Source organism: Paramisgurnus dabryanus, chromosome 10, assembly GCF_030506205.2.
Source record: "Paramisgurnus dabryanus chromosome 10, PD_genome_1.1, whole genome shotgun sequence".
Lineage (NCBI taxonomy): Eukaryota > Metazoa > Chordata > Actinopteri > Cypriniformes > Cobitidae > Paramisgurnus > Paramisgurnus dabryanus.
The window spans coordinates 17329937-17464370 of record NC_133346.1 but is presented as its reverse complement, the minus strand read 5'-3'; the positions used below and the strand labels follow the sequence as shown (position 1 = coordinate 17464370).

The 134434-nt window shown below is 37.2% G+C and overlaps 7 protein-coding genes across 18 annotated transcripts; 3 read left to right on the top strand and 4 right to left on the bottom strand.

Moving 5' to 3' along the window:
* Window positions 1-12058: 12058 nt before the first annotated feature.
* On the bottom strand, window positions 12059-17368 carry plpp5 (phospholipid phosphatase 5). Of its 5 annotated transcripts, none has more exons than XM_065290516.2 (8): window positions 17122-17368; window positions 16617-16729; window positions 16309-16417; window positions 16102-16192; window positions 14238-14301; window positions 13157-13281; window positions 12850-13020; window positions 12059-12650 (listed from the first exon to the last, which is right to left on the bottom strand). In XM_065290516.2, exons 1-8 carry the CDS (start codon window positions 17269-17271, stop codon window positions 12481-12483), a joined length of 993 nt encoding a protein of 330 aa, XP_065146588.1. In that variant the 5' UTR covers window positions 17272-17368; the 3' UTR covers window positions 12059-12480. The 5 variants fall into 5 exon arrangements, with proteins under 5 accessions (XP_065146588.1, XP_065146592.1, XP_065146591.1 ...); XM_065290520.1 differs by having other exon boundaries at window positions 17184-17321; XM_065290519.1 differs by having other exon boundaries at window positions 17118-17242.
* Window positions 17369-18341: 973 nt separating this feature from the next.
* nsd3 (nuclear receptor binding SET domain protein 3) lies at window positions 18342-42277 on the bottom strand. Of its 3 annotated transcripts, none has more exons than XM_065290521.2 (23): window positions 41917-42277; window positions 39624-40645; window positions 39367-39526; window positions 39119-39273; window positions 38443-39048; window positions 34742-34862; window positions 34378-34478; window positions 34168-34213; window positions 33929-34059; window positions 33406-33531; window positions 31340-31466; window positions 30995-31192; window positions 30736-30915; window positions 27766-27915; window positions 26625-26781; window positions 25252-25454; window positions 25024-25136; window positions 24660-24929; window positions 23971-24087; window positions 23740-23881; window positions 22498-22604; window positions 22113-22317; window positions 18342-21552 (listed from the first exon to the last, which is right to left on the bottom strand). In XM_065290521.2, the coding sequence occupies exons 2-23, from the start codon at window positions 40596-40598 to the stop codon at window positions 21254-21256; spliced, it is 4689 nt and encodes a 1562-aa protein (XP_065146593.1). In that variant the 5' UTR covers window positions 40599-40645; window positions 41917-42277; the 3' UTR covers window positions 18342-21253. The 3 variants fall into 3 exon arrangements, with proteins under 3 accessions (XP_065146593.1, XP_065146594.1, XP_065146595.1); XM_065290522.2 differs by having other exon boundaries at window positions 39624-40642; XM_065290523.2 differs by having other exon boundaries at window positions 27766-27789; window positions 41917-42276.
* A 4319-nt stretch (window positions 42278-46596) lies between these two features.
* On the top strand, window positions 46597-56147 carry letm2 (leucine zipper-EF-hand containing transmembrane protein 2). 2 transcript variants are annotated; one of them, XM_065290524.2, is made up of 11 exons: window positions 46597-46934; window positions 47791-47860; window positions 48534-48957; window positions 49497-49640; window positions 49740-49877; window positions 50043-50246; window positions 51119-51238; window positions 52028-52147; window positions 52448-52549; window positions 52688-52753; window positions 54227-56147. In XM_065290524.2, the coding sequence occupies exons 2-11, from the start codon at window positions 47814-47816 to the stop codon at window positions 54278-54280; spliced, it is 1419 nt and encodes a 472-aa protein (XP_065146596.1). In that variant the 5' UTR covers window positions 46597-46934; window positions 47791-47813; the 3' UTR covers window positions 54281-56147. The 2 variants fall into 2 exon arrangements, with proteins under 2 accessions (XP_065146596.1, XP_065146597.1); XM_065290525.2 differs by lacking the exon at window positions 52688-52753.
* A 1359-nt stretch (window positions 56148-57506) lies between these two features.
* Window positions 57507-74448, top strand: LOC135779707 (STE20-like serine/threonine-protein kinase). Its single transcript, XM_065290526.2, has 17 exons — window positions 57507-57848; window positions 60193-60357; window positions 60448-60496; window positions 60723-60872; window positions 62183-62255; window positions 63539-63733; window positions 63995-64169; window positions 65057-66979; window positions 67934-68064; window positions 68136-68259; window positions 71460-71639; window positions 71741-71870; window positions 71990-72114; window positions 72213-72398; window positions 72482-72607; window positions 73547-73660; window positions 74065-74448. Exons 1-17 carry the CDS (start codon window positions 57699-57701, stop codon window positions 74179-74181), a joined length of 4113 nt encoding a protein of 1370 aa, XP_065146598.1. The 5' UTR covers window positions 57507-57698; the 3' UTR covers window positions 74182-74448.
* Window positions 74449-74512: 64 nt separating this feature from the next.
* Window positions 74513-76939, top strand: prnpb (prion protein b). The gene is made up of 2 exons (XM_065290528.2): window positions 74513-74657; window positions 75576-76939. The coding sequence occupies exons 1-2, from the start codon at window positions 74527-74529 to the stop codon at window positions 76699-76701; spliced, it is 1257 nt and encodes a 418-aa protein (XP_065146600.1). The 5' UTR covers window positions 74513-74526; the 3' UTR covers window positions 76702-76939.
* Window positions 76940-81496: 4557 nt separating this feature from the next.
* rassf2b (Ras association domain family member 2b) lies at window positions 81497-89353 on the bottom strand. The gene is made up of 10 exons (XM_065290529.2): window positions 88595-89353; window positions 86673-86746; window positions 86509-86584; window positions 86277-86422; window positions 85810-85895; window positions 85547-85698; window positions 85298-85451; window positions 83978-84099; window positions 83792-83889; window positions 81497-83467 (listed from the first exon to the last, which is right to left on the bottom strand). Exons 2-10 carry the CDS (start codon window positions 86726-86728, stop codon window positions 83404-83406), a joined length of 954 nt encoding a protein of 317 aa, XP_065146601.1. The 5' UTR covers window positions 86729-86746; window positions 88595-89353; the 3' UTR covers window positions 81497-83403.
* Window positions 89354-90860: 1507 nt separating this feature from the next.
* Window positions 90861-112826, bottom strand: kcnip3b (Kv channel interacting protein 3b, calsenilin). Of its 5 annotated transcripts, none has more exons than XM_065290531.2 (9): window positions 112689-112826; window positions 104684-104864; window positions 92626-92750; window positions 92478-92547; window positions 92321-92391; window positions 92110-92217; window positions 91931-92035; window positions 91796-91858; window positions 90861-91593 (listed from the first exon to the last, which is right to left on the bottom strand). In XM_065290531.2, the coding sequence occupies exons 1-9, from the start codon at window positions 112692-112694 to the stop codon at window positions 91546-91548; spliced, it is 777 nt and encodes a 258-aa protein (XP_065146603.1). In that variant the 5' UTR covers window positions 112695-112826; the 3' UTR covers window positions 90861-91545. The 5 variants fall into 5 exon arrangements, with proteins under 5 accessions (XP_065146603.1, XP_065146602.1, XP_073672155.1 ...); XM_065290530.2 differs by having other exon boundaries at window positions 90861-91497; XM_073816054.1 differs by having other exon boundaries at window positions 91796-91855.
* Window positions 112827-134434: the final 21608 nt, after the last annotated feature.

The window sequence follows — 134434 nt, the reverse complement described above, 5'->3', positions numbered from 1 at the left end:
ACAGGATGGCATGTGGCCCTGTCGTCAAGATTGCCCAGTAAGTTCAGAGACCCAGGAAGTTCAAGACTTCCAGAAGTCCAAGACTTCTTGTTGGGCTCTGCCGGTAGGGTCGGAGACCCCAGAAGTCCAAGACTTGCAGACCGACAAGCGGCCCTGTCCCGCTTGCGCGCATGCTCTGGACATTTCTCATCAAGATTGGCCAGTAAGTTCAGAAACCCAGGAAGTTCAAGACTTCCAAAAGTCCAAGACTTCTTGTTGGGCTCTGCCGGTAGGGTCAGAGACCCCAGAAGTCCAAGACTTGCAGAGCTGCAAGCGGCCCTGTCCCGCTTGCGCATATGCTCTGGACATTTCTCGTCAAGATTGGCCAGTAAGTTTAGAGACCCAATAAGTTCAAGACTTCCAGAAGTCCAAGACTTCTTGTTGGGCTCTGGCAGTATGGTCACAGTCACTAAAAGTTCAAAACTTACAAGATGGCATGTGGCCCTGTCGTCAAGATTGGCCAGTAAGTTCAGAGACCCAGGAAGTTTAAGACTTCCAGAAGTCCAAGACTTCTTGTTGGGCTCTGCTGGTAGGGTCGGAGACCCCAGAAGTCCAAGACTTGCAGAGCGGCAAGCGGCCCTGTCCCGCTTGCGCATATGCTCTGGACATTTCTTGTCAAGATTGGCCAGTAATTCAGAGACCCAGGAAGTTCAAGACTTCCAGAAGTCCAAGACTTCTTGTTGGGCTCTGCCGGTAGGGTCGGAGACCCCAGAAGTCCAAGACTTGCAGAGCGGCAAGCGGCCCTGTCCCGCTTGCGCATATTCTCAGGACATTTCTCGTCAAGATTGGCCAGTAATTCAGAGATCCAGGAAGTTCAAGACTTCCAGAAGTCCAAGACTTCTTGTTGGGCTCTGCTGGTAGGGTCGGAGACCCCAGAAGTCCAAGACTTGCAGAGCTGCAAGCGGCCCTGTCCCGCTTGCGCATATGCTCTGGACATTTCTCGTCAAGATTTGCCAGTAAGTTTAGAGACCCAATAAGTTCAAGACTTCCAGAAGTCCAAGACTTCTTGTTGGGCTCTGGCAGTATGGTCACAGTCACTGGAAGTTCAAAACTTACAGGATGGCATGTGGCCCTGTCGTCAAGATTGGCCAGTAAGTTCAGAGACCCAGGAAGTTTAAGACTTCCAGAAGTCCAAGACTTCTTGTTGGGCTCTGCTGGTAGGGTCGGAGACCCCAGAAGTCCAAGACTTGCAGAGCGGCAAGCGGCCCTGTCCCGCTTGTGCATATTCTCAGGACATTTCTCGTCAAGATTGGCCAGTAATTCAGAGATCCAGGAAGTTCAAGACTTCCAGAAGTCCAAGACTTCTTGTTGGGCTCTGCCGGTAGGGTCGGAGACCCCAGAAGTCCAAGACTTGCAGAGCGGCAAGCGGCCCTGTCCCGCTTGTGCATATTCTCAGGACATTTCTCGTCAAGATTGGCCAGTAATTCAGAGATCCAGGAAGTTCAAGACTTCCAGAAGTCCAAGACTTCTTGTTGGGCTCTGCCGGTAGGGTCGGAGACCCCAGAAGTCCAAGACTTGCAGAGCGGCAAGCGGCCCTGTCCCGCTTGTGCATATTCTCAGGACATTTCTCGTCAAGATTGGCCAGTAATTCAGAGATCCAGGAAGTTCAAGACTTCCAGAAGTCCAAGACTTCTTGTTGGGCTCTGCCGGTAGGGTCGGAGACCCCAGAAGTCTAAGACTTGCAGAGCGGCAAGCGGCCCTGTCCCGCTTGCGCATATTCTCAGGACATTTCTCGTCAAGATTGGCCAGTAATTCAGAGATCCAGGAAGTTCAAGACTTCCAGAAGTCCAAGACTTCTTGTTGGGCTCTGCTGGTAGGGTCGGAGACCCCAGAAGTCCAAGACTTGCAGAGCGGCAAGCGGCCCTGTCCCGCTTGCGCATATGCTCTGGACATTTCTCGTCAAAATTGGCCAGTAATTCAGAGACCCAGGAAGTTCAAGACTTCCAGAAGTCCAAGACTTCTTGTTGGGCTCTGCCGGTAGGGTCGGAGACCCCAGAAGTCCAAGATTTGCAGAGTGGCAAGCGGCCCTGTCCCGCTTGCGCGTATGCTCTGGACATTTCTTGTCAAAATTGGCCTGTAAGTTCAGAGACCCAAGAAGTTCAAGACTTCTTGTTGGGCTCTGCCAATAGGGTCGGAGACCCCAGAAGTCCAAGATTTGCAGAGTGGCAAGCGGCCCTTTCCCGCTCGCACGTATGCTCTAGACATTTCTCGTCAAGATTGGCCAGTAAGTTCAGAGACCTAGGAAGTTCAAGACTTCCAGAAGTCCAAGACTTCTCGTTGGGCTTAGCCGGAAGGGTCACAGTCACTGGAAGTTCAAAACTTACAGGATGGCATGTGGCCCTGTCGTCAAGATTGCCCAGTAAGTTCAGAGACCCAGGAAGTTCAAGACTTCCAGAAGTCCAAGACTTCTTGTTGGGCTCTGCCGGTAGGGTCGGAGACCCCAGAAGTCCAAGACTTGCAGAGCGGCAAGCGGCCCTGTCCCGCTTGCGCATATGCTCTGGACATTTCTCGTCAAGATTGGCCAGTAATTCAAAGACCCAGGAAGTTCAAGACTTCCAGAAGTCCAAGACTTCTTGTTGGGCTCTGCCGGTAGGGTCGGAGACCCCAGAAGTCCAAGACTTGCAGAGCAGCAAGCGGCCCTGTCCCGCTTGCCCATATGCTCTGGACATTTCTTGTCAAAATTGGCCAGTAAGTTCAGAGACGCAGGAAGTTCAAGACTTCTTGTTGGGCTCTGCCGGTAGGGTCGGAGACCCCAGAAGTCCAAGACTTGTAGAGCGGCAAGCGGCCCTGTCCCGCTTGCGTGTATGCTCTGGACATTTCTCATCAAGATTGGCCAGTAAGTTCAGAAACCCAGGAAGTTCAAGACTTCCAGAAGTCCAAGACTTCTCGTTGGGCTTAGCCGGTAGGGTCACAGTCACTGGAAGTTCAAAACTTTCAGGATGGCATGTGGCCCTGTCGTCAAGATTGACAAGTAAGTTCAGAGACCCAGGAAGTTCAAGACGTCCAGAAATCCAAGACTTCTTGTTGGGCTCTGCCGGTAGAGCGGCAAGCGGCCCTGTCCCGCTTGCGCGTATGCTCTGGACATTTCTCGTCAAGATTGGCCAGTAAGTTCAGAGACCCAGGAAGTTAAAGACTTCCTGAAGTCCAAGACTTCTTGTTGGGCTCTGCCGGTATGATCGGAGACCCCAGAAGTCCAAGACTTGCAGAACGGCAAGCGGCCCTGTCCCGCTTGCCCGTATGCTCTGGACATTTCTCGTTAGGATTGGCCAGTAAGTTCAGAGACCCAGGAAGTTCAAGACTTCCAGAAGTTCAAGACTTCCAGAAGTCCAAGACTTCTTGTTGGGCTCTGCCGGTATGGTCACAGTCACTGGAAGTTTAAAACTTCTAGGATGGCATGTGGCCCTGTCGTCAAGATTGACCAGTAAGTTCAGAGACCCAGGAAGTTCAAGACTTCCAGAAGTCCAAGACTTCTTGTTGGGCTCTGGCGGTATGGTCGGAGACCCCAGAAGTCCAAGACTTGCAGAACGTCAAGCGGCCCTGTCCCGCTTGCGCACATGCTCTTGACATTTCTTGTCAAGATTGCCCAGTAGATTCAGAGACGCAGGATGCTCTGGACATTTCTCATCAAGATTGGCCAGTAAGTTCAGAAACCCAGGAAGTTCAAGACTTCCAGAAGTCCAAGACTTCTTGTTGGGCTTAGCCAGTAGGGTCACAGTCACTGGAAGTTCAAAACTTACAGGATGGCATGTGGCCCTGTCGTCAAGATTGCCCAGTAAGTTCAGAGACCCAGGAAGTTCAAGACTTCCAGAAGTCCAAGACTTCCAGAAGTCCAAGACTTCTTGTTGGGCTCTGCCGGTCAGAGACCCCAGAAGTCCCAAGACTTGTAGAGCAGCAAGTGGCCATGTCCAGTGTGCGCATATGCTCTGGACATTTCTCATCAAGATTGGCCAGTAAGTTCAGAAGGATGGCATGTGGCCCTGTCGTCAGGAAGTCAGGAAGTTAAAGACTTCCTGAAGTCCAAGACTTCTTGTTGGGCTCTGCCGGTATGATCGGAGACCCCAGAAGTCCAAGACTTGCAGAACGACAAGCGGCCCTGTCCCGCTTGCCCGTATGCTCTGGACATTTCTCGTCAAGATTGGCCAGTAAGTTCAGAGACGCAGGAAGTTCAAGACTTCTTGTTGGGCTCTGCCATTAGGGTCGGAGACCCCAGAAGTCCAAGACTTGCAGAGCGGCAAGCGGCCCTGTCCCGCTTGCGCGTATGCTCTGGACATTTCTCGTCAAGATTGGCCAGTAAGTTCAGAGACACAGGAAGTTCAAGACTTCCAGAAGTCCAAGACTTCTTGTTGGGCTCTGGCGGTATGGTCACAGTCACTGAAAGTTCAAAACTTTTCAGGATGGCATGTGGCCCTGTCGTCAAGATTGGCCAGTAAATTCAGAAACCCAGGAAGTTCAAGACTTCCAGAAGTCCAAAGAATTCTTGTTGGGCTCAGCCGGTAGGGTCAGAGACCCCAGAAGTCCAAGACTCGCAGAGCGGCAAGCGGCCCTGTCCCGCTTGCGCGTATGCTCTGGACATTTCTCGTCAAGATTGGCCAGTAATTCAGAGACCCAGGAAGTTCAAGACTTCCAGAAGTCCAAGACTTCTTGTTGGGCTCTGCTGGTAGGGTCGGAGACCCCAGAAGTCCACGACTTGCAGGGCAGCAAGCGGCCCTGTCCCGCTTGCGCGTATGCTCTGGACATTTCTCGTCAAGATCGGCCAGTAAGTTCAGAGACGCAGGAAGTTCAAGACTTCTTGTTTGGCTCTGCCAGTAGGGTTGGAGACCTCAGAAGTCCAAGACTTGCAGAGCGGCAAGCGGCCCTGTCCCGCTTGCGCGTATGCTCTGGACATTTCTTGTCAAGATTGGCCAGTAAGTTCAGAGACACAGGAAGTTCAAGACTTCCAGAAGTCCAAGACTTCTTGTTGGGCTTAGCCGGTAGGGTCACAGTCACTGGAAGTTCAAAACTTCCAGGATGGCATGTGGCCCTGTGGTCAAGATTGGCCAGTAAGTTCAGAGACCCAGCAAGTTCAAGACTTCCAGAAGTTCAAGACTTCCAGAAGTCCAAGACTTCTTGTTGGGCTCTGCCGGTAGGGTCGGAGACCCCAGAAGTCCAAGACTTGCAGAGCGGCAAGCAGCCCTGTCCCGCTTGCGCATATGCTCTGGACATTTCTCGTCAAGATTGGCCAGTAATTCAGAGACCCAGGAAGTTCAAGACTTCCAGAAGTCCAAGACTTCTTGTTGGGCTCTGCCGGTAGGGTCAGAGACCCCAGAAGTCCAAGACTCGCAGAGCAGCAAGCGGCCCTGTCCCACCTGCACGTATGCTCTGGACATTTCTCATCAAGATTGGGCAGTAATTTAGAGACCCAGGAAGTTCAAGACTTCCAGAAGTCCAAGACTTCTTGTTGGGCTCTGCCGGTAGGGTCGGAGACCCCAGAAGTCCAAGACTTGAAGAGCGGCAAGCGGCGCTGTCCCGCTTGCGCGTGTGCTCTGGACATTTTTTTGTCAAAATTGGCCAGTAAGTTCAGAGACCTAGGAAGTTCAAGACTTCCAGAAGTCCAAGACTTCTTGTTGGGCTCTGCTGGTAGGGTCGGAGACCCCAGAAGTCCAAGACTTGCAGAGCTGCAAGCGGCCCTGTGCCGCTTGCGCGTGTGCTCTGGACATTTCTCGTCAAGATTGTCCAGTAAGTTCAGAGACGCAGGAAGTTCAAGACTTCTTGTTGGGCTCTGCCGGTATGGTCGGAGACCCCAGAAGTCCAAGACTTGCAGAGCTGCAAGCGGCCCTGTGCCGCTTGCGCGTGTGCTCTGGACATTTCTCGTCAAGATTGTCCAGTAAGTTTAGAGACCCAGGAAGTTCAAGACTTCCAGAAGTCCAAGACTTGTTGTTGGGCTCTGGCGGTATGGTCAGAGACCCCAGAAGTCCAAGACTTGCAGAACGGCAAGCGGCCCTGTCCCGCTTGCGCGTATGCTCTGGACATTTCTTATCAAGATTGGCCAGTAAGTTCAGAAACCCAGGAAGTTCAAGACTTCCAGAAGTCCAAGACTTCTCGTTGTGCTTAGCCGGTAGGGTCACAGTCACTGGAAGTTCAAAACTTCCAGGATGGCATGTGGCCCTGTCGTCAAGATTGGCCAGTAAGTTCAGAAACCCAGGAAGTTCAAGACTTCCAGAAGTCCAAGACTTCTCGTTGTGCTTAGCCGGTAGGGTCACAGTCACTGGAAGTTCAAAACTTCCAGGATGGCATGTGGCCCTGTCGTCAAGATTGACCAGTCAGTTCAGAAACCCAGGAAGTTCAAGACTTCCAGAAGTCCAAGACTTCTTGTTGGGCTCTGTCGGTAGGGTCGGAGACCCCAGAAGTCCAAGACTTGCAGAACAGCAAGCAGCCATGTCCCGCTTGCGCGTATGCTCTGGACATTTCTCATCTAGATTGGCCAATAAGTTCAGAGACCCAGGAAGTCAAGACTTCCAGAAGTCCAAGACTTCTTGTTGGGTTCTGCTGGTAGGGTCGGAGACCCGAGAAGTCCAAGACTTGCAGAACGGCAAGAGGCCCTGTCCCGCTTGCTCGTATGCTCTGGACATTTCTTGTCAAGATTGGCCAGTAAGTTCAGAGACGCAGGAAGTTCAAGACTTCTTGTTGGGCTCTGCCGGTATGGTCGGAGACCCCAGAAGTCCAAGACTTGCAGAGCTGCAAGCGGCCCTGTGCCGCTTGCGCCTGTGCTCTGGACATTTCTCGTCAAGATTGTCCAGTAAGTTTAGAGACCCAGGAAGTTCAAGACTTCCAGAAGTCCAAGACTTGTTGTTGGGCTCTGGCGGTATGGTCAGAGACCCCAGAAGTCCAAGACTTGCAGAACGGCAAGCGGCCCTGTCCCGCTTGCGCGTATGCTCTGGACATTTCTTATCAAGATTGGCCAGTAAGTTCAGAAACCCAGGAAGTTCAAGACTTCCAGAAGTCCAAGACTTCTCGTTGTGCTTAGCCGGTAGGGTCACAGTCACTGGAAGTTCAAAACTTCCAGGATGGCATGTGGCCCTGTCGTCAAGATTGACCAGTCAGTTCAGAAACCCAGGAAGTTCAAGACTTCCAGAAGTCCAAGACTTCTTGTTGGGCTCTGTCGGTAGGGTCGGAGACCCCAGAAGTCCAAGACTTGCAGAACAGCAAGCAGCCATGTCCCGCTTGCGCGTATGCTCTGGACATTTCTCATCTAGATTGGCAAATAAGTTCAGAGACCCAGGAAGTCAAGACTTCCAGAAGTCCAAGACTTCTTGTTGGGTTCTGCTGGTAGGGTCGGAGACCCGAGAAGTCCAAGACTTGCAGAACGGCAAGAGGCCCTGTCCCGCTTGACCGTATGCTCTGGACATTTCTCGTCAAGATTGGCCAGTAAGTTCATAGACCCAGGAAGTTCAAGACTTCCAGAAGTCCAAGACTTCTCGTTGTGCTTAGCCGGTAGGGTCACAGTCACTGGAAGTTCAAAACTTCCAGGATGGCATGTGGCCCTGTCGTCAAGATTGGCCAGTCAGTTTAGAAACCCAGGAAGTTCAAGACTTCCAGAAGTCCAAGACTTCTTGTTGGGCTCTGTCGGTAGGGTCGTAGACCCCAGAAGTCCAAGACTTGCAGAGGGGTTTTGAAACAAGGTATTTAAATATTTTCATTATAAATAACTAAAGGACCCTGCCCTGTGAGCCACCAACCCACATTACAGGGCATGACCCTACTTCTAATCATATTAGTTATAAAAAACTTGTTGGCCTTTACATCTGTTTTAACATATTAACATGATGCATAATAATCTTTATTAAAAATATATCTATTGATTATAATGTTAGAAAAATTGGTCTTTAAATTAGATGCTTAGGGGTTTTAAAAGTAGGGCCATTTATGTCTTTATGCTAGTCCCAAACCTTGACCCACCCGGTAAAGAGTGCCCCCAGATTGTGGGTTTAAAGTGATAGTCCTGCACAGAGCACTGCACCCAAAGTAAGGAAACAAGCAAATCTAATAACAAGGACCTTTGAGCGACCTCAAGTTTTGAGACGATTAAAGTAAATTTGTATTTAATATATATTTTGGTTCAGTTTATATATAAAATAAAAAAATAATATATGTATGTGTGTAATGCTTTAGCACTACTAATCATATTTGGTAGCGTTTCGTTTCTAAAAATGTTTGGCTTTACGTCTACCATTTTTGGTATCATATAATATCAACGAAAGAATATCTTAATGCTTCATAAGGTATACATGTTTCCCCTTCTACCTGTCTTACAGTGTTTCTCATCAGAGTGTTTTAAGATTTACCGTTCTTACCCTCACCACAGAATAAGTCATGTGCAGAGATGTAACTTATACAGAAGTGTCTGACCAGTAGACACAGCATCCAGTGGGCAAAGATTTTAACCTGAGGCAGATGACACAAAGATGCACTTCCTCAAAAAACACTTAAGTGACCACCAAATAATAATAATAATAATAGGTCTACTCACTCTGAGCGAGGACACCGACTGTAGCCTGTAGAGCGAGAGGTTGAAGCAGCAGCTGGTTAGAGGGGTGGAGATCAGGGCATGTAGGAGGAACCTGCAAAATACATTCAATGTAGTTCACAAAAGTTTACTTCCATAGTATTATTTTTCCTACTATAGAAATGAATGGGGTCCACGAATGGTTTGGTTACAAACATTTCTCAAAATATCGTCCTTTGTGTTCATCAAAAACAACATAATTCATACAGGTTTGTAACAACATGAGGCTGAGTAAATGATGGAAGAATTTTCATTTTTGGGTGAATTATCCCTTTAATGCATTTCAGGCTCAAAAACAAAATCAGGTTAGTCTACACCTGCACATTTTAACATTTACTGAAGATTTGGTAAGAAATAAAGAGAGCTGTAATGGATATAATACCTCTCATTGTCCAGCTGCATGTTTTGAGATGTGCCCTTCCGATCAGCCTCCCGCTCCTGAAGTTTGTCAAATAGACCTTTAAATTAAAACACAAACCAAATGAGCTCAACTATCATTCTTCACCATACTGTATAAGTGGATGAATGGCAATACTGCATGTCCATGTGACACTTAAGACTTTCAGATGACATCTAATGCAACAGGCATTTGGTATCGACAACTGTGTCCTGCAAAAATCAGACAAGACAAAGGACATGAAGTACAACAGAAATTCATTTACATGAGTTTGTCATTTAAAAACATGCCATCAAGTGTTTTTACTATCTGTAAAAAATATTTAACTCACAGAAGAAAACAAGAAGACAAAATATGGCAATTTTATCATAAATATTGTACAGTGGGTTGACGTGGCTGGCTTGTTTTGAAAATAATTATCTTTACGGGTTTGATTCCAAAATAGTTTTTGGACGTTTTAAAACAAGGTATTTAAATGTTTCATGGTAAATTACTATACCCGTGAGCCACCCACCTATCAACAATTCAACATCAAAGAGCAGGACTCTATATCTAATCGAATTTTTAGCATTTCTATTTACACAACATGTAATAATCATTATTTAATAAACATGTCAAGTATTATATTAGCTAAAGCAATGTTATCAAATGGTGTTTACTGTTACCATATTACTACATCCCAAAGTAGGACCCAACATTTAATCGCAGTTTTTTGTTATTTATTTATACTGTTTTGTGTTCATTTACTTGACGCAGAATATTTCTGATTTATAAAAGCAAGTCAATTTATTATCATAAGCGCAAAAGTTGATGTTTAAAAACAAAATGTTTAAAATGTTTACCGTAGGTGTTTCAAAAGTAGGGCAAATCCTACCTAGTCAGCGAAAGCTACTTCTCTTCCCTACTGAAAAATTTGGTTTAAGCTGGATTGCAAGCTTTGCCAGGCTAGGAGGACCAGCTTAAACCGGCTACTGCCACCTTAACCCGCTACTGCCACCCTAAACCCGCTAAAACCAGTTTATGCCGGTTTTAGCTGGATTTTTATGTAGGGTTAAACGAGGCCCTGGGTTGAAAAATTGCCTTAAGGGCACAGTCTTATACAATGTGGGCTAGTTTTTAAATAATTGTCTATGCGGACGTTTGTTTGATTTTAAAAATTATTTTGGACGTTTAAATGTATTTCAGTATACCATTGTAAATAACGTTTTGTTAAGCGATTCGTTTCCAAAACAATTTACACGACGCATAACATACATCCCTGTATCTCTACTAAAAAAACACATTAATTATTATAATTATGAATGAAAGCGGTTAGCGTTTACACAAGTTTTTTTTCCAATGCTTCATAGGGGTGGTTTCCCGTACAGGGATTATCCTAAACCATAACTAGGCCTTAGTTTAATTAGGATATATAACTAGTTTTAACAAACATGCCTTACTAAATACATTACTTCTGTGCATTTTGAAAAACTGATGTGTTTTAAGATGTGTCAGTGCAAGTTGTTTTTTCAGTTTGGACAGCACTTACATAAGGTTTAAGATGCTTCCTCTCCTACCTGTCCTGAACTCTCCTCAACAGAGTGTTTTGAGGTTGACCGTTCTCTTCCTAAGCTTTCCACAGAATAACTCAACAACATTGTGGAACCGCGGTTTATATAGCCCGAGAGCTGGCGTTCTATGGTTGTCATGGATTCCATATTAGGTCATAAAAGGAATCGCGTCTGTAAAAAAAATAAAAACAGATCGCCTCTGTGTCACGTGTCGGTTACGGTATTTAAACATGATAAACGTGACAGCACCGGACAGCTCCAGACAGCAAACAAACAGACAAAACGCATTTCTAGCATTAGGACGTTTATTACGGATAGATGTACAATAACCAAGATGTGTGTACGATATTTGACGGAAGTTTAATTTATTTACAGTTTTAAAAAAATTGTAGTTGAAAAACATATTTAACATCCGGTGTGATGGACATAAAATATTACTTTTGGATATATCTAACTGGCATTTTTGTCTCATCAATTTATTTATCTTTATTGTTCATAAGTCTGTTATTTGTTATCCTTTTAAGTGATGGTAAAGTTAAGTTTCATTACTTAAATCACATATATTTTTATATAATCTTAACACTCTAGTAAATTACTGCGTTTTTTAACTGGATGTTTTTCTTGTGTTTATTTTTATGTTGTACAATCGTTTAGTAATATTAAAATAAATGGTTTTATAATAAAATAAATAAATAAACAAATAAATAAATGTGTTTTATATCATAGTTCATTTTGTAATAAATACATTAAAGCTAATCAGCGTATTCACGTGTTGCCTTAACCACATATAAGGGTTTTTGCATTTGATTTATTTCGTTAAAAATAAATTAAAATAAGAATAGCCAGGACTGCACGTATTGGTTAGACTGAATTTCGACCTCAAGTACTGTGCTGCTGTTCCATTTGCAATATAACCGGGCTTGCGTCCTCCTGTCCTCGGGAGTTCGTTCTTCCGAGTCAAGTTGCAAGTCCGAACTTGGCATTGAGAAACTGCCAATGTTTACTGTTAATTGTAAATTGTTGTAATGTATGATTTGCGATATAATATAATGCTCAGTTAACGTAAATAAATACGGCTTGATGACGTATGAAGCCTGCATATGCGACCTCCGGAGGCTGCAGCCTTGTTTGAGAAACCGCCATGTAATCTTCATTTTCATTGTGTTACGTCACATAATATATTTTTTCTCACTTGATTTATTTAAAAATTCAAAAATGGTAAATAAATAAAAAATTATTGCAAAAAGAAACAAAAATATATATTTTACTGTTGCCTGTTTCTGGGTTTTACACACCCCATAGACACTAAAGTTAGTTGCACCTCTTCCATTTTTGTGCTGTTCTCCCTTAAATTTCCTGTCCAACATCAAACGTCCAACGTATTTCAAACATTTAAAAAGTTTAAATAAAAAATTTCATAAGAAACAAACGTATTTTATTAAACTCATGTGACTGGTAGTTTACCCCACTATACCATTTTTATGGTTCATTTTGGTAAACACTAAAACTTAATAAAATAAACAAATCACATTTATAAATCATCACAAACTTTATTGACAAAGATACTCGGAGAAGTTTTACTTTCTGTGTCTTAACTGAAGAGTCTATAAATATGTATTATAAAATAGACCGAGAAACTGTTTTAACATACACTGAGGTCTTTCGGCAAGATATTTCACATATTAACTTCAAAAAGCTTGATCCGATACAAATTATTCAAGACATTCAAAAAAGACATCTATAATACACAAAACATTTACTGTGAATACCCGCAACAGTTCAGGAAGTCTAAACCAAGTACCCATAGTTTGACAGGCGGCCCACATACACAAAATAGACATAAATGGCAGCATCTGGCTTTAGGAAGCATATGCATCTCAAGTCTGATGGAAAGGTAAACTTTTACACAGTATTAAGTTGTTGGTCCGGGTGAGGTCCAGCAGAATAAGTCCCTAAAGAGGTAAAAGATAGCCTTGGTTGGTCTGCTTGCGTTCTTGTGCAGGGGTCACTGGCTCTCTGAGTCGAAGGGGTCTGTGGCAGTCGGAGTCATTCAGAGCTGGATAATGTTGTCGGTAACATAAGTAGGAGAAGACTAAACCTAGAAGAGACCCCACCAACACATCTGAAAGAGATAGCGAAAGGAGAAATGTTAAATACACTACATATTAATAGGCATTGATGAATGATGATGTCACAGGTTTCTCAACCAGTAGTGGCTTGTTGACTTGATTTTGTAAAATCTTATTCATCATTTACATGATATGTACACTGATGAGACGTTTGATAATCTGTGTTAACTTATCAAAGAAAAGGTGTCTTACCTTGCCAGTGATGTTTGTAGTCACATGTCCTGGAGAGGGCGATCATAATTGCACATAGTAGGGGCGTGAGGAAGGCACACAACCTCCAGGCTCTCCCCCGGCCTAAAGGGCTAAAACAATGCAGCTTTCCAGCTACATACAAGGCAGTAAAGCCCAGACCAGCAAAAGCAACTACAAGAAAACATAAAATGGTTGCAGCAGTATTAGATGCCAGGATTTGTTTAATCCACGTAAAGATGTGTGTGCTATCCAAATAATCTTTTGAATGTGAATGGAGATATTAAATAAGCACAGAAACTGTATTTACAAGATGAGTGTCCACTAGGAAAACTTTTTCTGCCCTCCATTATTACATCCGGGTCTCCGGTACAGTGAAGCTCCGTGTTCATTTGGCCATCCGGAAAACAGCGGTAGAGGAAATCAGGTCGTGGCCTGGCAGAGACAAAGAAATAAAGGGAACAAAAAATTCAATAGGATCAAAAGACTAGGTCTTGCCTCTCTGTGCCTTTCAACAAGCGCAGTCCAAGCTGAAATTATCAGTGAGAATCAGTACTTAGGGAGTAAAACAGGCTTTTATCGAAGAATATCTTACATTAAAGCCCATCTGAAGATCTCATTACAGTATGCACAAATAAATGTTAAATGGATGGAGGATGAATAATTGAAAAGTGACTGAAGAATAAACAACATTTGCATTTCCTGAAAGAAAATGCTTGGAGGCAGCAGATAGAAATAGCCAGGTCAATGCAATGTTATTCCAACAACATTAGTAAACTACCTGGTGTAAAAAAAAATGAAGGAGCGCTGAACTGATGATGGTCTTGAATCAATACATTGCCATTTATATAGTGATGATTATACAGTATAATGTTTTTATCACAGTCTGTCTAACTCCCTGTGCTTCTCTCTTTAAAAACGAGTGGACTCATATTACAGTCTTCTTTTTTAGTTCTGCTTCCCCGGTTGTCAAAACAAAATGGTAAAATGTACCTAACGCTACATTTTCTTGTAGAAATGAACGGTTGCTTTGGTTAACCACTAAGCATGGACTGAATCAACCGGGAAAGAATAAAAGCTTATTTTGGCATTTTAATGAGATACATTTGCCCAAAAATATGCACAGCAATGTAAAGACGATTTACTTCGTCGCACATAGACAACTTTCTACAGTTTCATTTAAATTACACATTTGCTTACCAAATTTTTACTTTCCATTACAAGAATGCACACACTGCCGGACGGCAGAAACGTACAAATACCATCTTGTGCAATGTGCATCTGGCCAATTACACTGAATACTTTAATGGTATCTATTGATGTGACAATGTGATGGACAAAACTACACTTATTTAAATGCAGAGAATAAGTAAGGGGATGTTTCTACTTACCTTCCCACGGCTAACTTGATTGCATTAGTGAAAACTCCATTTAACACCAGGGTCAAAGTTGCAGCTAAATCATTCAGGAGACAGAGATTTTTATTAGCAAGCAATAACTTAAAGGGGACATTTCATAAGACATTTTAAAGATGTAAAATAAATTGTACCCAGAGTACGTATGTGAAGTTCTAGCTCAAAATATCATATAGATATTTTATTATAACATGTTAAAATTGCCACTTTGTAGGTGTGAGTGTTTTTGGGTGTGACCTTTAAAATGCAAATGAGTTGATCTCTGCACTAAATGGCAGTGTTGTGGTTGGAAAGTGCAGATTAAGGGGTGGTATTATCCCCTTCTGACATCACAAGGGGAGCCAAATTTCAATGAGCTATTTTTTCACATGATTGTGGTGAATGGTTTCCAAAACAAAATTACTGGGTTGTTTTTTTTCACATGTTCTAGGTTGATAGAAGCACTGGGGACCCAATTATAGCACTTAAACATGGAAATTTTTGATTCTGATTTTCATGATATGTCATCTTTAAACAAGATAAAAGACTGTCATTTCATTACAGCAAGTAATAAAACAAACACAGACTGTCATCAGCACAGCCTCTGTATATTTGGTTCATAAGTGATCATGGCGCAATCGTTTGTCCTAAGCAACTAATGATTCAAGTAAACCAAACAACTTTTGCTGGTTCCCTCCATGATCAAACACAAACAAACTTTCAAAAAACAAACAGCAGAATAGATGCCGGTAAATTTGTAACCATGTAGTACACTGTAAAAAAAAGATTTGTTGGTTCAACTTAAAGTTAGTTACCTGATTGCCCAAAAATTGTGGGTTAATTAAACTTAAAAATGTTAGTTAACTTAAAAAAGTTGCGTAAAAATTGTCAACTTATATTATTAAGTAGAATTAACTACAAATCTTACAGCAACCCGGTATTTTAAGGTGAACCACATTTTTTTTTACAGTGAATAGACTTATAAAAGTTCTATATAAAGTCCATTTAGACTATTTAAAAGGGACATAGGGACTTTTTCCCTGTTTAAGTGCTATAATACGGTTCCCCAAGTGCTTCTTTCAATCTAGAAAATGTGTAAAAGAACAACCTAGTAATTTAGTTTTGGTAAACCATTCTCTGCAAGCATGTGAAAAAATATGCAATTGAAATCTGGCTCCCCTTGTGATGTCAGAAGCGGATAATACTGCCCCTTAAAATGCACTATTCAACCACCCCAATGCCATTTAGTTCAGAGATCACTTCATTCACATTTAAAAGGACACACCTCCCAAAAAACATTCACATTTTTGCTCGCACCTACAAAGTGGAATTTTAACATGCTTCACATACGCACTCTGGGGACACCAAAGATATTTTACATCTTTAAACAGTCTTGTGAAATGTCCCATTTAAAGGTAAAAAAAAACAATGACTCCATTAGGGCGTGTTCATGTATTCTCATATTTGGTTCAGTTAAACAAACTCTGGTGCGATGGCTCAGTTGATGCGGTTCATTTGACTAAATGTGAATGCTGCCACCCGAACTTTGGTTCGCACAAGTAAACAGAGACCGCTGAAAAGGTGGGTCTTGGTAAGCTTTCCACCGAGCTTTGGTGCGGTTCGAAGCACTTGGACCAGAGACAGGGCAATGAACCAAAATCAGGAGATAATGTTTTACAGCGGTATGAGTCAAGTATGCAAAATAAAACAAACATGGAGAAACAAAGAGGTTAAGATCCTTCAGGAACCAAAAATGTTTTTTTTTAAGGCATCACTGTGAAGAACCATTTGTAGCACCTTCATTTTTAGGAGGGTACCCATAACTGTCTCCACATTTCTGTAGTAAACAAACACCACTTACCCAAAGATGCTTCTTTAACATCACCCTTTCCACCTTGTTTCAAGAAGGCAAAGAAGAAAATAACAGCTAACGGTGTGCAAAGGGCGATAGTCTGTGTAAAGAAGTAAATACGTGAAATATGGTCAACTTAGATATCATAATGCACCATGCATATAGTTGAATTTTATATCCATGTTTTCAGGATGAGTCATCATAAGCTGCACTTACAAACATTAGGCGGGTGGGAACGCGGTCCTTTTTGACAGGGTGGAACTTATATAGCCAGAGTTCTTCAGGTTGGATCTCTCGGCTAAATGGAGGCAGGTTCTCGGTTAGGCTGTAAGGACATGCAAAAGAACTTTTTTAATACGACAAACCGAGGCACAGCTGAAAATATGAACCTGCTCGCTCACCAAGCCACAACAAAGCACTGGCAGAACAGGTTATGGATGAGGTGGTTATGATTTAAACCCCAAAAGCTTATTTTATACATACTAAGAGTCACGTGTATGCCTTTGGCTGGAAAGTTTACTCACACAAACACAGCTAGAAGCAGCAGCCTTACGATAACTTCACAAATGAAGCCATTATCAAAATTCTTCCTCATCTTTGGTGCAGGTTTGTCATTGACAACAGCTCCACCCAAAACCTAAAAGAAAAAGAAGTGATGACTACACTAAAAAAAACAAATATTACTTTGAACAGATACAGCTAGAAACAATTTCACCATCACTTTAGTAACACCAACAGCCTGCCCTGCCACCAGCATGATACGAAAAGATGAGTAATGATCACTTTCAGCTGGTTAACGTTAGTTAATAACCCAACATCAGAAGGAAGAAGCCACGAGTTAATTCAAACGTAGACTGAAAATGAAACTCATTTCCTGCAGAACGGAAGTAGTATCGATAGTAACGAAGTGAAAAAAACCACAGCAACTGTGAGTCACGGGAAAGATATTGATTGATGGGTCGATTATCGGTGCGATATCGGCCGTCACCAGGTGCGCGGCATCTGTAATATGGATATTTTCTTACGAACATTTCCGCAAACACGGCATCGCGCATCCTCCTTCTTTTGTCTGGAGTGAGTTGAATACAGACCTTCCGATTGTTTCTTTCTCCGTTTACACCGTCGCTTTATCGGCTGTTGAACGCAGCCACCGGAGCAGAATTGCGTGATGTCTATCATATATAATTGACATGTCCAGCAGCAGCTAACCGCGGCACATTTCAGCGATGAAAAGCTCTGACATTTACACGTCACCCAAGCGCTGTCCAAATCGTTCGTTTGGAGTGATTCATTTTGATCGCTCGGTCGAACCGATTCGCAGCTGATTTGCAGAGCGCTTGCGAATCACTCATTGTGTAAAATCTTTAGATATAAAATATAAATATAAAATACTAAGGAAATAATCCATGATTGAACAAAAATAAAAGTAGTAAACTAGATTTTTTTTTTTACTGAAAACCATGCTATAAGTTAGGTTTTATGGTCCATCAAAAGCATATAATTAATGTGTACACAACATTTATAATAAAACCAAAGTTATTTTAAAACTATAAAAATACATGAAAACTATGAAAAAGGTTACAACATAACAGAAAATGTTTGACATGTGATATCGTCAAATTTACCTTGTTTTGAATTCAGTCATAGGGTAAAGAAAATCCCTCAGTTTGCCCCTCGTTTATTTTACGTTTTGGAAACACAATGGCCGTTTCTCAAACGGAAGGCTGCATCCTTCGGAGGTCGCACATGCAGGCTGCTGACTTCGTCAGGCCTGGTTTATTTAGGTTAACTGAGCATTATACTAATAATTGTATTTACAAATTGTACATAACTTTGAACATTTTCATGTATTATATTGAAACCCTGGCAATAAAAAAGCCACAAATAAAGAGCATTACATTTGCAAGTCATATTACAACAATTTAAGATTAACCAATTTAATCTTGAAAATTTAAAATTAACTATGAATAATATTTAACTTTATAATTGTTAATATTCTGAAATAGGACACAATATTACGTCTACAAATAGGAGGACACCTGGAGGATGCATCCTTCCGTTTGAGAAACGGCCTATGATTCTTTAAAACTGTCCGAACGAATCGATTCGCTAAATGAATCGGAAAGTAACACGCCCTCTAGAGACGTACACGTATTTGACATAAAAATGCTCTCAGATTCCAAGTCCTGCTAAAAATCACACAACCTATATATGTTAAATCAATTATGAGCAACTCAATTCACACACACTTGAACATTCATTACAGTTTATTGAAGTCAAATCAGGCAAGTCTGAAAACGTTTAAATCTGTGGAATGTCGCTTAAAGTACTCTCAGAATAATTTATGAATTCTGAAGAAATACATATCTCAAAAGTTGGTCAAACAAAAAAATACAAGAAAAGAAATGTACAAAATGTCTCTACGTTCACAAACATTCAGAAGCAATATTACAGCATTCTTATGACACTACAATATAATGACAATTGAGTTTTTTTCCAGCTATTTACAATTGATCAAGCATCATTCCCTTACACAATGCAATGACATAGGCTACACGACATAGCCAAAGAAGCCTCTATTCGTGAATATATCAGAATTAAAAAACTTGGAGAGGACATACATTCTACCCAAGCCATATCATTTAGGATACGTTTTATTCAAGTTGGAGTGTGTAATCTGTTTCAATGCGCATGGTGAAAAGTTTACATTAACACACTAACCTTTACACAAACTCTGTAACTCAGTAGCAAGAATTAGTAAACGGTCTATTTAAAAAGGAATGTGAAATCAGTACATAAAACCAAATAGTGTACATACGGTAGTAAATTTAGTTAAGCAACACAAACAACATGCTTGGATAGCACAAAATGAATATGACACCTTCAAATACACAGAAAAATGTACACAACGTACAGTGCACTGACACCAAACACTGGAATCAATGGAGGTAACACACTTTCAACATCTGATGCAGCAAAATAGATATAGCGACAAATCAATTACAGGCAAATCAGTGAATAAGCCACTGCACACAAAAAAAAAATGGCACTGTAAATTAAGTAAATGTCCATTAAATCCACAACTGAGTGGAAAATCAAATAAAACAAGGCCAAAATAAAAGTATAACCAGTATCGATTGTAACCAGGTGAGAAAGAAGTCTCACCAAACTGCATTTTCTTCATATTTTCGTTATAAACATAAGGGCAGATATTTTAGAAAGAAAAGTGCCTACGGTCTCTAAAAATGAAAAAGATATATAAAAATAAATGCAAACTATAATAAAATACAATGAGAGAAACACGAATATAAAGAGGACACCCGAATTGTCTTCCATACTTTAACCTAAAAAAGATGCAGTTGCAAGTAAGAGCATACAGTATTTCCATAAACATACAAAAATCTCTGTTTGGCAGTCAAAATTGCCTAAATTGCCAATCCAATCCAAATTCCAAGAGTCTTGCATATCCACCAATAACACTCAGTTTTGACACGAAGAACAATACAGAAACCGAAACTGAAGTAAACTAAAATGTGCAGCACCTTTCCTCCATTTCATAAAGTGACAAACTTGTGGTGCCATCACATATAATACTTGTACTGTGGTCTATAAAAACGTTCATGTGAAACGTATATATATATTTATATTTATATTTATATGACTAATGGGCAAGTACAAAGCCCATGTGTTGAAGTCAGTAAGATCGATTCTTCCATCCGTGCAAACTGCGGCACAGCACGACTGCACAGCTACCAGTAACAAAGTAACGGTACTTTACAGTTGATCAGTTCAAAATTGAGCGGATCTCAAGACATCGTAACACACAGGCGTGGTGAAAGTTTTAGCTATTGAGTAGATTCACATCAAGTAGAAGTCACAGAGAGGATTATGCTACACACTCGCCTTTCGTCCGACCACGTTATATGACAGCCGTTCGCTTTTAGCATATTAGTAGCGTATGTCATTACAACAAAACGTAATACAAGAAAGATGCTATAAACGACGAGCCGTTTAACCGGAAATTGAAGTGTGCGGTTAAGGTACGGTTCGATACCTTAAGTCTCTATTGTACAGCAATGACACATGACAATGCATCACGGGAAATAAAATAACAGCGTGTTTGAATATATTTACACCTGCATGTTGTTGGCAACACAAATGCGAAACATGAAGAAAACAATCAAACGTGTTTTAAGATTGTACTCACAGTCTCACAACTAGCTCGGCTCTGAAACATTATATGAATTCCTTGTAATTGGTTTTACACTGGCACCTGTTCAATACTCACACTGGTAAATATTTGATTTAAAAGAGACATGGCAGTGTTGGAATACATGTGGCAGAATATGAGACGACACTACACCAACAAACGTTACCGTTTGGAGACCTCAATAATGATCTTCTCAACACTTATTATTATTATTATTTCGAACGATGGTGTCTCTTTACGTTAAAATGACCGAAAGATAAATGGCAATACGGTACCGGCCAAGCAATAATGTAATTCTGCTGACGAAAAGGGCACATATACAACAACACGATAAGTGATATCAAATCGACTAATACGGATGAATAATACTGTACATTGTGAATGGATGTAAACATCGACATAAATATATTAATGGTTATATATCTTACAAATCACAAACTCACTGGAATGGGGTGGCAGTTTAACAAATCTTACTTGTAGTCTTTCGACTGACTCTCGCTTTTAAACTTTACCACAAAAAAACTGATATTCAGATGTAGTGTAGTCCTACGGGTGGCGAGGGGCGAATGATTTCACCCGACACGCATTACAACAGTCTTTGCTATTTACATGAGGTACATAAATAAAGGTCTTGGTTTAAAGTGTTTATAGAGTGTCCGAGTACCGTAGATGTGGAGGTGTGGTTTCAGGTTGCAGTGAAAGTTGTTTAGAAAACCAGATGTGAATCGCTTATGCCATCGCATTAGCGCTCCGTGTGAATTTGACATTGTGATGTGTTGAAAATCATACCAGTTGCTTGCTGTATATTTGGAATGAATATCAATAAGCTCACTTTCTTCAACCGAAACACGAACCAGCTAGCTGCATGTGGATACGGTTCACCATCGTTGTACTTCGGGGTGTTTTTTAAGCTTCTTGTAGCCCTCGTTTCTCCTCGATGCTTTGGCCCAGTCACTCTCTGTCCACCCCCTCATCGTCATCATCATCATCTTCAGCACCCTCACCGTCCTCACCGGTTTCCTCTGTGGGTTCGAGGGATTCCTTCTTTACAATGACCTGGCTGGGGTTGGCCTGAGGTCCTAAGGGTCTCTGGGGGTCATGGTTTGAGCAGCAGGGGCGGTTGTCTATGGCAGACACCGCCAGCTGCCCTCTTTCGTGTTCTCGGCAAAAGGAGGCGGGACAGAAGTGGCAGAAAGAGGACGCGCTGCGCTGGCACACGTTGCAGTGGTGCCATGGGCATTCCCATCGTCCTGAAAAGCATCACAGGGATAAAACAAATTACACAACATGGTTGAAGTGAGGTACAAAGTACAATTAATCGTGATTAATTGATTGCAGAATAAAAGTTTTTGTTTACATCATGTGTGTGTGTGTGTGTGTGTACTGTGTATAATAACTTTGTATAAATAAATACACACACATGCATGTATAGATTTAAGAAATGTTTACATGTATATACATTTGTATATTTATGTATAATTTTATATCTATATATACATTTATTCTTTAAATTATACATGCATGCATGCATATTTAAATATACATTATTATTATTATTATTATTATTCACAGTTCACACACACATATGATTTAAGCAAAAACCTTTAATCTGCAACAGATTAATCACGATTAATCGTAATGCAACCCTAATACAAAGATATTCAGGCATGCACACTACAACTGCTTTGATAGCAACCAGCTATAACTGATGCATGTGTGTGCGTACATACAGTGCATGTGAGATGTAGAAAATGCAACCACAGTAGCGTTACTACAAAAAAATTGGATTGAAGTGCCGGACAACACGTACCGTAAGGAGGTTTAGTCAGGTTGAGACAGAGGAGATGATACGCCTTCGGGCAATCCTTTCGGTCACACATAACCAGCTCTCCTCCCTCTCCACAGCAATAGCAGAAATATTCATGGGTCTGTTTGCTCTCCGCCTTTAGTTTACGCTTCTTGGGTTTGAGTTTGGCATTGCGCACCTTCTCTTCCCTCTCCATCACCACTGCACTCTACGGGAAGATGAATGAGGTCATTAAAAACACAATAACAACAGGCGAAAAAGAAAAACAAAGCACTTTGTAATAAATAAAGCTCTGGGCTATCGGCGTCTCCAGTGAATTGTCAATGGTATTAATGGAGATTGTGTGTCGACACCAAGCGTGTTGCCGTCTAACGCAATTAAGCTTTACCTTGGGCTTGACTCCAAGAAAACCGCTACAGTTCTCGGCCCCGCAGTGGCACGATGTCCTCCCGTTACCCAGACAGTCCAAGTTGTAATTGAATGTCAGCTCAGTGTCTGAGGAAAAACAATGTTTTTATGATTATTGAACAAGAAGCTACGTTATCAATGTATTTAAAGGGACACTCCACTTTTTTTTTGAAAATATGCTCATTTTCCAGCCCCACCAGAGTTTGATTTTTCAAATGTGATTTTTCACATTTGATTTTTACCGTTTTGGAATCCATTCAGCTGATCTCTGGGTCTGGCGGTACCACTTTTAGCATAGCTTAGCACAATCCATTGAATCTGATTAGACCATTAGCATCACGCTCAAAAATAACCAAAGAGTTTCAAAATTTCTCATTTAAAACTTGAGTCATCTGTAGTTACATCGTGTAGTAAGACCGACAGAAAATTTTAAGTTGCAGATATGGCTAGGACTATAGGCTCATTCTGGCGTAATAATCAAGGACTTTGCTGCCGTAACATGGCTGCAGCAGGCGCAATGATATTACGCAGCAGCCGAAAATAGTCCCATTGGTTACTTTCAATAGCCGGGGACTATTTTCGGGCACTACGTAATATCATTGCGCCTCCTACAGCCCAGTTTACAGCAGCAAAGTCCTTGAATATTACGCCAGAATGAGAGTATAGTTCCTACCCTTATCAGCCTAGAAAATCACAACTTTAAATTTTCCGTCGGTCTTAGTACACGATGTAACTACAGAAGAGTCAAGTTTTAAATTGGAAAAATATTGAAACTCTTGAGTTAATTTTTTTAGCGCGATGCTAATGGTCTAATCAGATTCAATGGATTATGCTAAGCTATGCTAAAAGTGGTACCGCCAGACCCGGAAATCAACTGAATGGATTCCAAAACGGTAAGAATCAAATGTTTAACTCTAGGGGAGTTGAGCATATTAAAACAATTTGCATATAAAAAAAAGTGGAGTGTCCCTTTAAGAGCATCAACAACCAAACACTGTAAAAAAGTTGGTTTAACTAAAAAAAGTAAGTTGCATTAAAATTTTGAGTTAATTCAACTTAAATACTGTTTTTGAATCAACCAATATTTTTATGTTGAATTAACTGGATGCCTTATATTTTAAGTTCAACCAACAAATCTAATTTGCAGTGTAATTCAATACTTATAGTATTGAGCAACAGTGGGGGGGGGGCTTGCCAAATAAAGTTTAATGTTTGTTCTTACCAGCAGCGATTTCACACAAGGTGAAGAGCCCTATTCGCACGTCGCCATTTACCGTCCACTTCTGAGTCTCGCAGTTCGGACTGCAGCTGTGGTTCATGAAGCGCGACAAGTTACCTTTGGGACCGGCGTCTATCACACGATCCTATGAAGCACAGTAAGTCGAATTTTAGTACAGCAGTGAACCTACGCATTGTTAGAATATTCAATGAGTGGGTACGAAAACAGCGTTACCTTCGTGAGGGTCAGCATGTAAAAGTTCGTGATGCTGTTTTCATTGGCATGTCTTATTCTTTGTTTGCATTCCTCTGAGTCAATCAGTTCCCCGACGTACTCCATTACAAAATCACCCTGCAAAAACAAATACATAAGGATCCACGGTCACTTACTTTTTTGTCTATGACGGACATACTGAAAAAATAGAGTTAAGGCCGAAGTATAGTCCTGTGTTTTACAAGTACCAGATTTTTGAAACCTTGCGTACATTGTGTGCAATGAAGGAGTATGTTGGCCACAAGAGGAATTGCAATTTGTCGCAATGCGCATGTGTTGAACATCAGCGCACATTTATGAGTCAAATGAATTATGCTTTGCAAGGCTGTGGACGCACTCTGCATGTGTATGCATAAAAAACAGACTATACCCAAGACTTCAGTTAGCATCATGGTGCATACAGTTCACACCAATTAAACATCAAAGTACAAAATTATGTCATTAAAAAGGTATTCACACCAAGTACAGTGACAAATTCCTGTAGTTTCTGTACATCTCAACTATAAAGTGTTTGATATTAAAAAAAGACGATCCATCTTTACCCTCAAATATTGGACTTGGTATAAACAGGCCTTACGTTTGATATGATTTTCATTCAGTAAAATACACTAAATAAAAAATTTCAAATGAAATCTCTGTGCTATTCTCACCTTCTTGAGGTCCTGCTTGGTTTTCAGGCCCCATCCGCGGCCACTGGTCTTGATGACCTCAGTGTCAGGGTATAGGCGTTTGGAGAAGCATTGGTTGTGACAGCGGTCCCCTGCGGGACAGACCTGTGGGTGGCACTCGTATTGCAGCATCCGATTCAGGCATTGTGAGTCCTGGCTGCACGGGCGCTCATCTGTGGGTTTACAATTGCAGCGGGGGATCTCAGACAGATCTGCAACGTGCACCTGCACCTTGCCCACAGGCTTATTGGACTGAAATAGGAAACATGAAAGTGTCAATCATATAGTTTTTAGTTTATTTGGTGGTCATGTATTGCACTTGAAAACGTCTGTGATTTCAAACTACCTTGATTAGTTTGTATGGTGGGGGTCGGCGAGAGCTGCGCTCTTGTTCGAGAGCCTCCTTGGTTTCCCGCTGTGCTTTGAGCTCCTGGAACCTTTTTGCTGCCTCTTCAAGCGCTATATATTCACACAGACACATACATCAAAAACATTTAATACCAATTTAATGCTGTAAAATACATTGATTGGCAAATGTAAACAAATGAGGATTAACATAAATTTGTTTGTTTACCTTTCTTAAACGTTTTGTTGATGCCAACTTGCCCTTCTGCAAAGTTCTTATCGCTCTCGACATATGGGAAAACTCTGCCCTGGTTAATCCAGTAGTAGTCATGGGATCCAAAGAAAAAGACTGGAAAGTCACCAATGTCATGCTTCAAGCTCTGAATGTTTGAGGGAACCAGGCGTGGGTTGCAAATCTCAGCTGGCCACCACCTACACAAGAAGTTTTTAACATGGGTGATTCCCACAAAATCTTAAATTAAAGATTTAAAAAAATTATTTGCATCAACAAATTTTCATTTTTATTAATTAAAAACAAGGTCTTATATATTTAAAAGGCATTAATTACAAACCTTTACTGACAATTGAACATAATTAAAAAATAAATTAAAACGAAAATCTCATTACCGGAACCTTTTTCAATACCATAGCACGTTTTGCTATAATAAAGAGAAGTCAAGACATCTAAGCAAGTTTGTATTTACCATAAATAATAATTAGACATTAATGAGGTATATTTAAACAGAAAATTATAAAAAGTAAAAAAATTATTTAAGTGAAAACTACCTGTATCGGTAATGAGAATAAAAAAGTCTGTTTTTTTACACACTGTGTGACAAGAGAATACTATATTTTTACTAAAAAAATGTTAAGTAATATGTTAGCCATATAAAAGGTACTGACAGATGTTTTGTTCCTTTAAACAAAATCAAACTTAAATGTAAATATGTTACGGAGGATGAGAACAAAAGTAATTTAGATTTCTTCAAATTTTTCGAATTTGTCTTGTTTTATTATACATAAATAGTCTGTTAATGATTTATTGTTATTTGAGAATATTTATAACACCACCCAATTATTAATTCTGAATACTTAATTGTTCCTTTGTATAAATTACAACATAACGTATATATAATATAATAGCAGGACATGTTACAGTAATGAGATTTCAGCAGAAAAAGCAATAAAATACAAAAATAATTCATTGCTATGTTAAAAAAATTATTTCTTTGTTCAAGGTAGAGATCAATTATATTTGTCATGATAATTTTTAGTGCTACTGAATTTTGTTTTTTATTTGTGATTTTTGCTGAAAAAAAACCTTTACAGACCAAAACAATAGTGGGGTTTTGTGACAATTAGTTCATCTATTAGGTATTTCTATGCAAGTGTACTATTTTTATTCTGGGTAATCAGACCTAAAATACTGACGATGACTCATTGTGCACTGAGGGGTGTTAGTTTTTGTGCCAAGAATGTGAGTTTTTTGCTATTATTTTATGCTATTATGGATTTTGCACTTAAAGGCCTTTACTAAAATATCTCAGTTCAATGGATCTTATTGACTTAATGAATACGGCACAGACACTTTAACAGACATACCTGTAGTTGCCCAGCTTGACCCAGACTATTTGCTTATAGTGGGGTTTTCTGCCTGATCTGCATTCCCCACACAGCCACGTCCCTTCGGGCATCTCCATTTTCAAACACTCGGGGTGGAACGAGGCAGGGCAGGCCTCGCAACACAACAATCTTCCTCCTTTTTGACAAGCACACACACACACGCATACATAAACACACACATTCGAATACACATAGGCCCACAGTATTACCACATGCTTGCCACTCCCACCAAAGGCGATTCACCAAACCTTGTCCAACAAGCAAAATAATTTTTTTTTATTCATGTCTTTTTATATGCTTTAATGTTGTGCCAATCTTGTATAACCTGAAATTAGATTCAAAACGCCAATTTGGCATGCACAAGGACATGGTTTGACAAGAAACACCTTTCAGCATAATGTTAATATGTGCTTTTCTGTGCCATGTGATTTAAGCAGCCAATAGTGAATGATTGGAGGGGCATTATGGGAAGCATGCATCGATGCACACTGACCGATCGTCTGGATTAACATCACCTGCAGTACGTGAGCAGACACACAGAGCAAGTATTTTGGATGGTGTCATTTAAAAATGCTTGGTCTGACTGACACAAGACAAGTTTGCACTAATAGTCAATAAAAACAATTACCAGTGCCATCCAAAATATGTTTAGTTAGATGATGGAAGGGGATAATTGTGCTCAAGCAAACACAGAAAGAGCGAAAGTCTTTTAAAAACAAGCCGGCCAATTAATGCTAAGCCAAAGCGTAAAGCGTAAAGCGTGTACGGACTCAGAATAACAAGATACATATCTTATTAATGTGTTCCTACGGCTCAGTTGGGTTGACAACACAAAGGTCATGGGTTTGATCCCCAGGAAACATACATACGGATAAAATACCTAGTTTGCAAATATTATGTGGCCTGAATTTGTTCCCCAACTCAAACTATATCCAAAATAATAATAATAATGTAATCCCTATGTGTTATTTTAAGCCCACTTGTTGCATTAGAAGCAGCATGATGGTGTAAAGTTACAAGCAACCGGATGACCGAAAAGAAAGAAATCAAAAGTTGCAATAAGACAGCCGTGAAAGCATACAGATGACAAACTACATAAACCAAGAAAACGTGATTTTACCTTTCCCAATATTCTTTTTGGTAGCTGACGAAGAAGAAGGAATCATAGGTAATTTCATCAACTCAGCACGATTTGACTCAGTCAGAAGGTAGTGCGACTTAAAGGTATATGAACTTAATATGGTGTCAGTATGGTCGTGCACTAAAAGCCCTACACGAGACAAACAGGAAAAGTCATGAGCAATGAAACTACCCATGATTCCAGAAAACACACACATCAGGGGAAAAAAATGACACACGATTTAATATTGTAAGTAGTCCTGAAAAGAAAACACACAAACGGAAGTCTTAGGAGGAATAGGTCAGTGTTGGGAGTAGTGTGAGCTTTTGTGCGTAAAACAGACTTGTAAAAATATAGGAATTGTGTTACATCCAACTGTTTTAACTAGGGATGCACGGATACACAATTTCTGTACTAATATTCGATTATTTTGAAAATATGGTCGTTTTCCAGCTCCCTTAGAGTTAAAGGTGACATAGAATGATTGAACGGGGTATTTATCCTTGTTCTGTGATGTGACATGTAGACAAAAATATTTTTGTTTGGGTCTGTAATGCCTTAGAAGCTTCCTAAAAACCTCTCTCAGATAGCGCTATTAGGGTGGGGGATTTTAAACAAGTGGTTTTGCACCTATTTGTCTCCCCCTACTGGCTTAACTTGCAATCTCATTACTGATTAGCTGACTTTGCTGCCACTCAAAAAATGTAGCCAATTATGTGATGTCATAAGCATCAGTTTTTCAGATTGGGACATTTTCTGGCTGACATTTCTAAAAGAGGAATTTCTATGAGACTGAGATGTTTACATGTCTAGCACTTTTTGTATGTTCGTGAATGGGGGTAGACTACCATTATTCAACAAAGACAAGGTAAAAATGGTTTTTCATTCTCTGTCCCCTTTAAACATTTGATTTCTACAGTTTTGGAATCCATTCAGTCGATCTCCGGGTCTGGCGGTATCACTTTTAGCATAGCTTAGCATAATCCATTGAATCTGATTAGACCATAAGCATCGCGCTAAAAAATAACTTTAAAAAGTTTTAAAACTTGACTCTTTTGTAGTTACATCGTGTACTAAGACCGACAGAAAATAAAAGTTGTGATTTTCTAGGCAGATATGGCTAGGAACTATACTCTCATTGTGGCGTATTAATCAAGGACTTTGCTGCCGTAACATTGCTGCAGAAGGCGAAATTATATTACGTAGTGCCCGAAAATATTGTAGTCCCCTGCTATTGAATGTAACCAAGGGGACTATTTTCAGGCAGTGTGTATATTACACATATATATAGTCCTTGAATATTATGCCAGAATGAGAGTATAGTTCCTAGCCATATTGGCCTAGAAAATCGAAACTTTAAATTTTTTCGTCGGTCTTAGTACACAAATGTAACTACAGAAGAGTCAAGTTTTAAATAGGAAAAACATTGAGACTCTTTGGTCATTTCTGAGCGCTAATGGTTCAATCAGATTCAATGGATTATGCTAAACTATGCTAAAAGTGGTACCGCCAGACCCGGAGATCAGCTGAATGGATTCTAAAACGGTAAAAATCAAATGTTAACCACAAGGAGACCTGGAAAATGAGCGTATTTTTAAAAAAGTGGAGTGTCCCTTTAAGTACTTATGTGACAATCTGAGCCCCCCAACCCTCAACATCAATCTTTCCTTTTGATTCTGCCATTTCATATACAAGCATGATGAGATTAAAAAAATTAGCAAAAGTGAAATAATTATTGTGATATAATAAATAATATTAATAAATAGTTATTATTAATAATTCGAGAATATTTTAATTTAGCTTGGCATTGTAAGCATATGCTTTTTAGATAGATAGATAGATAGATAGATAGATAGATAGATAGATAGATATTTTATGCATCTTTATTTAAGTTTTAAAGTATATCGGATCCCACGCCACCTCTGTGAACTTTTTAGTTGTTTTAATTAGGTCATAAAATTCTTATTATCGGGTGTCTTTAAACAATTGTCCGATAGTGGGAAAATGTATTTGCTGATTCCAATACCGATATTATATATACACATATATCAATATAACGGTGCATCCCTAGTTTTAACATCTTTTAATTGCACCACAAGTTAATTACAAAATAACTTTCATCACACCAGATAATTGTGACTCCCATACAAACAGATTATCCAAATAAATACGATAAAGATGGTTAAAAAATATAAATGTATGCATTTACCGATCATTTTCCGGCGTAAATAGCGGGTGAGATTTAGTTTGCATTCACAATGAGTTCATTTACATGTACAAAAAGCTAAGGATAGATGAAAGAATATGTTTGCCATTAAACCTGACCACGCATAAAAAATTTTTAATTGGGTGTTTCTGCCGTTCTTTGATGTCGAAATGTAAACACAGCAGCACATTTACGAACGCTGCTATACAGAACGCCTATAAAGACATTAACATGCTAAGCAAAATCGGGTTAACCATCAAAAATCTTCATTTGGGTGTCAACTGGGTTTTGCCTAATGTAACATGACCTTGCAAAACTGTGTTAAGATATCAAGGACTAAAAACTATGGATGTGCAGTATATCAGCGCTCCTGGTGGTATCCGCCAATATTAGGGTTTAAATTTAATAAACAAAATCGAATTTTGAATTCAGTTCCTCCTTAAAAGAATTACAGACACTTAAAATGTTATTGATTAGTTGGAAACAAACATGATCTGATGGTTTACAGACACAGATCTAAAAGTAAAGGATTAGACAAAAAGACAGAAGGTCAGAGTTCATGTTGGATAAGTATCCTATTGTTAGAAAACATAGATGACACTGACCAGAGAATATTAAAATATTGATATGATACATAAAGTTACTACTTTACTACTACATCATCATGCATTTAACAGTTAAATGCAGTAGGAGACACGTAAACAATACTATTTATCTGAATAGTTATAACCTTCTCAATGTCAAAAACCTCAGGCCAAACGTACCTCGAGCGCAGATGAAGCACCAGCCTACGTTTACAGGTGAGGAAAAGTGTCCGTTCTTCCTTGAACTGGAGTGGTTGCTACATATGATGATGTGGGGTGTTATCAAAACACTTCCAGCCGCCACACAGCCATCTCCTGTGTGATAGGCCACCGGGCACCGGATGCAGCGAATCATGCGACCTGCATAGGAAAACAGACAACACGTTCGCTGTTGCTCAAGAAAAGCATGTATGTATGTATGTAACCGGCTTCTTTCTACCTTTGCTAGCTTTGTGAAGGTCTTTGTCGAGACAGCATGTGGCACAGCTGTGCTGCGGGCAACGGAAACCTTTGGTGTCGGTGATGGTGCCGACGTGTTTGCGTGCACAGGTGTCGTGGTAGTAGCGGCCACAGCCGTTCACAGAGCAGCGCTTTACTTCACCTTCTGACGTTTTGCAGGAAAAGCAGAGGTGGGACCCTACGCAGTGATGAAGACCAACAGGTTAGATTAAAGGTGCTTTGTGTAGATTTTACCAGAATAAAGCTGTGAGACTGCAAATTGCAACCAACATCTCAGTCCACAGCTCATGTAGCTACAGTAGGATGTTAAACTGCAAAAACGTACCCGTCTTACACTCTTGACACATGAGCTCTCCCTCCGTCCCACTGTTGGATCCAATACAATCTGGATGAAATAGTCTGTTACAGTCTCCCTCACAGCTCACCAGTGAATCCCCAAAAGTTTCACAAACCTAAAAGATCACAGAAAAGTACAGCGTTTACAAACAGTCACATACATCACATGTTTATGTGAACAACATTTTTTTTATTGAACCAATACGCTGGAAAAGCATAGATCAGTGTTTCCCAAAATTTGTCGTCTTACGTGCATTTATCAGGTTGTGAATGTATTATTTTGTCCAAAGCAATAAGTGCATTTGATGTATACATTGTAGCAGTCCAAACTTTTCCTGGGCATCGAACTCATGTTCTTGGGACCTTGCAAGTGCCATGTGTCTTATGTATACAGCCTCATCAGTAATACTCAAGCAGCCCCCATGAACACTAAACCAGGGGAATACATTTTTTTTTTTAAACACAGACGTCGTGGGGGACACGTTGAAACTCGAATGTTGTTTCAAAAACTAATCCCGTCTGAATAGTGCTTAAGGTATTAAGAGGTCAGAAGATAATTTCAAGAGGAAGAAAAAGCAAAAACTGTAAACATTGACTGTGTAGTCGATTATTTAAAGGGGACATTTCACAAGACTGTAAGATGTCAAATAAATCTTTAGTGTCCCCAGAGTACGTATGTGAAGTTTTAGCTCAAAATACTATATAGACCATTTATTACAGCATGATTGCCACTTTGTAGGTTTGAGCAAAAATGTGCCATTTTTGCGTGTTTCCTTTTAAATGCAAATTAAGCTAGGCAAAATCGTATACATTATCGGAGGCGATTTCGCACGAATATGAACGCGATTTTGCTAGCTTTTCTGTGAAATTCGCTCTGTGTAGTAAATGCCGCTCCATCTGAAAGCAGGCCATGGAGATTAACTAGTAATCACCAAACCGGCTTTACTGACGAGACACGCATTAGAATCGCAAGCAATTTTTTGCCCATCTCTAATGCAAATGAGCTGATATTTGCACTAAATGGCATTGCTGTGGTTGGATAGTGCAGATTAAGGGGATGAATCATTATAATAGGATCCCCTACTGACATCACAAGGGGAGCCAAATTTCAAATGACCTATTTTTTCACATGCTTGCAGAGTTTTGATTTTTTTTTAACCAAAGGTTCTGGGTTGATCCTTTCACATTTTCTAGGTTGATAGAAGCACTGGGTACACAATTATAGCACTTAAACATGTAAAAAGTCAGATTTTCATGCTATTTATCTAACACTGCTTGAAAGTTTGTTCCTTTTTATTTTTTATTTTTTAGAAAACTTTATGAAACTGGGTACCTTGGTTCATCATATGTGGGGCTGCCATGGCATCATAAAGTTTAAAAACACCTATGCCTGGTTGCATGAAAGTCCTTAAGCTCTATAATCCCTTAGATATAATGTTAAGGGCACGCTTAATGAAACATGGGTTGCAATAAAAAAACCTAAGTGTTCACTTAAGGAACCATAAACTATCAGTAAGTATTTACCCTTAAATGCTAAAGTATTCCCTTAAGTTCTGCTATACGTTGCTGCAAAGGCCTTAGTACCCATTTTACCTTTACCTATTATGGTCCCTTAATTTTAAAAGCAGTAGTTGATTTTATGGTCATTTAAAAAGAGGAAGTACCGTGGGGCACATGTCCAATGATCGAAACAATCCCTTGGAGAAAAGTGATGCACATTAATTAGGAGAATAGTTTGATTGTCAGTCAATCCAAAGTGCTTTGAGGTTTTATGAATGCAGTACTTTACAGACTGTTATTTGTGACATTTCATTGTTGAGCTGGGTGCGTTGATTTGTTTACGCTATGAGATTTTGTAACTACTGCAACTGCTTCTCCATTGCCGTATTTTGACAGAGACTACCGGAAAATGCTTGTTATAAACACTTAGGTAAGCGAGACAGTTAAGACATTTGTTGCACCCCTCAAGAAAACCCTTTCCTCAGGGACATTTTTTTTAAAGCATCATTTAAGGATTTTCATGCAACCGGCACTGCCTTAGATGACAGAACTTACATGGCAAACCGTATCCTTTTTTGAAGTACTTCCCCCTTGACGAGACAGGCTGGAGTCCACTGACTGAGCGTCTGAGCCATCCGCATCAACTGTTGCAGGACTGTCCGAACGCTTGCCGAATGCAGTCTGCATGGGATACAAATCATCACTTGCAAAAAAAAACTTATTCACCACCAAAAATAATTTTAATAGCTTTTAAAATGAACAAATTTGCAACTATTCTTCTATTCAGTAAATTTGACTAAGAAGTTTATAGCATTAAAATATACATTCATACAGGTCCGTGTACAGCCAGATTTTTGTAACAGCGCATACTTTGTACATATGTAGCCCGTGCATGCACATACAGGAGAACGTAGTATGTAGAGCAAGAAACGCATTGCATTTTGTCGCATTGAGTCAAATAAACTATGCTTTGCAAAGATATGCGTTCGACTGTGCGAGAACATTCGCGTACGCGTAAAAAACAAACTATACTAAAGGCTTTACTGTGACTTCTTGTTTTGTTAATAATCAGTCTGACCTGTGGATCATTAAGTCCTCTGGAGTCAGAGTCTGATGTGTCTCTGTACAAAGAGCTGGCCATCTCCACATCCGTAGATGCCCTGCTGCGTTTCTTTAAGGGTTTACACGAATCTGAGATCTCACTGGCCCCTGCAGGATTGGAGTAGAATCATAAGTCAGGGACTTATCCATAATCGGTTATAAAATATATATATAAGAAAGTCTTAAGATCTCGTTCCCAGGAAAAGTGTCAGGCACCTTTTTGTGACCCCGTTTTGAAATCCATTTGAGGTGCGGTTTCCATCTGGAGCAAAACAGACACACAACAGAATTAATCTTTAATTTCATCCACAGACATAAAGACATCAAATATATACATAAAAGACAAAAATAACAGGTTTGGCATTATGGGTACATCTGAATGATTCATTGGCAGACACCGGGGAAGGTTTTGGATTTGTGCCGTACCTGCTCTTTCTTCACTTTCTTTTTTGGCACAGGTTCCACGCTCTTCTCCGACTCGGAGCGGCTTCGCACGCATCTACGCTGCAGTTTTCTCTCTAAAGGCTCTGTTTGTGCCAACAAAATACACACACAGGTTACACACATATATCTTTATACTTCACTTCAACTTTAATAAGCAAAATTATCTTGTAACCATCATCGCTACTATAAAGGCCAGGATCACGGAGGACGACCAGACCCAAACTAGCTAGCACTAACCAGCATAAAACAACAAGGAAACTCATGCTAGACTAAGCTGGTCTGTTCAAGCATCACATGTCACGCAATAAAAAAGTTTTTTTTTTTCACGAGGTGGTATTATTCTCACCTGAAGACTGCTCTGTTGGTGAAGGGCGATCCGCGCTCTCCTGGTCACTCCAGGCTGCGGGAGAAACGGCCCGTTCCTCTTCACTGGAACATGTCTCCGCCTCGGCTTTATCACTGGAACCCTGCAACACAACGAGAGATATTTGAACTTGGTCAAGCTTTGTGAATGAAAATCATTCAAATCTGCTGTTTTTATAAAGTATCAGCAACTTTATTCAGTGAAGTACTGACTACCTAAAAGACCAAGAGAAAAATCAGTGTAATGTTTCATTTATCTCAGCTTTAACTAAAAAGCTAAATATTTGGCCACACATTGCATCTGCTTGCACCCCACATTCTGACGATAACAGAAAAAGATGTGCATATTATATAAGCTATAATCTGCTGTTATATAAGATATGCAAAATCATATTTAAGTGGAACGAGTCTATATGTTAGGAACATTTTATCTCGGCTATTAAAACAAAAGAGATCCAAAATTGAGACGCTTATATTTTGCTTTTCAAGACACAATAAAACAGAAGTGGCAATTGTTGTGTCGTAAACGCGAGTGAAACGGCTTCAAAAATGTAAAACGATATGGCGGGACAGTAAGAGAGGTCGTAATATTACCAGTAATTTACTAGTAAATGATGTGTATGAGCGGAGAATAAGGATTACCTTCATTAGAACGGACCGCCGTCAGAACACGCTGACAGCTTCAACACGAATCATCACGTTTTGATATAGATAACATGTTTACCCCCGCACAGTTTATGGACATTTCCACACGCACGCTGCTTAAAGTCGAGCACACCTGAAGTTCATTTCCACATCTCTTCACCAAAGACGTTTGAAACTGTTTACCGTCTATTTGCCGAATTGCCCACGTCCTTTACAGTCTCTCTGTAAAGCCTAATGTGTAAACATTACTGCTGTTCAAAACACAGGTTACATCTTCAGTTCAGTTCCGATTTTTCTATATAAAATCATCCTATATAAAGTAAAGCAAGAGTCCCCAACCTTTTTTTTTACACTGCGGACCGGTTTCAGCTTTAAAAAAAATTCACGGACTGGGGGGTCCCAGAGTTGCTGTTCAAACAAAGTGTAGAAAATTCTCCTTTGGAAAATGTATAACATTTTAAACGGAAATAAGGGTCAAAGAACCATCCGTTAGGAAAATTAATACCAGCTTTAATTCTATAGTAACAGATATAAGAAAAAAATTAGCTGAGAAGGAGGAGGGATGCAAGAAGAATTCCAGCTGGGAGTAAAGGCATGGAGACTCCCGTTTACCATAGCCTATGATTTTAATGATAATTGACACAGGACTAAATGTTTAGGTTATGGTGCCACAGTTGCTTGGTAATTCTGTAGTTGTTTTGTAGCCTGCAATTACTTTTCAGGTATTTGCGATGTCACAGAGTTGAACGTCTTCACGTATTGACTTGTATGATTTGCAAGCTACATTATGGAAATGATTCACGAAGTCATACCTCTGCAAGTATTTGATCCATTGTGTTTTAGAAATATGCACAAACTTATAACAACAATGTGATCACCAATGCGCTGGCTGGTAGAGAGAGAGAGAGAGAGAGAGAGAGCGAGCGCGGTTAAGTACAAGAGTGGAAATGATCTATGTTTTTTGAAGTCGGCCCTTAAAGGATGAAACACCCGATTAAGCTATTATGTAGCTATAATACACATTTTTTTCAGAACGTTCTTGAGCCCCGGTGGCAACTTGACCACTATCCGGTACTAGGTCCCGACCTGGTGGTTGGGGATCTCTGATAAAAAAGGACATTCTGTGAAAATTAGGGGTGTAGCAATACACCAATGCCACGGTTTGGTTCATATGGTGGTTTTGAAGCCATGGTTTGGTTCATTTTTCATTTGATTTAAGGGCAGAGTCCATGGCCTGGCACCAGCAATGCTAAAGAAAACTAGATTTACTTTTAACTTAATAAAAATTATTATAACAATAATATATAACATTTATTAAAGGTCACGTTTTTAAGTAAATTGTGTGTTAAAAATAATGTGTTGCATAGGAACATGAACATGTTATATTGCGCACTGTAAACACAATCAAAGCTTCAAAAACACAGGAAGAACAGGAGCTTTAATTTTAACTTGACTTTAAACAAAACATAAGTACAGTCAGCCTGAGTAAACTAAATAATTAATTTTAAGTGCAGTCTGTAAACTTAAAATAAACATAGTTTTTTCTAACTTTACCATAAATTTTTAATGTTTAATTACGGTAGGGATTTTCTTTAAAAACACCATCATGTCATAAATATATTTTAAGTTTTTATAAGTTCATATGGGTTTAATGACTATTTAAATAAAAAAATTGTTTTTTAAAGGTGCATGAGAAAAGCGTTTGCACCTGCAGCACCGAAGCGTGCCATGAGCTGCCTGTGTACTATAAGTTTGCATTACGTTATTTTAATAAAAAGCTTATTTAACTGAGGATGCAGATTGTATTTGTATTATTTCCACATATTGCGTTTTTTTGTTCTTTGAATGTGATGGTGAAAGATCAGTACAGGATGCAAGTGACAGCAAGATGCAATCGTTTTCCTGTAACACATCCAATATAAGCGTTCAAAATTGTATTTGTGGTTTAATGATAAAATATGCTTTTAGGATGAAATTGATCTTCAAATTACTAATAAATCATTTAAATGTGCTTTTGTGGTTTGACAAAAAACCTCCTGACAACAGTGTGTCTTTGGAAAGTCATGATGACATTACTTAAATGCTTTTAATATAAAACTCTCTGACATTTTAGTGTCAATCCATCCATTTGTATTTTGGCCACTATGTGGAGTATCGTTACAACCCTAGTGAAAATATAACCTTGATCTTGAATATTGACTGAGTAAGACCACGTCAAAGATTGAAATCAACGTGATTATGCTCCAAATTTTAAAAATAAGATTAAGAGTCTTTAGCCTGGATTTCACAGACAGGGTCACATATGTTAATGGGACACTCCACTTTTTTTGAAAATATACTCATTTTTTCAGCTCCCCTAGAGTTAAACATTTGATTTTTACCATTTTGGAATCCATTCAGCCGATCTCCGGGTCTGGCTGAACCACTTTTAGCATAGCTTATCAAAATCCATTGAATCTGATTAGACCATTAACATCACGCTAAAAAATAACCAGTTTCGATATTTTTCCAATTTAAAACCTGACTCTTCTGTAGTTACATTATGTACTAAGACCGACGGAAAATTAAAGTTGCGATTTTTTAGGCCGATATGGCTGGGAACTATACTCTCACAGCAGAGGACTATTTTCAGGAGCTGCGTAATATAATTTCACCTCCTGCAGCCATGTTACGGCAGCAAAGTCCTTGATTATTATGCAAGAATGAGAGTATACTTTAAACTTTCTGTCAGTCTAAGTACACAATGTAACTACAGAAGAGTCTAGTTTTAAATAGAAAAAAATATAGAAACTCGGGTTATTTTTGAACGCGATGCTAATGTGTTAATCAGATTCAATGGATTATGCTAAGCTATGCTAAAAGTGATACCGCCAGACCTGTAGATCGGGTGAATGGATTCCAAAATGGTAAAAATCAAATGTTTAACTCTAGGGGAGCTGGAAAATTAGCATATTTTCAAAAAAGTGGAGTGTCCCTTTAAAAGCTTTCTCAATTTTGGCGTTACTCCTAAAAGTGTTTTTGTTAGATAAAAGGAGTTACCTCAGGTGACCGAACCTGTTCGCCAGGCCTCTCCTCACTCTCTACCTTCTTTGGAATGTCCAGATTTTGTTTCGGGATCTGCCAGTCACACTTTATGATCTCTACATTGAGTTTTTTCATAGTGATGGAAAGTGGGAGGAGCTTGCGGGCTGCAGCAGTCCTCCATGGTGTCCTGACAGGAGGTGGAGAGGGTTCTTGGGCTTCTGGTTCTGGAGGACTGTGTGGTTGCTGCTTGTGACAGTGTTCCTCATCTTGTTCCTGATTTGGAGAAGATGGTTCCTCGACACTAGTGATGCTGCATTGCCTCCGTGGCTGCTGGCGGCGAGGTATAGGGACCTCTTTTGTGCCGGTACTGCCTCTGGAGCGTCTCTGCTTTCGTTCGGGGCGTGTTTTTCCGGTCGCCCTAGGTGATGTCACAGTGTCGGTGGAGGCGGCAGCAGCGGTGGCGGCGGCGGCAGCAGCAGCAGCAGCACCGGGTTCCTTGTCTATGTAGATGAAGGTGTAGTTCTCATTGCGCTCCTCTCGTGTCATTAACAAAGCGGCTTCCGCATGGCCAACGCCCACCTCCCATTGAGCACGCTCCTTCTGAGACTGGGGCTTCAGGAGCTGTTAAAAAATAAATAAAATAAGCACTAAAAAAACCCAACAGATTTGTGGATTACAGCGTCACAGATACCTTTTGCCTCTCTGTTGGGTTAGTGGTCTTCCGTAGAGTTTCTGCTTGCAACTCATCAAACTGGCTTTCACCCTGGTACACAACTGTTCGTTTCTCATTGACCCAGGCCCTCTCTGGAACGCTTCCAAAGAACTGCACATGGTATTCCCGAAGACCTACCAGGAACCAGAAGCAATGCATCAGAAAAACAGATCTGAAGACAGCAAGCAGAATAAAACATCTGTATTTTTATGCAGTAGATGGGCTACCTCTTGTATTAATACGCGTGTGAACATTTGATTGTGGGTCTGATGATACCATACAAGGCCACCAGGGATAAGTTCCAACCTTTGCCCACACCAAGTCACCAATATCATACATTTTGCAGGAGCCAGTGCTAGTGATAACCGAAGGAAAGTGCTTTTCAACCTAAACAAGAACATATGAGACATAATTGACGGGTAAGTACACAATTTTATAAAAGATTTATCCGTGTCTGCAAAAGTGGAAATGAAATAGCACTCACTCTCTGTTCCTGGGGTTCTGCTTTGGAGTCTTTGAGGGTCGGAGGTTGTTCTTCTCTTGCTGCAACGTGACCTTCATTGGCCTGTGCAGAGCATTGGACCATGATCCCTGATCTTTCCTCCACACCTTTGCCTGGTTGCTGGCCCTCCTCTTCCGGAAAAACAACATGTCTGCTGCTTCTCTTTTTCCTCTTCTCCTTCTTCTGCTCGTGTCTTTTCCTTGAAGCCTCGCCTGCCTGAACCTCTTGCAGCAGATCCCCGCACAGAGCGGACTCGAACAGCTCCCTGCCGTTCTGATACGTCTTAATGATCTTTATCTTGATCTCCGGTGAGCTAGTCTTTTTTGGAGTGGTGTTGGCTTGTGTGATGGGGTTGGAAATACTGCTGTCTTGAGGTGACAAGAGGGTTGGAGAAGAGGGCAAGAGCAAGGGAGGAGGCGGCGGTAAGACTTGGGGCATAAGGTGGGAAGCAGGGGGTGGGTGATGGTGGTGAGGTAACAGAGGCGGGTTTTGTGGGAGGTGTTGCTGATGGTGCTGATGGTGAGGATGATGCGGCTGGTGGTGATGATGGGGATGCGGCGGAGGCGAGATGTGTGTCTGAGGCTTCTCCTGGACCACCGGTTGCCTCAATACCGTACCCTCGCCAAGCAGCAAGCCATGATCGCCGTAGTTTCGAATGGCACCGTAACCGTTCGCAGAGCCATTGGGAAACTGAGAGTACAAGGCGAATTTAGCCTGTTGCTCATAGGAGCCTACGCCCGTCGGGTAACCGTTTGTTATAACTGGGAGGTCTTCAGCAGGGTAAGAAAAGTCAGACTCCAACGGAGACTCGTAGTTTTGCTGCCCACCGTCATCTCCTGGGTCACTGATGGCTTCATAGACATCTTCCTGTCTGATGTTGGCTGAGTCAATAAGCTGAGGGGGTTGCTGAATTGTGTTTCCCATGATCCCTTGCATGAAAGAGAAGGAGAAATCCATTGTTCTGCTCCAGCATCCTTAAGTTTCCCTTGTTCTTACAGGGCCTGCTGACATATTGAAGAGACAGACAGAATATGTTTATGATACATTTAAAAAAAAAAACATTTTACCTTGTCAGTTTGTAAAAATGTAACTGGCAAAATGTTCATAAAAGTTTCATTTTCCCCTGGGAAAACATACTTTAGTCTACCAAGTTATACAGACTTCTTTATGAGGGAATGTTACACGACATTTTGACCAAAAATCTCAAAGCATTGTTAGATTGCAGATTTCCTTCCAGTCAGTCACATTTAATACCAAGTTTTGCATAAAGCGTTCCCTTAAAAGTCAACATTTGTCAATATGCCATGCATTGTTGCAATATGTGTGTTATTAAATAAAATATTTATATAATAAAACTAATTTTTAAAATAATAAACATTTCTAAGTAATTTGATAAAGAGCCCATGTGTGTGCAAAAATCCTTTCACAGCCAGAAGATAACTGCTGGGCTAACTGGCCAAAAATAAATAGGTGTTTACCATCAAAATATTGGGGGTTATTACGGCGATTTTGTTTGTTTTGATTGTCTGTTAATTAGAAAAAAAAACATCAAAAGAACTCGCTCAAAAAATAATTTTAGGTATCATGCCATAAATGTACACGAGAAAGTGACACAAATTAACACACGGCTGTTTAAAATCAACTAAATTGAAACATTGTTTCGTGTCAAAGAAAAACAAATCTGCAATGCCCACCATCAGCCGGCTAACATTAGCATGCTAGCATTTTCGTGATAAAATAAATCCGATAAGAGCATGTTGTGTTTATTTACACGTACGGCTTAATTTAAATATCGTAATGGTAACGAATGAAGAAAAATGTTCAATCGTGTACTTAAAACAGATGATATTTTCCCTTAAATCCTGGTAAAATATAACGCGGATCCGTGTAATGTCGCTACATAACATGAAAGGCTGCGTTAGCGGATGTGCTAATGTGGACGGGGAACATTAACGCATGAACCTTAAAAGTTGATCACATTTGTATTTTAATAAACACATGTTTTGATGCCACTGCAAACGTTTATTGGCAACATAGCGCATGCGGAAAACCTTAAAACACTAAAGAAGTGAATGCGAACATGCCAACATGGCTGCCAGTGCCCCTTTAAATCAAATTGGCCATATTACATTTCAGCCAGCAGCTATCTCGAGGAAAAGGTGTGATGAAAACCATTGCTTTATTATTATCAAAACACAAACGCATGCAGCGTGTTTTTTAACGCAATAATAGCAAGCGAAGCATCGAAACGACGGTAGAATAAAAGCGTCTGTACCTTCAGCGTGTTCCATTCTAAACAAATACACCAAATAAACTCGACTCCCGGTGCAGTTAACATAAACACATGAACACAAAGACCTATGACTCCACGTTTCTTAGATCTATTCCGTTTTGTGGAAAGAAAACTGTGCCTAGATCAGTCGTATGTCGATACCCATGATAGGATGTGTGCCTGTGAAATCGGGAGGGCCCCGTTTTTTTTTTTTTTTTTTGCGGGATGCTCCTGCAGACCTAGGGAAATTTGGCTCCCATATATTTTATTATAGCGGTCTCCCTCCCTTTAGCTGTAACAAAAGCCCCCTCTGCTTAAGGCCCGTGTCTCAGCGCCAAAATAACATCTCCCCCATTGGCTGTGCTGCATGATGTGAGGGGCATGTTGGGACGAGTAGTCTTTTTAATCCGATTACATCAAAATAAAACAATTTAGGTGAGATAAATATAATTGCAAGACAACCAGGTATAAGATGAGATGTTTGCATTACACAGCTCAACCAATCATACAGTTGGTATCGTAAGTGGATTGTGAATGTGAATTGTGTTACGATGTGCATGCAATAAATAAATGTTAGTTTCATTTATTACATTTTTTAAATTAAATTAAATGTATACATTTTTTAAATAACACATTGTACTCTGGAGCTTTCTATTTTTTTTTTAAACGTTCCACGACCAAACTGTATATATTTATATAAATTAGATGAACCAGTACTGTTAAATAAATTTAATTAATTAATTTCGTGATAAATAATGCACTTTCAATATCCCTACTATTCACCAGTGTGTATCTGTTTGAATTTGGTGCTACAAGTGGCTTGATGGGATTAAAGAAGAAAGTCAAAAGCAGACAACGTTATATTTAAAGATAGACAAGTAGAAATTATAACATTTTTCGTCTATGATTTTGAATGACATAAGAGTACCGCGAGATCGTTTAGAAAGCATACAGAGCAACCTACCATCGCATTGCTCTCGCGGTACTTTGATGTCATATTCAGATTTGGAGATTTGGCTGCGCAGCGCCGCATGACATCGAACGCGACTCAAATCTCAAAATTCACTGAAAATAGCAACACCGTCTGCCCAATTACATAAAAACAACTAGTTTAAAAGACCTTCGTTAAAAATGCTGCACTTTTTCGCTGTTCTAGGTACGGTAAATAGGGTTGTTGCCATGGCAACTTTGAACTATGGCTGAACTGAAATCAGCAGGCGAGGATGCAACCCGTCATCACGGATGAGGTCATGGGAAGTTCCACTGACAGGGAGATGGATTTTTAGTAATGCAAAGTGGGAATTATTTTCATATATTTGTGAGAATGAGATAAATAAAATAAATTTAAATGAAGATATTGATAAAATTGAGGAAAATATTAGAACAAAATTAATAGAGGCGGCTAATCAGTCCATTTCTAAAAGTAAAGGGAAAATGGAGAGGAAAGCAGTCCCTTGGTGGACAAGTGAATGTACTAGTGCTATTAAAGAGAGAAATAAAGCTTTTAGAGTATTAAGAAGATCTCTTAGCTTTCAGAACTTGATTGTGTATAAGAAAGCCCAAGCTAAAGTCAGGAAAACAATACGGAGTGCAAAGAGGGATAGCTGGCGAAACTTTTGTAATAAAATAGGAAGAGAAACACCGGTTGGGGATGTGTGGGGAATGATCAAGAGTATGAGAGGAATTAGAAAGGAATTCCAGTACCCAGTATTAAAGAAGGATGAGAAGATAGCCATTTCTGATGAGGAAAAGGCAGAAATGATTGCAAAAGAACTAGTTAAAATACATAGTTCTGATAATTTATCTGAGGAAGCTAAAAGAGGTATAATGAGTACTAGAGAGGCTCATCCCGGAATTTTGGAGAGGAGACAGGAGTTTAATAGTATTTTAGATGCTCCATTTACTATGGTGGAATTGAAGAGAGTAATAGAAAGATCTGGGTTAACCTCTCCAGGGGAAGACAGAATCTGCTATATAATGTTAAAACATCTTGGGACATTAGCAGCTTTTAAACTCTTAGGGCTATATAATAAAGTGTGGGATATGGGGAAACTGCCTGGTGTGTGGAAAGAAGCAGTGATTATTCCCATTAGGAAGCCAGGGAAAGATCCTTCAAAGCCAGCAAACTATAGACCAATAGCCCTAACGTCGCACTTGGTTAAAGTAATGGAAAGGATGGTTACTGAAAGATTGACGTTTTATTTGGAATCAAAGGGAATGATTTCACCATATCAAAGTGGATTTAGGAGAGGGAGAGGAACAATGGACCCGGTTGTCTGCCTGGAAACAGATATAAAAAAAGCGCAGGCTAATAAAGAATCTGTTATGGCAGTCTTCTTCGATGTTGAGAAGGCGTATGATATGGTGTGGAAGGAGGGAGTAATGATTAAGTTAAATAAAATGGGAATTTCTGGTAGAGTTTTTAATTGGATTAAAGATTTTCTATTTGGTAGATCTATTAGAGTGAGAATTGGTGCAGCACTTTCAAGGAAGTGCATGGTTGAAAACGGTACCCCTCAGGGTAGTGTCATTAGTCCACTGCTTTTTTCCATCATGATTGATGATGTTTTTTCGCAAGTTCCACCTGATATCAGTCGTTCATTATTTGCAGATGACGGAGCATTATGGAAAAGGGGAAGGAATGCTGTACATATTAAAATAAAGATACAAGAAGCAATTAATGTGGTTGAAAAATGGTCTTATGCATGGGGTTTTAAATTTTCAGTAGAAAAAACTAAATCTTTAATTTTTACAAAGAGAACAAAGGAAATCAATGGAATGGAGATACGATTATATGGGCAATTAATTGAACAAGTTAAAGTTTTTAAGTTTTTGGGAGTGTGGTTTGATTCCAAAATGACTTGGAATGAGCATATTGTTAATATTGTAAATAAATGCAAAAAGGTGTTAAATGTTATGAGGTGTTTAACCGGATCAGCATGGGGAGCAAGCAGAGGTGCATTGAAAGGCATATATATAGCATTGATTAGATCAGTGTTAGATTATGGGAGTTTTGTATATGGGTCAGCATCTAAAACATCACTACAAAAGTTAGAGGTTATACAAGCGCAAGCGCTGAGAATGTGTTGTGGTGCAGTTAAATCGACTCCTGTTGATGCTCTTCATGTGGAAATGGGGGAAATACCATTGTGTTTCCGACGGGAGCAGCTTATGATGAATTATTGGGCAAATTTAAAAGGACATACAGAGGCTAGAAACCCCACCACCAAGGTATTTCTCCCATGTTGGGAGAGTGAGAGAATCAAAAATAAATGTTTTGCTTGGATTGCAGTGGATATAGCAAGGAAAATGGGATTAGATCAGGTGGCATGCATCCCTACAGTCCCATTGACAGTAACTGCTCCATGGTTATTTCCATCTGTTTTTGTTGACTTCTATCTTTTAGAAAATAGTAATCTTTTTAAGGATACAGGAAATCTGCCAAGTATAGTGGAGGAAAGAATCCAGACAGGATATCAGAGTTATGTAGCAATATATACAGATGGATCTAAAGATCCTTCAGGAAGAACTGCGTATGCTTTTACAATTCCATCTTTACAAGTATCTATTAATAAAAGAACATCAGATTACCTGGCAGTTTATACCGTGGAATTAATTGCAATTGCATCAGCTCTACAATGGGTAGAACAAGTGAAACTAAACAAAGTAATTCTGTGTTCAGATTCAAGTTCAGTGTTACTATCAATTCAGTCATTTTCATCCCGGAGTAGGCAGGACATAGTCAATGAAATATATGAAACTCTTTTTAGGCTTCAAATGTTAAATATAATAGTTTCATTTATGTGGGTACCTGCGCACAGGGGAATTAAAGGCAATGAAACTGCAGACTCATTAGCAAAGGAAGCAAGCAAGCAGGAAAATATAATGGACATTTTATTTAGTAAAACAGAAATAAAGACAATAATTAAAAGTGAAATGATAAGGAAATGGCAAAACAAATGGAACAATGGTAGTACGGGTAGACATCTCTATAATATTCAGAAAGATGTGGGAAGAATGAGGTTGACAGGGCGAAATACCTTGGAAGATAGCATAATATCAAGGTTAAGACTGGGTCATACAAGATTAAATAAGACATTACAACTCATTGGGAAACATCCTACTGGTCTGTGTGAATATTGTCAAGAGGAGGAGTCAGTGGAGCATGTGTTATGTCATTGCCGAAAGTATAATACAGAAAGAGAAATATTGAGAAGGACACTACAGGACCCATTAACTGTTGAGCAAATACTTGGACAATCAGGAGGTTATCATTCTTTAATTATGTTTTTGAAGGAAACTGGCTTAATAAACAGAATTTAAATTATCTCATTAAAGGAAGTTAAATATCTGATGTTGTATTAATATAATAATAATTATTGTTAGTCTTTTTATTAAATATATATATATATTAGTATGTTTTTTTTTTTTTTTTTTTTTTTTTTTTTTTTTTGTATTAAGTTTGGGTAGATACTCTGGTTCACACTCCAGCATAGTAGGTGGCGGTATTGCACCTTAACGTTGGATGCCACCCGCCATAAAACATAAGAAGAAGAAGAAGAAGAAGAAGTTCCACTGTCCGCCCCATTCTGCGGATTGGCCAGCGTTATCATCGCATGCCGCTTGTTTATTGGTGTTCAGCGCTGTCAATCACGCCTCTTCTCTCATCGGATGATCCTCCTCTGTAGGACAGTCGGTGCAGACTGGGGCATCGGAGGCGAACGGTACAGCTGGGGCCCAGTAGAAAATCCAGACAAAGCTCAGTCCATCATTACGAAAATAGTAATGTATACGTATATTTAGTTTTTACCTTAAGGATTGCCATATCGTCGTGAATGGATTATATCGTATCGGAAAAGATCAGTTTTTCGCCCGTGCGGTCGCCTCCAAGGAAATTTGACCCCCAGCTGCAGGAGGAGCGCTGTCGAGCCGAGCACCAGCGTCATCCGATCTGACACCATATTCAGTGCGTACCGGCTGAAACTGCAGTATCACCGCAAGACGCGGACGTATTTCTACAGGTTGGTTTTGTATTTATTTTAAATAAAGTTTCAAATAAGTTAGCTTAACTGTTACGCTGCCGTTGCCCGATACTGTTTATATGGTTAACGTTATTCATTAACTAAAATAAAACAAAGGAACTACCCGATAATCTTTCTTTGATGTAGAACATTGTTATAACCAATATGTCCACAGATAATGACCTATAATAGTGTAAAGTTCTAGGTAGTGAGGGTTTTTGACGTAAGTTTACGTAAAGTTAATGCTGGGGGTCGTGTGTCACAATCAATGTTGTGAGTGTGCGGCCTCTTCTGTGGCCTTCACTTCTGTCATAAAATCTAAACGTCTTTGCTTACTCGCAAAACAATTTATATTCATAAAGGTTTACACTAATACATTTGGAGTAAAATGTAAGTTAACAGTAAATCTAGAAGTGTACACTCGTTAAAGTGACGCATGCACAACGTACAGTAATATTCACAACAGATGGTTGTTGGGGACAGTGTTATAATCGGATTTAGATAACGATAATACATTTCAAATGTATGTATGCGGAAGCTTTTAGTTACTGTTTCGTCTATTAACATCTATTTATGTCAAATTCGCGCAAATGTTTGGCCCTTTGCCATGTTTTGCTCTTGTTTTAGCAACGCATGTCGCGAGAGTAAACACGCGAGGCCCGATCACGTGACCTTGTCGCACGAGAGTTATTTACAGCGCATTGTGATGCGAGGGTGTATTAACCTTATTAAAAAAGTTATGCAAAACGTATTAAATCTCTACGTGAATCTTGTTATTTGCATGACTTATTTGTTACACTTGTTTAACTAATGGTTTTGCCATTTTTTTTCTAATGTGAATATGTCTTGTTTACAGGACTTCTCGTTTCTGATCACATAATGGCAGTGTTTAGCTCACAGGTGCTTCTCGCCGTTTCAAGATCAAGGTGAGGTTATCATCCATGTTACTCCTGCTAAAAACACCTTTTTAAACCTTTGTGATCTCTTTGTACAGAGTATTTTTTTTACATTTTACAAAACTTTATGCTCATTTGAAAGCATCTATTGCATGCAGTTAGCTGACACAGAACAACTCGCCTGACATTTTTACAAAAAAATATTTTATTAAGTTTATTAAACTGCTTAAAATCTTACATTCACAAAATACTTTTATTTTGTATTCTGTATCAGTTGCACTACAGTGTTCCTGTTGCTCAATTGCTATAGCAGTAGCAGACTTCTATAGTAGCGCACACATTAATAAAATGAAGAATGAATGCCAATTAAGTTGCTTTGGATAAAAGCATCTTCCAAATGTAAATAATCCTAGTTGGTCAAATTTTCTCTATACAAAGAGTCACTTTTTTATTCTAATGCACATCATGCATATATTTTTTGGGTGGACTGGTTGTAAATGCCTACCTACACCCATTTCAAAACACAAAGTGAAACAATGTGTTCCTTTGCATACTTATCCGTAAGATGAGTTCAGTTCATTCTCTGTGCTGATGATCAACAGCATGCCATGGGTGTTGATTCCAGAACATTCCTTACATTTACTGTGTTTCAAACATCGTAATATAAATCATGTTGAAACATATCATTCTGGTTTTCTTACAGGGGATCCTATTTGCTTTCTAAAAGAAATAGTTGTGCCTCGACCGCATGTATACGCTACCACTCCGAGTCTCTCAGACGGGCCGCTCTCACAGCCAGATACCCCCGGCAATTGGACCCCTGCTACACTTCCAGTTACATCCGCTCAGTTGCAGCCGCACGTCCACTCCACAGCTCCTGCACGTGGCTACAGGAGGTGAAAGATGCAGCTGCTGTATCTGATCCAACCAAGGGTGACTCTGTCCCTGCTGCCTCTGGCACTCAACCACCAGCGGTGCCAAAGAAGTCCCTGGGACAGAAAGTCCTAGATGAACTCAAGCATTACTATCATGGGTTCCGTCTTCTGGGGATTGACACAAATATAGCTGGCAGGATGGTCTGGAGGTTATTGCACGGGCAGCAGCTCACCAGGAGAGAGAGGAGAAGGGTACGTCAGTATGGATTCACTTGGGATTAGATATTGCCGGGTGTTTTTGGAGCTAGATGCTACTCAAAATAGAGTGTGAGAGCATGCTATAGTATAAAAATGGGATTAGATAGTAATACCATGTTTTTTTCAAAATATGTAGTGAAAAATCAAGGTTTTACAGTGGTACCAAGTTTAAAAAAACATGTTTTTATGGTTTTATACTTCAGTCTCCGAAGCACAACAGTACAGTGATGGTATCGGATGGTATCATGGTACTGAATGTACCGTGCCAAGACAACACGCCATGGCTGTTATTTGTTGACGTTCAAAACAGAACATTTTGCGTAGTGTTTTGATAATCCTGAACAATTCAGCGATTAGTCAGTGTAATGTATCTGCTTAAGGATTACATAACAAAAGGGTTAAGGTGTATAAATTACATTTTAAAGAGGGTGCAGCTGTGTTAGGCCAAAAACTGGTCCTTGTACTCAGCTGCTTTTCTCTCACTAAGCTTTTGTTATGTTTATGAAGCAATCAAATATTCATTGTCTCCACAGCTGATGCGGACATGTGCCGACTTGTTTCGGCTGCTGCCCTTCATGATCTTCATCATTGTTCCCTTCATGGAGTTTCTGCTTCCCGTTTTCCTCAAGCTTTTCCCAGAAATGTTGCCTTCCACTTTTGAGACGGAGTCTAAAAAGGTGCGTTTGTTTTTTTTAATCGTCATTAGAAGTGTATTTTTTATACAGTCATATTAAATTCAAAGTGTAAAAACATCATACGTTTTTTTTTTCAAACAGGAGGAGAAACAAAAGAAGGGTCTTGCAGCAAAACTGGAGCTGGCCAAGTTCTTGCAGGAGACCATCGGCGAGATGGCCAGAAGAAACAAAGCTAATGTTGGAGATGAAACACAAAGGTTCTCAACTTACGTACAACAGGTGAGCTTTTAAATGAGACATTTTCCCAAATGAGATTGAGTCAAACAGGACTGAATAATACGCATAACAATGATTTTGTTATATTTATGTCTTACAAACAAACACACATATTTGGTGGATAAGATCTGTAATGTAACCTTTTTCTTGTGATGTTTCTTATTATAGGTGAGGCACACCGGTGAACAGCCCAAGACTAAAGACATTGTGAGGTTCTCAAAGCTTTTCGAGGACGAGCTGACGCTGGAGCATCTGGAGCGGCCGCAGCTGGTAGCGCTGTGCAAACTGCTGGAGTTGCAGCCCATCGGCACCAACAACCTGCTGCGCTTTCAACTCATGATGCAGCTGCGCACCATCAAGGCCGACGATGAGGTGAGACGAAAGCAGACAGCTGTCACTGAACCCCGAAAGTACAGTTTTATTGCGAGATTATTTTTTTAACAAACGATGTGCTAATTTTAAAGCCTCACCTAAAATGAATGTCATTGGCTGACTCAAATTCTTTGGTTTTGTTTTATGTGAAACATGAATTATTTATCACCTAGTCTGTGAAAACCCAACTAAAGTCATTATTTGGAGAATTTTGCTGTTTTCTACATAAAATCATCCTATTAAGTGTGAAAATATAACCTTTATATCTTGAATATTGATAGTGAGTAAGGTCATCTGTCAGTCAAATTAATGACTTAAATCAAACTTTGATCTCATAATTGGATTATAAAATCTGGATTTCACAGAAAGGGTCACAAATTTTCATGAATTGTCATCTTTTCTATGCAATTATATGGGTGTAGTTCAAGGGCTGTCAATCTCCAAAATAAACAACAAGGCTATATTTTTTGAAATCATATTATACCCTACTGTGGGAACTGACTAAAACTGAAGTGGTTTTGGATAAAAAATCTATAATAGCCATTGGTTATTTTTCACTTTTATCACATGGAAAACACTGTTGATTTTGACCAATCGAGAAGCAGTTTAGGAAATGCGTTCAAATGCATTGGGCAATGAGTGATGTGGATCTTATCACATGACTGAATTTTGGTTCGTTTCAACTGGTGCGGACCAGAGCAATCAGTGTGGTGTGAAAAGGAACCAAACTGCTAAAAAGTTCCAATGTATCATTTTTTGCTTTTGGTCTGGACCAAATGAACCGAACTACAGATGTGAAAACACCCTTAAAAGGGTAATTTAGCTTTGTCTATGGTTCATCTGTTGTTGTTTCCTCTCTTGTCGCTGTGCAGATGATCTCCACTGAAGGTGTTGCTGCAATGAATGTAGCAGAGCTTCAGGGTGCCTGCAGGAGTCGTGGTATGAGATCTCTGGGTCTGACCACAGATCAGCTCAGACAGCAACTTCAACAGGTGTGTGCACAGACCAGCCTAACTCTATTGTGAAATAGATATTATTGTACTATTTTGCTCACACTTTAGGTTTCACACATCAGTTTTGACGCTGTGTGTGAAATCCATGCAAGTATTATATTCTAATTATTTAGACGCATCAAAGTTTTAGTTGACTCATTGATTAAACACAAAAATTACTTTCAGCTCTGTTTTCACAGGTAGAGTCACATTTTAAACTATTTTAAAGGGACACTCCACTTTTTTTTTAAATATACTCTTTTTCCAGCTCCCCTAGAGTTAAACATTTGATTTTTACTTCTTTGGAATCCATTCAGATGATCTCCGGGTCTGGCGGTACCACTTTTAGCATCTTAGCATAATCTATTGAATCTGATTAGACCATTAGCATTGCGCCTTAAAAATAACCAAAGAGTTTCGACATTTTTCCTATTTAAAACTTGACTCTTCTGTAGTTACATCGTGTACTTAGACTGACAGAAAATTAAAAGTTGCGATTTTCTAGGCAGATATGGCTATGAACTATACTCTCATTCTGGCATATTTTGCTGACGTAACATGGCTCCAGGAGGCGCAATGATATTACAATAATAGTACACTTCAGTGTGTTGATATTTGGTAGATGATAAAATTGGAACAGAAGATCATAGAGACTTGGCCACTTTAAGACTTGGGCAACCACCCTGTGTCTTAAATATAGTTTATATTTTCCTTCAAATGTAATCTGAATGATTTTGTTTGTATCTGGATTTGTTTCAGTAGATTTCATTCATGTTCTTTATTTCTCAGTGGCTGGACCTCCACCTAAAAGAAAACATCCCACCATCACTTCTGCTGCTCTCTCGTGCTATGTACCTCACTGAGCTCGCTCCTAAACCCCCCGTCATCCCACCTGTGCCCAAACTAGAGGTATTAACAGTTAGTATCCAATTTAAGGACTCATAATTTTCTCTTTGAAGAGATTGAAATAAATGTTTTCCCTCTGTATAATTTGTTGCTATTTAAAACAATAACAATATCGCAACATTGACAGCAGCTGTGCTGCTTACCTTTGACCTGATGGAACCTAAAGCAAATAATGCCTAGGTGTGCTTTCAGACAGAAATGCAGACTAGCATGCACACAGCTGATAAGTTATCACTGTTTTGTCATTGTCACTGTTTCCGTATGTATTATGTAATGAGCGCTCTGTTTATTTTCGTACCAAAGAAGGCTATTACTCCTCCTGTGGAGAGCGAAACATCAGCCAAAGTAAATCCACAATCTCTGGAGGTGCTGGTGGACTCTGCTCCTGTCATCAAAGACAGGAAGGTATGAATGCCATTACATCATTAGTCAGTCATTATCTCAGTCTCCTAGCATCTCATTGGGTTATTAAGTATTACTTGTGTAATAGATAATCCTGTCAAAACATTGTATATCACTGTTAAATATTTATTTATTTGTTAGTCTGAAGAGTTGCTGGAGAAATCTAAAGTGTTGGACATGCCATCCCCAGAAGCTCAGTTAATACATGTAGGTATTTCTTTTTTTTGACCAAACAGAATAATTGGTTCAGAATTTGTGACCACCTCAGATTTGTTAGTGCCCTTTTTTTTCTTTGTACATTTGACAGTTATATACAATGAAATATGAAAGCTATATCTTTGACTACAGTCAAGAAATCATGGTGCTTACAGCTTCAGTTTATTTATTTTTTATTTTTAATAACACATCTGATTTTTCTGACCTGAAGGAGAAGTATTTAGTTAAAATCTGTACATGTTTGTAGTTATCCTGCAAAGTGAGGGTTAGAGAAAAAGCTGGTTATTCAAAAACTAATAATGGAAAGTGTAATAAGCTTTACAATTTTCATGCAAGTTGTTTTTGAGGAAAGGAAAATTAAAACCAACAACACAGTAATGAAGGAATGTATATTTGAAGAGCTTCGTTGCAAAACGAGATAACTCGGTTTTTAACATTTTTGTCAAAACATGTTTATTATTATGTTATCATGTTATTATTTTGTTTTATGGTGCTACTTAGCTATATTTTTTAAGTTATGAAGGTTTGAATAAAAAAACCCAACTGCAGTTGAATTGATATTAATTGGAATGCACAACCAAAAATCAAGATTTTTGAAGAATAAAAAAAAAACGGAGTTATCTCGTTTTGCAATGAAACTCTTCATTTATAAAAAAAAACACAAATAGGAAAATATATCTATTACTGTACAGTTTTATTGCCTATATATTATTTTCATAATTCGGACCAAGACAAGTTTAATTTTCACAATATTTAAAAAGTATTAAATTTTTAACAGTTTGTATTTATAACCGTATTTATGGTAGCCATTCGACTCATATAAAAGAAATAAAAAATGTTATGCAGATCCCCCATTTACAGACAGCTGCAAATGTTTCATCCTTCTAAATAAGGTTTGTGCATAGCATGAATATATTAACTCATTCCCTGCCAGCTTTTTTTTATAAAGTTGCCCACCAGCATTTTTGTGATTTTTCACAAAAGTTTTACAAAATGAAAATTTTCTTGAATAAATATATAAACATACAAATACATAAAATAAAAGAAAAGACCTTCTGCTTTTAAACAAACAAACGGAAACGAGAAGAAAATGTTTAATCCTACCTTAATTTGTTCTCTCTCTTTTAACTTAAATATGAGTATGTTTCTTCAAAAAAATTGCTTTTTTTAAATAAATTTTGTTTGAGATCAAGTTCAGAAGGATGATAAAAATTTTTTTGAGTTTAAAATGTTGTTAAATTAGTTTTTGCTTCAGTTTTTTATAAATTGGGTAAGAGCGCCATCTAGTAGCAAAATTACAGATTACCATAAAAATCCATTAGGGAACTCGTCAATGGCGAGGAAAGAGTTAAAGGGGTATCCATGTAACTCATCCTCCATCTCTACTATTGGCGTTAATATGTCAGTTATTTGTTGTTTCCATCATATCAGGACACTAACCCTTCATCTGTTTTGTCTCATCAGGCTAAAGAAGCAGAATTAGCACAGAAGTCCAAGATGAGTGCCAATGGTTTGTGAGAGAGGAGCTCCTGATCACCACAGTAAACCTCATTCTGTCAGGAAAAGAGGGTAGAGGATCTAGTTTGGTCTTTTCCTTCGCTGTTGCTGTTTGTGCTGGGGATCTCTCTTACAGTCCTGGAATTCACAGGCCGTCATCCCACTTCTGTATGTCACCTGCAACCACAGAAAAGAAACCGTTCGCTGGGACATGATGGATACTACAAAGCAACCATCACATTCTCATAAATGGAAAGACATTGGTTTGTCTTGAGACTTAAAAAACTATTTGGGTGAAATGTCTCACCCCTTACACTCCAATCCAACACGCTTGACACGGTTACGGCCATTTTGGATTTGTTACCTCGCTTGGATTTGACAAAATCTGTAGATTTGTAAGGAAAAAGTGTTGATAATCAGTCTGACCTGAAAATGTGTAAGGAACTCAGACCTGCATTTTTTTGTTTGTTGCTAAACTTCATGGTGTAAATTTGTAAATAAATTGTAAAATATACCTGCATATTATTTAGAAAAGTGCTGATGAGTGTTGGTCTAAGACGTCATTATTTTATTACAGTGAATGTGTACGCTAGCGTTCTTGATTTAGTTTGGCAGATAAATTGTTAATGGCCCAATATGTATTTTTTTGCTCAAATTCTCTTGGACAAGAGAATATTTCATTCACTCCTTCAGGAGATGTAATGGTGTAGCAGTTACGCCACACCTGCCTATGGCAGACTCTTCAGTTTGGCACAAATGAAATATTTAGGTCATTATAAATATACGTTTTCCTTAGCGGAAATACTAAAGTTTACGTTTCATCAGTGAAAGTCCCCAAATGTATGATTTGTATAAAATTTTGATGATTTTGTTTCACTTTGCGCTGGCTAAACCACTGGCAAATAAATATATAATATGGAAATAAGTTACTTTTATAAACATTGATGAATCCCACAGATGTTTAGTTTGTATTACCCTAACCCAACTGTATCTTAAACCGAATTTGTGACCACCTCAGATTTGTTGGTGCCCTTTTTTCATGCATGTTTGACAGTTAATGAAATATGAAAGCTGTATCTTTGACTACAGTCAAGAAATCATGGTGCTTACAGCTTTAGTTTATGTATTAATTTTTGAATTACACATCTTCATATTTTAATTTAACTTTTCCTCATTTTTATCAAATTGACCATTGTTCAATTTGAAAATATGTCCTGGTAAACTTCATAATTATTTTATTTCTCAAATTTGAGGATAGCCAGTTTATCTTTGTGAATTTAAATACAGACCTTAGAAATTGTACAATTGGTAATTATTACCACAATTTCTGTTTTACAGTATGCGCTAAATTTACTAAAATATTGTACTTCTTTCAATGTGAAAAAGTTAACAACACCTGGTATTTTGACTGTACGCCCGAATGCTGTTCAGTTGTTTATTTGAGACCTTCAGTGTTCTTTTTCTTCATTTTGATCTAAAAATCAATTTAAAGAAGCTGTTACTCCTGCATTCCTCAGATACGTTGTTGAGTGGAGTATTAGATTTGGGATTACACTGCTTATATACCATTTTGGTAGTACTGTACACATAGCATGAGGTTGGTCATAAGACTCCTTAATCTCTGTGTCCTGTGAAACAGCCTAACTGGTTTAAAGCTTTGATCATTCTGTACACTTTTTGGGTGATCATCAGTAAAACCCCTTGTTTGTGTAAAGATGATGTGCAGTCATTTTTTACACCCATAGCTTTAATGCTGAGGAGTTTAAAAAATGTATGGCATTATCTTTGAGAAATAAGTTGTTTTTTTCTTTTTAACACAATAATTGTTTCTTGACTGGAAAAGTGCATAATAAAAACAGGCAACCGTTTATATGTTAGCCTATATAAAGCATCTTTAGAAGTCCAATATTCTCAGTTTGTCACAAAAAAAATGTGTTATTAACCACATTTGAATGATTTCCGGATAAAACCGCCAAGTCAATACAAAAAATCAAAATCTTGGAAAAACAGGCAGGATTTTTGCTCTCAAACGCTGGGGGCGTGCCCGCTATCGGCGCTGAAACCACTCCCACTCGCTGGAAAGCTGCTGGATTCATTGCTTGGAAAATGTGAGATTTGATGTTTTGACACATTTGCTGTTACAAAATAATTAAAAGAAATGCTTAGTTGTTTTTAACTCATGGTGGGTCAAAAATTGATAAACTCAACCGTTGGGTTATAAATTAATCTGTAGGTTGTTTTACACGCTGTTTTTGCTATTTTTTTTTCAACCCATGGTTGGGTCAAATATTGATATTTTCAAGCTTGATTTAACAAAACTGTTGGGTTTGTTCCCTCTCTACCCAACCATAGTTTAAAAATAACCTAGCATTTTTTTAGTATAACTAAGCTTCATGCGGCGTCTCAATAACCGACAGCCGGAAGACGTCAAAGTGCCGCGAGAGCGATTTAAAAGTAACTCCTCCGTATGATTTCGCGAATCGCTCTCACGGTACTTTGACGTCATCCGTCCGTCGATTCTTGTCGCGCCGCAGGAAGTCGAACTCATGACACTTGTGTGAACTCGAAGGGAACTAAATTACTTCATATATTACTTCATATATCAATCGCATATGGATAATTTTTAGTCCATTCCTATGTATGGATCCTGTAGGCCAGTGGTTCTCAAACTTGACGGGCTTTGTGCCAGGGGTGGCCCAGTTTTATTACATTTTATAAAATATATTAATTTATCATACATACTACATTGTATAATTTGATATATTTTGTTTAATTCAAATGTTATGTTTTAGAATGTTTTATATGTCATCAATTTCTTTGAGGGGGCATGAATGGCACAAAGGGGCACCGCACACGACTCAAGAGGGGGAACGCCGAGTTAGGTTTTATGATGATTTATCTCTCAGTGAAACTGTCTCAGTGAATGTGGTACTAAAGTGACATCTAGTGGTTAAAAAAGAACATTACTCAATTCATTCTTAAAATATCAGTAAACACTGTACAGCATACACTACACACCGACTAGTAGCAAATTTACATACAATGCAAAAAAGATTGAACACAACATAAAGAACATCAAGCATCTGTGTTTCCCCACAGTTACATTATGACTGGCTGCCCTTACCGTAATAAAAACATTACAATACAGTAGGAGGCCTGGTGCACTTTTCTTACAGACGTAACGCACATCCTACACATTATTGTGGCCCATATTTTTGAAGGATGTGGTCGCTACTTGCAGCTTCCTGTCGCACTTTGAGGTGCACACAGAGGAGAGATGTGACAATCAAAAGCATCTTTCCCAACACAGACTCAAACTTGCAGTTGTTATTCGACGATTTTGGCATTTTTTGTTTCCTTCCACTTTGAAAGAGGCATTGGGAACTTTAGAGGAACTGGGTTTTTTAAGAGGGAGGGGTGAATTTAGGTGGAGGGAGAGATGACCTCCCTCCTGATGCGAATCTTTCGGCTGGGTGTGGAGAAAAAGCGGATCAGGCACTACGAAAACCTAAAGAGGGATGTGGATCCAAATCAGACGTGGGACACTCTGGGAGAACTGGGAGATGGAGCTTTTGGGAAGGTGTATAAGGTCAGAGATCATTAAACAGCATCCATTGTTATATTAGTCAGTCATGTTTAATTGTTATTGAATTATATAAATTATAGATTTGAGGTACATAAAAATGATTGCACGTTTTTGGGACTTCTGTACTGATATGATTTGACCTCATCTTTAAGGAAATCCCTACCACTAAAACTTGGGTTTGAGACGAACAAGCCGATTTAAAACGAGAATTTAAATATAAATGAAAATATTTTTGCATAGACTACCATTATTTCTTCTCTATGCTCATACTAGCTGTCAAAATAAACAGTGCTGTTACATTATAATAATTTCTTTATCCAAACACAGGCCTTTTAATAGGCTACTCAAAGAAAATACCTTGAATTAAAGGGAAAGTTCACCTATAAATTAACCTTCTGTCATCGCTTACCCTCAAGTTGTTAGAAATTTGTATATATTTCTTTGTTTTGCTGAACACGAACGTAGATATTTTAAACAATGTTTGTGACAAAATTGTTTTAGAACACATGTCCATAGTATTTTTCTTTCCTACTATGAAAGTCAGTGGCGCTCCTGTTTTCTGCAAATATCTGCCTTTGTAATACAGGTTTGTAACATACAGGTTATTTATACAGGTTAAGTTTTATTACTTCATTGTTTTAATTTCATTTAAATATAAAATATGGAGAGATTTTTGATATTTTGATGGATGGTGGTTTTTCAACCTGTGCTTGTCTGCCGTCTGTGAAACCATGAATGTTTGTGTGTGGATTGCAAGATGTTGTAGTTTAGGTTTTTAATATAATCACAATATTACTGATGCCATTACTTGGTCTTATATGAAGTAGTACAGTTGATTTAAGACAGTATAACAGGCATATGTATGAACAACGCTGATATAGGTTTCCAAGGTGACAGATTATTTGAGTTTAGGGCTATGCTGTGGTTTGGCAACTTCCTGTTAAAGCAAAATTGAAACATGGCTTCCTGTAAGCGATTTTCAAGCTTACACATCAAGCTCTTGTTTACTCGATCCCTCTCTGAAAATCAGTCATACCTTACTGAGCACAGAAATCACAGAAATCCTTTAGCAGATATGCATTTAAATGGTCTAGTTTTTCTCTTTAGGAAATGTACAAAATGATTGATTCCTCCTGCACAGATTTTTATTTTATCAAATGCTCTCTAAAATTAAAACATCCCTCCCTTAAGGGGACATATCATGAAAACAGGGGCGTTGCACAAGACCTTGGGCCCTACCCTAGTCCTGATGGGCCCCCATGCCCCAACCCCAAAATATGTTCCAGACTTTTCAAGGGCCCTCTTTTCCTTCGTGGCCTGGTTTTACCCCCAGTCTGACACCCCTTCATGAAAATTGGATTTTTTCTATGTTTAGTGCTATGATTGGGTCCCCAGTGATTCTATCAACCTAGAAAATGTGAAGAAGAACAACCGGGTAACTTAGTTTTGGTAAGCCATTCTCTGCAAGCATGTGAAACAATAGGACATTGAAATTTGGCTCCCCTTGTGATGTCAGAAGGGGATAATACTGCCCCTTAATCTGCACTATTCAACCACTGTACTGCCATTTAGTGCAGAGATCAGCTCATTTGCATTTTAAAGGACACACCCAAAAACCTAAGTGGCAATTTTTTACATGCTATAATAAATTATCTATATGATAATTTGAGCTAAATCTTCACATACATACCCTGGGGACACCAAATATTTATTTTACATTGTTAAAAAGTGTTATGAAATATCCCCTTTAATATTACCTGCAACCAACTAGCAAGTACACTAACAGAGAAAAATTGTCAAAAAGAGTTCCCTAACTGTCACTGGGGCAGTACCCTTTTAAAAAAAGTATAGCTTTGTACCAAAGAGTGTATAGTAGTACCTCAGTGGTACATATTGATACACAATCTATGCATATCTATGCCTAAATTGTTGATATTTGGACCTTTTTAAGGGTTCTGCCCCCTGGACCATTTTTCTAACAGTGTAGTTTAACATCACATTGCTTTTATGTAACTAAACAAAAAAGGCACAAGCCCTTTGATACGATTGACACACTTCCTGTTTCCAATGAAATACATCAACGCAGAACACTTGTCAAGTAGGCTACATTAACATATTTTGATGAAAATTTCCATCCACACATTTTATCAAAAGTAACTTCCACATTCAAGGTATACATGTTTAATCAGCATGTGTGTTTCCAGTGAATCAAACCTATGCCCTTTTATCTTATTTTTAAGATAAACAACTTGTGCATAGTAAAAATCTTTTAAATTTCCCAACTTTTGTATCATTCTATTAACATGATTAAATATGACAAAAGCTATGTTATATTTAATGAACCCAGGCTCATAATCAGACGACGGGGGTCGTGGGTGCTGCTAAAGTGATCGAAGTTCGCGGTGAGGAGCAGCTCGATGACTACATAACTGAGATAGACATCTTAGCGGCCTGTCGTCATGGCAACATCATCTCTTTGCTGGAAGCCGTCTACTTCGAGGGCTGGCTGTGGGTGAGCCATCTCACCTTAATGGAGTTTAACCCCTCAAATGTTTATTTGTAAGAGTATTGAGCTGAATTTCTGTACGTCTCCTAATTTCAGATCATTATTGAGTACTGCCCTGGAGGAGCCCTTGATGACATCATGTTGGGTGGGTGTGGCTTATATTCTTAAATATAAAGGATTCTTTGTCAGGCTATATGGCTTTTTAGAACCTTTTAACGTTTACAGAAGATTTGTTTTTGTTGCACAAAGTGAGACGAAAGATAAGAAATAAATGATTCCTTTGGGGAACCAAACTTGTTTTCGCTGTGAAGAACTGTTTTCGCACCTTTATCATGTGTTATAATGCTTCATATTTACTGTATGTGTTGCAGAACTGGAGCGAGGTCTTTCAGAGCAGCAGATCAGTGAGGTGTGCTGTCAGAGTCTGCAGGCCCTGTCTTACCTACATCAGCATCACATTATTCACAGAGATCTGAAGGCTGGCAACATTCTGCTCACAATGGAGGGACAGGTCAAACTTGGTACATACTTTATATGCTGCTCTTATGGGACACTATATACACTCTTAAAAAAATGCAGAGTTATTTTCAACCCAGCGTTGGGTCGAAAAGAGACGCACGCACCTGTGGGTTCGATTGACCAAGGAAATGTTTATATTTGACTCAGCAATGTGTTAAAACGACCATATTTAACAAGCATATGTTAAATTACAACCGAACGGGCTGTGTTCGTCCCTTTTGAACCAACGCTGGGTTATAAATAATACGTGTTTGTGCAATTTCTGTTGACAGTGCAACTGGCTTTACTTTATATACAAAAGTGTCACATAATTCGTTCAGGGGCAATTTCCTGGACAGGGTTAGATTAAGGCCTAAATTATTTTAGGACATTTAAGTAGTTTTTACAAGCAAAAAATAAGAGGTGTGCATCTTGAGACGAAACAGCAGCACTGATATATGTTAAGATATGTCAATGCGAGGTGTTTTTGAATTAAGGCAGCTCAAACATTTAGTATGGGACTATGATAAACCTATCTGGACACGGGCTTATCCTAGTCCCATACTAAAATGCATGATTGAGTTGCCTTAATTTCAAAACACCTTGCATATTTTAACATATATCAGTACCATTGTTTTGTCTCAAAATGCACATCAGTTGTTTTTTGAAAAAATATGTATAAAAACTACTTAAATGTCCTTAAATAACTAAACCTAGTCTTGGATCCAGGATTAATCTAAACCCTGTTCGAGAAACCGCCCTATTAAGTTTTAAACATGCTGGCCTACTTTTTTACATTATTACTACTATTATTATTATTTTTGTTATTATTATTTAAATAATAATTTTTGCTGCTGTGTCTTGTATCTGCCCCGCCCCCTTGTTTCCTTGTTAATTATTCATCGTTGGTTAACTCCCCTCACCTGACCTTTCTCTTGTTATGTTCTTTAGTTTTCCCTATTTAGGGCCTCAGTGTGTCTTGGCCTGTGCTGAATCGTTTTATATCGTTTGTATGTTTGGTTTGTTGCATTGTTGAAGAAAGTAGCCATAGTCAAGTCAGTTTTGTGATAGTGTGTCATAGTCTTGTCTATTATTGTTATCTGTTTTTGTCATGCCTGTTTCCCCCACGTGGGCCTTTGCTTTCCTGTTTTAAAATAAACCCTTACTTGCACTTGGGTCCCATTCTCTGTGATTCATGACAATTTAATCAAATTTTGTATGTTTTGCCCTTATAATAAAAAACATGCTGGCCAGTATGGCTGCATTTCAATAAATACTGTATAGTCTACATATGTTCTCTATCTTACATTTGTACTTTCTCTCTCTCTCACAGCTGACTTTGGTGTGTCTGCAAAAAATGAAAATACTCTTCAAAAACGGTCAACTTTTATCGGAACACCATACTGGTAAAGCTTACACCCTTAAAAATGTTGAAATGCTTGTCGCCATCATAGTCTACATTAATAAAAAAAAATAAGCTATAAAGGGTTCAGTGATGCCACAAGAAAATGATTTTTGGTTTCCTAAGAACCTTTCAGTCAGTTTCTTAAAATAATAATTTATTTATCTTTTCTAGTCTGTGTAATACCGAGCTCTTAAGATGACATTGGAGTAAAAAAATCTAACGTTTAGTTTCATGTGCTCACGTAAAACATTCATGTTCTCACGCGAAAACTTCATGTTCAGAATTTTTTTTACATTTAGTTTTGCGTGCTCACATGAAACTTTCGCATGCGCACGTGAAAGCAAAAGTTTCAGTTTCACGTGAGCACGCGATAGTTTCACGTGCACGCGCAAAACTAAACTTGGAGTAAAAAAATCTAAAGTTTAGTTTCATGTGCTCATGTAAAACGTTTATGTGCTTACGCGAAACCTTCATGTACAGAATTTTTTAAAGTTTAGTTTTGAGTGCTCACATGAAACTTTTGCGTGCGCACGTGAAACTATCCCGCACGTGCGCATGCAAAACTAAACTTTATTTAATTTTTGCTCCATGTCCCCTCAGGGGCTCCGTAGATAACCTTTTCTAAGTAAGGGATAATTTTTAACAAATGCAGCATTTTATACATCTTCCGCAAGACGTTTAAAAATTTAGTTTACCCATTTGTAAATATAATGTCATATATGTTATTAAAAGACATGCTTATATTTAAGTACCTGTACCTGTTAAAATGATTTGCAGCATCCGTCATGACTGGCCAATCAGAATCAAGCATTCTAACGAGCCTTGTAACAATTACAAATAGTCTTTAGTAGAAAGATTCTGTGGATCTTGACAATTCTTTCTGTTACCATACAGCCAGAGAAAGAACCATTTAGTAACCTTTATTTTTAGAAGCGTGTCAGGGGTCTGAAATAGTCAATGGAAACGCAAGCTTGCTTTCACACACTTTCGCACGTCGCAGCCTTCTGAAATGTGTTTGAATGCTTATAACACAGTACAAGTATTTTCCACAACATTAGTGCAAACCGTCTGTTCTGGTCTATGGTCAGTTTTCTCTTTAAAGTTGACTACTCTCACTGCAAAGCAAACGTTAAAGTCAGTTAAACTATCAACATGTGTATAGCTAAAAAAGTACAAACATTTAATGGTAACTCTATTACCATTCAGGTTTCTCATCACCACAGTAGCACAATGAGACAGTGCTTGCTTTGTCTCAGCACTTTCCTTACGTTTTTGTCTTTCAAGGATGGCACCAGAGGTTATCATGTGCGAAACATCGAAGGACAATCAATACAGCTGTAAAGCGGATATCTGGTCACTGGGCATCACTCTGATCGAGGCTGCTGAGATGGAGCCCCCTCATCATTCTCTCAACCCCATGAGGGTCCTACTGAAGATCACCAAATCTCCACCACCCACGCTCTCCCATCCTCGCCGCTGGTGGGTGTGCACTTCTTCATGTGCTCTCTCAAGAAGCAAATCTTCTTTTGCAAGGAATTTTTGACGACGGGCTGTTGATTTATTCGAAAATAATGCACACCCATGGAGTCAACTATTCCACTTATACTACGGTTACCATAAACATTGCTCTGTTGGTTATTTTAAGACATTTTATCTAAAAACAATGCATACCTGTGAAATATTTCTCAACCAATCAGAATAAAGAATTTATTAGCCCCATGGTTTAATATATTTTACCAGGTCAGCCCATTTCCAAGACTTTCTGAGAAGGACACTGCAAAAGAACCCTGAGGCACGCTGGGGAGCCCAACAGCTGCTGGCTCACCCTTTCGCTTACGCGGGTCGTGATGGGCGAGCTCTGAAAGAACTCATCGCTGAAGCCAAAGCAGAGGTCACTGAGGTCATTGAAGCTGAGGTAAATGCACACCAGTGTCAAATAAAACCAAATCTTCCAATCAGGAAACATCTAGAAAACATCTAGATGTTCTTGTAGCTCTTCTTGTAGGACATTGCTTTAGCAACGCAACAGTCATGGGTTTGATTCCTTGAGAAAATACATAATGCTAAAATGTATACTTTGAGTTGATTTGGATAAACTGGTCCGCCAAATGCATTAAAGGGATAGTTCGGCCAAAAATGATATTAAACCCATGATTTACTCACCCCCAAGCTGTCCGAGTTGCATATGTCCATCGTTTTTCAGACAAACACATTTTCGGATATTTAAGAAAATGTTTTAGATCTTTCAGTTGATTAAATGTAATGTTACGGGGTCCGCGACCTTCAAGTCCAAAAAAAGTGCGTCCATCCTTCACAAAATAATTCCAAACGGCTCCAGGATGATAAACAAAGGTCTTCTGATGGTATCCGCGCAGTGTTGTTGTAAAAATATCCATATTTAAAACTTTATTAACTAAAACACGGATTACCCTCAGAAGACCTTTGTTTATCATCCTGGAGCCGTTTGGATTTATTTTGTGAAGGATGGACGCACTTTTTTTGGACTTGAAGGTCGTGGACCCCGTCACATTACATTTAATCAACTGAAAGATCTAAAACATTTTCTAAAATATCCGAAAATGTGTTTGTCTGAAAAACGATGGACATATGCAACTCGGACAGCTTGGGGGTGAGTAAATCATGGGTTTAATATCATTTTTGGCCGAACTATCCCTTTAAAATGTGGATCTTATCCAGACCTCTTTGTTTAGTTTAACAGCTTTACCCGAAATATCTAGTACTGAAAGCAAAAACCAGCCTGAAAAATTCATGTGGTTTAATTTCCTTGTCTTTCTTTTGCAGTCTTTGTTGGACCTCCAGTGTTCTGTGAATGAAACAATCGCCGCAGTATCTGATCAAACACAAGCAGAAGAACCAGAAGCAGCTGAAGAACAAGTAGCTCAAGAACCTGAAGTTCCTCGGAGGGCTTCTGTTCCAGATGCTGTTCCTCAATCTCCCACCAATTCAGAGCCTGAGGTTAAAGTGACCCGCCGGGCGTCCCAGGTCACAGATAAAGCGCAGAAGAGGTCAAGACGCCTCTCCGTCCCTGGAAATCTGCTTTCATTTCTCTCCCGTCGCAAATCTGGATTCTGGGGTGAAAATTCACCTTTAAAGGGAAATAAAGATTCCAGCGCAATGGAAACTGAAGAAAAACCTTCTCTTGTTGTAGAGGGAGAAAACAATGACAGCACTGACAAACCCGAGGAACAAACGTTTGACGTAGTTGATGGTAAAATTAATGAATCTGCCGACACCAAAGACGAAGAAGCTAAAGAAGAAACTGACATTGAGGAATCCAAAAATTCACATAACCACATAAGCACACAAGCAGATTTATCTGACAAGGAAACACTAGATCTTACCAAGGAGGACACTGACCATGATACGGACAAAAATAGTAAAGTGAAGTTTGACGACTCTAAACAAATGTTTTGGAAGTCCCTCCAAACTTCTATTCATGACACAGACGCACTTCCTAAAGCAACACATCCACAGAGCACACTGGTTACAGCACTTAGTTTGGAAACATTAATGTTTAATAAAAAGGACAAATGTGAAAAAAATTCAAAAAATCAATACCTTGATTTGGCCAGTCCTTTGAATACGTACACTTCCCCTTTTATAGTAGACACGAACGAATGCTCAGCTGTCGAGATACCACCAGAAAACTTAAAGCTTGAAGTAATTGATGTTGAGGTAAGTCAACAGACAAACGAACCATCACAAAATGAGCCTGATGAGGAAACAATCACAGTTGAGGAAGAAAAACCTGAGGTGGAAGAACCAGCAGAACTGGAAACAGATGGTGGATCGCTCAATGAAATTAAAATGGAAAGTTGCGAGGAACTTTATGCAGAAACTAACACAGCAACAGAGGAAGAGGAGCAGCCAAGCACCGCAGAAGAGCAAAATATCATTGAGGTAGAAAATGAGGATTTGACCAATACACTGGAGGAAGGACGTGAAGATGTGGACTCACAAAATGAAAATAATGAAAAACAGGTATGTGAAGACGGAGAAGAAGAAGAAGAAGAAGAAGAAGAAGAAGAAGAAGAAGAAGAAGAAAAAGTAGTAGTAGAAGAGGAAGTCAGAGATCTTAAGGGAGAAATGGATGCAGTGACAATTGAAGAAGAAGATTTAACCACCAAAGAAGATGAGGTTGATCACGAGGATCTCAAAATTGAAAACAGCGAGAACGTAAGACAATCAGAAATGGAAACAACCACTCAAAATGAGATAAATGAGACAAATAGCATTATTTTACACAAGTTAGAACAACAAAATACAGAGGAGACCAGTATTGAGGAGGAAATGAGTGGTATTGAAGGAGAAACTGTCAGTGATGAGGTATCAAAACACATCAGTAAACCAAATCACTGTTCAATTGAAAAAGAAGATTCTGTGAAAGATGAACAAACGCTTCAAAGTAATGATACTGAACGTATACAGGACATAAAAGAAGAGCAATCAAAGTGTCAAAGGGATGGCACAACAGAAATCATTGTACCAAAGCCAAAAAAGCAAGTGATGTTCGTTCTTGAAGAGGATGATAAAACTAAAGAAAATCAAACTGAGGAAAACAGTCTTGCAAATGGCTTAAAAGATCAAGATTTCAAACCAGTACATGTGGGGTCTAATGGAAACACACCTAAGGAATCTGATGAAGACACAATTGCACCTCTTTCTCCAAGTACAGAACAGCCACTGTCTCCAGGCTTTGAAGTGGTGAGTTTGTAACAAAAAAGTGACCCTAGCAATTCAGGTTACGGTCTCATAATCTATGAGGACCATCAAAGTTTGATTTCATTTATTGATTTCAATCTTTGACATGGCCTCACTCAGTCAATATTAAACGACACATATTATGCCCATTTTTACAAGATGTATTATAAGTCTCAGGTGTGCCTAGAATGTGTCTGTGAAGTTTCAGTTCAAAATACCACACTGATCATTTGTTAAAACATGTCCAAAATGCCCCTATTTTCGTGTCTGTACCTTTAAATGCAAAAGTTAAACTAGATCTGATTCCTGTGAATACAATAATATCTTTTGGTGCATTAGCACTACAATGTGCTAACAAACACATTTAAAAACGCTTTGTGTAAAATTAACCAGTCAGTCCAGTCTGATCCCACGAGAATTCGTACATATTTTACGAGTTGGCTAATTCGTATGAATTCATACGAAGTTAATTGTACAAGATGCACGATCCTCATGAAAAAAGCAACAAAACCCCGCCCCTAACCCCAACGTCACAGGGGTCAACGTACAAATGTGGTCGTATGAATTAATACAACTTAGCCAACTCGTAAAATATGTATGAATTTTCGTAAGACAGCGTTGGTCAGTCAGTGGCCGTAGACGGGGCTTTGTTTTTGTGATGTCACATAAACAAAATAATCAAAACAGCATGCTTAATGAGACTGCTTTGGTTTAATTGGGATTATAAAGAAAATTGGATTTTTTTTATTTGTAGGGTGGTTGTGTTCACACACTGCCAACACGAGTTTATGTCCAAACCGTTTGCATAATTTGTGCCGTTTAAAGATATCAAGGTTATATTTATCACAGTATGTTCTTTACGTTATGTTGGATGATTTTATGTAGAAAACAGTAAGTCACAAAAAATAAGTTTTCACTGGCATGGTCACAATGAGTAAACTTTTAATCTCAACTCAGGAATCACAACCAAGCAGGCGAACAGTAAAGAAGACCAGGAAATTTATGGTGGATGGTCGTGAGGTCAGCATCACCACCTCCAAAGTGCTCAGTGAGAAAGACAGGGAGGAACAACAAATGCGCTACAACAGGTAACAAACGGTCTTTAAATATTACACTGGACTTAAGGATAAAGTAAATCAGATTTTTTTTGTGTTTGCAGACGGCAGGAATTGCGTGCATTGAAGCTCTTGCAGCGCGAGGAGCAGAGAGAGCATGCACAGCTGGAGCAGAAACTACAGCAGCAGAGGGAACAGATGTTTCGCCACATCGAGCAAGAGATGACGGTATGTCATAATGCCACGTGTACCAGACACCTGTGATGTCGGTTTGTAGTTTAAGACATGCTAAAAGGACACATGCGACCGAATACCAGCTAAAGTTAGTTTTTGTGTTTTACTATAAATCATATACAAGAACAAATCTCATAATCTTATTATTAACCTTGAGCCTGGATTTCACAGACAGGGTCCCATGTAGTGTTATATGTTTCTATTTTCATACAAAATAAGACAATAACAGACATTTTTAAGCAAGTAAATAAGATCAATGTTGGTTTCGAATCTTGCTTTCGAAATAAGATCAATGTTGCTTTCGCAATGTTTTTTCGAATCTTCAAAGCTAGATTTGCTAATTTTCTGAATATAAAGTGAGTCATTGCCAGTATGGTGTTGTAGGTGGTTTCCAGGACATGGTGCATCTGTAAAGTTTGGGGGGGGGGGGGGTGTTATTGCATTGTTATGGAGTTGCTATGGAGATTTCTAGGTTACCTACAGGCCCATATTGAGTCTACCCCCAAATCTCTCTCCAATAAGCCACACACTTTTAAGATATCACTAGCACTGATTCTTGAAACTTTGGCAAAAACATGTCCCACTAAGAAAAGTGCTAATTCTGTTGGAAATTAATAACATTTTCATGAAGAAAAAGAATCAATGTTATAATCAGGGGGTCCTTTGCACATATGTAAATTTCTTTTATAGGTTTATTTTTATTAATTTAATGATTGTATGCTGGCCCATTGCCTACAAAATCACCAGTCCTCTGTTAAGAGATAATCATTTTAACTTTATTAAAAATGTCAAAAGTAATAATTGAATTGAATAATATATTTACCACATGAAAGGGTACATTGTAATATGTATTAAAAACTACAAACAATGAGTTTTGAACAATATTTACTATTATTTTGTGATTGCTCAAAATGTGTCCCACATATTCGTCACCACAGTCAGATATTTATAAAAAGCAATAAAATCAGTCAACTACAGGGTCAACTGCATTCCTGAGGACCCCATTTTCAAACCTTCAGCTCTACTGCATGCTTTAAGATCACTCAAGCTCCTGTATGTTTGCTCTTTTCTCTTAAACTTGTTCATATTTTTGGACACTGCTACTGTGACAACCATAACATGTCAACACCATCATCTTTGTCAAAAAAATATTAGATTAGATTATGAAATAAATGTATCATTTTTAAGAAGAGGTCTGAAGTAGCTAGCAACAGAGGGGAAACAAGATGGCTAATGTGAACAACTCATCTATTTCATGTGAAAGAGTAGGTTTTTGTCACCACCGTCAGGTTTTCTGTCTTTTCTGTCAGGTTTTATGTATTTTAGGAAGTTATGATTTGATATTTGTTCATCACAGTGCTCAGGATTGTTATTTTTTGGACCAAATATTTGCATAAAGTTTACGCAAGAAGCCATTGACTTGAGTGGTATACATTTTGGAATAATGAGGCCAATGTCACCACCGTCAGATTAGTGTCACCACCGTCAGACGTAGGTTTATTTGTTTTAAATGAATATGCTTACAATATGTTTCTTCAGTGCTGTTGAGTTATTAAAGTTATAGTCTCTTTTAATACAAAAAAATGTTTATTAAATAAAAAAAGCATTACTTTTTTCTATTTAGGATTAAAGTAAACGTTGTATGAATAATAACTGGAAAAACGCCTATTTTATGAAAAAAATACAAACAGGGGAGGTTGCACCGGTAAATTGCTGAACAGCCGAAGAAGACCTTGGTCTACAATGATATACCTTCAGATTTTGTAATTTAACTAACTTTTTTTTTCAAAATTTAAACCTGTTTTATCCAAATTCTCAAGAATCACTGCTATGTTATTGGCACATGTACAATGAGACTAAGAATTAGTGCACTGTTGGAAAAAGATAATCATATTATGCACCCCAGCTGTAACTGGGACAGTACCCTTTAAAAAAGTACCAATATCAGGAACAAATATGTATACATTTGATACCAGTATGTATCTTGGAGGTACTAATAAGCAGTCTTTGGTACCAGGATGTACCTCTGAGGTACTAATATGAACTCTTTAGGTGCAAAGCTGTACTTTTTGTAAGGATACAGCCACGATGACAACTGGGGTACATATTTTGACAATTTTTTCTGACAAAACCCTGATGGTTTTGCCTTAACAACAGTGTTGGGTGTAACTAGTTATTGTAATTTGATTACTTTTCCTTGAAAACGCAAGGGATTACTCTTACTCTTATTTTTTTAGTATTTCAATTACAGTTACTTTTGATGTAATTGAACCAAATACTGTGTATGGACTGTAGATCAAATATATATATAATACAATAGTAGATTTAACATCAACATTTAAAGTATAACATTAAAATGTATGCTTTTTATATATCCTTCTCACTTTAAATACTTTGGTGAGTTAATAAGAATAATGGTAACACTCTAGTGTAGTTTACAATTCTCACTATTAAAGCAACACTATGTAGGTTTTTTACCTTTAAATAATGTCTCTAAAATTATTTCAGTGATAGAACAACTTTTAACTGGACAAATTGTACTGTTGCTGCAACCTGAGCAGCCTCCAAGCTGCTACAAGCACACTCTGAAAGTGGCGGTGGAGGGTAGGAAACACAGCCCCGCCCCTCCCCCTGCTTGCAGGAGAGTGTCTGATACCAGGCACTGTTGCGCTTTTCAACCACATGGGGGAGCTGTAAGTCATTTTTACATGGAAACTACATAGTGTTGCTTTAACTGGTTGGCTATTAGCATTACTATTACTGGCTGTTTATTAATATTAAAAAGTGAATATTAATGCCTTATTCTGCAAAACCTTACTTTACAACCTTAATCCTACCCAATTCCTACCAATACATAAACTTAACAACTACTTTACTAAGTATTAATAAACAGGAATTATATTGAGCCAAAATCAAGTAATAGTTAGTTAATAGTGAAAATTCAAGCTTCAAAAGTGTGACCAGAATAATTTATGTACCGTTCTATGATTAATTTGAGCCTTTTTAAGTATAATTTTTTTGTATCATTTACTAAATAGGATTTAGAATGTTATTAGTAATAAGTAATTTAATAATTTTTGGAGAGAGTAATTTGTACAGTAATCTAATTACATGATATAGTAATTAATTCCCATTTTTTGAGTAACTTACCCATCACTGCTTAACAAACACTATGAATGTCTGCCCGGTTGCAGGGTAAGAAGCAGTATTATGACGGCGAGCTTGAGAGGCTTGAGAAACAGTACCTGCAGCAAAGCGGCCAAATGGAGTCAGAACACACAGCCCGACTCAGGGAGGACGCACGGAGACTCAAAGCCCAGCAAGAGAAAGAGCTGAGCCGAAAGAGCAGTACATTCAAAGCTGACCCTAAAGAGGTGTGGACCAATGCATTCACACACAGATTCAGGATCAGATTTGAACATGTGTAAATAGTCATGAACGTGGGAGAAATATACAATGAATGTGAGTGTTTCAGGAGCAGAGATTCCTGCAGAAGCAGCAACAGGAACTGAATGAAGCTCTACAAAAGGGCGTACAGGAGCATAAGAGGAAGGTGGCGTCAATGGAGTGGGAGATTACAGCCAAATCCCAACAGCTTAAGCGAGGTATGTCAAAAAGTTGCAATTTTAACATGCTATAATAAATTATCTATATGGTGTTTATATGGGACACCAAAGATTTATTTGACATCTTAAAAAAGTCTTGTAAAATGTCCCCTTTTAAGCTCGTGAAGCAGTGATTTGGGAGTTAGAGCAGCGCCATCTACAGGAGAAGTACCACCTATTCAAACAGCAGGTGAAGGAGCAGTACTCCCTCCAGAGACAGCAGCTGACCAAAAGACACAACAAGGTTTCTTCATTAGTTACCTCCATTAAAGCATCCCGTTGCTTTCTATGTTTTTGCATTTTATCCTGACCTTTTTTATTTACGGTTCTCTTATGTGACAGGAAAAGGAGCGAGCATCTCGGTTCCAGCAGATCCTTCTAGAAAACCAGAAGTCATTGCAGGCCCAGGAAAGGGCTTCCCTCCAGAAGGCCCAGAAGGCTGAGGCCAAGGCCCATTTGCAACAGTTCAAAGTGGAACTTAAGAAGGAAGGCCTAAGCGGTCCTGAACATAGACAACGTCTCACACAGGTCTGGGATTTAGGAAAAGCATCTGGAAGCATTGGCTGTAGATTAGTGTTTAAAACTTTTTCTTTCTGGTTTGGCGCTTACAGTTTTTGTCAGAAGAAGAGGCCAGACAGAAGGTGGAGAGGCAAAGTCTACAGGATACTCATGACAACCAGCTAAAAGCTGTACAGGAACAATGTGATACCAGTAATTTTGACCTACAGCAGCTACAGGTAGACCTTCTGTACATTTTGTAATGCAATGTAAGACAAAAGTGTCTGACAAATGCAAATATATAAATGTAAATATATGTATCACATATATCCGCTGAAGTAAGTTAAAGGAAAACACCACAGTTTTTCAATAAAAAAACTATGTTCTTACCTCAACTTAGACTAATTAATACATACCTATCTTTTTTCAATGCATGCACTTAATCTTTGTACAGCGCGTCGTGAAAGTGTTAGCATTTAGCCTAGCCCCATTCATTCCTTAGGATCCAAACAGGGATGAATTTAGAAGCCACCAAACATTTCCATGTTTTCCCTATTTAAAGACGGTTACATCAGTAGTTACACGAGTAAGTATGGTGGCACAAAATTAATGTTTGGTGGCTTCTAAATTCATCCCTGTTTGGATCCTAAGGAATGACTGGGGCTAGGCTAAATGCTAAGACATTCATGACTTGCTGTACAAAGATTGAGTGCATGCATTGAAAAAAAGTTGGATATGTATTAATTTGTCTAAGTTGAGGTAAGAACATAGTCCAATATTGAAAAACGGCGGTGTTTTACTTTAAGAGAACCAATGGAAAGTAGCTTAAAGCCTATCTGGAGAAAGATGCTTTGCATGATGCAACTGGCAGCACAGTTCTCCAAAAAAGTCACAAAATTTGTCGCAAAATTTTGACAGTAACTTGACAAACAACTGGCATAAACGAAGTTTAGGACTCAGTAGGGTGGGTTATGGGGTAACATGAAAAGACTACAATAACCATGGATTGGACTACAACAGGAAGTGACATAATTAACCTAATACATAATAAAAGACAGATACATGACAGGATAATTATTATATTTATTATCACACGTGAACGTGTGCAAATATACTGAATTGCACAGAGTGCAGTGTTCTCATTTATGAAAGATAACTTTGTGTGTTTTGTGCATTAGAATGAGAAGCTTCAGGTTCTTGTAGACATGGAGAAGAAGAAGATCAAAACTCTAGAGGACGAGCACACCCTGGAGCTGAATGAATGGAGAGACAAACTCGCTAGCAGGAAAGAGGTGATGGATAAAAATTAAATTTGTAGGACGTTTAAAATACTAGGGGTGTAACGATATTTCACGATACACACTATAGTACCTGTCTGATATCGATTCTGAATCGCAAGGGCGATATTATGCACAACTATTTCATGAGTTGTTTATAACATTGAAAATGTGAAAAAAGCAACCCTCAAATATTTTTTATTATCATGAAAGTACCTGTAAATGTTTGAAGAATAGCGATATAAATATGCTTACACATTTCCTGGAGCTGCCTGTGTAATGGTACTTCTTCTGCAGTGCATATTGATTTTCTGCATGGGAGCGCCATCTGGCTTTTGGATTTCCCCATAATTCATTGAGAAGCATAGCAAGCATTATCATTACACCCCTATTAAATATATGACTGCTGTTGTATGCAGGTGTTGGAAGAAGACTTGGCTCGCAGGCGTCGAGAAAAAGAGGGAGTGCGGAGGAGAGGCAGTGAGCCTGAAATGCGTCGCCGTCCAAAGTTCTTCCACAACCTGAGCTTCTCCTGATGAAGAACGGAAATACACTGAACCTAAACCCAAGTGTCTTTATACACTGTATGAGATTGGGGCTAGTTGTCATTCGGGTTCTTGTAACTGGTTAACTGGGTAGCTGTATGGTTTTGAGTTTGTTTTTCAGACTCAAATTGAATTCTGTGTTCTGTCTTCCAATGTTCAGAAGTTTATCTGTAAATGTGTTAAAAACCTGTTAAATTTTTTTGTAATTGTACTTTACAACCCAAAAGTAAATTTGTAAATAAACATGTTTTTGGTGGATTTGTGTGCAACTGTATTATAATAGAGTTACATCACCACAAACCCATCTAATCTAACAGTAATCCATTAAACAACATTATGACATCCGGAGTTGTCTTGTGGGATGAAGCATCATCTCGACTTTCTTTTTCCTCTACTGAAAAACATAATTTAGGTGAGAGACACAGTATTAGACAGACTGTTGCTTTCTCTATATCAAGCTCTGTACGGTAAGAAAAACACTTTTATATTTACTAAACTATATGATTAGTAAATGAAAACCTGTATTATGAAATTTGAATTCTATTAAAAATAAAAAAAATCTTTTTTATAACTTTTTTATGCACAAATGATGTGTCACATTATCGATGATAAACCATTTTGTCATACTTTCTAAATCGTATTAAATTGCGCAACAAAATTTAAACTTCAATTTAAAAAATATATATACACACATATGTTATAGGCTAATTTAACATTCACCTATGATGAAGTATTTTCAAAGTTTATTTTTACATTTTTCTAAATTTTTGTTCTGAATAAACAAAATGTAATATATATATATATATATATATATATATATATATATATATATATATATATATATATATATATACATATATAATATGAAAAGCTCATCAGTAATATCTACATTTTGAGCCAAAAATGCTGCAAAGCCTCATTATGTGAATTATATACAACACATATACATTATTCTCTGTATGCAATGCAGCATTTTTGTCAAATCAACATACGTTTATGTTACTTTAACTTAACAAATTAAGTTTTCAATTTATTTCAAACTATTTCAAACAAAAGTTCAAACAATTTCAACTTGTTATGTCACCTTATCACAAGTCTTAAAACACAAACTTAAAATAGTAGGTTGAATTGACTTAAAATAAATAGAACAAAGTTGTTTAACTTTATGCTTTTTTACAGTGTATTATAACTAAACCATGTACCCATTGTTATTTTTAATGATTTAAAAATTATATTTCATTTTTAATTTAACATTTGTCTTTTGATATTATGTAGAAATACAGCTTTATTCAAATTTAATGCATGTGTAATTGTGATAACTGTGTAATGAATTGTGCACATTATTCCAAATGAATTTTATAAGTCAAGTTCTCTTGGTTTCGTAGGACCAAAATGGGTCCGTTATACAAACATATACTGCTCATTTTGCTTTTGATGGTGGTGCTACACAATACATCTGAGGGAAAGAAAGGGTCCAGTAGCAAGATCTCCCCCAAGAAGACACAAACATCCCATAATCCATTGCAGACCAAGACCAAGCCTGACTCTTACAGGAAACCCTCCACTCCTGCTGAAAGAGGAAACTCAGACAACCCTAACCAGCAGAAAGATCGAGATAGAGATGAGTACAACCTTGGCGGATACCCTGGCGGTTACCCAGTAAGAACTGGGTGGGACTCGGTTGAATATCCTGTTGGACGAGATTATCCCAACTGGAACCCCAATAACAAAATTCTCAGTCCACACTATGGAGGCATGTTTGGACCTGGCAGGGTCGACACAGGTGGATCGCCTTTTTCCCGATCCGTGCAAAGCATGGGCTACCATCCCTCTGTTGAATCCAAAGGCTTTGGAAAACAGGCAAAGCTAGCTGCAGATTCTGGGGCGTTGACGGGAATGGCCGTGGGCTACGGAGTCGGGCAGTTTCCACGCCCAAACTTAAAATTCAAAAGCCCAAAGGAGGAATATTACTACAACAACTATATGTATAAACGTCATGGGATGGGATCTGGGAAAGAGATTTACAATCCAGACAAATACGAAATATCGCTGCTAAACCAGGCTCAGACATATGACCTATACATGGACAGATGCACAAACCGAACAGACCTTTTCAGAGAGCAGGACACATTAGATTCTGCAGGTCATAGCAGTATTCAAAAGGATGATCCATTAGCTGGACATTCAGGTATGGAAAATGCTTACACAGGGAACGGTTGGCCAGATCAGACCAACACATCTTCACCCGCAACTAACAATTCTCATCTAATGCCTGCTGGGACTCATCTGGATGAGAATGAAGAAACTGTGAGCATCCTAAAGATTGGCTATCCTGCACTCATAGAGCAGATGAAAGCTAAGAAATGTGTAGAGCTCTACATTCAGGACTTCCTGGAAAAGCAAATCAAGATTTTTCCAAGCCACAATAACTGTAATGCACACTCTGATTTCCTCATCTGTTTTTTTTCTCTCTCTCTGCTTTTCATGCATCTGCCTACTTCATGCATCTAAGTAGCACTTAGTGGCACTGCCCATGCCGACTGCATATAAATAATTCAGCTTCTGTACTATTCACTGTCCAAGTCTACAAAGTCGGATAGACTATTTCTTGTTTTAAACTATTTCTCTTGTTTTTAAAAAACATAAGAATGAGAGTAACATAAAGGTTTTAGTACTTTTCTGAAGTATCAATTCTAACTGTAACGTATTGTCGTCTTACATTTCAATATGCATTTTGTCATTATTGGCTATTTAATATATAACTGTGTGTATTCTGTCCTAGCAGAATTTCAAAATAATACATGAAATTATTATTATTATTATTATTATTATTTAGGAGGCCAAATCAGTGTACACAGATAGAAAATCAATAAATAATCTAAAAGCGCAAATGTCAATGTCAATTTATTTATATAGCACAACCACACACAACACCAGTTGACCAGTGTGCTTTACATCAATACAGAAGACTAGAAAATATCTGTAATAGATACAAATCATAAAAACACACAATACATAGCCTATAGAGTATAGGCTATTTCATCCTGAACCATACGCTAATTCAAAAAGGTAAGTTTTAACCTAACTTTAAAAGAACACGCCCCCATTTTGGGAATTTAGCTTATTCACCGTATCCCCCAGAGTTAGATAAGTCCATCCATACCTTTCTCATCTCCGTGCGTGCTGTAACTCCGTGTGATGCAGCCCCCGCTAGCTTAGCTTAGCACAAAGTCTGGAAGTGAATGGCTCCAGCTAGCCTGCTCCCAATAAGTGACAAAATAACGCAAACATTTTCCTATTTGATAAGTGACAAAATAACGCACATTTTCTTCTATTTATGTGTTGTGATTTGTATAGTCACACCGTGTACAAATAACAAGGTCACATGAGACACAGCCATCTTTTAAAAGTATACATACTGGGAACTATATTCTCAGAAGGCGAAGCACTGCTACTTGGGCGGAGTAGCAGTGCTTCGCCTTCTGAGAATATAGTTCCCAGTATGTATATGGTTTAAAGATGGCTGTGTCTCATGTGACCTTGTTATTTGTACATGGTGTGACTATACAAATCACAACACATAAATAGAAGAAAATGTGCGTTATTTTGTCACTTATTGGGAGAAGCGGGGGCTGCGTCAGACAGAGTTACAGCAAGCACGGAGATGAGAAAGGTATGGATGGACTTATCTAACTCTGGGGGATACTGTGAATAAGCTTAATGTCACCCCTACTTTTCAGCTTTGATTTTGTAATACGTAACAGCCTCTAAATGGATGACCGACTGGATGACACAACTGGACAATTTTCTGTTAGCAAATCGGAAAGATAGGGCGGGGCCAAACCATTTAAAGATTTAAATTGTTAAAAATTTAATTTTAAAATCAACACGGTATACCTTACTGGCAACCATTGCAGAGAATGTAGTACAGGAGTAATATGGTCTCGTTTTTTAGTTCCTGTCAGAAGTCTTGCCGCAATCGGGATAACGCTGTTTGGCTTATTCCGTAGTACAGCGAGACACAATAGTCAAGCTTTGATGTTAAAAATGCATGAATTAGTCTTTCAAAATTATTAAAAGATAGAACAGGTTTAACTTTAGCTAAAAGACGAGGTTGAAAAAAGCAGGATTTGACCACTGAGTTTATCTATTAAATTTTAAGCTATCATCAAAAACAAAGCCCAAGTTCTTGACCCAAAGCTTTGCAAAAATAGTTAAATTATGTTATTTGGCTATTTAAGGTTTTACTGAACCAAAGACTATTATTTCAGTTTAATTTCATTAAAATTGAGAACATTTTAAGATATCCAAGCTTTCATGTCAAATGGTGGGTATTCCTAAATCTACATTGGAAAGATCAAAAGATTTAAATTGAATACTGCATTGTTTCATTTATTCAATAAACGCATTAAACATACTTTGCACATTTCTTATAATGCATGCATGAGAAAGATGGGCTTACCCCAGCTGGGGTTAAGACATTAAAACATATATTTTGTACTGAAAAGCCCTGTATCATGAAAAGTATGATAAAAATGACATGACACACTCAATTGCGTGTGTAAACATACAATCGGTATATTTAAGGGAAAGTTTTTCCCAAAAAAATGAAATTTCTGTCATCATTTACTCACCCTTATGTTGTTTAAAACCTGTATGAGTTTCTTTATTCATTCCTTTTGAAATAATATGGGAGTTAATGGGTACTGCTTACCATCATTTATCAAAATATCTTCTATGTTCAACAGAATAAAGAAAGTCACACAAGTTTAAAACAACAAAAATTTCATTTCTGTGTAAACAAGACATTTAACTGGCAAATTATGTTATGACAACATAAAAGTTGTTATACTTAGATTGACAGTAAGCCCTAATGCTGTTTATACCAAAAAGTCAAGCAATCTTGACTTAAATGTGGCATTTTGAATCCATAACTTAACTATCTTTGTTCATTTAACTTATGTTGCCACCAATTTAAATTAACTTAAAGTAATGGGTCTCCCAAAAACGTATATATTAAAGTTTACTCAATTAAATGAGTTCACTCAACTTATTAGGGTTTGTGTGTAATATTAATATATAATAAGATCAGTAATAATATCAAAATTAATGTCAACTTTGATATCAGTATTAATAACGATATTCTTTTTTTGTGCAGGAAAATGAAAATACTTTTTTTTTTGAGCCTATTTTGAAAAGTAAGAAGACACAAAATCTTGTACTATCTGCTGTTTCATAGATTAAACTGTATGGCTGCTCTGTTTAAAAGCTCTTGTAGCAAGAAGAAAAGTGTTGTTATGGTAACATCACTGAGAACTTCACATGACACATCTGCTGTGTTGCTAGGAGACCAGTCATTCACAAAAAAAATGTTATGGGTAGGAGAAAGCAATATGAGATTTCAGGAAACAAACTGTACATGAAAACCTGTTTATTTAAACCCATAGGTATACAATTACATGGTTGAAAATATCTCCCACTCTGAAACTGACAGCTGACATCACTAGAATACAATCAACAGTATATTAAAATCTTCAGTTTTTTTTACAAGACTACAATATTCAGATATTTGTCATAAAATAAACATAAATAACAGCCCTTAAATCAAAACGTTTTCAGATGTATTAGCAAACATAATAAATGCCTTAAAAATTTAATCCATGTACACCTTAAATGATTTGAAACTGACAGTCATCCCTAACTTAGCATAAATAAAAATAAATTAAATAATTTTACAACTGCTCAACTTCAAATGAATGCACTTTCAAAACAATGATATGAAAATATACATTTCGTGTACCTTGATCTGCCATCATAAAATTTTCCATCTGCTCAGTCCTAAATTTTCATATTTTACCAAGTATAATTCATCAACAAATGCATATAAGAGTAAGATCTCAGTGTTTTCCTCGTAATAATTTCCATGCATTTGCTGTGTATTGAAAATGCAAACTTTTCGAAACTGCATCGTTTCTTACTGTAATTCAGTTCCACATAAAGACGTGTGTCACTGTTGCAAGTGATATGAAGATACTGGCCATGTGCTCCGCGCCAGCTGCGTTTTTGTTATTCCTCCAGTCTGAGCCATTGTAGTATTCACGTCCATCAGGGTAGTAATAGCGCCTGTCCTCATCAGAGTGGCCGTACCTCGGCCTGCCCAAAGAACCCAGACCGTACCCGATGGCCGCTCCTCCGATGGCCCCTGCGGCTGCAGCACCAGCCAGTTTTAGTCCCTGCCTCGATGATCCTTTGCTCTGGGACGGAGGCGCTTTGGCCCCTACACCACCTCCTTTACCCCTGCCACCAAAACCTCCTCCACGTTTGCAGTTGGCCCAAGGACACAACGTTGCAACCAGTAACATCCACACCCAAAGGATCAGTAGCTTTTGGTTACCCATGATACTTGGCACTTCACTGTAAAAGATAGGGTACAAAATTATCATACAGAGATGCTTCTACTGTAAAAATATTTTTAGACTATTATTATTATTATAAATAAAGATAATGGATAAAAATATGTACAATTACATTACCACCAAGTAACAATGTGGGCATTTGGCCCATTACCATTTAAGATGTAACGGCATGTTTAGTTTAATATGACAACTGTTATTTATCAAATAAATTGACTTCATGTTTGAAAAGTATACAACATTTTATTAGATTATAATCTATTAATAAAGAAATTTGTAATACTACCATACTGTATATTCTATTGCTATATATTTAATAATTCCCCCCTTTTATGTAGTTTTTTCATCATCTTTCTTGTAAAGCTTTGATGCAATAAAACATTTAAAGTAAAAGTCTTTTCAGTATTATAGTTAAGTCATTTCTAGGTTTAAAACAGTCTGTTATGGTTAGTATTAGACAACTACAGTGCATTGACAGGCACATACCATCTGAACTCCATTACACACACACGAATGAACGTCAATAGATAAGTGCTGACCACTGACAAAAGCATCATGGCATACTGATCATAGCCATTATGTTAGAAAGAGCGCAACGATTTGCAGTTACATACAATGAGACACTTGTTGTGTCAAATGCATCCATTTATTTCATGACATACTGCATGTAGCTACAGTACATATATCACTGTTGATGCAATTGTATTCACTTTAAACAAAGAAGTCATTACCATAACGTTTTGTGTAATGCCAAAAAAAAATCACTTACACAGTATTATTGATACATTAATTACTTTGTGTTAAGCTTCTAAAACGTCTTTCTCAATTTTAATATTACCACAAGGCAAAGTCCACCAGAGCTCCATCTGTTGCCTCAAAAAAAGCATCTTACCTGGTAATGTATGGTGCTGATCACAGGCTTCTGTTCTCTGTTTGATAAACTGCTCGACCTCAGCATGAGAAGCGTTGTGGTAAACAACCACCTTATGGATCTGTCACTCACTCAATAGGAGCCAATTACCAATCAGGGATGCAGAGAAGCCCCGCCCATGAGAACAAAGACACAGCAGAGGAAGAATTACAGCCTGGTACTATGTACTACTGGTCTGTTGTAATATAAGCTCATTTTAAAGCAATTTTATTGACCTGTAAAAACACATACTGTGGGTAATTTACTGTACACTCTTATTTTTTTCCATTACACCCATTTTTATCATTAACATGTTTTTGCAAGAAATTATGCTAACAGATCCATGTTGAAGGTTTATTACATTCATAAATTAAGATGTTTTATATGGATTATTTAATACAGTGTTAATGTATTGTGGAAGATAAATTATTTTTTATCTTTTCAGTTAACAGACCCATGGGATCTACTCAACTGCAAACAAATGTCAGATCTACCATCTTTACAACATTGACTGTGTAACATTAGAAACAACCACAAGCCATTAACATTTTATTAGATCATTTACTGAGAACTGTGTGAGCTCATACAAACAAAAGGAAAATCTTTAGAAATAAGAAGCAAATGCAAATGTAATGTATATGCATATAGACTTTATTATATATTTATAAATTAAACACATTACAAATAGTCTGGAATAAAATAGCCTACATTACAAGTACAAAATGTTTTTCTCTTCTTATTCACATGGTGTGAATTTTACATTCAACCAACTTTGTACAAGGTCCTTCGTTTCGAAAAATAATAATAATAATACTTTTTAAAAACATGAAGGCTTATAACAAATGTGTGCATAAATGTAAACTATTGTTTAATTTAGCTTGGCCCAGTTTTTTTTTGGAACAAATATAGAGGAAACCTTAACATCTAAAATTTGTGTATTATGAATATATGTGATCCTGCATGGAAAAACCCAGCTAAAGTCATGTTTTTGTGATCTCACGGCAAGTCGTGTTATAGTCACAAAAATTAGATTAATTTATTTGTGTCCTTGGCAAATTTTTTTGCTTTTTTCATGCCTTAAGCACGAATGCCTTTTCATGTCCCATGAATTTCTCCATGCAGTTTTTCATGTTAGTGACTTTCGTTTTCGTGTCATTTTATGTAATTGTTTTCTCATTGTATTTTCCTACCATTGTCGCTTAGGGTTGGGGTTAGAATCACTTTTTGTTAAATTTTTAGACATCCTAACCCAAACCCCAACTCTAACCCCAACCCCAAGCGACAATGATAAGAAAATAGGGGAAAAAAGAGAAAACAATACATAAAAGTATATCTTAACCCAAACCCCAAATCTAACCCTAACCCCAAGCGACAAGAATTAAAAAATAGGAAAAACAATGATAAAACAATACATAAAATGACACGAGAAAGAAAGTCATGCCACGGACACGAAAAACAATTTTTATAAATTTGTGTTGAATGATACGAAATACACATTTGTGTCTATCACAAAATTAAGCTGAATTTCGTGCCATGGACACAAATAAATATTTTTTTTTGTGACTATAACACGAATTTGTAACACTTTGTAATAACAATATAACGCAACAATTATGTTGCATTTCTATATAACAGAACATACTGTGAAAATATAACCTTGATATTGACTGAGTAAGGTCATGTCAAAAATTTAAATTACATTGAAATCTTTAAAATTAAACTTTGATGATTTTAATCTCATTTGAATTAGTTTATGAGACTTTAGCCTTGATTCCACAGGCAAGGTCACATATCGTGAAATATAGGGATTCCTGAGTTGGGGCTTTAAAGATGACGTATAAATAAGTGACAGATGTGTGAAGAAAAAGTGCACTGACAGCGTCACCAACATCAAGTGGTTCTGTCACTCAAAGCCTGCATGTATTTCTTGATGATACGACGCAAATCAGCGTACCTAAAAAAACACAGGAAATAAAAGCCAAATGACTTCACTGTAAAAAACCCATCATCAACATACTTTTTATGTTTTTTTTTACTTAATTTGTTAAGTTAAACCATATCAACTTGTTTTTCTAAGTTATGTCAACTTAAGTCAAAACTTAAAAAAGTTGCTTGAATTGAGTCAATAATTAGTTTTTTAAACTTTATGCTACAGTGTAGTAATGACAACACATTTACCTAAAAATACAAACATTTATACACTGTCGAACACAGCTAGCACCCCAAGCTGAATTTTCAAGACAGTGTATGTGTGTTTATTTATAGCTCGTATCATTACCTCCTCTTTAACTTTTGCATCTCTCGTTCTTCCTCTTCTTGCAGTTTGGTGATGAAGCTTTGTAGAACAGGAAGCTCAAACTTGATGTATTGTGCCACCTTCAGGACAACATGAGGTATTTACAACAAAATATGCAATCTTGATCTAATTTGTGTGCTACATATTATATGATGTCAAGTCACTTACATCATGGGTAACCTCTTCCACCTGATCCGTCTCCATTAGGAAGATTTTGCTGACCTGCTCACAAGGTCCCCGCAAAACCCGGACTGCCAAAGGATGGTCATTAGGTTTTAATTGTTGTCTCTCTGTATGCAAAAGGGCAAAATACTTTCAAATGTTTAGGAATGTCATTCGAACTGGTCATTTGAATTACAATTATAAATTTAGTATGCAACCTGAATTCAAATGCAAAATGCATTCTCAATAAATTCTAATAAGTACACAACTTTGATAAATACACTGAAAAAAATGATTCATTGAATTTAATCAATTTTTTAAGGTAAGTGTTTGCAATCAATTTATTAAAGCTACATTTAAAATAAAGTTTCATATTTTATTTTACTTTACTAATCTTTTGTGTTTAAATGTAGCTTAAATAAATTGATTGCAACCACTTACCTTAAAAAAAATAGAATAAATTGAATGAATATTTTTTTTTCAGTGTAAAAACGTGCCAGTATATTCATAGGGGGTAACAGCACGTTTTGGTGTCCTCTGAAGAGGTTTATTTTGCGACAAAATATAAAAAAGTAGTTTCAACTGTTGTATAAGTGAAAAACACTTTAAATAAAAAAAAAATGTGTTGAAATAACGTATATTCTTACACTGAAAAAAATTATTCATTCAATTTACTCAATTTTTTTTAAGGTAAGTGGTTGCAATCAATTTATTTAAGCTACATTTAAACAAACGTTTTTTATTGTATTTTACTTTACTAATCTTTTTTGTTCAAATGTAACTTAAATAAATTGATTGCAACCACTCTCCTTAAAAAATTGAGTAAATTGAATGAATAATTTTTTTTCAGTGTAGATGTAGTAAGTTTTAAATTTGATCCACCCATCACGTGTCTTTACAGGATCTTTAAGGCATGTGTGTAAATGCATGCGCAGATTCCAGAAAATCATTGACAGTGTGAAAGAACCAAAAATCAAACAAAAGGGCTTAACAGGGAATAATGGACCTCGGAATGTCACGAATGACCAATCATAATCAAGTATTCCAAAGACCCATCCCACACAAAAAATATTGATGTGTAATTTAGTATTAACTATAGAAGACTATAGTATTAAAATTTTAACATGACCACTGCAGATTATATCGAAATATACTTTAGCATTTACTATAGTTTATATGGTAAATACTAAATAATACCATAATATATATTAAAGTGTAGCAATTAAATCGATTTAAATTAGTTTACTAAAATTTACAACAGAATATACTAAGTATTCTGCAGTATCTTTTCTTGTGGGATGTGATTGAATGTTTAAAAGCATTTACCTCCGCTAGTGTGGACAAAATACAATGTAAATTCGTCTGGGTTGTTCTCAATCTTGAATTTGTTCAGTAACACTCGCATCACCTGTGTCGTCGTCATGCCGCTGTTGATGCGCACATTAGTAACAGAGCCAAACGCAGGGGTAAACACTGCCGTCTGTTTTGAGATAAAAAAATTTACCAACATGTACACAACATTGTGTGTGGACAACAGATAGACAATATATGACATCACAAACGATCATTGCATGCCTTGTGGTTATAAAAGTGTCCATTAAAGGAGCAGCGGTGGTGTCGCTTCACCCTCCTGATTCCAAGTCTCCGCCCACTAATTCTCCTCCCACCGAGGTCACTCGAGGTTCGGGCGACTCGATCTGAGCGTGTCGATGGCTCCTGTTCACTAGCTGTCCATTAGGTGTCATATAACCAAAGCCAACCAAAAACCACATTGATTAAAATATTACGATTTGGCAAGGGATTGTTTTATTTTCTTAAAAAATCACAAATGCATTCACCTGCCTCTTCACCCGAGCTGTCTCTTAATTGGTCGTCTGCTGCTGTGAACTCAATCGATGTTGACGTCTGATTTGTTCCTTCATTTCTGAAATGGGTTACATAGACCAAAAAGTCATTAAAACATCGATTTTGGCTAGAAGAGATACAGCAAACTCAGAAATCTTGTGAGATGTTGGGTTTAGGGTTAGGTTGGGAAGAAACAGCGGTTCTTACTAGATGGCATACAGCTACGGCCAAAATCATTTTTTACATGACATTAAAGCCGTAGGCCATGTCATCTCTTTGTGCTTGTTTATTTGTGAAAGTTTGGTGGTTATACCTCTTGTTATAATTCTTAAACTAAATTTAATTCGTTCAACAATAAATGACAATAAAAAAGATTTTATAAAATTAAGTGCTGCTTTCAAAAGCCCTCAAATTCAATGCATTCTACACGTGAGCGTGTTAGTATTATGTCATTTCTTACTCGACTGTTGTGATGTCAACACTCGGTGATGTTAAAGATGGGTGTGGCCTGCCTGTCTCCTTATCGTCTTGCATTTGCAGTCTGATTGGCCGCCGAACACCCCAAAAAACGTTGAGCAAACCTTCTATTATCAATTCTCCTTCATCCTGTATAAACCAAGTACTCCAGTCAATGATTGTATTAGGCCTAAATCACCATAAGTTGTTCTTATATTATTATTAAACCAACTAACCTCTCTATGTCTCAGCTGGAGAGCTTGTCCTTCGTAGTAAAGATTGTATGTCTTAAGATGTGACAGAATCGTGCTCCTGTGACCCATAAGGAAATGAGCTCAGGCACAGTTATGCAATAACATAATGTAAACATTTGCCTGTAGTCATGACATAAGGGACTTACTTGTTTACAAATTTGTGTTCTCCAATCTGCACCGCGTCTGAATCCACAATGTCCATATTGGCTAAATAGTAAAACTGTAAGAAAGTCAAATAAAGTGACGTTTTAGTGATCAAAAGAGAATATTGTGACATTAAGCATTATAACCAGAAAAGGGCTCCAGGGACACATGCTTTGAAAACACAAAGCCTGTAAAAAGTAACACTTTACTTGAAGGGGTGTTCATAAGACTGACATGATGTGTTTTGAACATGAAGAAGGTTTTGTGCACGAAGTGTCATTTGTTCAATTATGTCATTTTTAATGCAAAGATGACATTGTTTGAGATGTCTTTGTTATGGCAACTTGACATTAACCAATACATCATAACTTGTCATAAATCTGTCATAAACATGGCATAGCAGAATAATGATCAAACTTAAGGAACTACCTAGCTTTATGGGTTAACTTTATATTAAACTATCGTTTAAATGTCATTAAGTGTTAATACTTTGTCAAATAAATTTAAATACCTTAACAAAATGCAACAGATACGTCAAAATATACACTTAACTTTATGTTTGTGCACAATACATAAAAAACTGACAACTAACAGACGTTTTTCTTCCTCACACAGAGGGTTCTGATATTTTCTGACATAGGAGAAAAAACTAACAAAATATTAAATTAATTTAGTTTAATGTAATTAACTTTGCAGTGATATGAACCCAACGCTGCATGGCTTAACCCATTATTGTACTGTTTTTTATTTAATTTTAGGTGAATCGGTCTCCAAATGCAATAAAATATAATTTTATCAATTTTAGTTATTATTATTATTATTGAATGATTGATTTCATTTGTTAAACACATGGAGGAAACTTAAAAAAACATTTTGAACTGAAGAATATTCACGATGTTGTTATAAAACCGTTTGACAGAGTATTAACACTTAATGACATTTTAATGACAAATTATATTTGCACCACTGTAGTTGAGGTCAAGAAAAATATCCATGACGCTGTTATAAAACTACATGACAGAGTATTTACACCTAATGACATTTAAATGACAAATTCGATTTGTATCACTGGTAAAAAGTGGTCAGTTATGTTGTTTTGGTAATGTCATAACAAAGACATCTCAAACAATGTCATATTTGCATTAAAAATGATATAATTGAATGAATTGAATGAATGTTGTCATAAACATGCATAAAATCTCCTTCATGTTCATAGCACATGTCATGTCATGATTATGAATGTGCCATGTCAGTCTTATGAACACCCCTTCAAGTAAACTGTTACCAAACAAGTAATAGTTTATATTTTAGCATCATTTACTGTGTGACATTTGCAATAAATGAACAACAGTAAAAAACGAGACTTTGACATCACAACCAAGGATCTTCTCTTGTGGTGTAACAGCAAGAGCTGTGGACATCTTTAAACTAACATGTGTCAGTTTCATCACTTTTTGAGTTGTTGTTAACTTCACGTCTTAAGTTTAAAAACACTTGGCCTGAGCTAAAAATCTTTTAATCTAAAGGTGAATGTTTGTATGTTTGAAATTACTTTAGTAGACCAGAACACATTACTTTCTTTCAAAACGTACATTTTATTAAATTTTTTTTTGAAATGGATGACTCAGTCCAAATAATGAAGAAAATGCAGCCAGTAAGAGCCCAGGATAGACGTGAACTCCATCAATAGTGTTATAAAAGCATCTCAGGGTGAGACCTCAAAAAGCTGCTTGATAAAACGACAGAGAGACATTAACATCTAGGCACATGGCGACTACACTGAAGATGCTAAAATATAAAATATACAGTTCTTTTAGTCATAATTTGATAAATGTATTATTATTTAAAAATTACAATCTAAATCTTTATTTTGCGATCTTCATAAGAGAACCTGATTGTAAAGATACCGTATCAGTTGACTTACCGTACAACCACCAAGAGTCCAGTAATGTAAGTTAGACTTTGAACATCTGAAGCTATGACTCCGAAAACTTGATGGGGCTTCAAGGTCACTATATAAACAGCTGTGCCATGGTTAAACGCATGTGTCTTTGACAAGCTGAACTACCCTTTACCCCTTGTTATATTCTTCCTCATTGCAACCGTTTGCACAGGAAGTCAGGGCTATTTTCACTCGAGTTTAGACTTCCTCCCACATGCTGCAGATGCACACACGGCACGGTTCAGCATGCACACTGAGATAATTACCAACACAGAGACATACGGTTCAGATAGCCGGAAATTTTAACCAAATACATTTACAGGCCCACAGAACGTCTATGAGATGTTAACACATACAGTATGTCACATAAATACAAGCCAACACATCTAAAAAGATAGTTAATGCAATAAATATGAAAGAAGGAGTACGTTTTGCTTGTCAAAGTAAATAATAATGATAATAAATTATCTTGGTGTAACATTATGGTTTCTTTGCATGCAATAAAAGCGTGAGTCTGCCTGTGGTAACCACTGTGGCCTGAAAGTGCGTCAGTTCTTGTCACTTCTTTCATTGTTGTGTGTGTCTTACCCCTTTGACAAACTCTGTAGGCACAGTTTTTATAAAGCCTACTGTATTGAATAGTTTCTTTGTGTTTGAGGAAATAAGGTGACCAAGAAAAAGAGGAACCTTTGTAATATGTTATGATAAGAAACACAGACATTGTCACTTTTACAAAACAGAAAAAGTGACTGCCACCAAAGATGTGAACAGTGTAAGTCTGGACTATTAAGATAAAATCAAATATGTGGCTTAAAAAGAAAAGTAAATTGAAGGATAGGTTAATTTGTTGTATTTTTTAGTACATTGAATGGAGCAATGTGACGTTCATATTTTGACTATGTGTTTCTCTGGCAACAAAGCAGGTTTGAGAACTATACTGCCACCTTGTGATATCAAAAAGAAATACATGATCCTTGAAACCTTGCAGTGCTGCTTAGCAATAGGCCTAAAAAGTATATAGACACTTAAAAAGACTTTTTTAAGATGTCAAATACATTTTTGGTGTCCCCAGAGTAAGTATGTGACATTTTGCTCAAAATACCATATAGATAACTTATTATAGCATGTTAAAATTGCCACTTTGTAGGTGTGAGCAAAAATGTGCAGTTTTTGGGTGTGTCCTTTAAAATGCAAATGAGCTGATATCTGCACTAAATGGCAGTGCTGTGGTTGGATAGTGCAGATTAAGGTGCAGTATTATCCTCTTCTGACATCACAAGGGGAGCCAAATTTCAATGAAATTTTTTTTCCCATGTTTGCAGAGAACGGTTTACCAAAACTAAGTTACTGGGTTGATCTTTTTCACATTTCTAGGTTGATAGAAGCACAATTATAGCACTTAAACAGAAAAAGTCAGATTATCATGATATGTCCCCTTTAAATCACACTGAAACATTTTCAAATTTCTTATCATGTTTTTCTGATAAGTTAAGAAATGAAGAACATCCACAGTTATCACAATAGCAATGCTTTGTACATGTACACATCCTAAAACCACAAAATCATTCACAAATGCCTTTATTTTTAAGTATAAATAACCAAAGGTCAGACATTGAGCAAAAAACATGCAAAATGTCATTTATCAAGGCTGCAATCATACATCCAGTTTAATAATATAGCTGTATATACAAACTGTACATAAATGTATTTTAAATGTCTCGAATGCTTAAAGGGACACTCCACTTTTTTAAAAATATGCTAATTTTCCAACTCCCCTAAAGTTAAACAATTGATTTTTACCTTTTTAGAATGCATTTAGCCGATCTCCAGGTCTGGCGGTACCACTTTTAGCATAGCTTAGCATAGTCAATTGAATCTGATTAGACCATTAGCATCGCGCTAAAAAATATCCAGAGAGTTCAAATATTTTTTTTATATAAAACTTGACTCTTCTGTATTTACATTGTGTACTAAGACAGAACGGAAAATTAAAAGTTGCGATTTTCTAGTCAGATATGTCTATGTACTGTACTCTGGCTAATAATCAAGGACTTTGCTGCCGTAACATGGCTGCAGGAGGCGCAATGAAATTACGCACTGCCCGAAAATAGTCCCCTTGGTAACTTTCAATAGCAGGGAACTATTTTCGGGCACTGCGTAATATCATTTCATAAAAAATATCGAAACTATTTGGTTATTTTTTTGCGTGATGCTAATGGTCTAATCAGATTCAATGGATTGTGCTAAGCTATGCTAAAAGTGGTACCGCCAGACTCGGAGATCAGCTGAATGGATTCCACAACGGTTAAAAATCTAATTGTGAAGTGTCCCTTTAAAGCTGCAATCTGTATCTTTTGCCTCTTTATACGACCCAACAGATCAAATTATAAATCATTATTAATATAAACTTACCATTGTGAATCATGGTAAGGTAATGAGACTCAACACTGATTGTTAATGAAGTTGCTCATTAATTGAGGAGCTCAGATGCAAAAGCCGCTTAGCACCACATGAGATAATGAAATTAACTGAATGCTCTCGGCACGTATTATACGTTCATCAAATCCTTTCGATTCACATACACGTAATCCTAGCCTCAGGTCTTTCAGAAATACCATTTTGTTGTCAGAATCCATTAAGAATCTGATATAAAAGCAGACAAAGAGGGTTTTGCATCTGAGCTTTTCAATATTTTATTTTTATTTTTAAAGCAAACAGTTACAGATTATAGCTTTAAGAATCAGCGGAAACATATTCGCAGATGTCTCATATAACATTCAATACGATCAATCAAAGTTGAATGCACATGCAACAGACGATGTGTTAGGAACAAATCTGAAGAGTCCCTGTGGAGCAGTTGAGGAATAATAGAGCGATGCTGAGATCTGATGTGGAAAAGAAACAAGGATCATTCCCAGACTTCACGCAGAGCTTTAGATGACATTCTCAAACAGCTGCATGGAGCTCATAATGTTCTCGTCCTAATGAAACGACGTTCAGATAAAAGTCCGTCAGTCATAGACAGTTACTCACAGTTTAATGCTAATGTAAGAGACAGAATTGTTTTGCTGTCGCACAGTGACATCATTCAACACCAGTCAATTGAATGATGACATTTATCTGATGTTCAAGCTCAGGTACTTGTATAAAAGACATAAAACAAAATGATTTAAGCTCACTTACCCTCTGACATGTCTCTATGAATTCATCAATAGTCACCAGGCCATCTCGATTTCGGTCCATCTTCTAGAAAACAAAGGTGGTTTCAGGCACTCTTTATCCATAAATCATGATATGGGAATACTCAAAGATTGATACCTGGAAGAATATCTCCACATGTTCAAATGCAGCATACTCTCTTACACTAGGATACGTGTAGCTGCCCATCATATCATAAATAGACTTTATGATAGCCAGCATTTCCTACAAAGTAACTGTATGTAAATTGCAAAGCCAAATAAATGAACGATCAGTCAGTTAATACAGAATCTTTATACTTCTCTGGTGATGTATCCATCTTTGTTTATATCGTACAGGTTAAAGGCCCATCTCAGTTTCTCTGTCACAGAGCCTCGAAGTAGAACAGAGAGGCCAATTACAAAGTCCTGCCAAAACACATGCATTCAAATGCTTTATATTCGTAGTTAATGGTAGACGGTGCTTGCGTAGCATTAGTTGCAATTTCAACATGCATACGGTGTCCTTTACCTCAAAATTGATCGAGCCATTTCGGTCCATGTCGAATGCATTGAAAAGGAAATGTGCATATGTGGTTGCATCTGAAAAAGATGTATTATTAACACATTAATACGATGCGCATATTATAGACCACCAAATGAAAGTGCAACATCCAACACAACCCCACCTCCTTGAGGGAAGAACTGGGAATAGATCGATTTAAAAGTCTCCTCATCCACCAATCCACTGGGACACTCCTATTTATATAGACAAGACAAAAACTGTTTACCAGCACTGTCTGCATCTTCAATAAAATTTCCAATTCCTGATCTCACGTTTTTAAAGCCTCTGTAGAGCGACTGAAGCTCCTTCCTTGTGAACTTGGTCTGAGCCTGCAACTGGTCGAGACCCTCGGGCTGATGTCTCACCATGGACAACTCCAGATCACAGTCAAAACTCTCTGTTAGAGAGAGAAAGGACAGAGGAGGAGAAAGTGTGGAGGTGGAATGACCGTGTTTCTTTTAGGAGGGAACCAGGTACAGCATGGAGGAGGTGAAGGGTGTTTCGGAGAACCACAGGAGTTGGGGAGGAGGCAAATAAAACAGATGATGTAAACTAGAAGGGAAGGAAAACGGATAGGGACACAAATAAGGGTTCTGTGGGCCCTATTAAAGATTTACTCACCATCTATGTGGCATGAAGGAAGAAAATAAGAAGAAAAAAGATTCAGTGAGGATATAAAACATGCCACTGGAGAATAATATATTATTTGGGTTGCACCTAGATTGCATGACATTACATAAATGTGTTGCCTCATAACAAAATGTTATTGTCTTTTCTATCTGTGAATTCTGCACTAGAGACCTGAAGTAACTTTAAGAAGCCATTTCTACTTTTGTTGGCATAAACAGTTCATGTTTTTTAAGATATAAAATGTTTTTTTTTAGTTGCATATACATACACTGTTGTACCCTAGCTGTCACTGTGGTAGTAAAGGTCCCAATGTACACTGTAGAAAATGGGCAGCATTTTTTGTCTAATATACACATAACATATATTTTTATGTTACTTTAAGTTAAAAAAATTAAGTTTAACAATTTGTTATGCAAACCGTTTAGGCCAAAACTTAAAATAGTAGGTTGAATTTAGTTGTTTTAACCAAGTTGTTTTTATTTCATGCTGCATTTTTTTTCAATTTTCAAGAAAAAATCTTTGTATTTTTGTCTTGTTTTAGTAAAAATATCTAAAATTCTTAAATTAAGAAGAGCAAAACGACCCAAGAAAATAAGTATAGTTTTTAGACCAAAAATATAAAATTTAAGTGATTTTGTGCATAAAACAAGCAAAAAAATCTGCCAATAGGGTAAGCAAAAAAAATCTTGAACATTTTTATTAAACACTAAATTCAAGGAAAATTCAAGAAAAATTTGCTTAACCCCTTTTGATATTTTTGGTCTAAAAAATAAACTTATTTTCTTGGTTTGTTTTGCTCATCAAGAAAAAGCATCTTAATTTAAGAATTTGTTTGATATTTTTACTGAAAACAATACAAAAATACTAAGAAACTTTTTTCTTAAAAATCAGTTACAGATACAGTATGTATCGTGAGATATTAATATGATCTCTTTTCAAAGCTGTACTTTTATTTTGTAAAGGTACCTCCCCAGTGACAGCTGAAGTACATATTTTATTATTTTGACAGTGTAGCATGAATAAGCTGAACACTGTAAAAATGTCTGTTGACCTCAAAATGGTTGTGAATTGTCTAAAGTAACACTTTTTAATAAACAACCAGCCTGATCTTACAATAATTCGTACATATTTTACGAGTTGGCTAATTCATACGAAGTTAACCGTGCAAAAACGCACAATTCTCATGAAAAAAACCCAACAATAACGAAACACAACCCCTACACTGCAAAAAGGACTTTCTTAAGTATTTTTGTCTTGTTTTCAGTAGAAATATCTAAAAATTCTTAAATCAAGATGTATTTCCTTGATGAGCAAATGACCTAAGAAAATAAGTCTAGTTTTTAGACAAAACATATCGAATTTAAGTGAATTTGTGCTTAAAACAAGCTAAAAAAAAACGAACTTTTTCTTGAATTTACTTAATATAAGAAAAATGCAGCAAAAATTTCTTATTCCATTGGCAGATTTTTTTTGCTTGTTGTAAGCACAAATTCCATTAAATTTAATATGTTTTGTCTAAATCCTAGACTTATTTTCTTAGGTCATTTGCTCATCAAGAAAAAAACCTCTTGATTTAAGAATTTTTAGATATTTCTACTGAAAACAAGACAAAAATACTAAGTAAAAAAATAAATATTTTGCAGTGTAACCCCGCACCTAACTCCAAAGTCACAGGGGTCAAGGCAAATCACACAAAAATCTACGTATGAATCGATGTATGAATCTACGTACGAATTAATAAGAATTAGTCAACTCGTAAAATATGTACGAATTCCCGTGAGATAGCTTTGAAATAACTTAATGATAAAAGTCAATACAATCAATAAATATTGTAATGTTGAATCAACGTAACTACATTAAGTTAAAACAATGGCACTTTTCTTTTTCAAAGTGAAGTAGGGCAACACGTAAAAGCCACAAGGTTCTTCTTACCATCCAATCCCAGTGGCTCCCAGATGCCAAACTGTTTAAGCATTATAAAAAACAGGAGCATCACTACAGCTACTGCAAACAATTCCATGCCCTGAATGGCCATCGTTGGAAGTTACCGAATTTCTTTCGGATAAGGTCAAGAGGTCATGCTGAATTTCAGTAAGCGATTTTCAGAGCAATTTTTTTCTTTGTGTTTTCATCATTTTGTTTGGACAATGTTTCTTCCGATTACTCTATAGCAACAAGTTCCTCAAAATTCCAGGGTCCATTCCCGAAGCGATTCCTAAAACACTAAAACCACTGACTGATGCGGATAGACATCAAACTTAATTGTTAACCACAAAGTTTTGCTTTCGCAAAAAAATATAAACACATTGAAAAATCACTATTTGAAAATCCCAAAGTTATGTCCTCATATATGTAAATCCATAACAACCAGATAGAAACCTCTTGTGGCTTTGGTCTCCAAAGACAAGCGAGTCGTGGTCATCCCCAGACCTTATCCTCCATAAGAAGTACAGAGCGAATCTCATCTCACAACATGGACACTCCCTCTTCTCTCTCTATAGCAATAATGCACAATGATGAGCCAGCCATAATAAGTGAGCATTTTTATTAGCAGGTCAGGTCAGCGGCTCCTTTCTCCTGCCATTCTTTCACCCACTCATCTCTCATTTGATACAAAGTAACATTTTGCTTTATCATTATTATCTGCATAACACTATAAAGACAACAGCAACACTTTAAAGTTAAACATTATATAACATATATGCATGCAAACCAGTGGCTATACATAAAAATTACTCTTTTTTTAAACATGCAATACTGAATTGTTAGAGATTATATAGTATCATGTAATAATTATCACAAGCCAATTGCAAGTTATTAAAAGTTGCTAAAAATTCTAAATGCTATGGACTATGGTCCAAATATAAACGTCTGTAGTAATGTCTATCCTCAGCATGCAAAACATCTATGAAAGCTATCATAAGGAATCCCAACATGAGGGCTTCAATCTACTTAACATGCTCTTAGGTTGTTATGCATTAGCGGAAGAGCATTATGACCGCTTTATGGCTCTACCGTGCATGAAAGTGATTTTGAACGTTTATAAGTTGCAGCTCTCCTGAACAGCTGCCCAAATACAGTTTAGACCAGAAATATCCATTAGAATCTAGCTGGAAATCAACCAAACAGCAGGTTGAATTTTAAGTTTCATAAAGGGATGATAAACCCGCTGTTTGATTGGTGCACGGTATATGCTTCGCTAAAAAAAAACGCATCATTTTTTACATATTTTAACTTTATTTTACCTACTAAAAAATAGGAAACTGAGTTCCTGGTCCCTCAAAAATATGCAAAATTTGGATTTTAAGTGTCGTGTCCATTCATGACACACACTTCCCGTTTTAAAGGTCACCTAATGTGGTAATTTTTCAGGATGTAATATAAGTCTCCAGAATGACCTGTGAAGTTTCAGGTCTAGATCATTTAATATGCCATGTTGAAAAGACCCATTTTTGGGTGGGTGTGCAGGTAAAAGCGCTGTTTTGTGTGTGTCTCTTTAAATGCAAATGACCTGCTGCTTCCCTCCCCGTTTACTGTTGTTTATGCCAAAGACATATACCGTTTTTAATAAGACAAGCATCATAATGAATGTGTGCTAATGAATTATGTAAAGATGATTTAAAATAGAAATTATGACCAAACTGTGGTCTTTGGATGGTTATGGGCGTGGCCTGTGCAAAGTGACGTCAGTTTCCTCAAAAAACAAACAAAAAAAAAAAAAACACAAACAGCTTGTCTCATGAGACTGTTGAGGTTTTATGGGGATAAAAAAAAGAGTGGGCAGATTTTTATCATTACAGGGTGGTTGTGGATATACACAGACGACACACAATTATGTTCAAATAACATATAAAAGTGAATTTCTAATCTAAGGGGGCGTGTACACGGAAGCATTTAACACGGCTGAAAACAGCAGGCGGATGCTTCATTTTTTCAGTTTTGTTTATCAGTCGTTGTACAATGTGCCGATTGTTGTGGTATTTGTCCCGCCCCTTCCCCACTATGATTGGATGACAGAGTGAAAAGTCACATTGATGAGCTAAACTTTTCCCCAAAGCTGAAGATTTTTTAGCTCTCAGTGCGGAAAAACCACACCAGCTGCTGGCGTTTTATAAAAGCGCGGGGCTTCCATTGGAAACATTTGAAAACATACGCCGACTGAAGGGCGAAAACCGCTTTGGTGTGCATGTACCCTTATAGCATATGACCTGGCTCACCAAGTGACATACCAGGACTGTTGGCTATTTCAACTGGATCTGAATTCATTCTGTTATTTAATTCATTGTAAAAAAACATGTTTATATCAATGTGAAAATAGCGCTCCTTAATTTTAAATACAAATACACTTATTGTATTGATTACAGGAAAAACTTTACCCATCAATCAGCCTGAGTGCATGAATGCACAATGGAAAAGACAATGAGTTTGCACTTATTAATGCATGTGTTTATACTGGGGATATGCATCAAGGAGCAATAAGGACAAAAATCGATAGGTGGATGGCAGTGCACCTAGCTTTAAAGTGTACTGTGAAACTTACTATGTCTGTTCACAAGTTAATATTACTGATCTAACACACGCAGTTAACCCTTACTGAACTTTGCACTGTAGAGTAAATAACTGTAAACAACCTTTATAGTGGAAGGTCAGTAACTAGCTGACAAAACTTTTGACATTACTGTATATTACTGTTAAAATGCCCAGTAAGGTCTTACAGTCTTACAAATTTTATATAGTGTGACACTAAATACAGACTAAATGTACATATAAATTACATACATTAAGTATCTACACCCGATGCCAATCCATTAACGTGCAGTCGTGCATGATTCATTTATTTGTGCTGCATTGTGGAGTCATTATTGTGTGTATAAATGTGAAATATTATCTCAAGGGAGCGTCTCCATAAAAGTGATTAAAATTCAGTGTAGCTCTTAATTTAATGGCCTTGTTGCTGAAACAGCATTATGGTTTCAGCATGATACATCAGACATAAGGGACTATTTGTAGGAGTCTCTCTGTTTACAGTTTCCTTTATATAGGAAAGCTGGAAGTTGGTTTTAACATGTAATGTAATGAACTAAAGGGGTACACTGTAAAAAGTGAAAGTTGGATCTAAAAAAATATTTAAACTGGTAACATTTTTAAAAATGTTTATTTTAATAAATGTAAAATTTTCTTACTTTAAAGGAAAACACCACCGTTTTTCAATATTTTACTATGTTTTTTACCTAAACTTTTTACCTAAAGCAGCTGTGTGTGATTGCAGTACCAGTTTTAGCCACAGGTTTTGTGATTGCAATACCAGTTTTGGCCACAATCCTACATACTGTTCCTTTAATACATCTTTTTTCAATGCGTGCACTTTTAATCTTTGTACAGCACGTTGTGAATGTGTTAGCATTTAGCCTAGCCCCATTCATTCCTTAGGATCCAAACAGGGATAAATTTAGAAGCCACCAAACACTTTAATGTTTTCCCTATTTGAAGACTGTTAGATGAGTAGTTACACAAGTAAGTATGGTGGCACAAAATAAAACTTTTGTTTGGAGCCATAGGAATGAATGGGGCTAGGCTAAATGCTAACACATTCATGGAGCGCTGTACAAAGATTAAAAGTGCACACATAAAAAAGATAGGGATGTATTAATTTATCTTAGTTAAGGTAAGAACACAGTAAAATATTGAAAAACGGTGGTGTTTTCCTTTAAGGTGAAGAAACTTTTATTTTAATTTTAAATTTTTAAATTTTTATTTTAATTACTATAGCAGATTTTTTAAAATGTTATAAGTTAGATTAACCTAAAAATTATTTCAATTGGTAACACCTAAAATGTTTACGAATTGAAGTATTTTTTTTTTCTTTAAAAAATCTGCTTAAAAAGTAGCTATGACTTATTCGATTTTTATGTCCCTTTTATAGGGTTTTAAGATTTTTTCCTGAAAAGTGATCAGTAAGGAACATTTAAAAGTGTGAAAAAGTAAAATTTTGATATGAACTATAAAACATTTCTGTAGAAATAAGGGTATTACTGAACTTGCTGCCAGTAACTTACTGTAGATTTTACACTTATGTTTTTTACTGGCAACAGTTTGTTCAAAGTTAAATGAACACAAAACATTTTCAGTCTTTATCTTCTACACTAAGTTACCGGCAACCAGCTGCATAATTACAGCAATTTTTTTTACAGTGTAAATAAACAAACAAGAAACTATAATTCTTAAGATTTCATTGGTTGTCCTATTCCTGTATCTCACATTGTTTTTTATTTTTCATAAGAAATGACAGCATATTGCATCATGTTTCTACACATGCCTACATCTGCTGGTGAATTGATACAAAATTATTGCTTTAACAAAAACTCCTGCACACTTCCAATTTTTCAATCTCTAATGGTTTACCCCCATAGGATTTCATTAGAAATGCCTTATGGCTAATGTCATTTTTGCTCGTTTTTACAAATGTAATGTTGTTCATTGGCACTTATTCTGAATTATCACACATTATTCAGTGTTAAATTGGACAGAATTTTACTACAATCACATCCTAAGGTAAGGGTACTCAGAAAGGGTTTACGGGTTCACATTTCCAAAAGCATACTGCCATCTATTGGCATCTATAACAGTACTAAACACAATGCAAGATGAAGTCATCATAAGTGCTCAAGTGGTTGCTATTTCTGATTCATTTTAAATACATGGAAAAGCAGATATTAGGCATATTTTTTCAAACCACCTGAAAGTAGAGTAGTAAGTCTTGTGCAGCCCAGTAATCTTTCATTAAAAATATGAAGTAATCTAATTCGCAAATTACAATAAGTCCATTTTTGTCCTGTCACATTTAAAGCATTTGAATGGAGATTTTATGCCTTTTTAATAATGGGATTATAGCTATTGAGAAATGTACAGCTTTTCATTTAATACAATCCCTCAATTTCACGTTACTGTAACAGGGAATGAGGCTATGCTTGGATTGCAAAAAGAGCATTTATTACTTATAATACCCTTCTTAAAACACTTAAGTAGTAAGATAATATTTAAAATATTAAATAATTAGCCTGCAGTTATCCATCATTATTGCTGCACATTGACAGCTGGTTTGTTTCACGAGAACTGATTCAGCAGTATGTTTTGGTCACATGTCCAGGAAACGTCTAATAGGAATAGGATCAGCATTAAATCTGTAATTTGTTTATGCATTGAATAAATACGATTGAATGACTGCATATTTGAAATGCATACAAAATGATTGCATAAAGCATTGAAGCAAACAAATCAAATTAAGGAGTGATTATGTTTTGTGAACAGTCCAAGCTAATGCCTTGCCTGAATATAGCAACAGAAAGTCTTTGAGAAGTGCTGAGTGCTGATGGGGTCTCAGCTCTGCAGATGCACGCACACACGCACACACATTATTCACTGCCTGCATACACACAGAGGTGCTTTGTCAATTATTTACAGCGGATGTTGTGGCACAGACACATGCTGTCCCCTTAAGCAGCCCCTGAACAGACTGCATCTGACACAACTTACATATTAAAGACCTACAAACCTAAAAACATCTCCCAGTCCGTAGACAAAGATGATTGACTAAAACTACACTATAATATTGATGGTGGATATAATATTGGAGTGGAAAGATGAATGCATTGAGTGTGAAAGCAAAGAAAGTAATGATGAAAATGATGATACAATATGGCATAAGTAGGACATATTGAAGCAGTGGTGCTTAACGCTGTTTTAAAAATAAACCTGGGCAATGCATCATGCACTATATAAGGCATAGCATCAGTTTACATTATATAAAATATAGAACATATACATGCTGCCTTCAGGCCACGTCTTGATTTTATTTACAATGTGCACACATGTACGCTAGCACTAAATCATATTACAGGTGGGAAACTCAATTTTCTGTAGAATGTTGACTGTGTAATTTAGTTTGTGTACATTTTATGTACTGTTGATGAAGAATAGCAATAAAGCTTTCTAGATGACATTAAAAAATTACTCGCTTAGTCGTTTTATGAGTTGATATGCTTGTGCATTTTTTTATAGTGCTTTGTGGCAGAATGACAATGTGTTAAATATGAATAAATCATACACGTAATTTAAAAGGCACTCAAAAAGCTTCCTGTCTTTGTTTGCAAGTTAAGAAAGAGAGAAAAAAACTGGCTGACGTGTACATTTTACGCATAAAATCACTCAAGCATGCATGTATAATATGTGATTCTGTATAAAGTCTTTTTTTTGTAATTTACTGTTATAATCATCCTACATAATGTAACCTTGATATCTTTAATGTTGACTGAGTAAGGTCTTTATGAAAAAAAAAAATGAAATCAATAATTGGATTATATGACTATAGCCTGCATTTCACATGGTCACATATTTTTAAAGAGCACCTATTTCATTGCTATAAACAATGTTATTTTGTGTATTTGGTATAATATAATGTGTTTGCGTGGTTTATGGTTAAAAAAATCCACATTATTTTCCACATACCGTACATTTAGCTCCAGATTTCATTGTCTGCCTGAAATGTATGAAGGTATATTTGGTGCAAAACAACTGCACACCTGTGACAGTGGAATTTGTATTGTAGAGATTATCCACACATGTGTATCAGTAAACTTGAAGTCGCAGAGGATGAGATGCAAACTTGTAGATTTTTTTTCTTTCCCTCAAATACAACACAACAGTTACACATTCACAAATCCTTCAGTGCAGCTGCACAAATCCCATTTTACAAATCACAGATTAAGAAACTCACAAGCTCACGTTTTTTGCTACAATTGATGCAGTAAATATGGTGCATAACTTACTTGAACGCCTGCATCAAATAATGTGAAGTCACACACAAATTTTGTACATTTGCAAAATCAGTTTGTGCATCTGTTTGATGAGACTTGCATGTGTGTACAATTTATTTTTCACAAATATTTTTTTATTTTTGAAATATTTTCTAGCACAAACACAAGTACATAAATACAACTGCTTGAATCTGCTGCTACAAGTTTCAAACACTCTTTTTTGTGTGCTCTCTGTTTTGCACCAAATATCTCGAGATAAGTGGTGCGAAAGTGATTTGTATACCTGTAGGCTATGTTCAGCACTTCCCACCAGGTGGCGCCCGACACTCACTGAAGCAGAGTTTATTAATTACCAGCAATGTTTCAGCAAGGTAAATCGCCTTTATCAAGGTATTATTTTCATCAAGTGGAGAACAATAAAAATGGGAGTGCTAATTATACACAGATGAAGGTAATTACATACAATATTCCAATGATTCATTAGTAAACAAAATATAAGTTCCATAAATCTCAAACCATCAATATAAGTAGATTAAAAAATACAAGCAGCAAATACACACATAGGCCTACATACACCTAATAGGCTTTAATATACCTAAAAGGCCTCCTGTCTAAGTAAAAATTGGTCCAACTCACCTCACTTTCTAGATGAAAATACCCTCTCAATTGCTATATACAATAATGAAGTTATAGGATGATTAAGTTCAACAAAATGCAGTTGTAGCACTTATGTCACTGCAATCGTAATAACTATGCTACTGGACCAGTTCTAGGTTCGTTGAGTGGTGTATGTTATATTAGAAAAGACACATGAGACATGAAAACTTATATAAATTAATTAGCAGTTTACTGAACAGGAATAAAAATGGAATAGGTAAGTTAGTAAGATAAATAGAATAATTAGATAAATATATCAATATAGATGATTCAATAAATATATCAATAAATGTTTACCGTACAAAATTTAGATCAATAAATAATCAATAAATATTTACAGTAAAAGATGTGTCAATAAATAATCAATGTAGATCAATAAATAATCAATAAATATTTACAGTACGATATGTATAATAAATAATTTTAAATCCTTTATATTTAATCTTTTCTTATTTAAATAAGTTTAAATGAATTTAACTGGTTTAAGTATGGGTTTATTCTGGTTAGTTTTGTTCTTAGACCGGTCTATTAAATTTTAATCAGCTCTTTTAGAACAGTTGCTTTAACTATTTTTAAACTATTCTTTTGAGTTAACTCTTCTTTCTTTAAGGGAACAGGTTAGTATTTTAGCGTGCTTATGTTAGTGTGATTGTTTCACTTTACAGGGTCTAACTTTTTTTTGCAGGTAATTGTAAGGATTTTAAATGTTTCTTTTGTTTGTGCAATTGCTATTAGAAAAATACATATGGACCTTGGTATTCATAAAATCCTCTGTACGGCCCTGCTCATGACAAAAAGAGTCCACTCTCAATAGTGTATGACGAGCTGTAGGTTTTTTAATCGGATCCCTATGTAAAAAATTACAAGCTACCCACAAGTCTAAAAAGCTGATTTGATTTGGGTTAGCATCCAAGGTAAATGTTAAGAAATCAGAACAACTGTTTAGATAATAATAAAAAAATTTAGTTGTTCAGTTACCCGATTCAAAAAGACAGAAATAATCATCCAAATTAGTATATTAGAAGAAAAAGCATGTATCTTAGTTAAATGTAGGCCTATGTGTGTATTTGCTGCTTGTATTTTTTAATCTACTTATATTGATGGTTTGAGATTTATTGAACTTATATTTTGTTTACTAATGAATCATTGGAATATTGTATGTAATTACCTTCATCTGTGTATAATTAGCACTCCCATTTGTATTGTTCTCCACTTGGTGAAAATAATACCTTGATAAAGGAGATTTACCTTGCTGAAACATTGCTGGTAATTAATAAACTCTGCTTCAGTGAGTGTCAGGCGCCACCTGGTGGGCAGTGCTGAACAGTGCTCCCCATAGCCTACAGGTATACAAATCACTTTCGCACCATTTATCTCGAGATATTTGGTGCAAAACAGAGAGCACACGAAAAAGAGTGTTTGAAACTCGTAGCAGCAGATTCAAGCAGTTGTATTTATGTACTTGTGTTTGTGCTAGAAAATATTTTAAAAATAAAAAAATATTTGTGAATTTTTTTTTTACACACATGCAACTCTCATCGCACAGATGCACAAACTGATTTTGCAAATGTACAAAATTTGTGTGTGACTTTACATACTTTGATGCAGGTGTTCAAGTAGGTTTTGCACCATATTTACTGCATCAATTGTAGCAAAAAACGTGAGCTTGTGAGTTTCTTAATCTGTGATTTGTAAAATGGGATTTGTGCAGCTGCACTGAAGGATTTGTGAATGTGTAACTGTTGTGTTGTATTTGAGGGAAAGAAAAAAAATCTACAAGTTTGCAACTCTTCATCTGTGACTTCAAATTTACTGATACACATGTGTGGATAATCTCTACAAATACAAATTCCACTGTCACAGGTGTGAAGTTGTTTTGCACCAAGTATACCTTCATAGATTCGGTTGCTAACAGGAGTTAACTTACAGGCTATGAGTCCAAGGGGGAAGAATTATGATAATATCGGTCTTGTCTACATCACCAATCACAGGAGGTAAACTGTTGCCTACATCTGTGTGTTTGTTGTAGTCCAAGAAAAAAGAATTTACGTTTACTTTGGGGTTTGTACCTTTTGCATATCATTATCATGTACTACACACTTACATACCAAAGGAAATGTAAAAACATGTATTCGGACCATAGGTGCTCTTTAAATGCTATACTAAACCTCTCCTCTCAGACTCCATGTGTTTCAGATGAAAACATTTTTGGGGTTCTTCAGAATCATACTTGAGCCCTGTGGCGCTCTGCTGGCGATGATCCAATTGACCAGACAGCATTTCCTAAGGGACTTGCGAGAGATGCGCGGCTTCTGCCACTTCCCTCCGTCGTCCCTCTGCCTGCTGGGGTCTCCGTTCTGACCGCTGGCATCAGGCCGGAGACCTCCATCCATACCCTTCTGTCCATCTGCCTGCAGCACAACAACAATGTGGGAACTCATTAAAAGGGCAGGTCATAAAAGTGAGGTGTAAGACAAGGGGATTGAATTAAAAACTCTATGAGGAGCTGTGAGAGATTTCTAACTGCAGCAGAGTCAGGTTGCTTCCTCAGTGGGGATGCACTAGTGTGCCATTTCCCATTGTAAGGCATTTTAAGAGGGTATCAAGTTGAGGTTATATTAAAAATGCAGTAAGAGCATAGACAGATGGGAGCAGACATTCCTACTCATAGTCTAGAAAAATGCTGAGTTGGTGCATGGTTGGATAAAATGTAGATAAACCACTGGGTTTAAATGAACCCATGTTGTTTTATCCAGAAATTCTAGGTTGTTTTGATCATGGTTGGGTCAGATGAGGACATTTTCTAAGTTAACTAAGTTTGTCTATATTGTACCCAACCGTGGATTGAAACAACCAAGCATTATCAAACTTTAACATTTGGCCAAAAACTAGGATATATTTTTCAACTCTAAAAAATAATGCTTTACACAAATCAGTGGTTCACAAACTGAGGGAAAGGGCCTGCCTTAAAGTGGACATTTTACAAGAATTTTTTAAGAGGTTAAATAAATATTTGGTGTCTCCAGAGTACGTATGTGAAGTTTTAGCTCAAAATACCACGAGATAAATAGATAATTTATTTTTAGTGTGTTAAAATTGCCACTTTGTAGGTGCGAGCAAAAATGTGCCATTTCTGGGTGTGTCCTTTTTTAAATGCAAATAAGCTGATCTCTGCACTAAATGGCAGTGCCATGGTTGGATAGTGCAGATTAAGGGGCGGTATTATTCCCTTCTGACATCACAGAGAAGACAAATTTCAATGACCTATTTTTTCACATGCTTGTAGAGAATGGTTTACAAAAACTACGTTGTTGGGTTATCCTTTTACACATTTTGATAAAATCACAGAAGACCCAATTATAGCACTTAAACATGGAAAAAGTCAGATTTTAATGATATGTACCTTTTCAGGGTTGAGTGATGACACTGATTTAATTTATCATAAATTTTGTGTAATTAAACCTCAAAAATATAATTTAATTTGTTTAATACAAATTCAAAGTTTGAGATTGTTTTATGTTATGAATTGTCTTTTTGCGGCCATGGAGGGATGCATCCTACCAAGGCCGGTGACTTCTCTTCCAATGGGTGTGAATTCAAAATATGTGTTCGGAGTGTCATGTGTGTTGTTGGCAATGTTAAAATGTGTATCATGTGTCATTTCACAATAAGTGCCTGTTGCACACGCGTCAAAAGGGTTTACGATGAAAGAGACCCTCACGTTCACAAAATACTCGCAAGACACTAATTTAACACTAAACTCTGATTACACATGAGATTAAGTGATTATTTGGCAAATGCAAGTGTTTCTTTTGTCATAAACCCCTTCGAAGCGTCTTCAGCAGACACTTATATTTTGAAATGACGATCCACACAAATGATGGGCTACCCTTGAAAAAGAAGTCACTGGCCGTCACTTCACCCTACACAAGGAGGTCCACGGCAAAAAGTTTGAGAACCACGGGGTAAATTAACCCAGAAAATGTTTATATTTAACATAGAAATGGGTTGAAACAACCCAGCATATAGGACAGGGATGGGCAACTTCGGTCCTGGAGGGCTGGCGTCCTGCAAAGTTTAGCTCCAACCATAATTAAACAGACCTCTGCAGGACACCGGCCCTCCAGGACCGAAGTTGCCCATCCCTGATATAGGATATATTAGTAATATGAGTAACAGAACCCCTTAGAAAGTTACAAATAAACCGATTTACTGTGCTTGAAGACCCTTAAATCAGTAAAAAGATTAAGATCACACAAAATAAATGTCCCAGCCAAACTCTGCATTTTAGTGACTTGAAATATCATATGCGTTGTTATACAACAAGAAATCTAACTGTGCTTAACAGCATATGAAATCTTTTTTTTTTGCAACGGAAATTAATATACAGTCTAACACCAGCAAAAGATAAATGCATTATACTTTCAAAGTTGTGTAAGGTGAGACTCACATAGAAAAGAAAAAAAACTTACAAGCGTCTAAAGATAGCTGAAAAGTTACAAATAAAACAAAATAAAATCTACCTTATCCTCAAATCCTCATAGAAATGCACATATTTGTGAAATTTCACTTGTGTGTGTATTTGTGCATGAGCTATTGTTTATGAACACAACAAGATATCATGGAAAGGCCAGACAATTTTTTTTGCTTCCTGTCAGAAAAATGGTCAAAAAATGGTCTCTGGCTGTCACTGGGGCAGTACCCTTTTAAAGTGCCTCTATTTCATTGCTAAAAAAAATTGGTGTAATACAATTTGTTCACGTGGTTTATGGTTAAAAACCAGATTATTTTCAACACACAGCACATCAGGGCTATTCAATTAGTTTGTCGTGGGGGCCAGTTCATGAAAAGCATCTCAAATGAGGGGCCGGAGATATAACCTACATTTAAACATACTAATGTTATATTTTGAATCTGCATAAAAACAAAATCAGTGCATTGTACAATAGGCTTTTTCTACAAACATTATTTTTTTGAAACTGCATTCAACAACATTAGTGCCTTGTTAGATGTCAAAGTAGGCTTTTTCTACATCCAGACATGTTCATATGTTGTACTTTAAAATTGCATAACAACACAAGTGCATTGTAAGATGCCCAAGTAAGCTTTATTCTATATTTAAATAGGTAAATAAGATCCATATCACACTCATTGAGAATTTAACTCATTTACTCACTTCAGTGCACATAACAAAAAAGTTTATAATATGGAACATAATTGTTTTCTGTCAAAGCAAATTATTACAGTAGCCCTATTTAAACTACAACAGCCATCTTAATAATGGCATACATTAGGCAACCTTCTAATAAGACAGAATATGTTTTTAGATTGCGCAAGAGCAGTAAAATCAGGTGTATGTTTGTCACGCATACAGCGGTGCAGGTGCTGGCTGTAAGCGATGGGCGATTAACTGTTACTCGTTTTAATTGCATTCTTGTGTGAGAACGATGACTCGCATAATATTTGAGCTTTTGTCTGTTTTGAATTTTGGAGAAACGGCAGGATTTTTTTGTCTAGTACACAAAATCGTTTCAATGAGTTTCCTTTATTAAGACATCTAACGTAATTGTCATTGTGGATAAGCAAGTCATCATTGAGATGACATATCAGACAACAATTGTGGGAAAAGGCAGTGTTTTAAAGCTGGAAATACAACAAATAAAGTTAAAACAGCCATAGAGTCCGGTCTCTTAACTCACCACTGTCAGCTATCGCGTCTTGAGACGCGGGCGCGAGCGGGGGAGGCGAATATAAACACATGACACAGCTGCTCGCACCAGTCACGTGATTCGCGCTCTGCAGCTCATGCTGTATGAAACAGACGCACGCGCAACAACTCGTAACTCCATGGCCCGTTGTCTAACTTACTAAATTTATTCTAGAGATGTCTTTTTTACAGACTACATGAAGGGCCAGATCAAATTCCCTTGGGGGCCGGGTTTGGCCCGCGGGCTGCCAATTGAATAGCCGTGCCATACATTTTTGTAGCTCCAGATTTCCCTCTCTTCCTGAAACGCACGGACCTTGTACAAAACTCATTGATTTGAAAAGGGCTGTGTCCCTGATTGGCCAGCTAATCTGTACATTGTGATTGGCCTGAATACCTCTGACTTCAGCAGGAAATGGGACGCTCCCTACCATGTTTGAAAGATTCGGTCACAATGCAATGCTAACAGGAGTTAATTTTCAGTCCGAGGGGGGAGGAATTATGATAATGACTGTCTTGTCTACATCACCAATCCCAGGAAGTTAACTGTTGCCTTAAATCTGTGTGTTTGTTGTAGTCCAAGAAAAAATATTAACTTTGGAGATGATAACTCTCATCATCGATTATTTAACATGTACTAATACACACTTACATACCAAAGGAAATGTAAAACCGTGGATCGGAAAATAGGTGCCCTTTAAAAGGTTTTAATATGTACCATTTTGGTGCATTTAAAAATTAATTTCGTAGCAGCATGTACCGCTAATGTATTAATATGAACTCTTTAGGTGCAAATGTGAACTTTTTTAAATGATCCTGTCCCAGTGTCAGCTGGAGACAATTTTTTGACCATTTTTTCTGACCGTGTATAAAAAGACACAAAGATTTGTTATAAACATTCAGAACATCACAAAATAATTTAAAATCTCTCAATAGTCATGAAAAACTACACATATTTGTATTCACTTCCTTAAAAGAAAACACAGTTTGAGAGTAAATGCTTAAAGGAACTAATATGATTGCCCACACCTGCTCTGACAACCACTGGGAATATTATATAACCCCACCAGCTATAAATTAGTTGGGTATGCAATACTTCCTTGTTTATTTTTTGACTGTGTATTTGTGTGTTATACAGCGATTTGTTGTCGTGTGTATTTGTGCTGGACTGTCATGCTGTCACCTACAGTTCATGACACCTGCTCCATTATTAATACAACCGTGAAGAGGCAGTCGAGTGTATCATGTACGGTAAGAAGTGCCGATATAGCAGCCACCAATTAATCCCTTGTCTGACCACTGTGGTTGTTCAACCTGTCACAAACAACCACATATGGCGCCTTCAATACAAACAGTCCTTGATATCCTTTCAGGAATACCAGAAAAGTTGTGCCTGTAACAATATGCTGGTACATAGGAGCAAAGAGCGTCAAAATATTTATGTGATATTGTTGAGAGTGACTGCGACTCTTGATAATAAAAGTTGTAGATTTATTGTTGCGTTCATAACAACAGAGAAGTCAATTTTTCATCCCTTCAACACCCTCAATTAGATTCATTTCTCTCTGTCTTGACTTCTCTCCCTGAGAGAACTTTCAAAACATTGTTTGCTTTGTGGGATGAGTGAATGTATGCATAAATGACTGACTGCACTGCGTTTGCAAAGTAAAGTGGGAGAACTTGCACAACGATAGCACCATTTGTCATATAGAGGCAATAATACAAGAAGTGCCTATACTAAGTTACTAGTTTTAACATTTCTAATATCATGCCTGTTGAAAGAGAGAGATGGTGTTAGTTAGTTTTTTATGAAGAGAGAAGAGCAGACAATAAAAAAGATATGTTTTTAATTGTTTTTTGAATGTTGCAAGAGATCTAGTTGACCAGACTATTATGAAAATCCTTTCACCAGCAGGGAGTAGTAAAGAAGATTAAGTGGGAAAGATGGTGTTTCTTCATACTTCTTCTTCCTTTTATTTCTTTACATTCCAGCATGTGCGGCTATGTTCATGGCGAGAACCATCTAATCCATACACAAGTTTTATTCAGACAAGTTGATCCATACACAGGCTGGGGTAGGGACAATTTGACATCTCTAATTTGCCTATCTCCGGAAACCGGAGTACGCGCAAAGACACAGGGAGAACATGAAAAATCCACACAGAAAGGCCACCTGCCCTAGCTGGGGCTTGAACCGCGGACCTTCTTGCTGTGAGGCAACAGTGCTACCCACTGGTTACTTCATACTACCTGAAATGTCTTCTATACAGGCTGTAATGCGTGCTGATCATCTGGTTGAAATAAGAAGTAGATCTGGGTGTCATCGGCATAACAGTGGTAGGAGAAGCCATGCGCATGTATGATAGGTCCAAAGGATGTCGTGTAGATGGAGAAAAGGAGTGGACCAAGCACTGATCCCTGAGGGACCCCAGTGACCATTTTATAAGCTGTGGTCAAAGAACCCCTCCATGACATTCTGAAGGATCTATCGGAGAGGTAGGATTTGATCTAATTCTTATAAACCGACCGCAGACAAAAACTGTCCAGTGGTATTGGGCCTAAAGAAAGAGTAGCTAAATATATTCTAGAGCACCATTTACCAAGCAGATTATACAGTACAGGTACCAACAGTATCTAAAGCAGCACTATATGTGAACAAACCTGATCTAGAGTGACCAGATTTTTTAGATAAAAACTGGGACATATCCTAGTTTTGTCAAAATATCATAGAAATCATATTTGTTATTATGCACACAGGACCAAACCTTTTTGAAAGTTTTCATCTTTTTATTGTTGTGGGTTTGTGGAAAACAAAATTGGACTGTCTCTGGAAAAAGGGGACATCTGGTCACCCTAAGCTTATCAGATCCAAGAACAGCATTAACCAATCAAAAACAAGAGCACTACCACCACTGAGAAGATTCTTTGGTTAGGGTTGCCAGATTAAAAAGATAAAATACACAACAGCTTTATCAAGGACATTAAAAAGATTGTAAACAGCTGAGAAAGCAATGAGTAGGGATGCTGATTTCAAAATGCATCCAAACAAAACCACAAATGATTTTAGTCAGTCTGAATATAACAATGCTGAAAATAATCAGTCCACAATAGAAAAAGTACTTGCACTTTCAAAACATATTAATATTGTACACATGTACACAGTCCTAATCCCACCACTGTTATGATTTGATCCTGACTTTGATTTATCTGTCTGTCTAATGCTGTTGCCCTGGGGCTGTTTCTTCTGACATATTATTTAAGTCCACAAAGTATTACAGTTTTTGTTACGTTTTTTATATATTTTTTTGTTTGTTTATATCTGGGCAAAACATTCAATGAAATATTAAACAGTTCTGTTGCATTTGAAACTCATCACAGTTTCCTCCCTTTGTCACCATACAGAGCCAACATTAAATTGATTCAAACTCTAAAGCCCTCAGTCTAATCCACATCTCACTTTTGAAGAACTAAAAAAGAAACACAACTCCTTTTCGATCAAGTGTAAAGGACATCAATGCTATTGAGTACTCGCTTTAAAAATGTAAGAGTGAAAATAAACAACATCAAAAATACATCATTTTCAAATTTCATCTTAGGACAAGGTACAAAATAATAAAGTACATGAGCTTTCGATCTACGCTACTGATGTAGAGTAAAGGCTTTTACTGAAACATGGACATAATTACAGGAAATTAGAATAAGCTGCAAGAAAGTAGGAAAACCCTAGTAGCAGATCTAGGCAGGTGGTGCTGGGGAGAAGGTGGGCTAGAGCTAAAACCAGGACAAAACGGAAATAAATATATTATGTCTTAGAGATTTACATTATTTGACTGCGCTGTCAGCTTTATGTGGCCAAATCGCCCAAATGAAAGAGTTTCATGACTGAACTTGACATTATAATTGGTTACTCATTGTTCCATTGTACAGTATTATCAAGAAAACTTTAAAAAACTAATAGTTCCATTCCTATGTTTGTTGTACAGCAGTGTATGGTATACTGTATACAGTTGTTAACAGTACACAAAAAATTGTTTCAGCATACAAAAGCATACAGATTAAACAACATTTCAAATAAAGCAGAGAAAGTGAAAATTGGCTTTGGCCCTTTTCCCTGTTTTCTTCAAAAACTTACATTAGCCAAGGGACATCAAGGGTTTGATATCAAATTAGGACACAGGGTGTCCTAAAGTAGTCTGAACAAAGGCACAGTATTACACAATAATAAGATTACTGGTTTTAAGTGACTATCCAACAAATTGCGAAAATGAAAAAGGCCTAGAGCTTTTCTAAAGACTCTTTACTTAACACATGCACACACACGCTATTCTATTTCTAAATGCCTTCAAGTTTCTAAAAACTCTCAAGTAATTGGCACAGATGACACTAAATCAGATTATAGACAATAAATTGAGAATTTTTTAATTAATACATTAATTTTGATCAGAAAAGAGACAACTCTAAATAATTATGCATGCATTGAATATACATTGCATTCGGGTTCAGGTAGAAATTAAGTGTCTAACAGTACCTGCATGATGCTTAGCTGGTTGTTTATGTAGCTGGATGAGAGTAAAGTAATCCTCAGATGTTTAGCCGTTCTTTCATTTATCGTCTCCTGCCAGATGGATCTGCAGACAGATGTGAATCAGAGAAACATTGCTGCTTGCTCTCTAGTGACAGAGAGAGAGAGAGAGAGAGAGAGAGAGAGAGAGAGAGAGAGAGAGAGAGAGAGAGAGAGAGAGAGAGAGAGAGAGAGAGAGAGAGAGAGAGAGAGAGAGAGAGAGAGAGAGAGAGAGAGAGAGAGAGAGAGAGAGATGCTTGTGACGATCACATTGTGATTTTAGTCACTTGGTGTGTTGTTCACTATCAGTTATCTGAATTATATATGAAGAGCTTGGTTTCAAAACGCGAAATAGAGTAACCGCCAAAATCAGTATTGTATCAGGTCAGTATTAAAAAGTAAATTCTTAATTTTATGCAAAATCCAATATCTGCCATGTTATTCTTTCATCTTTTCTCCCTTTTTTCCCAAAACATGATAAACGGCAGTCCTCCTTCTCTGCAGAATGCAATAAATCCGCTCAACAAATCACAGCGCACCATTTCACGCATTGTAAACAATAATGGCAACGCGATGAAAACACACATAATCCTAGTTTTCCTCATCTACTTTGTACTTCGTGATCAACAAACAAACAAAAACAAAATAATACGTTTGTTGGCTTTGATGAACTTGTGGTGGTTTTCTGTGGCGGAAAAGAAACGTAAGCCTTCAAAATCAAAAAATTTACGCGTTAGGCACCCGGGAGACGGAAAAATGCCGGCTGTTGCTTGTTCTCCCGACAGCATCAAGCTTCTGTTATGCTAACACATTAACCCCAAGGGATCTTATGAAAAACGTTCCATTATTTCACTCAAAGCCAACAAAAATCGAGCAGGACCAAAACATTTTACAGCCGATTGTTGTCAAAAAAAAGTTCAGCGATGACGTCCCAAGGATGACAGCAGCAATGACGGTGTTCTTAAATTGACAAAGTAAGTGTTTTGATTAATGCCTTTAATGTTAATTTATTTTAACCAGTGTATACCACTAGTCAACTAAATTAATATAACATGGCAAATATGAATGCACATTTATTGATTCAATAGATTTATAGCATTTTGAAAAAAAAAACTTAAAATTTATTGCATTTTGTGGTAAAAATAATCAGTTTTTATAATAAATCTTTGAAAATCAAATTATGGATTTGAATTTTTAATGTTTTTATAATCTAAAGATGCTATGTGAAAGTTTATAACAGAAAATAGTGGTCTGCATCTTGTCACTCATATACATATGAAGAGTATATATATATATATATATATATATATATATACAAATTGAGTCAACTGATATTTGAATAGTTGAATTAACTCAAAATTTAAGTCAGCATGAACACTTTTTAAGTTGAAACAACAAATCTTTTTTTTACAGTGTAGAAATTATGATTAATGGAGGTTGTGAAAAACATAAGAAAAAACGTAACAATTATTTTGTGAAACTTTAATAGTCGGTCGACTATCTGACTTGGGTTCCTGTAGCACAGTTGGTAAAGATGTGCAAAGGTTGTGGGTTTGATTCTCAGTTAACAAACATACTGATAAAATATATACATTGAATGCACAATAAGGGGCTTAAGCCCCCCCCCCCTTCCCCCCTCCTGTGTTTGTGCACCTCTCATCCTCGATCAAGGTCAGAGCTAGCGCCCTCTTTTTATGTTTCTGCTAATTTGACAGTTCACAGCAAAAGAGCGCTCCCGCTTCAATATTTGATTGACAGGACAGCTGCCTTTGTGATGCCTAGCGACATCAAAGCAGCGTCGCACTGCTCTTTTTAAAAGTGACCAAAAAAGGCAGTGCGGCTTAAGTCATTTTGGATAAAAGTGTATGCCAATTAAAAAATATAATATGTATAGCAATGAATTTACTCAAATTTGCTCATCTTTAAATTTTAATTATTTTATGTTATTTGTCGGAGTAATGTTTTTTGTTATTTATTTGCAAAGCAATTTTGTGGGGTCTAGGGCTTTAGATAACTTATGCTGCCAACTGTGCACAAAATGAACCCAATGCAATTTACTCCAAATCACGTGTGCCGGATTTTGGTAAAGAACACTGCTAATGATTAAGTCTATTAAATTTGTAGTAACCAGGTGCTCGGTAATTGCGTGTAATTTTCATCGATGTTAAAAATAGGTGAAAAGAGTATAAGAAAGTGGTAGATGGTGACTTCGTTTGATTGTATAATTAACTCAATGAAGGAGAAAGGTCCAATCTGCGCAGGCCTCCTCATTAAACTCATTCTGTTTCTTATTGTACAAAATAGCTTTTATCTACACCATTCCCCCAGGTGCTTTGAAAGCTTAATGAATCATTTCCAGATGAGTTCACCACCTTGCTCTTTAACGTGACAGGAGGAAAGGGGCCAGGAACCTTTCTTAAGTATCCCCACACTTGTCTTATGAGAGAGTTAGGCCATAAATTCGTTTTTTTTTTTGTTTTTTTTTTTGGTTGCTGGAGGTGAATTACATCATCAGGCGAAATTGCTCATCAGTTTATGCCCTGCACTGGTAACTAATGGGGTTGAAGACTCGCACCCCTACGGCCCCCGGTACCATTAACATCAGCATTAATCACATCTTAAGCTGAAATCTTTCTTACTTTCACTCTCTAAAACTGCTTTTGGCAAAGTCTCACAAACCTTATTTTTGTATTTTTTTGTGTATGATCAAATTTCAAGCCATTACTGTACATGGATTTTTGCTTTAAGTCTGATCGATTGACAGCTTAACTGGACCCGGTTGGTTTGCTTCTAGTCTTTAGCTAACTTTAGAGGGAGGTAAAGGGATATGTATATTTTATATGTAGAAGGGATGCTACCAAATTTAGGCCTGAAAGGAAAATGTGAAGACCTGAATGTTTCAGATTCTCTTTTATTGCATTCTGTTCCTTATGGATGTGAATCTTTATTGTGTAAAAATTATTTCTATCAGTTTTTAATTTTGGTGTGGTATCAGTTCTATGATAATCACCCGTTTGGTCCCAAATACAGTTTGATAAAAGTTTGTAAACTTGCTTTGCTAAGTAACAAAAGTGTCACTGAATGATATAATTAGGAAGCATTTAAGGATTTACTGGACATTGACCTTCGGGTTACAAGTACAAGATGGCACCAAGTGTGTTGGTCAGCTAGCTGGATGTGCTATAGAAATAAAGTTTGTATTTTATTGTATTGTATTGTAAGAGAAAAGTCAAGATAAACATACATTTATATCTAATTGAATATATCACAAATTGCTATTAACCATATTTTAATTAATGTATAAAAGTGTTGATAGTTAAGTGATGATATCAGTGTCATCTGTGTACTGATAAATTTGCTCATATTTCAATTAAGTTCAATTGTGACACACAGCTTTCAAACACATTCAGATATAGAATATGAATTATCACTTTCATTACAGCCCACATTGTAGTTGAACATCATCTGTTTTGCACTTTTCTTCAAAGCAGATGATCCTTGATTTCAGGGAAAACAATTAGATCACTAATATACAAAAATAGACATCTGTTCTGTTTGCACCGCAGTCAGTTTTAAAAAGTTTGTGCTGTAACCAATTTAACTGATGAGATTCATTAGTACATTGGATTCAATTTAAGATTTGTTTTAATTGTGCAATCTTGTGCACAGCAGAGACTGTTTTTAAAAGTACAACATCTCACACGGCATATCTTCAGTGAAACTTCTAAGTAACGTGTTAATGATAAAGCATGTGACTCGAGCAATAGCACCATAAAACAAGATTTGAACAATATTTACTCTTCCACAATGCACCTTAATGGTAATCTTCAAACATTATGCTTTAACTCTGATGTTTACTTTATTATTGTTGCACCAGAAGTACATAATGTGCTGTCAAAAGTTAATAAATGTTCGTCAAGAACAGAGTTTTGGCCAATTTACTGAAGACATACTGAACAATCAATCAAAATGATTCATTTTGAACCGCTGCCTGCAGTTCAGAGAAGAGAATTTTAAACAGCCTGGACAAATACAACGAAGAAATCCATCTTCTCAACTCAAGTCACATGTACTGAAAGTTGTTCCTGCTTCATTGTGTGACTGTGTGTTCACACTTGGCTGAAAGTGAAGTGGAAGCGTTAGCAGTGGTAGATAAAGAACAAAGAGTTTTCTCAGCTGTAATGATAAAGCCACTTTCTTAACCTTTAATTAAAATATCTGGAACTTAATTAATCCTTCCAAAGCAAAAGTTTCTCTGTGGACATAATAACATATCTGACTGACAGCAAGACTTACAGAAATGACTATATGCTTTATAATATAAAGTATTTATATTATTGGAAGTCTGTGACCGTTGAAAATGCTGCAGTTTTGCACAGTTTTTATTACCTGCATACTGATTCATGATGCACTTTAAAAATTCTGCGTTATTTTTAATGCAATGTTGTGCCAAAAAGGGACAAACCCTTAAATTAACCTAGAAAATGTTTATACATTGTACAAATTTCTTGATGCCCTTACACTTTTAATTGAATCAATTTGTATACGATTCAGTTCAACTTAATTTCTTTACTAGTTATAATGATAAAAATAGTTGAATTAGCTTAACCCCTTTAGTGTCACCCTTCCCTTTTGAGTGTGTGTGTGTGTGTGGGGGGGGGGGGGTTGATGTGCATCTTCAAATTAATATAACTCTGGCATTTTTTTGGTCTAGAAGCCTAATCTTGGACTTGTTTTAAAGAAATATATAAGGTTTATGTATAAGGTTTATATATAAGGTTTATAAGGTATTTCGTATTGTGGTGAAAATATTAAACAGAAATATTTTTATAGCCGTTTACATTTATCTTAATAAATAAAAAGAATCCATTTAAATATAAATTTTAACAATAAAATTAAAAAAAATGTAAATATTTTACAAAAGTAACAATGTAAACACGAGGCCATACGTCGCAAATAGTGATCCAAATTTCAAGTTAAAATCACAAAAATTAGGTTTGTGTCACACTTTTACTGGTTTTACCAACAACGGCCACTAGGTGTCAACAGTTTGCTGCATACTCTTGTCATAAATTAATAAATTACTGTCACTGCATTATTATTATGGTTAAAACATTTGAAAACTTCATTCTTAGAGCTTTCCAATAATATTTAGTTTGTCAACATTTTTGTAGATTTATAGATTTATAGTAAATATTATATTTAAACTCTACATTATTTCTATCATCAGATGACCTTGACATATAAAAACTACATTCTGAGAGCTTTACAGTGATATACAGTTTATCAATATGTTGTGGGTTTAGTGTTATAAACATGTAAAAACAAATTGAGCCTACATGGGCCCATGACCTTTTAGAAACTGACTCTCACTAAGTCATTTCATTCCCAAAATGGTGATAATTAAAATCTTAACTTTTAGAGCTTTCCAGTGATATAAAGTTTGTCATGATTGGATAAGAATTCAAATGCAAAACACTGAAGTAAACGTAGTCCTCCCGCTGTCGGAACAGTGACATTTCGCAGGATATAAATGTTTTGAGGCACACTCTCTTCAAAAAGGAATCAAATACTCTTCCTACATAATATATTTGATAAAAACTGTTGAAATGTGTATTTTAGAGTCTTAGACCTTTCCAACAATATATAGTTTGTCATGATAGATTAAAATTTAAATGAACAATATTGAAGTAAACTTAGGTGTCCCCATATACGGGATGACGGCGTTCTTAAAGCAACTCCTCACCATTTAAGAAAGTTTACTTTAATTAATTGTTATTTCAAATGAATTAAACTTAAAAATTGAAGTGCACAAAGACTTTTACATTGTACTTATCAAGGATTAAAACAGCCCAGAATTTTGAATTGAACCAACGCAGCATAGGTTAAATTGACACAGGTTGGGTTTGTCGCTTTTTGATCAAAAACTGGGATGAAAACCACCTGCATTTTTTTGGGTGTTTATGTATAGAGGTGAACTTTGATGTCTGTGGACCTAAAAGTATAAATACCTCATATTAAACTAGTCAGAGAGAGCTAGTCAGTGGCCTTTCTTTCATTCAGATATATTAAGTTAGTATGTTTGCTGTCCAAAGAAGATTCATAATATAAGAAATAACTTAATGTATATCATACTTATAACATATGTAGCAGTGCCCTCTGCTGGACTTAAGCAATAAATCATATGCATGTTCAACAATATCAAGAATAAGAATAGTATGCAAAGCATTACGTGAATAATATTAAGTTTATCAGTTATAATATCAAATATAAAGAGGAATATGATTAGAGACACAAACAAGAGGAAATAAATGAAATTACATAATTAAATACTAAGGAATCTTTACTGTTCATGTTAACCACTTGATCATTTAATAACATTTGCTGTAATGCAGGCGAAATTTAGTTGCAATAGTTGCTCATTAAACTGCAATTAAGCCCATTTCTATTTCAGTAGCAAAAGTGAAATGGACAAAAATAGCATCATAACACGAAAATGACTGTCATTTGTCTTCTCAGCTGCACTCTTAAAAATAAAAAAAAGTTATATAAGAACCGTTTTTGGCTGTGTGGTTCCATAAAGAACCTTTACATTTCTTTGTAACGGTTCTTTAGATTTTAAATTAAATAATGATTCTTCAAGAACCTTGGACTGAATTTTAAACAAAAAATATTCTTCAATGGCATTGCTATGGGCACTGCTCTGCTTCTGTATGACTCATGATCCACCTCACAATGATTTGATTGGTTGGGAGGTTTTGATGACTTCAATGTGGCTATACCGGGCCATTGCCGCTATCTGGGCTGGAGGTTGAAAGCAAGTGACATTTGTGTGAGCCCTGAAGCTCTTGGGTCAGCGAGAAGACGTCACACCCACAGGGTGATGATGAAACAAATGGTTGTAAAATGTCATCTAGTCAAGCGCAGCACCGTTGAGATGACTGCTATCCTCACCGCGTCCATCTCTCATCATTGGAGTTAGGGTGACTTACCTGCTGTCACTCTGTCTAACATCGGCATCCCATAATGATTTTCCTCACATGACATCCACTTGATGGGTCTTTTATGAGATTGAAATCAATGTAATGATTTATATCGACTCAAAGAGAGACAATACTAATGCATGAAGACTGTGAATGTCTTTACTTTGTATCTGAACAAATTCTGACAGCTCTCTAGCTCATATAATATATAGTAAATAGTTGCAGAAACACACATACAGTTTCTTTCATTTTCTGCAAATCTTTGCCTTTATTTTATTTCCAAGAGCTGAAAAGTACAGTAAATGATTTTATTGCGACAATGTTTCATATTTGTATATCTGTTAAGTACTTATCAAGCAAAAGTTTACATGGATGAAAAACAATCGCCTTACACAGTCGTCTCGCATTTGGGTTCTGGTCGTGAATCATTATAGCTACTGTACCACATTTCCGGGATAAACATCCCACAGATACGGGTTCATTAATCATGCTGAGAAACTGAAGGGGAGCTGTAAAAATAAGGACAAATAAAAAACACATTTCGAACAAAACGAACGCATGAATAAGGAAAATAGCAATATAAACAACGTTTAGGTGGCCCAATGGGAAATGTTTGTTCAATTAGGAAGAAAAGGCAGCATCAAATCGTCCAAACACATTTGTGAACTGTAAGTGAACTGTTTAGAGATGATAGCTCTTTCACAAGCATCTGCAATCTTGTTTAATAATTTATGAAAAGTTTTGCTTTGTATGTACACAGCATTGCTACACATAAAAAAATGTTGTGAAATATGCCTACTAAAAATTTTATTATTTTCTGAATGTTTCTCCAGCATCATTCTTGATCCAAAGTCTACATAAGTATATATCGCTTAGTGAATCATACGGTTGGGATGCCTATTGTAAGTTTATTGTTTTACTTGTATATACTGTACACTCTAAAAAAGTGGCTCACTGGCTCGTAATCATACGTTCAAATGCAAAACCATTTAAGTGGACCTGATGTTTTCTTGTAAATTTGCATTTTATCAGACTCTTAGGTTTAGATTCACGATATTTCATTTTAATGTAAAAATTGTAAGTCAATAACTGATTTAAAAAAAAAAAAAAAAATGTCACAGTTTCTCGTTTCTTAAAAATCCACTTCTTTGAACAAGACATACAGTGGTGTGATAAAGTGTTGGCTTCCTTCCTGTTTTTAATTTTTTTGCATTTTTGGTATACTCATCTTTACAGAATAGTTGAAATTTAGCCACATTGAAAGGTTTTCGAGCATGAACCGCTGCATCTCAATAGGATTGAGGTCAAGATATTTACTAGGCCACTCCAAAGTCTTCATTTTGTTTTTCTTCGGCCATTCAGAGATGGACTTGCTGGTGTGTTTTGGATCATTGTACTGCTGCAGAACCTTAGTTCGCTTTAGCTTGAGATCACAAACAGATGGCTGGACATTGGGTCTCATTCTCTAAGCATGCGTACGCACAAATTTGTTTGTAAAATGTGCGGATGTTTTAACTTAAAAATCATGATTCAACAAAAACTTTCATAATAAATTTATTTTAAATATATGCAAAACTTAGACCACACGTGCGCAATAATCATGAACATGGAAAAAGAACCCTAATGTATCTGTGTTATATATTTGATATATTTTTACCTTGTTCATGATCATTGCATACGTGTTCTTACATTTCTGCATACCTTTAAAATACATTTTTGTACGAAAGTTTTTGATGAATCATGATTTGTAAGTTAAAACATCTTTTTACGTACAAATTTGTGCGTACGCATGCTAAGTGAATGAGACCCAATAATGTCCTTCGGGATTTTTTGGTAGACAGACAGCAGAATTCATGGTTACATTTATCACAGCAAATCTCTCATGTCCTGAAGCAGCAAAACAGCCCCAAACCATCACACTACCACCACCATATTTTGCTGTTGGTATGATGTTCTTTTTCTGAAACGCTTTATTACTTTTACGCCGGAGTAATGGGACACACACCTTCCAAAAAGTTCAACTTTTGTCTTGTCAGTCCACTGAGTATTTTCCCCAAAGTCTTGTGGATCATCAAGATGTTTTCTGGCAAAACTGAGACGAGCATTTATGTTTTTTTTGCTCAGCAGTGGTTTTCGTCTTGGAACTCTGCCATGCAGGCCATTTTTGCCCATTCTCTTATGTTGGTTCCACTGGAGTCCCAAAGCTTTAGAAATTTTTTTAGGGTTCAGTATGGTTACGGTACATTCACACGGGGCGTAAGTGGTAACGCTTGACCGAAGGCTTGTCTGAAGCGTGGCCAACAGCCAATCACAGTGGCCGCAACACATGCTCCGGTCTTGCATAAACGTAATTGGATGGCTCGCACTAGGTTATTTGCATAAGGCGATCTGATTGGCTGACGCACACATTGGTGCTTGAAAAGTTGAGAAATGTTCAACTTCTTCCGCGAGCAATGGCAGTGCCGCAGCATTTCCGGATCCACAATTCAGTTCGGTAACACATGACGTTACCCATTCAAATTAATTGAGAAGCATTAACGCTTTCGCCCCCTGTCAATGTACAATTAGGGTGGGGTTTGGGTTTTATTTACAAAAATGTTGTCCTTGGGACAACACAATATGTTGCCCTGAGGACATCTCTCATCCCTGGAAAAATCAGGTCTTTAAGGGATACTGCCAACACACCTGTGTTTCCAAATGGTCAGAAGCCTGCATTGAGCGGATTTGAAGTGAAGTATCTGATGAACATAGGCTATGATACGTGCCACAAGCATTAAGGTACAGTAATTATCTCTTCTTTTGACAGAGATGGCATTTAGCGGCTTTTGCATCTGTGCTCTTTATATTTTGTGAGCGTTCATGAATTTGCGCATTCGTTTGTGGGCACACCACCCCTACACCTTAACATTTTAATGGGTTTCGATTAATTGTGCGAGTCTTTTATACACCTCTGCTTGGATCGATGTCCATAGCTCAAAATTTTCTAGAATGAGGCTTTTTAATGTTCAGGCAACAATAACAGACTTTAATGAGTAATTATTCCTTCAGAAACTGCATCAAACACCAGAACTTTGGTGTGCGTGATGCTTGAGGGATATAAAGCATCTGAATTGACTCTAAAACATTATTAAAACAGGCCGAAGTGTTCGCTATACGGCCGACCACAAAAGGTCAATGTGCCAGACAATGCTTTACCTCAGGCTATGTTCTCATTGAAAATATTTGCTTTTCAAATCCCATCATTACGACTGCCCATCTGCACTTTCATTTGCAATCTTTGTGTGTAGACAGTATTTACTGGTTGCTGTGACCTGCTACATGCTGATGAGAAAAATATCTATAAGAAAAAAAAAAACTTGCAATAGAGTGAAATAGGGTGGTAGTAACGTTGTGGGACTCTTTGTTTATCACAAAATGACTCTATTGTTAAAATATAAAGAACAATGGATGATACAAAATATAGGGCAGTACTGCACCAGAACCTGCTTCACTTTGCAGAAACAAGTTAATCTTGTGAGAAAGGTCATCTTTTAGCAGAGCAGTGATCCCAAACACAATGCAGAATTAACATTGAAAAGTCCCAGGAATAAAAAGCTGAAATTCCAAGGGCTCGATCAAAGCCCTGATCCCATTTCAGTTGATAATATATGGGGCACTATTAAAAAAAAAACTCAGATCTGCCTGGAATAATGGGCCAACATTAAGTGGGTAGCACTGTCAAAAAAAAAAAAAAGGTTTAAAACTGTACCTTATCTGTCACTGGGATGGTACAGTTAACTGTTTTGTACCCCTAAAATTTAACTGGTATAAAATTGTTCCCTAAGGTACACAAAGATATTGTACTCCAAAAGATACAACATTTCAATGTGTTGTAAACCCATAAAGGTACATTTAAAGGGCATGTTTCACAAGACTTTTTAACAAAAAATAAATACAATAAATCTTTGGTGTCCCCAGAGTACATATGTGAAATACCATATAGATGTTTAAATTACCACAATGTGCTGTTTTTGGGTGTGTCCCTTTAAAATGCAAATGAGCTGATCTCTGCACTAAATGGCAGTGCGGTGGTTGGATAGTACAGAATAAGGGGTGGTATTATCCCCTTCTGACATCATAAGGGGAGCCAAATTTTAATGAGCTATTTTTTCACATGCTTGCAGAGAATGGTTCACCAAAACTAAGGCACTGGGTTGATCTTATTCACATTTTCTAGGTTGATAGAAGCACTGGGGACCCAATTATAGCATTTAAACATGAAAAAGACAGATTTTCATGAAATGTCCCCACCCCAGCGACAGAAAAAATGTAAAATTTTGTCCCTTTTTCTGACAGTGTGTGCAGGATGGGAACATAAACTGTACAGTATACTGAGTTACCAAAAGAGGCACTTGTAAATTGTTCATTTTTTTACAATATGTGCTTCTGTCTGCGAAATCCACATAATCTATGAGATTATGAGCATCAAAGCTTGATTTCAGTAATTAATTTCCCACTGATTTCAATCTTTGACATGGTCTTACAGTACTTAGTCAGTATTAAAGTTATATTTTTACAGAATGTTTTTCTCAGGAATCTGATCATTTTGATAAATATAACACAACCAAGACCTCATTAGATTTTGAGCACAGGCTTTTCGAGGAGTGCAACTGCCTTTGCTCATCTCCAAATATCACATGCCAGCTGCAGACTACAGTAGCTGGCCTTTCCCCCTTTCTCTAATACCCCTGAGCATCAACGTTCTGACATTTCCACTCTTCAAGAGGAAGAAGGCCTGCATGCTGTCTTCTTCCAACAGAGGCCTTTGTGATATTTAGACAAGGAATGAGAAAGCCTTGATCTTTGGCAGATGAATATGAGGACAGGGACCATTAAAGGTTTTAATACACTGCCACGACCTCCCTAATTAAATCCGTGTCTGTCAAAAAGCAATGCACTGCGGCGCACACATTACGCATCTTTGAAAAATGGTTAGAGCCATTAATCATGGATAAACTTTTCTATTGAACAATTCATGTTTTTTGATGTTCATAAGCGTACAGTAAACACAATTAAGGACGTTAAATATACAATATTTTAGTTTAGATTACAATTCCATTCTGAAACACTTGATGGCAGTAAAAGCAGGAGTCTCCAAGTCTCCAATTCTGCCAGTTCGACGTAGTGCACAGTTTTGGTTTTAACAGGTGAACAAGTGTATATACATGTGTATATGTCCCTATGAAACATTTAAAAAGCCATCACCATTAGATGAGTTATTATACTGTAGGTCAGCAACTTTAACAAATGTGTACTGCAGAAATGTATTCCATGCAGTGGATGTGGGCTATTACACTACCATTACAGGAGTTGCTTAATGGGCAACACCAAAACTAGTTGATCTAATAAAAACACTTAATCTTATTTAACACTTATATTCATATCAAAAAACAAGGCAAAGAGGGAATTTTATCCGTCTGAACTCTCGCTGGCTGCAAGTGCAAGAATATTAAAGATTAATAAGAGGAAATTGGAAAGTGGCATGTCTTGTAGAAGTTTGTTTTACGAAATAATTCATCATATTTTTAAGTTGTGCTTGTGGGTGTGGGCGTGACAAAACACATTGTGTTTATTTATTGAAGGTGTCACGGTACCAGCTTTGGTTAAAGCTATGTTTCTTTTATAAAATACACTCATATAGTTCCCTAGCAACAAGCGCTGATGGCAACCGCAGTGCAGTAAATATTTGAGTATATTTTCCTTCTCTCTTTGCCTAAAAGACATTCACTTTCATGTTGGTATTTTGAATACAAATATAAGAGAGGCAATTTCATACTGTGTAGCTGTTAACAATAAACACAGCCTGTTTTTTGTGGACATCACTCTTTATGGCTTTAACTTCAAGTTAATGGTCATTAAATGCATAGACAAGGCAAGGGCTAAAAACTTTGTTAGCTACATTGCTGCTTATGCACTGTTGGCAGCTGCCTTCTAAGGCAATATGCTTCAAAACAAGTTTTACACCAAAAACATGAAAATTTAAAGCGTTTTGTGGTCCTGAAAACACAAACTTTTGAATAGTTTTTTTTTTTTTAAACGGCATTGGTATTGTTTCTATGTAAACTACAAAAGCGTTTAAACTAGACATGCACCGATATATCGGTCAATAATCGGTATCAGTCGATAAAAGCTAATTTTCACGCTATCGGTGATTGTCATTGGCGATATATAACCTGTCAATCAAAAGAAAACAGGAAAGTGCAGTGAATTTGAGCTCTGTAAAAATGTAAATAAACATTCCTATTTTAGTGTCCAATTTTAATGGTCATTATATGAATGAGTAACATTTATAAAATGTCATCTTTGGAATTAAATTTATGCAAGTTAAAGGCGGGGTGCATGATTTTCAAAAAAACGCTTTCGAAAAGGGAGTCGGGCCGAGTACCAGAACACACTTGTAGCCAATCGGCAGTAAGGGGTGCGTCTACTAACTGACATCGTTGCCTGGGTTGCGTATGTGTAGGGAGGGTCTATCAAAGAAAGTCCAGATTCTATTTGGTTAGGTGATTTTAAATGTCAACATTGACATTCATAGATCGTGCACCCCGCCTTAAAAGCCACACCAAAGAGTTTTTTTTACCTTAAAATAATGTTTCCAAAAAGTTTCAGTCATTCATCACCTGGGTAAACGGCGCTTTCACATTCGCTTTGCAGCCCTCTATAGGCCAAAACCGCACTAAAGAAGTTTCCAACCGTCGGGTCGCGGTTCTGTAGTTCTAGTGAAAACTACAAAAACTTGCTTTACGGCAGACCTACAATCCAATCAGAGCCAGGTTTGCTTAAGTAGGCTAAATTACTTACCACAGTGGTAATGGACAATTTCGCTTCCAACCTGTAAGGGGAGCAAAGGGCAAAAACTCTTTAGTGTTGCTTAAATAACTACTACACGGGCAGTATCGGCAGATATCAGTTTAAATAATCGTGAAAATATCGTATCGGTGGTAAAATGAAATGAGTCCAACACTAGTTAAAAAGGTGATGTCATGCACATGTGTATAACATACAGTATTACACGGTTACATGCACAAGTACTTGACAATAACATATTTGACATAACAAAAATGGTGGCTTGCATGATTTTGCTTTTGCTACTCGATTATTAACAATTCTCGTACAAATTTTACAACATTTTGCCGCTTTATCAAGACCACTTGCATTAATAAACCTACCTCATCTTCTGTCCAAACAAACTGCTTGTTGCTTTCCCCATTTTGATTGTTTGTATTTATCACTGTTTACAAGAATGTGTATGTACGCAGGTGCGTAGTGTTATTTTACACAGTAACATCGCCAACTACTGGCGTGGCATGGATAATGCATAATGCAGCATTTTTTTTTATCATTTTTTGTTGTAAAAAATTAGCATATATCAAATCAATATATATTTTAATGTTACTTTAACTTAAACAATTTCAACTTTAATTTATAAGTTATGTCAACTTTTTAAGCCAAAAATTTAAATATTAGATTGAATTGACTCACAAAACCAAGTTGTTTTAACTTTGTGCTGCATATTTTTTTTTACAGTACATGTAAAATGGGGATAATTTTTACAATGGTGTGTTTGTACATTGTAAAAGATATTGTTATACAATCAACGTAAGTTTTAGTTTGACTTTTAATTTAACAAATTAAGTTTAATTTCAACTTGTTAATACAGATAGCAGTCAAAAAGGTTCAATTGACTATTTGGTTCAATTTGATTAAACTTGAATGTACCGTGCATTATTTTTTATTTCAAAAACAAAAAGGAAAAACGTTTTCGGTTTTTAGCTTAATCGGCGTGTAAACATACCTTAAGATGGCATTTTCACAGCACTTAAATGGCGGCACCAACTTTGCAATTGAGACTGAACTGGCTAATTTATTTTCTATGAAGTTTAAGAAGCATACTAAAAGATCATGTAAATGTTGATAAAAATGTTTATTTGCTTATAATCATGCTTTGCATCTATTCTTTTAACTAATAGCTGAAGTTATTTATAAACAACATCTCTCCCCTTATTTTTACACTGGACATGTTGCAATGCATTCTGGGATTGCGCGGCTAAAATGAGGTATTTTATGTCAACTTAAATGTAAGCTCACAGGCACAGAAGGTAGTTTTTAGAGATGAGAATGATGGAAACTGTACTGCTTCATGAAGCTGAGCAGAATATGTTCAGTCCACTGAGGTTATTGACCGTCTCACGAGTTGTATAGAAATGATGAAATGCTTCAGTGTATAAACCATTTCATGCATTTCAAGAGCCAAGTAATGACACACAGAATACATAAGGCACGGTTGGTCACTGTGAATTGAAAGGGAAGACGTGGATGAGTATTGAACTGGACTTTCCAAAATTGCCCCCCATGGGAGCTTCCAGTATGCTTGCGCTGCCCAACAGACCATCAGTTTTAAAAAGCATACTTGGGTTTTTTCCCCAGCCTGGTTCTCAGATTGTACAATTTGCCCGAATTTTAACTTTTACACCGGTGTCTTTATCACCGCTCAGGATTTGCCTGCGTGCCTTCATTTAGAAGCGTAAAGAGGACAAATCGGCGACATATTACAGAGAGGGACATTAACACTGACAAACACAACATGACAAGAAAATGGTAGAGACTTGCGCCTCCCAGCTCCCTTTCTCGCCCAAAGAGATTTAAATAATAAAAACCGTCGGCCTGTGAACAAACAGGATAATTATGGCCTGCAGTCTTCCTGTAGTTGGTCAGGCACGGCAGAGCAGAAAGAAACACGTTATAACCACTCAAAGCTTTCTGCCAAGGAATTAGGGAGCATCAATGTTTCATGGAGTCGTGGCATTTGGATGGAAACTCGTGCTGAAAATCAACACATTATGACCAGACGTCTCTGTACTCTATTTATCCCCACACTGTGAAAGTCATTGCTTGTATACAGAAGAAATTTCCTTAGTCAGTGTAAAAACAGATTAGGCGGGTGGGAAAATTGGAAATGTGAAACCGACGTGGATACATAAAGGGGCGGTTTCCCAGATAGGGCATATCTTAATCCCAAACTGAAGTTTGAGCTGCCTTTATTTTGCACTGACATATCTTGACATATATTAACTGTTATTGTTTTGACTCAAGAGGCACACCAGTTATATTTTTTGTAAGGTATGTTTGTAAAAACGACTTAAATGTCCTAAAATAACTTGGGCTTAGTCCTGGATTTCCCTGCCCCAAAATGAGCTTAAAGTTAATGCTGCCAAAATGAGAATAAAGTATAAAATTAAAAGCAAACATTTATGGCAGAAAATTATATTCATGGCAGAGCCATTCATTGAACAGTGTGACAATGTAGAAGCAAAGCGTGTTTAAATTAAGGTGTACAGTATATAAAACCAAGAAATGTTTTCAAATCAATTCAATTTCAACAGTTTTTTCTTTTTTATTCTACCAGCTGAGACAGAAGCTAAAAGTATGGTATAGGTTTTGAGCATAATATGGACAAAACAAAGATATGGATGAAATGATGTTAATTACTCTTATTTTTTTTTTTTAAAGAAATCATACCGTACACAAAAGAGGTTTCGTAGTAAAACATAGCCATCCGAACACAGTACAGACGTCTAGGCAAGGACAACTTTCTGATCTCTATCGTGAAGTCAACACAGAAGTGACTTAAACTGCAATTTATCGACCGTCCGCTGAAGGCTCGTTTCAATACGAAGTTAATTCCCATAGGCCCCCATGTTAAAATGCCCAACTTTACAGCAGAAATAAATATATTTACAGCCTGGTACTAAAAGTGTTTTTGGTCTTTATAGCTGATTTTGCCCTTCATGACAACTGTGTGTGGGGGGGTGAATTTTTTGTAATTCATCCGTGTAAATTATAGAGACAGAGCGCAACACATCATAACCTGAAAACCACGCCCACCGGAAGGGGAAACAATCCATCCGTCTCCACTGACTTTGTATTGCGAGAGGCTGCCTCCTTGTCATTTCTGGCTTATAATGAAAACAGAAGAATGCCTAAAAAAGCTGCTGTGTGACAGGGTGTACAGCTAACAAGTCACAAAACCCAGAAATAAGTTTGTATAAGCTCCCAAAAACGAGTGTTTAAAGACACAAAAGTGGAAACAGGCAACTTTTCATAGTGCTACTATTAGTAGAACTGCGCCCACTAGAGGGAAACGTTGTCGGCGATGCACTTTTTTTCTCCTTAACTCTTTCACCGCCAGCGTTTTTAAAAAAAGTTGCCAGCCACCGCCAGCGTTTTTCATGATTTTCACCAAAGTTTAATGCCTTCCAGAAAATGTTCTTCTTTAAATATATAAACATACAATATACCAAATGAAAGAACAGACCCTCTGCTTTCAAACAAAAAAAACCGTTTCATCCTACCTTTAGTGGTTCTTTTGCAATCAGCTTTTGAATATGGGTAGGTTTTTGCAAAAACACCATATTTTGAGCAAAAAGCAGAAATAATTCCATTTTTATGACGGACTTTTCATAGAGATCCGATTCAGAGCGATCTTTAAAACAGACACGGACATGCAGCAGCTTGTCATAGGGCAATACTTCCGGTTTTAAAAAGTTGCGGAAGGGCGCCACCTGGTGGATAATAGCGGTATTGCGGAAAGACGGAATATCTCGTCATTGGCGGGGAAGCGTTTTCTCTCTTTACCCATTTTCGGTTATCCGCAAGTGATGTACGGTGACGCGCCGCCAAGATATTGGCTTCAAAAAAGCTCTGGGTGACGTCACAGACACTACGTTCATATTACAGTCTATGGCTCCAACAAGACAAAATTAAGGCTGTCAGTGAAAATTTTATAGACGTCTAACCATATTGCTCAAAAATAAATAACTGAAACCAAACACCTTGAAATCACTGTTGACTTTGCTTACATGATGGAATACATCTGACAAGATATTTTGGCATAAACGACATGCAACTAATTTCAAGTTTATTTTGGCTAGAAGTGGGTTACTCATAGCCAGACTATATTGGCTCTATAGTTATCATAAACTGTGAAATGATGGCTATTGCTTGCTGTGTTATAGTAATTTTTTTCTTTTTTAGTCTGTGAGTGTTTCCCAATCCAGTCCTACGTAGCACCCCTCCAAGTATGTTTTAGTATGTCTCCCTATATAGATGACACCTGATTTAATTAGGTGGGACATCTTTAACATTCAGGTGTATTATATAAGGAGATCTAAAACATCGTAAGAGGGGTGCCATATAGAACTGGATTGAGAAACACTGTTCTATAAAACCCTTTTCTTACTACAAAGACCTTTTTGGGATGTTAAAGTCACAATGAAATTGAAGTAGTGATTGTCGTATTATCCCCGTCGCGATACAATATCCGAGTGAAGCAGCTTCTGAAATGAATAAAAGGTAGGGTTGAACTTGAATTTGTCCATCGAGAATTTATAGGATCGTTTGAAGTTGGGTCATGTTGAATAAAAAAAAAATTATAATGAAGCTCACAGATAGAATTTGTACATTTGTAAAAAGTTTTTAATTTCAATTTCATTGTGACGTTAAGATATTTAATTCTTTCTAAAACTCGCTTTATGTTGCACAAAAGGTTGTTTGATAGACTATATAAATGTAAGGAAGAAATGGTTATTTGATTCATATCACCTTTATTTTTAAGAGTGCATAAATAACAAATAATAATAAATGAACCAGCTAAAAGATATTCCCCACTCCCAACTTTGCAAATCATACAGCTTTGAAATTTATATTGTTTGTACTCAGCCGAGGTGTGCGTCTGTGACATTTAGATCAGCGTTTGTGAGAGGATCGGAGCGACAGCAATTTTCTCTCCTCGCTCACAGTGTTCGGTAAACGCTCCGCTTCAACCCCACTCTTGCTTTTCTATTTCCTGCTCCTCGCTCGCTCCTCACACACTGGTGAGATAAACTGTGCTTTGAGTTTGACGTGAAGGTAAATTAGTGGCGAAAAGATTTGCATGTGCAGACATTCACAAAAGTGTAAATGAAGTTGCAAGAAGAATGTAGGGATTTGCATGTGCAGAAAAAGATTTGTAAAATGCCAATTTGCATGTGTTAATGACTAGTTGTGTACTGCAGAAATATTTTCCAGAAGAATGATTATGATGCTACTTTGTGAGTCAAAATATCATACCAAAATATTACAGTCTTAAAGGTGCAGTGTGTAGACTTTAGTGGCATCTAGTTGTGAGGTTGCGTATTGCAACCCTCCCTTTCGAAGCACATAGAGAAGCTATGGTAGCCGTCACATGACAAATATCATCGTTTGAGACAACGAAGTGACAAATGCTCTATATAGAAAGGTTTGTCCGTTAAGGGCTACTGAAGAACATGAAGGCACAAAATGGCGGCTTCCATGTAAGGGGACCCGCGGTGTGTAGATAAAAACATCTTATTCTAAGGTAAAAAAAACAATACAGTTTATTTTGTAAGGTCTTTATACAACACTCAAAACCCAGTTATCTATATTATATTGCATTGCTGTCTAAAGATCCTTCTAAAATTTACACATTGCACCTTTAAAAAGAAAAAATGGCGTTAGATAAAAAATAAAGCCAGAAACGTTAGATAATACTACTAATGATTATTTACACCTTTCCTGTTGTGCTGACAGTGCTGTGGCATGCTACTGAAACAAACAAGTTTAGTGATACAGAGTCAGTGCTTATTCTTTCCAGATAAAAAAAGCAGGGTTATTTTCAAACCACCATTGGGTCAAAAAAGGAACAACTCGACTGCTGGGTTAAATTAACATATTTGACCTAACAATGGGTTAAAGCAACCCAGTATTTTTGGGTAAAACAATCCAACTTAGTTTGAATTACTTTTGACCCAGCGCTGGGTTGAAAATAACCCAGCAATTTTTTAAAGTGTACTAAAATGTTTTTTGCACATTAAGCTAGAATATAAAGCATTTTAAAATGCACAAACACACAATGGCTTGTACAAAAGTGGCTCTATCAGATACTTTCCCGAGCTGGAAATTGTTAATGAGCCCAATAACACCTTGAGATACTTATGTTGATAATGATCTTGATTATATTTCTCTGGCTCTTCCATTAATGCTGAATGAGAAGACGATAATTAAGTGAAGATTCAGCAGAAGAATGGACACAAGCTATAAACATGCCCCGCTAATGAGCCACGGCAAAAATAAACCATTCACATCCATGACCAGGGTGCGATTTGCTGGGGGATGGGGTATTTATATCCATGCCTCTTGATGGTCATCAAAAGGCCTAAAATAAAGATAATTTAATATAAGTAAAGATTCTGGATTAATGGAGTATTACTGTCAACACTAACGCTTACAGGTGACAGTGCTTCAAGGTAACATCATGATCCATGCCTGAGTTTTCCAAATGTCTGACAAGCATCAATAGTCTAATTCAACGCGAAAACTGACAAATAATAAGTGAAAAGGATTCCAAGCAGCATATCATCGTATTTTACAGGACGGTCGCAAAACAAATCCAAAAAATATTAACATTGAGAATTAGACAGCAGAAACAACCATCGTGAGAATAGAGGTGAACTCCAAGAAAGGAAAGCAAAAAAGTCGTCAAAAGTCAGTCATCAAACAGACTATTGTCTTAGGCTGACATCTTTTTTTCTTTCGCTTTTTTTTCTTTTATTCCTTATGCCATTCCAGCATATATGGCTATATTCATGTCGAGAACCAGTTAATTCAAACACAAGTTGGGGGGGGGGGGGGGGGAGAATTTGGCATTTCCAATTTACCTGACTTGAATGTTTTTGGCCTGTGGAAGGAAACCGGAGTACCCGGAGTAAACCAACGCATACACAGGAAGAACATGCAAACTCTAGTGACAAACATTAAAGCTCATGGCCTTTAGCTTACTTCCTAGAGAGTCCGACTCTCATGCCAAAACTGAGCCTTTCGATTTTTTTTTCAGGGCGGGTGCGAGCGGTTTTTATAGACATTTTATTTCAACAGTTACAAGAAATAGCTAAATTCCCTGATTAATCAATATAAACCTGTGGTTCATAGTTTATTTTCATAAATAAAAATATTTAACCCCCCTCTGATTTTCTCACAAATCGCACCTTGCCTGTAACCATGATTCCCAATCTTACCTGAATAATGCAACACGGACGGCCTACGGTTATTTATGAGTGCAGAGTGCATGTATGGTAAATGACACTTTGTGTTGCAGGAATTGATTTATTGTACAAAACTAAACATAGCACACTTATGCTCACATTATGTACTATACCGAGCTGCATACTGTATGCCAGCTCGTAGACTAAAAAAAGAAATTTTCTTCATTGAACTCCAATTATTCTGAAAATTGAGATTTCTAAACTAAGAGAATTGTGGTCTTTGTACCACAGAAATGCTGCTTTTGTTAAAATTATACTTCAGATATGAAGATTTCCTGCAAGCCTATTCAATCTTTGGTTATTATTATGCTTGTATGATGGAAATCCTTATGTTTTATTATACAGTACATTATAAGAAATATTCTGGTATATTAACTACAGTTTATGTAGAGCTCAGATGCAAAAATAAGATAATGATAATAACCGAATGCTAACATATTTTATGTTCATCAAATACTTTCGCTTCAAATCCGCTTTATCCCGAACTCTGGCTATTCAGAAATGTCGGTTTGTTGGCAGACTCATGCACAGAAGACCAATGTAAAACGACCATGGGTAATGTTCAAGTTTGGGTCCCTTGTGATTACTTGGA

Excerpts from the sequence above, each read along its gene's own strand:
- plpp5 (XM_065290516.2), bottom strand. The coding sequence starts at position 17,271 with ATGATAGACATCACGCAATTCTGCTCCGGTGGCTGCGTTCAACAGCCG. Across the intron at positions 16,730-17,121 it reads GATGCCGTGTTTGCGGAAAT|GTTTTGGGTGGAGCTGTTGT; the intron begins GTTCGTAAGAAA and ends TTTTTCTTTTAG. Across the intron at positions 12,651-12,849 it reads CTACAAACATCACTGGCAAG|ATGTGTTGGTGGGGTCTCTT; the intron begins GTAAGACACCTT and ends TATCTCTTTCAG.
- nsd3 (XM_065290521.2), bottom strand. The coding sequence starts at position 40,598 with ATGGATTTCTCCTTCTCTTTCATGCAAGGGATCATGGGAAACACAATT. Across the intron at positions 31,467-33,405 it reads AAAAGGATACGGTTTGCCAT|GTTTGTGAAACTTTTGGGGA; the intron begins GTAAGTTCTGTC and ends GTGATCTTTTAG. Across the intron at positions 25,455-26,624 it reads GTCAAGCTGGGCAACTACAG|GTGGTGGCCAGCTGAGATTT; the intron begins GTATGTCTGTTA and ends CTTCTTGTGTAG.
- letm2 (XM_065290524.2), top strand. The coding sequence starts at position 47,814 with ATGGCAGTGTTTAGCTCACAGGTGCTTCTCGCCGTTTCAAGATCAAG. Across the intron at positions 47,861-48,533 it reads CTCGCCGTTTCAAGATCAAG|GGGATCCTATTTGCTTTCTA; the intron begins GTGAGGTTATCA and ends GTTTTCTTACAG. Across the intron at positions 52,148-52,447 it reads CACCTGTGCCCAAACTAGAG|AAGGCTATTACTCCTCCTGT; the intron begins GTATTAACAGTT and ends TTCGTACCAAAG.
- LOC135779707 (XM_065290526.2), top strand. The coding sequence starts at position 57,699 with ATGACCTCCCTCCTGATGCGAATCTTTCGGCTGGGTGTGGAGAAAAAG. Across the intron at positions 62,256-63,538 it reads TTTATCGGAACACCATACTG|GATGGCACCAGAGGTTATCA; the intron begins GTAAAGCTTACA and ends TTGTCTTTCAAG. Across the intron at positions 64,170-65,056 it reads CTGAGGTCATTGAAGCTGAG|TCTTTGTTGGACCTCCAGTG; the intron begins GTAAATGCACAC and ends TTTCTTTTGCAG.
- prnpb (XM_065290528.2), top strand. The coding sequence starts at position 74,527 with ATGACATCCGGAGTTGTCTTGTGGGATGAAGCATCATCTCGACTTTCT. Across the intron at positions 74,658-75,575 it reads TCTATATCAAGCTCTGTACG|GACCAAAATGGGTCCGTTAT; the intron begins GTAAGAAAAACA and ends TTGGTTTCGTAG.
- rassf2b (XM_065290529.2), bottom strand. The coding sequence starts at position 86,728 with ATGGACATTGTGGATTCAGACGCGGTGCAGATTGGAGAACACAAATTT. Across the intron at positions 83,890-83,977 it reads TGGAAGAGGTTACCCATGAT|GTGGCACAATACATCAAGTT; the intron begins GTAAGTGACTTG and ends GTTGTCCTGAAG. Across the intron at positions 83,468-83,791 it reads ATGCAAAAGTTAAAGAGGAG|GTACGCTGATTTGCGTCGTA; the intron begins GTAATGATACGA and ends GTGTTTTTTTAG.
- kcnip3b (XM_065290530.2), bottom strand. Across the intron at positions 92,218-92,320 it reads ATGGCTCGATCAATTTTGAG|GACTTTGTAATTGGCCTCTC; the intron begins GTAAAGGACACC and ends GTGTTTTGGCAG. Across the intron at positions 92,036-92,109 it reads ATGGATACATCACCAGAGAA|GAAATGCTGGCTATCATAAA; the intron begins GTATAAAGATTC and ends GTTACTTTGTAG.